Source organism: Cavia porcellus, unplaced genomic scaffold (genome assembly GCF_034190915.1).
Source record: "Cavia porcellus strain 051 isolate PalLab524CR breed Dunkin Hartley unplaced genomic scaffold, mCavPor4.1 scaffold_2, whole genome shotgun sequence".
In the NCBI taxonomy this organism is placed as follows: domain Eukaryota; kingdom Metazoa; phylum Chordata; class Mammalia; order Rodentia; family Caviidae; genus Cavia; species Cavia porcellus.
In genome coordinates, this window is record NW_026947485.1 from 39,306,981 (window position 1) to 39,425,245 (window position 118,265).

The 118,265-nt window shown below is 42.0% G+C and overlaps 1 protein-coding gene, 1 long non-coding RNA gene and 2 pseudogenes across 3 annotated transcripts; 1 reads left to right on the plus strand and 3 right to left on the minus strand.

Annotated features, from left to right (window-relative positions):
• Positions 1–18,670: 18,670 nt before the first annotated feature.
• Tspan33 (tetraspanin 33) lies at positions 18,671–41,154 on the minus strand. Of its 2 annotated transcripts, none has more exons than XM_063240904.1 (8): positions 40,824–41,154; positions 25,804–25,861; positions 25,070–25,194; positions 24,695–24,769; positions 22,733–22,828; positions 19,744–19,872; positions 19,235–19,396; positions 18,671–19,021 (listed from the first exon to the last, which is right to left on the minus strand). In XM_063240904.1, exons 1-8 carry the CDS (start codon positions 40,923–40,925, stop codon positions 18,920–18,922), a joined length of 849 nt encoding a protein of 282 aa, XP_063096974.1. In that variant the 5' UTR covers positions 40,926–41,154; the 3' UTR covers positions 18,671–18,919. The 2 variants fall into 2 exon arrangements, with proteins under 2 accessions (XP_063096974.1, XP_063096968.1); XM_063240898.1 differs by having other exon boundaries at positions 25,070–25,197; positions 40,824–41,153.
• Positions 25,886–40,817, minus strand: LOC134474167 (cytochrome c oxidase subunit 7B, mitochondrial-like; annotated as a pseudogene).
• A 263-nt stretch (positions 41,155–41,417) lies between the features above and the next one.
• On the plus strand, positions 41,418–72,738 carry LOC111758380 (phosphatidylinositol N-acetylglucosaminyltransferase subunit C-like; annotated as a pseudogene).
• A 153-nt stretch (positions 72,739–72,891) lies between these two features.
• Positions 72,892–86,749, minus strand: LOC134472670 (uncharacterized). The gene is made up of 4 exons (XR_010042578.1): positions 86,364–86,749; positions 84,596–84,769; positions 73,832–74,024; positions 72,892–73,291 (listed from the first exon to the last, which is right to left on the minus strand). It is a non-coding gene; the product is annotated as an uncharacterized LOC134472670 (long non-coding RNA).
• Between the last annotated feature and the right edge of the window lie 31,516 nt (positions 86,750–118,265).

A 118,265-nucleotide genomic window follows, 5' to 3' on the forward strand; every position in this document is an offset into this window, starting at 1 on the left:
TACCATAATGCCTCTTACTGGCTTCAAAATAGCTGTAAGTACCTTCAGACAGTAAAAATATCAAACAAAGCAGAACAGAATACAACCAATAAAAATAAAACAATGAATGCAATAAAGGATTTCAAAACAAGACAATAGTCAATCCAAAATGGCTACCATAATATATCTTACTATCTTTGAAATAGCTGCACATTCCATCAGATACAACAAAATCAAACAAAACAAAGTAGAATAAAACCCAAACCAGCAAAACAATGAAAATAATAAAGGACTTCAAAACAAAATAATTGCGAATTAACAATGGCTACCACCTTCAGAAGGAGATCCCCCCTAGATGCCACACTGTATACCATTATCCTCTGAATAGATGATCAGACCACTGGCCCTAGACCTGCAAGGTCAGTGAAATACCACAAGCATCAAATTGCATTTCACCTGAATTGTTATCATTGCAGCCTTTGTTTCTCCAGATCCTTTGCTTAATGGGGTGGGGGTTGGCTCTGCTTGTTTTTCAGCCCATGTGCTGGAAGAGACTGGGGTCTGGCCGTCCACCAGTGGCAGCGACCCGCACATGGCGCTGGCTTCTTGTTGACTTCTTGTCCTCTTCCCCTGCAGTCCATGCATGGCACTGATTCATGGGAAAAGGCTAGGGTCTGGCTTCCCCTCCACCCCCACCCCGCAGCAGTCCACGCTTGGCACTAGTTTCAAGGATGGAGGTTGCTTCTTCTTGTTTTGTTTTAAAGTAATTTTATTGGTACATTTAGATAATGTGCCATAATGATCACATCCACCATAGGGAATTTGCACTTGTACATGATATATCTTGATTCTTCTTTTTCTCCCATTATCCTCCCCTACACCCTTCGCTTTATTTACAAGAGCTTTGCTTCCCTTTCTCCGTCTACCTTTTTTTTTCTTGTCCCTTCTTTACTTTCCTTCTTCCTTCTCCCAAGTTCTCATATTCTCAGTTGACTATTTCCTTCCTATTTCACAATATCTATTATACATTTTGGTCCTTATTTATACTTTTGGTTTCTCACACTAGAGAAACAATGTGATGTTTAAACGTGTGTGTGATTTATTTAAGAGAATGGTATCATGGTGTATCCATTTAGGTAGAAATGTCTCAAGCTTATCCTTTTCATGGCTGAGTAGTTCTCCATTGTATAAGAAACCCACATCTTCTTTATCCATTCATTGGTCAATGAGTATTTGGGCTCTTTCTAAAATTTAGCTATTATAAACTGAGCTCCTTTATGCAGAGGTTTGAGTAAAGTACTGTGGTACAATACATTTAATTTTTTCAGCAAGATAGCAAGAAGGGTGATAGCTGGGTCAAACTGAACCTCTAATTTTAGAGTTCTTTTAATTAGCTAAATTTATTGGTTCATAACTGCGTGTAAAGTGTTGAGAGGAGTCAGTTGTTCTAGGCTGAGATATTTAACAAAAAATGATTGTTTAAGAAATTGTAGATTTTTTTAAAGGTGAAGCGGAGGGGCTGGGGATTTAACTTAAGAACCCGCCTGCCAAGCACAAGATTCTGGACTCCCTGTGCCAAAAAAAAATGTGAAGGGGAGCAAGTGATGGAGGGAGGTGGAGGGTAGGCAGTGAAGAAGAAAAAAGAATTGTGACGTATTATGTCTATGTAGCAACTCTCCATAAAGAATCTAATCATTATGTACTTCAAACATGTACTAATGAAAAATAAAAACTGAAAAAAATTATTGATACGTTTTAGGAAAACAAATAAGGTGTTGAATGTCTTTAGAGCTGTTTCTGCACCTCCCAATCTGTTCCATTGATTCCCCCTTTTTACGAACCTTTATTTATTTATTTTGAGTTCAAAACCAATTTTAATCCTACCACTGGGGTTTTTGTTAAACAACAACAACAAAATGGTGATGCATAATTTCAAAACAATGTGTTCATTATAGTGAATTTGTACCTGTACTTGATATACCTTGATTTTTCTATGGTTTTTTTTGTTGTTGTTGTTTTTAGTTTTAGTTTTTTCAGGAATCTCCATACTGATTTCCACAGTGTTTGCACCAGTCTACACTTGCACCAGAGAAGCGTTTCTTGTTTTCCCACAGCCCCGCCACCAGCATTTATTATTAGTTGATTTCTTTCTTTCTTTCTTTCTTTCTTTCTTTCTTTTTTTTTTTTTTTGGGTCTTTTTCCTTTTTATGGATACTGGGGATCGAACTCACGACTGTCTGCTTGCAGGGCAGGCGCTTATGCCACTGAGCTAAATCCCAGCCCCTATTAGTTGGTTTCTTGATGATAGCCTTTCTTTCCAGGATGAAGTAGAATCTCGGTGTTGTCTTAATTTGATCTCTCAAATGACCAATGATGTTGAACATTTTTCATGTATTTGCTATTTCTACTTCATCTGACAAATGTCTATTCATTTCAGATCCCATATTCATTTTGGATTAGGTCTTTAAATTTGGGGGGGGTCAGGTTTTTTTGAGTTATTTATATTTTTGGACAATAGTCCTTTGTCTGAGGAACAGCTAGAAAAATGTTTTTCCACACTGTGGGTTGTCTCTTCACTTTGTTGGTGGATTCTTTTGCTGTGCAAAAGCTGTTCATTAAGATAAGATTTTTTGGATATTTCCCGTGTGATTGGGGTTTTGTTCATAAAATCTTTGCTTACATCACTATCTTCAAGACTTCTACATATTCTAGGGGGCAGAATCAGGAAGGAAGCTATGCAGCCCCACCACACCTCTGTGTGCCGATGGCAGCCATGCTGGTGAGAACCAGGAAGGAGGCAACGCCCCCTCAATACCCCATGAGCAGCCAGCTGATTTAGAGGAACACAAGATGCGATGATAACAGCTGAGACAAGAAACAAGGCAGAAGCCATGTTGGGCTGGGAGGAGTAACAAGAAGAAGAAACCAGTTTACCCTTCCCATAATCCAGGGCAAGCCATGCGGGTCCTGGTGGGAGAATAAGTCAAATCTGCCCTTCCTGTGGGTTAGCAGCAGCCATGCTGGGCCTGGGAGGAGTAACATGAAGTAAAGAAACAACCTACTGCTTGTATTGTTTGATTGACTTTGCAAAACCAAAGCTGATAGTCTAAGCAAGTATTTAGAGGTTAACAATATGTGATATAATAACTATGGTCGATTTTCTACTATCTTATCACTGTTCTGTTTTGTGTTTTTGAGGCAGAGTCTTACTATGCAGTTCAGGCTGGCCTTGAGTTCACTTTGTAGCCCAGGCTGGTCTCAAACTCACAATGACCCTCTTGCCTCAGCCTCCCAAGCGCTGAGATTACAAGTGTGAGCCACCATGCTTGGCTCACTGTTTTGTTTTGTTTTGTTCTCTTTAAATTAAATAAAATAGTCTACCTATTCTATCTTGCAGCAGATCTAGTGTTTGTTTTAATATTTAGATCTTTGATCCATTTTGATTTTAGTTTAGTATATGGTGAAAGATATGGGTCTAGTTTTAATCTTTGGCATGTGGAAAGCCAGTTTTTACAGCACCACTTATTACAGAGTCTATCTTTCTTCCAGTAAAGGTGTTTGGTCCTTTGTCAAAAATAAGGGGTTGAGTGTGTTTAGAGTTGTTTCTGCACTTCCCAATCTGTTCCATTGATCCTCCCTTTTTAAAAACCTTTATTTATTTGAGTTCAAAACCAATTTTAATCTTACAACTGGTGTTTTTGTTAAACAACAACAACAAAATGGTGATGCATAATTTCAAAACAAAATAATAGTAGATTATAATCCTTTTTTTAAAAAATTAAAAACAAAATTAAATCTATTGATCTTCAGGTCTAGTTTTATGCCATTACAATCGTGCTTTATCACAGCAGCTCTGTAGCATAATGTCAGGTTAGGTATTGTGAACTGGGTGTTGTGGCATATGCCTGTAATCTCAGACTTTAAAAGGCCAAGGTGGAAGGATCATTGCAAGTTGAGGCCAGCCTGGGCTATACAGTGAGTTCAAGGCCAGTCTGAACTACACCGTGAGAGTCCATCCCAAAAAGCCAAAAACAAATCAAAACAAAACAAAACAAAAAACTCAAAAGCTATTAAGTTAGAGATTGTGACATCCCATGCCTTGTCTTTGTTGCCCAGAATTGCTTTGTCTATTCTAAGTGTATTCTGGTTCCAAATAAATTTTAGAATTGTTTATTTTAAATTCTGACTTTGACAGTGTTTATCATGCACCCTTGTTGCCCCCTGATTGATATGTCTTGAAATAAATAAATGCTGAAGATTGAACCCAAAGCCTCAAAAATGCTAGGCAAGTGCTTTTCCTCTAAGTTACATTTTCAACCTGAATATTTTAAATAAGTTTTATGGACATATAATCCACTTATACAGCTGAGTACCTTGATTGCAGTGGTGATTGTGCTAGTTATACACGTGATAAAATTTCACAGAGCCATACACACATATGCAAATATATGTGAGTATAATTGGTAAAATCAGAGTGCATTCTATAAATTGTACCAGGTGAATTTCTTAGCTTTGCTGTTATACTGTGGTTGTATAAGATGTCCACACTAGGGGGAGGTCAGGGAAAGGTTCATGAGGCTTCCCTATATACCTCTTTGCAGTACCCTGTGAGTCTGTAATTACTTAAAAACAAAAAGGAATCTCTTTCTTAGAAAAAACATTTTCCCCCCAAATGCGCATCTAAAGTAGGACTCCATTTACTCTACTTTCTTACAGCAATGCTTCTAAACTGAGAAGTTTAGAAGTTTAACTTTGCAGCTCAGCAGGGGGCCAGGGTCCTCACTGGGTAAACAGGGCCCAGAGATGTCAGGAACCCACACTGGGAGTGGGTAGGTGGGTGGGGAGGGAGCCTGCTTACTGTACAAGGGAGGAAAAGAGGCTTGTTCCCCCCTATTGCTCTTGTTGATTTGCTATCTTCTGCCACCTTGAGGAGCTATTGTTCCTCACCATGCCACCCTGCTTGGAGCCAGCTGATTACAGACTGAATCCTTCATAAACTGTGAGCCAGGTAACCCTTTTCCTTGATTTTGGGCTTTAGGTATTTTGTCTCAGCAATGAGAGAAAACTTACCAAGACAATAGCTTATATCTCTAGCAGGCTTTTTTCTTTCTTTTTTTAAAATTTTATTTAAAGAAAGACTAAACAAAACAGAAAATAGGTAGAAATAATACATACATTCAGAGAAAAAAATGAACAGTAAGAAATCACTAGTTGATATTTACATATTGTCGTTTTACAAATAGTTGTTCAAGATACAAAAATGGAACATGTAAAGTGGGAATTCAAACAGCAAGACCACAAACTGTTCTGTTCAACTGTCCAACAAAAACTTAGTAACATGGTTGTCAATCCTATACACTTAAACATACATGCAGTTATCCATAGCTTCATTTATGTTTAGATTAAACAAACTAAAGCAGGTTAAAATCATTCTGAACAAAGAATAATAGTACTGCTGGATTTCACATGACATGCCCCATGATCAGTACTGGGTACTGTAGTGTCTTTTTTTTTTTTTTTTAATTTAATTTAAAGAAAGATTAAACAAAACAGAAAATGGGTAGAAATAATACGTAATTTCAAAGAAAAAATAAACAGTAAGAAATCACTAGTTGATGATTACAGATTGTCTTCTTACAAATAGTTATTCTAGATACTAAAGTGGAGCGTGGGGATTCAAACAGTGAGATTTTTTTTTTTTGGTCTTTTTCCTTTTTATCAGTACCAGGGATTGTAAACAGTGAGATTGCAACCAGTTCTGTTCAACCATCCAACAAAAACTTAGAAATATGGTTATCAAACCTATACACTTAAACATACGTGCAGTTATCCATATCTTCAACTATGTTGAGATTGAATAAACCCAAGCAGGCTACTATCACTCTGAACAAAGAATAATACTATTGCTAGGTTTCACATTACGACACTCTGGGATCAGCACTGGGTATTTTAGTGTCCCTTTTTCAGAGTATCTGTTCATTTCATCATGTGTCATATGATCAGTTCTCATAAACTGTTTATAGATTCTACACATGCATGAGTCTTACCATGTATTTCTATCCTTTCTGTATTAGAGGGAGAAACAAAACAAAGCAAAGCAAAACAAATCATATTCCTATAAACACATGAAATGAAATAAACCTATAAGACCATTGTACAAATCGTTCTACCATAGTTCCTATGTTGTCTCCTGTTACCTCTAATAGAATTGGCTATATCATCAGACAGTATAATTGAATATGTCAGTACATAACAGTATTAATAAAAACACAACTTTGTATATAGTATAGAACTTCAAAAACTGGCAGTTATCAAATCAGAATGTGTATCGTTGAGTCTTGTCATCTTCAGTGTAGTTGCCTATATTCTCAGACTTGATACTATCAATCATATCAGTTTTGAATAAAATCTTCTCTGCCTCATTTCTGTTATGCTCTTTTTTGCCATCAGTTGTCTGCTTATCTTCTTCATTCTGTTTTCTGCTCCATTCATTGAGGCCTCTCTGCCACTGTTCCTGGAATCCTACTACTCTTCTCTCTTTCTCTCTAGAATGCCCTGGAGAGTTGGATTGGTTGTTGCAAATTTCCCAAGTTCCTCTTTGTCTTGGAAGCATCTTATTTCTCCATTAATTTTTTTTTGTCTTTTTCATTTTTATTGGTACCAGGAATCGAACTCACGACCACTTGCTTGCAAGGCAGGTGCTTATGCTGCTGAGCTAAATCCCCAGCCCCCTCCATTAATTTCTAGAGGCAGTTTAGCAGGGTATATCAATCTGGGATGGAGGTTATTTTCTTTGAGGGCTTGGAATGTTTCGCTCCAGGCTCTTCTTGACTTGATGGTTTGTGTCGAGAAATCTGCCATTATTCTGATGGGCTTTCCTTTATAGGTAATCTGTTTCTTGTCTCTAACAGCTTTTAATATTCTGTTCTTATATTGAATTTTTGGGATCTTGATTATTATATGCCTGGGTGTAGCTCTGTTTTGGTTGTAGGTGGCTGGAGTTCTGTATGCCTCATATATCAAAATATCATTTCCTTTTCCTATGTTTGGGAAGTTTTCCTTAATTGTTTCTGTGAATAACATTTGTGATTCCTTTGTCTGTATCCCAGCTTCTTCATTTACATTCTTTATTCTCAAGTTATAGATCCTTTTGTCATCTTCTAGCCTTTGTATTGTTACTGCTTGTTTCCTTGTTATTTTTAAAAGTTTTCCATTTCATACTCCCACATTGCAAAATTGTCCTCCAGTTTGGATAATCTATCCTTAGTTTCTTTCAAGGTGACTTGCCATCTTTCCATAGAGTTTTTAATTTCCTGGTGATCTCTTTGAATCCACTTCATGTATTCTATATTTTTTTAATATTCTTCACCAAATGGTTCTCTCCTTTGTTTGAGTTCCTCCCTTCTTCTGTCTGTGTCTGCTTGAGGGGTGCTTAGTATCTCTTTTATTAATTTTCTTATATCTTGCTTTATTTAGCTAAATATCTCACTTTTGAACTAATCTATGAGGTCCCGAATATATCTCTTTATGTCCACTTGCACTGTTTCTGATATTGCGTGTTTGCTGTTCTCATTCTCCTTTGTATTTACCTGTCCTGGGTTAGTGTTCTCAGGGTCGGGGCCTGGAGACTTTTTGTTATTGCTTCCTCTTCGCATCTTTTTTTGCTTCTTCCAGGAGGCTCCAGTTTCTTTCTTTGTTAGTTACAATTCTTCTGAAGCGTGCTAGCTAGATGACCCTTCACATTGCAGTGTATTAGTGAGTTGCAGACAGGGACAGCATATGCTGGCCCCTCCCCTCCAGATTAGTCAAGCTGCTGTGGCCTGCACTACTGTATTACTTTGTGCTGTCTTTCTCCGGACCAGCCACTGGGCCAGTGTGGTTAGTGTGCACCACCGCTGCAGGGACTACCCTATGGGGTCTCAGACAGGTCACATGATCCAGGTCTAGCTCACTCCACCAATTCCTTTTGGGAAGGGAACAATTGACTGAAGTCACTGCTGCCCCTTGTACTTGCCAGTTCTGCCTGATCCCAGAATGTCGTCCACTGGGGCCCCCCTATTTATGGAATGGCTCCATTCCTGTCACTACTACAGGTCGATGTTGGCTCCCCACCAACTCAGCTCTCCATTTGGCTTGCTGACCCCCGAACTCAATGTAACTGCACCTCGAATGAGTCAAAGCAGCGGGACCTCGGACGGCTTGACAAGTCATGGTGGGACCTCAGCAAGTCGCAGCAGCAGGACCTCCGGCAAGTCACAGCGGGACCCTGACCAGTCATGACGGGACCCCTGGCCAGTCATGGTGGGACCCTGGCCAGTTGTGGTGAGGCCTCAGTAAGTCACAGCAGGACCTCTTGGCAAGTCACAGGACCCTGGCAAGTCACAGTGTTGGCCAGTTGCAGCAGGACCTTGGATGGTTGGCAAGTTGCCTTAATTTCTTCTTGGGAAGAGAGAATTCATCTCCCTCTGTTTGGGGCTCCCCACTCTGTATTATGTTGAATTCTAAGTTGACTATCTCAGGGAGCTTCTATAGCCAGTTGTTGTCTATCCACCATCTTTGCTCCTCCCCCTCTCTAGCAGACCTTATATAATGTATAAGTGTTATGGCCTATATCTGGATATCCCCCCCCAAACCTCATGTGCTTACAGGTGAAGCATTTTGGAGGTACATGGATAATGGAGGTGTGATACTCAGCAGTGGCTTTGTCCATTGATGATCTGATATTGAGGGGGTGAAACCTAATCAGAGGAGGTGGTCCTTGGGTGCATGGCCTGGAGCATTTATCATCTTCCTCTTCACTGATCTTTCTCCTGCTGCTTCCTGCTGCCATGATATGTGCTCTTACTCCACTGTGATGCCCCTCTGAAATGCTGCCTGGGAGCCGGCAGACTATGGACTGAATCATCTACGACTTTGAGCCAAAATAAACCTCTTCTCCTTTAACTTGTAGGTATTAGGGATTTTGTCCCAGATATGAAGAAAGTAACCAAGTCAATAAGATATAACATATATTTGTATATATCTGTCTCTTCCTCCAGTTGAGTGTAAACTTAGAAGTGTAGGAACTCAGTATATTCTTTCTCCTATGAAAACAGCATGTGGCATACTGCACCTGTGTGCCCTGAGCCAATGCATGGTTTACCTGGCTTCCTCTAGGTGTCCATTTCACTTCAACTTTACAGCCTATGCCAGAAACTAAACCTTTGTCAAATTACCCACTCAAAAGCCAGGTACCACAGTACATGCCTGTCAGCTCAGCAACTTGTCCAGCATGGGTATCTTAGCAAATAAAATAATAAAGGGTTGGGGATGCAGTTCAGTAGTAAAGTTCTTGCCTAGCATGTATGAGGTTCTTGGATTTAATAGCCAGTAGAGAAAGAAAGAGAGAGGAGGAGAGTGAGAAGGAAGAGAGAGAGTAAGAGTGAGAGAGAAAGAGAGACACACAGAGAGAAAGAGAGACAGACAGACAGACAATGTGAGAGAGTGAGAGAAAGAAAGACTAGCAGGGCATGGTGGTATGTGCCTGCAGTCCCAACACTTGGGAGGCTGAAACACTGAGGCAAGAGGATTGCCAGTTTAGGGCCAGCCTAGACTACTTAGTGAGCTCAAGTCTGAACTACACGGTAAGACTCTGTCTCAGAAAACAAAAACAAAACAAGAAAGACATCCACCAGATTCTCAGTTCAAAGGAGGTATCAATTTCTTTTCAAATTACCTCTCCCCCCAGCAGTTACATTTGTAATAAATGCAATTTTAGTAGGGATTACATTTCATCCCATTTTGTCTATTCCTCTGGGGCTCCAATCAGACCTTTTAGGAATCTATCATCATTTAATGACTTTTTGAGATAGTTCAAGTTTCAACTATGAGAAGACAGCTAAATACAGATCTTTGGCTCTGACAGAGTAGATCCTATGCTTCTCAAAGAGAACTTGAGGGGCTGGAGATTTAGCTCAGTGGTATAAGTGCTTCCCTGCCGCAAGGTTGTGAGTTGGATCCCTGGAACCAAAAAGGAAAAAACAAAACAAAACAAAACAAACTTGAGTAGGTCAAGGCTTCAGTTGTTCAAATGAAGAGAAGGGATTTTGTAAGGAAAAGAAATAGTACAAAGAAAAACCATTAAATTCGGTCATCTATCTTATTACAAATAGTCATAATATATTTTCTTGTGTACCCATGGTTGACAAAATAACAGCTTCTAAAAGTTCCACATTCTAATCCAATCCTGTGAATGTGTTTCCTATCACATGGCAAAAGAGACAGATGTGATTAAGGTTAAGAATCTTGAGATGGGGCCGGGGATTTAGCTCAGTGGCATAGTGCCAGCCTGGCAATTGCAAGATCCTGAGTTGGATTCCTCTCTCTCTCTCTCTCTCTCTCTCTCTCTCTCACACACACACACACATACACACACAGAGAGAGAGAGAGAGAGAAAAGAGAGAGCGTAAGAAAAGAAAGGAAGGAAAAGGAAAGGAAAGAAAGGGAAGGGAAGGGAAGGGAAGAAGGGAAGGGGAGGGGAAGGGAGGGGAGGGGAAGGGAGGGGAGGGGAGGGAAGGGAAGGGAAAAGAACTTTGAGATGGGGGAAGTGGTTTGCATTATGCACCTGGGACATGGGCACTTACAAGTAGAAAACCTTCTCTGGCCACAGAGAATCAGCGAGATGGCAGCATGAGGAGGATCTGATCTGCCATTGCTGACCAGGATGGTGGAAGGGGCCACCAACCAACTAAGGCATTCAAGAAGCTGAAAAGACAGACTGAGTGTGGTGGCACACACCTGTAATCTTAGCACTCGGGGAGGCTGATGCAGGAGGACTGATGTGAGTTTAGGGCCAGTCTGGGCTATGTTCTGAGTTCAAGGCCAGCCTGAACTATAAGATTGGACCCTGTCTCAAAAGGAAAAACAGACAATACCAGCCTTTATTGTGCACACCCAATACTGGCTTTTCAGGGAAGCCAAAGCAGGAAGGCAGTGGAGCTGAGAATGCCTCAGGAACACACAGGAAAGCTGCTTCCAGGAGAGGCTCCTCCTGTGTTGGGAGCCGCAGCCCCGAGCCCGGTCGCCTTACTTGGCGGACGTGAGGCCTGTAGGAAAGAGCAAAGCCTGAGCTAGATTACCCCTCCCATCGAGTGTGCTAAGATGGCGCTTATCTCCTGCTTCCTGCTTGGTAAACAACCCGCCCTGTAAGATCTCCTGCTTCCTGCTTGGTAAACAACCCGCCCTGTAAGATCTCCTGCTTCACAACCCGCCCTGTAAGATAGTCTGCCTAGCAACAACTGAACCCTATAAAAGTGAGTGCCTCTCCCGCCAAGAAAAGAAGAAGAAGCAAAAGAAGAAACAGAAGAAGCACGCAAGGAGCCGCGGAGAGCGGACCGGTAGAGGCTTCGGGACAGACTGTAGGGAGAAGCACGCAAGGAGCCGCGGGGAGCGGACCAACAGAGGCTTCGGCCGGGAGGATTCCCGGGGCAGGCTGTACGGAGAAGGAAAATAAAAGGTTGTCCACTGCCAGACTTTGTTGTGTGTCCTTCCTGCCGGCCGGGAGTGACATCGACATTTGGTGGCCCGTACGGGGAGCTGATCACCCCCGAGACGTGGCAGTGGACAACGCTCCAACGCAGAGCTGCAAGACAGGTGAGTAGAGGATAAACCTGGGCCCTGGGTGGCGCGCACCTACAGGGTTTGTAGACTCCTCTCAGGCTCACGCGTAAGTGGCGGATTCCTTGGGCCTCACGCGGTGAGTAACATATTAAAAAATGGGAAACATGCTAGGTAGCGGCACTAAGAGTGAGGGTGGTTGCGGGGAAAGCTCTCAAGAGCTTACAAAAGTACGCAGGGTATTTGAGCAGGCCCAGTCAGGGAGCTCCCGAGAGGGGTCCGTCAAGGGGAACAAAGATATAAAGGAGGAAGACGGGGCTCAGGCCTCGGAGTCGTCTGACTCCGAGAACGAGGAAGGCTTAGACAACGATGAGACCAAGGAGCCTAGATGCCAAGAGGATAGGCCGCTCGATAAGGAGTCGCAGGGTTCTTTCCCAGCGTTGCGCCGCGAATTGCGCTCCGCTCAACTTGGTCTGCGGAGGAGTAGAGAGCTCCTGAGCGCCCCCTGGCGCGAGAGGGAGGCGAAGCCTTCCGCCCCACCTTGGGGGCTGTTCCCGGAAGCGATCCCTCGCCACGAGGCGGCCGCGTGGGAGCTCCCTCCCCTTTCGCCAGAACAGGAAGTGATGCACGGGCCCCCATTTTCCGCCCAATCACGGCCGCCGTCTTATGCTCCACCGCCGGCGGGTCGGTATTTTTACAGGCGGCTTTGGCAGGGGGGACGTTTGTCTCATGAGGTACATCCACCACCTGGGATAGATAGTGGCCCCTACGGGATATTTCCTGTACAAGTAGCTATGGGCCAGGGACGTAATGCATGGGAGCCTTTTGAGATAAAGCAGATTAGAGAACTTAAAAATGCAGTTACAACCTTTGGGCTGACTGCGCCTTACACCATTGCCATGCTGGAGAACCTGTCTTCTGGGCCCCTCACCCCCGCGGACTGGATTCAGCTGGCAAAGGCGTGTCTGCCCTCGGGTAGTTACCTGGATTGGCGAGCCTGGTACGCAGAGTTCTCTGCCGAGCAGGCTGAGAAAAACGCCGGTCGAGGAAATGGGAGCTGGGGATTTAGCTTAGCGGCATAAGCGCCTGCCTTGTAAGCAGGCAATCGCCAGTTCGATCCCTGGTACCAATAAAAAAAAAAAAAAAAAAAAACAAAAAAAACAAAAAAAACGAAAAAGATAAAAATAAAAAATAAAAAATAAAAAACAAAAAGGGGGAGTAAGCCAAGGCCTGCCTCCAAAGGCGCGGTTATCTATGGCATGACAATGGATGGGCCCGGATCCGGTAACCAGCTGGAACCGAGGCGCGGTTTGTGTTTTTCTGCAGGAATCGGGATGAGAACCACTGTGGGTACCGGAGAGACTGACACGGGCAACAAAGCCCTCGACTGAAGATCAGACCTGCCCTACCGGAGATCCATCACAGACCAACCAACAAGATGAATAGAAATAGCGGTAGCCCAAAATGGACAAAAAGATCCTCAGGCATATGCATGGCTCGCTCGCCTAGCCTACGACCGAGTCTAGGGGCGGTGAGCTTCCCACACTCCTCCTCTAAAAAATTATGACATAGCTGGGTAGGAGAGTCAATGACGGGTAAGAGCGTACTCCCCCGGTGCGACTCAACCTAAGCCAGGCCCTACCCCATCCTGCACGTAAGCCGCTGGACTGTTAGATGCTGCCCAGGTCTAAATTTCTCTCCGAGGGGATTTCTTTACGGAGAGGAAATGAGTGCAAGCTTGTGTGCATCCAGGTTCCATCCAGTTTGTGCCTGGCCCTAGAAAAAGGACGAGGGCCTCAGGGCCTTGGCAGACCATGGCACGGCCGACCAGGGTCTAAGCCAAGGACCTACGGTGGGCCTACGCATAGGGCATAAGCCTCTGCACCCAGTCCAGGAAGGGCTACGATGCGCACATTCATAAAAAATAAAAAAGGCGGAGATGTTGGGAGCCGCAGCCCCGAGCCCGGTCGCCTTACTTGGCGGACGTGAGGCCTGTAGGAAAGAGCAAAGCCTGAGCTAGATTACCTCTCCCATCGAGTGTGCTAAGATGGCGCTTATCTCCTGCTTCCTGCTTGGTAAACAACCCGCCCTGTAAGATCTCCTGCTTCCTGCTTGGTAAACAACCCGCCCTGTAAGATCTCCTGCTTCACAACCCGCCCTGTAAGATAGTCTGCCTAGCAACAACTGAACCCTATAAAAGTGAGTGCCTCTCCCGCCAAGAAAAGAAGAAGAAGCAAAAGAAGAAACAGAAGAAGCACGCAAGGAGCCGCGGAGAGCGGACCGGTAGAGGCTTCGGGACAGACTGTAGGGAGAAGCACGCAAGGAGCCTCGGGGAGCGGACCAACAGAGGCTTCGGCCGGGAGGATTCCCGGGGCAGGCTGTACGGAGAAGGAAAATAAAAGAAAAGGTTGTCCACTGCCAGACTTTGTTGTGTGTCCTTCCTGCCGGCCGGGAGTGACACCGACACTCCTGTCTTTATTCCACCCCATCTTCACTATGTTTTCCTTCTTCTCTTCCTGTACACACTCTTGCTATCTTTTGTCCACAGTGTATGAGGGCTGAGCTTCAGGCTCCCTTTGGGACTACAATCTCATTCTCAATTCCCAAGTCCCAGGGAAGGACCCTGGGCAATCTGGGCCAAGCTCTCTGACAGGTTGAATTGTATGCTTGTGAAAAAGACTTATTAAAGCCTTAATGCCCCACTTTCTCCAACTCAGAATGTGACCTTAATTGGAGTTAATGTTCGAGGACCTACTAGAGTAAGGTGGGCCCTTAATCCAAGGATTGGAGTCCTTGAAAGAAGAGGGAAATTGGGACATAGGCACAGACTCAGATAAGGGAAGGCGCATGTGAGGATGGGGAGTAGTCAGGCTGCCACCAGCCAAAGAGTGCCTGAGACCACCAGATGCTGAAAGAGGCAGATTTTCCCCTTGCATCTTCAAGGGGATCATGGCTTGAGAATGCGTGGATTTCAGATTTTTGGCCTCCAAAGCTGAGACAATACATTTCTGTCATTTTAAGTCACCTAGCCTGAGGCATTTTGTAATAGCATCCCTAGGAAATCAGTACTGTACAGTGCCCAAGCTTGACCCAATCAGCTATGTCTAGGGAATGGGTCTTATAGTACACATATTGTTCCTCACAACTCACTGCTGTGGATAGCGGATGTAAGGGGGCCTAGTTTCCAAAGAAAAAGCAATCATCATGAGTTGCTGAGCTACAGCCTCAACTTTATTTTGAGACAGGGTCTTGCTAAATTGCCCAAGCTCCCAGAGTGCTGGGATTACAGGTATGTGCTGCTATGCCTGGTTTTTTAGAGACAGTGTTTTGCTACGAGGTTCAAGCTGGATTTGAATTCACTATGAAGTCCAGGCTGACCTCAAACTTGTGGCGATCCTCCTGCCTCTGCCTCCAGAGTGCTGGGATTACAGGTATGTGTTACCTGCCTAGTTTCTGATGCTCAATTTTTTCTGGTTTGTTTTACAATATTTAGCTCTTTTACTTTTCTGGAATGCATTTCAGTATATGATGTGAGATATAAATCTGTTATTTTCATAGTGTAAGTAATCTATTCATCTAATACCTTTTATTACTTTCATTAGCAATTACTCTTCCTTTTTATCACTGTCTTGCCTTTTGTTTAGTAGAAAGTGAGTACTGAAGTTCAGAAATATTTCTGGAATCTATGGTTTTCTAGTCAACTGATTGACTTACATGACTTTCTGGCATGGAGTGAGAAGATACTGGAAGCATAATTTTCAACCTGAGCCTTAGAATGTGGTTAACTCTTTATTTATCCTCTAAGCGCTTTATCTACAGCAATTTGTAATATATAATTACTAAAAGCTTTTTTTGGTGCGTATTGGTGATTTCTTCACCCTGAACTACAATCCTCTATTAAAAAATATTTTGAGACAGGATTTTGCTACGTAACAGGCTGGTCTCAAACTCCTGCCTCAGTCTCCTAAAGTGCTATGTTATAGGCATGTGCCGCTATGCCTGATTTACCATAAACTTATTTTTGAAGGAATGGGAGTGTTTACACAATGTTCCTGATCTTTTTAGAGTATAGACCTGGAGAACTCTTCTGCTGGGAGCTGTGCTGTTTCTTTTTTTGAAACTGGTCCCTGGGACTGGGGATTTAGCTTAGCGGCATAAGTGCCTGCCTTGCAAGCGCATGGTTGTGAGTTTGATCCCCGGTACCGATTAAAAAAAAAAAAAAAAGAAAGAAAAATAAACTGGTCCCTGACCCTGTTAACATATCTGGTCTTCAGGAAGAAGATGAGTCAGAAAATAACACAGGCTGCACAGTAAATATGTGCTTGGCACAGAGTAAGCAATCAACCCATGTCAGGTAATGATTAATGTTGCCAAAGAACACAGCTCAGTCCTGCCATGTTCAACATTGCTCACTCCCAAAGCCCCTTGCTTCGTTAGGCGTGAGCCTGGAAAGCTGGTTTGTGTTAAGCTAAATGGTCACCCCAAAAATGTTCATGTCCTAATCCCTAGCACCAACCTTACCTAACATGGTAAAATGGATTTTGTAGATGTGGTTAAATTAAGGTTCTTAAAACAGGTAAACTAGCCTGAATAATCCAGTTGGGTCCAATGTAATCACGAGGGAGCTGTAAGTGGGAAGGTCAGAGGGAAGGAGAGGTGACCAGAAACTGGAGCGGTGTGTTCTGAATATGGCAAGATGATCCATGTCGAAGAATGCAAATGGCTTTGGAAACTGGAAAAACCAATCCTCCCTGGAGCCCCAGAAGGAACATGGCCCTAATCATACCTTGATTTTAGTTCAGTGAGACCCATTTTGCACTTCTGACTTCCAGGTCCAAGCTAACACATTTATGTGTTTTAAGGCATTAACTTGTAGCAATGTGTGATAGTAGCAATAGACGATCAATACAGACTGTAACTCTACTTAGGAGGCTGAAGCTAGCCTGGACAACTTAGTGAGAGCCTGTCTCAAAACAAAATGAAAGCAAAACAAAACAGAGGGGACCTGAATTTCTGCAAAATTTGCTCTTCCAAACATGGAACCTTGTTTAGTTGTAAGGTCTGAGGCCCACCGAAATTAACAGTGGCTTTTTTCCTGCCATTGGCCCAGATTTTCACTAACCTTAGAGCTTGGAAACATCTGCCTCCCACCCCCAACTTGATTTCTGCTGTCCCCAAGAATATATTACTATTCATCCACTTTGGGGTCTACATTTAACTAGCTGTTCTAAGTACTGAAATGAAGCTTGCCTGTTTGGGACTGGGGTATTACAAACGTAAAAATTCAGAGCGCAACTTCAGTTGAAACATCATTCCTGGTCTTCCTCCCTCCCTGATCTCCAAAGGAAGCCTCCTTCCAGATGAGCTCCTCGAAGCTGCAGGACCCCAAAGGCCTTTTACCCCAAGAAAGCATGCTTTTTTTTTCTTCTCAAAATAAAAGTCCCTTTTAAAAAATCTTTTAAGCAAATATATTTAGAGTTAGTTTTCCTGACAATGTGACTTAATTCAATCGATGGAACTAATCATGTAATGAAAAGGCCCTTATTTTTAATTTTACATTCGTGATGATTTATTTTTTTCTTTCCGTTCTGTTACCAGCGAGGAGCTAAACATTGGCCCGAGCCCCAAGTGGCTGCTGGAAAAGGGCCCTCCCAGGAGCAGAAAGCTCGCTTAGGAAAAACTGGGGGCGGGAGCGACCTCGTGACTCTTTGTCTCCTAACACCACAGGGACGCTTTCCAATTCCCATTCCTCTCCCCACCGCCGGCGCAAAGCCCCCCAGTCTAAACTTCTAGACTGGAAGAGGGGCGAGGCCACACTGCCTCGGGAACCCTCTCCGGCTTCCCCTTTACCCCGCTCCAGCCCGTCTCGGGAGGGGCGAGGACCACCCACGAAGCGGAGCGGCCCCGCCCCCACACGCTGCAAGGGCGTGCTGAACCTAGGCGCTCAGCCGCCGGTGTTTTCTGAGTCTTTCCTGGGCAGGCTGTGTAGTGATGCTCAGCTCCTACAGATACAGAGGGAGGATGGCCACCAACAGGCCAGATTGCAGAGAAGAGATGGTCTTCTTTCTCCTCAGGGCAAACGAGGGGAACGGTGTTCTTAGCCTGTCTTCTGTACCTCCATCCTAAATTCTCTGTGGCAGATTTTGATCCGCCTCAACTCGGAAAGAAAAAAAAAATTCTGTAGGGTTTGGGAAAGAAGTGCACCATTTACAGGTCAGAACTAGACAGCTTTCATTCTGATTTAGGCCCTGAAGGGCAAAGGTGAGGTAGATGGGCATGTGGGGCCAGAGAGGTCCGTGGCCTTTGGAGGAATCTCTGGTCTCTCTTAGAGGCAGGGCCCACCGGCTGGACAGTTCTGCTTTCCCCCTTCTAATTTCCAGAATGGAAAATTCATGGAGGCCTGCTTAGCCCAGGTCAACAAGCTTTTTATTGCCACTTCTGGCACACCTATCCCCAGCAAGATTCCTGCTTCTTACACTGTAGAAACTCTAAATTCTGCGGGGGAGTAGGGCAGGGGGTGTTAACCCTCCTCTGCTGCCAAGTTAAAGAAAACTCCACTTGCTGGAGAGGGAGGGCCTGATAGAGGAATTCAAGGACATGTATGGCTCAGTTCCACTTCTGCTGGCTGCAGAGTATAGCGATCATGGTTCTCAACTTTTTTCAGAGGGTGTAGGGTGGGAATGAATTTGGCTGCTGTTGTACCCCCTTGCCCTTGCTGCCATGTTACCATGGAAATGAGGGAGGTGCAGGATGTTGCTCGCTGCCTACCTGGGAGGACAGGCACTTGGTAAACATCTCCCTCCACTCCTACCCAACACACACAGCTGTCCCCAGCCGACCCCCACACTCCCTGTTGCCAGGTCTCCCTTCTCTGGAGCTGATATCATGCCAACTTGACTCCAGGCAGCGCTGTGGTATCTAGTCTTCCCAGCCAGGTCTTGCTGGCAGCACAATCTAAGTATGTCCACCGAGCTCAGTGGCAGTCCTAATAGAGCTGTTGGCTATGTTGTGTGGTGAAAAAGCAGCAGCTAACACCTGCACAACTCTGCTACTGGCGTTTCCTAAACTTCCCTGCCCAAACAAAATACACTTCAGGTTAGAAACAATACAAAATAACTCTCTTAACAATGCCGCGGGGCTAGGGTGGGGGAGGGAAGCACATCCTTGAGACTTGAACCCTCCCTCCCTTTTTTCTGCCCATCTGCAGTTTACTTCATCCCCGTGGGCCGTGAGTGCAGGAGAGAGCTCCTTAGGTGCTGAGAAGCACCTGCTGCTGCTGGTCATTGAGGCTTTCTGGTCAGTGAGGCTTGCCTGTTGCCATGGTGAGGAGGTGCAAGATAGATCCTCAATACCATGGGTCAGCCCGGTGCTGCTGGTTGTAGAGCTGTAGCTTGATCTGATCTTTGATCTGATTCACAAGAATCTGGGATAGCAGGATTCCCACCAGCTGAGAAGGGCAAGAAAGGAATTGGGAGTTCAGCAATGAGTGACTTCCCTGCTTCCCCTGATTCAGTGTTCCCAGTGAGGCAAGCACCATCCCTTCCTCTACCCCTCAGCAATGTCAGTCCCAGAAAACACAGCTGGTCCCCAAGCACCCTCCCCTAAATAAAAGCGTCTTTACAGAGTTTGTGGGACCTACAAGTCACGCAGGGTAAGTTACCTGGGGAATGGCTAGCCCCAGTGCCACACCACCAAGTAAGAATAGGTTGCTGTGTATCCAGTTGACCAACTTGTCAATACAGCCGTTGGTATAGATGACATTACTAGCTTCCGAGTATTTAAGAGCCTGCATACCTTGGCCACACATAGTGTTGATCACTGCCTGGGGAAAGAGATGAAAAGCCAAATGGGTCTCCCATGCCAATAACTTTTCGTTTTCAACCTTAGCCGAAGGGCTTCCCACCCATCCTAAACTCTGAAATTGTTAAGAGTATCTGTGGAAGATGCTGGTCTGGAAATTGCTAAATGCACTTCCCTTCCCTTGGGAAGCTGAGATCTAGTTCTCCTTTCTTTAGGTCTGCCTTTGCTGAAACCCCCCTTAGGTTATAGGAGCAAAAAGTTAACAGAGCCATCAGAAAAGCGTCTGATATCTATCCTACAAAACTGCTTAGTTAAGTTATAAAATGCACAAGAAAGTAACTTAGATAATGAGGAAGAATGTTTGCTCACCTGGTTTGGGGTAGGTAAGCAACAGGAGTAAGGGACAGAGCATCGTTCACGGCTGGGGTTATCATCTGAGCAGTTGAAGTACATATTCTGGGACCAGTCCTTGTAGGAAATTCCTCCACAGCAGCTGAACTGCAACAGAGGCCATGGCAAAACTTCAGAATCATCCACCCCTTACCTTGAACCTCGATCTCAAGTCTCCCAGTTGCTGTCACCTGAAGAAAGTTTTTCTTCTGTATTTCCACTGTGTTTTCTTCTGTATTTCTACTTTATATATATTGTTATAATTTACCATAGTGCTGGATATTACAGTTGTGTTGTGTGTATGTGTATATATACATTTTTAAGTTTACATATTCAACTATACTCTTTGAGAGAAGGTAGAAAAAGTTCTGACTTTAGTTCTGCACAGCAGAGTCTGATAAAAAGTGTTCAAAAATATTGGCTAGACCCCTGACTGATGCACTTTAAAATCCTCTATTGTCGTTTTTTTTTCTTCTTTATACCTATGAATAAAATGGATTTAAAAAAACACAGTAAATTTAAAAAAAGTATTAGCTAGAGCTCAGGATATAGCTCAATGGGACAGCATGACTGTAGCATGCACAAGACCCTGGGTTCAAACCCAGCAACACCACAAAGTAACAAAGAGTCACAATACTGGCTGAAATAATTAAAAGATCAGTGCTTTAAAATTTTGACTTAAGACAGAGAAAACACAAGAAGAAATCTTCAGTATTCTGAGTCCACAGTTACTCCTTGAAAGCAAATAAGATCCCAGTCCAGTGTCTGTTGCACCATAGGAAGCACTGCCCTCACAACACCTGTATTTAAAATATAGCTTTTGCTTCATAGCAGCATTATTCACTGTAGCCAAAGGAGGAAGCAGCACAACTGTCTATCGATGGATAAATGCATAAACAAAATGTGATACTTATAAGCATTGGAATATTACTCAGTCTTTTATTCACAATTATATACCATTTACCCCAAGAATTCAAGGTTAAATTAATATATGAAAATCAATCAGCCATATATCAACCTATATGGCCAAAATGACATGATCACTTTAGTGCAAAAAACAATTTGACAATATCCAAACCCTCTCATGCATTTTCAGTTTCTGTTGTCATATACTTATAGTTTTTTAATTTACAGTTATGCTTATCCTCTTGTCATTGTACAGCACATCTATTTTATTTTATTATTACATATTTGCATTTGCAAGATGAAGTTTACATTCATCTTGGATATAGGTGCATGTGTATAACATGATTTGTTCCTTTTTCACATGCTCTTCTCACTTCCCTCCCTCCATTTCTAAGTCTCTTTCCCCCATTTTCATTCTTGTTGTTTTTGTTATTCTTAGCTGGTGTTTATAACATAAAATGTTTACATTCATTGTGGGTATTTGGTACCTGTACATGATAAATCACAAATCTTACTTCCCCTTACCCTCAGTCTCCTGGACCCCTTCTTATCTGCGAGTGATCTGTCTCCTTGTTTCCTTCTATCCATTCTTTATTTGCTCTTTGTACTTTGCTTTACTCAAATGAGAGATACCATATGGTATTTAAGCTTGTGTGTCTGATTTATTTCACTCCACATTATATTTTCCAGGTACATCTATTTTCCTATAAATGTCTTACATTTACCCTTTGTAGCCATTCAGTAGTAGATACCACATTTTCTTGAGGGTATTGCTGCCACACAGGCTACTTCCAGGGCTTAGCTACTGTGAATTGTGCTGCAATAAATATGAGTATGCATGTATCTCTGTAATATCATGTCTTTTACTCTTTTGGGAAGATAAGTAGAAGGGGAATCACTGGGTCAAACAGAAATTTTCATTTAGTTCTTTGAGAAATCTCCAACTGATTTCCATAATTTTGTATTTTTTACCAACGATGTAGGAGAGTTGCTTTTATACTCAGTCTTAAAAGGAAGGAAATTCTAACACATGCTACAACCTGGATGGAGGATATGCCAAGGAAAATAAACAGTTATAAAAGAATGAATATTGTATGGGCTCATTAATTAATACCAAGTACCTAGAAAAGCTAAATTCACAGAAACAGAAAGGAAAATGATGATTGCGAGGGCAAGAAGGAAGTGGGGAATAGATGTTTAATAGGTACAGAGTTTTATCTGGGGAAGATAAAACGTTCTGGAGATGGGTGGTGGTGATGGTTGCACATACATGAATGGTTTTGATACCACAGGTCTGTACATTGAAAAATGGTCAATTCAGTAATACAGTGCCTGCCTGATGCATGAAGCCCTGGGTTTGATTCCTACCATTATAAAAGAAAGACTAAATTTCATGTTATGCATATTAACCACAATTTTAAAAATGTAACTTTTGACTAGATGGAGCCAGGCTCCCAGTGAATGCATGTAACCCCAGCATTCTGGGAGGGTAAGGCAGGAGTGCCACAAATTCAAGCCCAGCCTGGGCAACTTAATGAGACCCTGTCTCAAAAAACAGTTAGGGTGCTGGGGATGTAGCTCAGTGGTACAGCATTGGCCTGGCATGTGTGAGCATCTGAGCTCAATCCCCAGAAACAAAACAAAACAAAAAATATTAAAAAAAAAAATTGTTGTTTTCTCATTTTGCTATCGGCAACCACTTATAATGGTCCACATAAGATTGTTCCAGAATTCTTTTGCAAATATGAACATATATCCCTTTTTACATAAATGGAAGATTATATAGACAGTTTTGTATCCTTAAAGAACTATTAAAGAATTCTATGCAAGTGTGTTTTTTTTTTTTTTGTTTGTTTGTTTTGGTACCGGGCATTGAACTCACAACCTCAAGTTCGCCAAACAAGTGTGTGTTTTACCAAACCTATTTCTGGAGTGTACAAATTACCTACCACGTAATGAAGAGGCCTGTGGGAAAGCCCTTGAGGATGAAGCATCTCCTGAAGGACTCTAACTATTACAAACAGCCCCAGGCCCTGCTGACTGCACCATACTGAGCCCATACCTTCTTCTGACCAAAATCAATGAGGTTCTGCAGATCCAAGTCATCTCGGTAGTGCACAATGGCATTGTTGATGATCTCACTCACTTTCCCCCGAGCCTGCAGAGACATGGGAAGGGAATCAGGACCCTCGATGAATCCCTAACTTATTCTTCCCAGCAGAAGTGACAATAGAGAGGGATCACCTTTTTTCTTTTATTTTTCCTGCTTGTCACAGTAGACGTTGTGGGATTCTGGAGGATGCCCTCTACATATACCAGGGTGTGGTCAGAGCCTTGGGGGTAGCCCTTCTCACCTCTGTAGCAACCCCCCAGCAGCACGGCGAAAGCTTGGCTCCCTCTCCAATCCTACTCTGGATGTACACGGACAGCTACCAAACTTAGCCTTGCCAAATGGCTTCAGTCCTCTTCTTACTGTCCCAGGGCCAATCCTTCCATTATAGTCATTCACTGCCCATCACCTCCCATTCCAACATCCTTTTTACACATTGGCTATTTCTCTAACATCTTGAGGACCATTAATCCATTGGCAAAACTCCTCCAACACACATTCCTTTAGGCCCATACCCCAGCTTAAGTGAGAAGAGGCCCACCCCCAAGTCCCCTGCTTTATACACTATGAGATGGGGGAGGAATCTGCATCTGATGGTAGTCATCAACAGACACCTCAATGAGAGAGAAAGGGTACCTGCCCTCTATTCTTAACATCAAAATGGGAGGGGGGGAAATTTAGCGGTTTGGGTCCCTAAGAAATATTAGGACCTCTCTCCCAGGAGCTGGAGGAAGGATATCATTGATCAAAGATCAAGGTTATCCCCCTTTTATGGTGGAGGTAGAGAATGAACCTAGAGCCTTCGCACTGAGCTATATCCCAGACCCTTTTAAATTTAATTTTTATTTTGAGACAAAATCTCACTAAGTTTGCTAAACTGCCCAAGCAGGGTTTGAATTTGCAATCTTCCTGCCTCAGGACCCTACAGTACTGGGATTACAGGTGTGTACCACCATGCACAGCTCAGATCATCCTTCTTCTCTGAATCTGAATCAGCCTTGAGAAATCAGAACGAAGTCCTAATGAGGGAAGGTAGCCAGTTCTAAAGCCCATCTGTCCTTGGCCCTCAGGTACCAATGATCAAGAGAAATGCTGAACCTGCTGTCACTGCTTCTCGGAAATATATTCAAAATAATTCAGTGTTCATCTTGTACATTCTTACCACAAAATAATTGTTGACTAATGCAAACTGGAGAAACTAATTTAACAGAAGTGTTTGCCAAATGGTAGCACTGACCTCTAGTGGATATAAGAAAATTGCACCTTTTTAGACTACAGATTTCTATCATTTTAGCATTTTAAACCAGAAGGATTAGAAAATTTTGAATCAACTCAACAGCTCTCAAGTTCACAATTTTCCACCATGTTCTCTTTCTGCTCCACTACTTCTCTCACAGTTTCCTTCCATAGTCTATAGCTTGTCCCAGGCCATCATTTGCCCTGTGCGAAGGGATCCTGGTTCTGAATTAAAAGGTCTGTTGCTGCCTGGCAGACTACTTCTAGATATGCTGAACACTGTTCAAATCATGTTTTCTTTCCCCATCTTTCCTTATTTATTTCAACAATTTCTAAGGAAATAAGAGGCTCTGTGTGTCACCTGTGGCCCACCTGATCAGGGGGTTTTAGTTAGTTATTTACCATTAAAGTTGTAGTTTATTTTAAATTTGTGTTTACAGAATTTTCTTCGCTATTGGTCTCTCAGATTGTCAGAGGAAACACTTTTCAAATGTGAAATTTGCTTTACAAGTGCTAACTTAAAGGCCACTCACTCATCCCTAAGGAGAACCTTCCAAAGGCTGCTATTTCTCAGGAGAGGGAGTGCTGTGGTTAATTAATCAGGCTAAACACTAGCAGGAACTTTCCCTTCCTCCCTCTGCTTCCCTGCTGAACAGGTCCCGTGACTCCCAACATTACCTTGTCTGAGAAGACAAAGCCCAGGACCCCAGCAGCCAGCTGCAGCAGGAACACGATGGTGAGGCAGAGGGAGAACTGAGGCAGCAGGCAGGAAAAAGAGACAGTCTGTTACCATTCCGGGCAGCAGCCCCTCCCAGGGCCACGCGAAGTGTTGAGGGCACTAGGCTCATCTTCAAATGCCTCGAACGAACTGGGGCACTTCCTGAGAGCGGCCATCCTGTTACTGTACTTGGGGCCAGCATACCTGGGGCTGAATTCTTCAGAGAGGGGTGGGCAGCAAAGGCTTTTGGGGGTCAGGTGGGACACAAGAAATGGGAAGCCTGTTAGAATGGCATCTGAGACTAGCTGGCACCCCTGGGAGATCTTTCCACTCACGGTTTGCAGGAGGCAGATGTTCTCACGCAGGGATCCGATGCAGCCACAGAAGGTGAGCAGGAACATGAGGACACCCACCACGATGAGCAGGATGGCAGGGTCTACCGCCAGGCAGGCCAAGGCTGCTTCTGAGGGGAGGGGCCCACTCTGTCTGTGCCCAGCGCCCCCTCAGGGATTGGGGAAAGGGTGCCCCTGATCTGTGCCTCTCTTGGTGGGGAATCTCCATGTGAAGGTTATGTGGAGGCACTGCTGTCCTCCCATAGGGAGGACGGAAAAGGCCCAGGAGGAGTTGTGGCATTTAACTTGATAAACTAACAAAGTAAGAGCCTTTATTCCTGGGCTTATGAGTGGAGGAGCCACTCTGGCACCAGAAAAGAATGAGGATGGCATTGGGCTCACCAGCTTTGTGGAGACTGTTTCTGGGAGTCTGTGCAGAGGAAGGGGAATGGGGGTGAAGTCACTCCAGAATGAGCTAGGCAGGGGTCATGGCCACGATGACTCTCTGGCCTAGCTTCTCTCTCTGGTACTACCTAAGCTTCAAAGGTACGACTATCTTGCAAGACTCATGAAATCTCTGGGAACGCAAATGGACTAGCAAAAGCTGGCTGATCAGATGGAGCAGACCACTGAGCTCTGGCTCCAGGAAGCACGAAGAGAGAGGGCTAGGGCTGGAAGAGGCAGAGGGGAATGGGCTGGGCAGCAGTTCTGGGAGGTGAGAGGAGGTATCAGTTTACCTGCATGCTTCATCAGTCGGGCGTAGACACCCACCGCTACCATCACCATGGAAATCACCTATAGAAACAGGGAAAGAGCCAGGCTCAACCTTGAGATTTTTAGAAGCCAGAGAGCTCTAAAAGTGTAACCTTCCAGGAGAACAGGAGAGAGTCATTATCTCAGGGCCCAGGGGTGACCTCCTAATAGTATGGTAATAATGATGGTAACATCTGTCAGGGCTCTCCCTCCATGAATACTTTTCCCAATATTATAACATCCTTGCAACACAATTATTTTGTGAGGCAGATAACTATCCCCACTTTACAGATGAGAAACTTAAGACCATACAAGTTTCATATACATTGATTTCAAAGATAGGCTTCCATCTAACAGGGGGTCTAACTCAGTGATAGAATGTATACATGAGGCCTTGGGTTCAATCTTTAACACTAAAAATACTTGAAAAAACAAAAATATGGGCCTCACAGTGAGACAAACTAGGCTTCATGTGGTACAAACTTCCTTAGTTTCTATATCTGGAAGTGTGAATTAAGAACAAACAAATAGCTACGTCTAATAATATTACTGTGAGAATTAAATAATGAGTGAAGAGTATTTGGGTTTTTTAAAATTAGATTTTATTGGTACATTTTAGATGTACATAATGATCACATTCACCATATAGAATTTGTACCTGTGCACGATATAACTTGTGTCCCCCCCGACCCATTCCACTACTCTACCTGTGTGAAGAGTAACCGAAGGCCTAACAATAAATGTTATCCACCATTACTGAAATCAATTTGTCCAACATCACATAGGAACTGTAAAATTTTTGTGTTATTTTTCTGGTTCTGGGGACTGAATCCACAACTTTCACTAAGCTATATCCTCAACCCTTCTTTATTTTTACTTTGAGTCAGGGTTGACACTAAGTAGCCCACACTTCCCTTGAACTTCTGGTTCTTCTGCCTCCGACTCCTGGAGTAGCTGTGATTACAAGCATTCACCATTGCACCCTACTGAAGTTCTGAATTCTAAGCCATCTACCTGCAAGAGCCAGTCTCACAGATTCAGCAGGCCGGGTCAGATGCACACCCCTGACTCTCTAACCCCTTGGAGGCTAACAAGTATCAAGTACAAAAAGTGCACCTCAAATGAGAGTGCACAAGGGTGTGTGGGTAAATATGAAACTGTGGTAAAGGAATATTATCTTATAAATTCTGTGTGGAAGAATAGTTTAGACTTTTCAAATTTCATAGCTCCTTCCTGAAAGAACAAACCTGTCAAAGACTTCTAGGAGTCCCCAGGGGACTCCCTGCCCCTCAGGCCCCCAGGAGTACCAGACAGTCCCAGTAGGCACTGTAACCCACTCAGCCACCCTTTCTTTGTGCCCCATCTCCATGCTGGTGCTAAGCAGCAGCTGGCTGTCACTATGGCAATAGATGAGGCCACGCTCTGGCAGGAGAGAGTTCTCAGCAGCAGGACTTGGCCATCTCAGTGGGGAAGAAGGCAACTCACTAGTCCTGGCTGTCCTGTAAGACAGAAAGCAGCTGGAAAGAGCAGCCCCAAGGGCCTCTGTGGGAGAAGGAAACTGGGCACCCTAGAACAGGTGAGAGGGTCAGACTGGTCTGCTCAGAGGAAGAAGTGTTTTCTTGGGGCCTGAGGGTTTAGCTGAGCAGCACACATACTTACCTGGCAAATGTGAGGTTATGAGTTTGATTCCTGGTACCAAAAGAAAAAAAAAATCTAGGAAAATGATTACAAGGGAGACGTTCGTGGAAATATGTGTTTTCTGTAGCTTTGTTTAACAAGGTCCTCTACCATCTGGCAGGGATTGGCAGGTGCATTCAGTACTAAAAGGGCAAATTTACTTCTGAAAACCACGTCTTAAGGACACTTCTCTGTAGCACAGTCCTCTCACCGTGTCCCTATCATCTGGCCCTGGCTTTGGGCACTTTGCTATCAGTCAGTTCACATTTTTCATCCAGGAGATAGGAAGTATGTCACAACAAGGTTTGGGGACTATCGGGGGAAACAGGAAAACCCCAGAGCAGAGACACCAGAGGCACCTAGAGGCTGCCTTCTGCCACAGCAAATGAATACCTCCATGTACCCATTAAAACTCATTGCACACAACTGCAGTTCTGCATATCATTTTACTGAATCATTTAAAAATATGCATCTATATGTGCTTTATTTCTGTTGCTCCCAGGCTCCACACTGTTTTTTCATATTTTAATTTTCACTTTAGGGTAAATAACTCTATACAGAGATGGTCTCTAATTAAATCTGAACACAGCTAAAAGAAGAAAGGCACAGTAAAGAGATGCCACATATCTCAGGGCAATTTAATCCTATTTATGGGCCCATAATCACAGCAGTTGCTTTGTCTCTATTGGTGGTAGGTGAAATAATGCCTCCCCAAAGATGTCCATGTCCCAATTCATGGAACCTCCGAATATATTACCTTACATGGCCAAAGGGACTTCACAAATGTGATTAAGGATTTAGAGATGAGATTATCCCTGAAGGTCCAATATAGTAACAAGCAAACAATATATGAGACACAAGGGTGTCAGAGTCAGAGAAAATAACAGAAAGAGATTGGGGTAATGTGGTACCATGAATCAAGGAACGTGGGCAGCCCAAAGCTGCAGCAAGAAGGATGTAAGTCTCTCCTAGAGGAAGCCAAAATGAAGGCAGCACTGCTGACAGCTCGATTTTAGTCTATCTTGTCCTGTTTTGGACTTCTGACCTCCAGAAATATAAAAGATTAAATTTGTGCTGTTTTGAGCCGTTAAGGTTGGGCAATTTGTTATGGCAGCAATAGCAAACTAATATACTCTCCAAATTTAATTCCTCAACTGCTATGTACAAAGTACTCTGAGAACCTATAATCTATGCATTATACTGGGGAGGGACTAAGAGCCTTCATAGCCTACATCAGAGATTCTCAACTTCAGCTGCTACTAGTTACCTGGAGACTCGGGAGTAGAGGAAGAGACTTAAGAAACTCTCACTCTGCAGGCTGCGCCACAAACCCAAGTATATCAGAATCGCTGGTCTTGGGGCCTAGACCAAGTAGTTATGGATGTGTTCCACTTGATTCCAAGGCACAGCCATACCTGAGAGCCTAAAGCACAGTCAGTCATGGATTTCAAACAGTTGAAATCAGCATTAAGTCAGGCATGGTAGTGCATGCCTATAATCCCAGCACTTGGGAAGCTGAGGCAGGAGGATCACTGTGAGTTAGGCCAGCTTGGGCTACATAGTGAGTTCACTGCCAGCCTGAACTATCTAGTGAGACCTTGTCTCAAAAAGAAAAAAAAAAATTAGATGCAGGCTTTCCTATTATTTAATATGATTATGAATGATGTATCTCCTCTGAGTTCTCAAAGTCTGCACTTCACTACAGCACTCTGTACACTTCTATTTCTACCTCACTCTCCACTGTGCACTCCTCAGAGCTCTGCCATTCTACAGTGAGCACTGCTGCAGCTGGTAATAGCACCGGATGTTAGAGCTGTATGGAACTTTGGAAATTGGATCCAACTCACCTCTTTTTTTTTTTTTTTTTAATTATACATTGAATTCAGGGCCATTGCACTGAGCTACATTCCTAGACAAGATCTTGCTAAGTTGCCCAGGTTAGGATTGAATTCAGGATCCTCCTGCCTCACTTTCCCAGAGTGCTGGGATTACAGATGCAGACGTGTACCACCAAAATGAGGCCAAAAGAGTAGAAGAGACACTTGAGCAAGGGTATATGGATGCAGTGGCTACATCTGGACTAACAGAATTTTGCTGTCCCGTTCTAGTAAACTTTCCACTCTTTATCTTCCTTACAAAATCCTTGTAATACTCAAATTATTAGCAATGACCTCCTTTTAAGAGAAAGATGGAGATAAAAGACACTTTTCTTTTCACGTGCTGCCAGAATGAAGCCTGACTAGAAACCTTTCAAAGCTGAGCCTAGCTCTTAGCAAAGTGTTATGTTCCTGAAAAGTTGTCAGTCAAATAATATAATTTGCATGCACCAGGACCTGCATCATCATGTAAGGTGAGGAATCACCTTGTAGTGAAAGTGTCCATCCCTTGGTTCCTTGGGGAAATAGCTGATTCTAGGATTGGGGCAGGAAATATTTAAGACAAGTCTAGAACATCTTATGCTATAAAGTAGGAAAGTGCTCATGAACAAACAAAAATAGAAACAGAATTCTCCCGTCAGTGTAGGTACACTGAAGAGACACAGATGTCACATAAAAGAGCTCCCAATAGCCAAAGCTGAAGCAATTTCAGCATCAAAATAAAGATGTAGTAAATTAGTATCCACGGAATAAGATACGTATCTATTAGTTCATATCAATACAAACAAGTGACTTATAAATAAATAGAAAAGAAAAACCTCCCATACAGAAGAATTCCTATTTATTTATTTTTTAAGACAGGTTTTGAACTCACTATGTAGCTCAGGCTGACCTTGAATTTGTAGCAATTCTCCTTCCTCAGATTCCTGAATGGAGGGATTACAGATATGCGCCACCATGTTTGGTCAAAAATTTCAAGTAATTTATAAAGATACCCTCAAGGAAGTAAAGCATAACTCTTTGTTCCTAAAATGTGGGTTGTGGATTAGAATTTTCTTCCAAAAAAAAAAAAAAAAAAAAAAAGAATTTTCTTCCAAAGAGTGCAGTGTAGGAAAAAAAAGAGGGGGAAAAAGTAATTATAGCAATGAAATCTGACAAATATGACCTCAGTCAAGAGTCCAAGGCCAACATCAACAATGATGATGTTGACAAATTGCTGTGAAGCAATTTTACTAAAATGGTTCTTTATTCTGTGGTGTTCTGCCTCGAAAAACACAGCCCCAAGATAAACATGAGAAAAACATTAAGCAAGTTCCAATAAAAGGACATTCCACAAAATTCTTGAGCAGCACTCTTTAAAAAGTCTCAAAGTCATCCAGGTGTGGTGGTACACACTTGTAATCCTAACACTCTGGGAGGCTGAGACAGGAGGATTGCAAACTGAAGCCTAGGATGGGCAACTGAGTGACTTAGGAAGACCCTGAGTGACTTAGGAAGACCCTGAGTGACTTAGGAAGACCCTGTCTGAAAATAAAATATAATAAAAAGCGTAGGAGACATATCTCATTGCAGAGGCCCTGGATTTAGTCCTCAGTACTGAAAAACAGAAACAAAAACCCCTCAAGGCTATCAAAAGCAAGGAAAAACTGAGAAACTTGAGAAACTGTCATAGCCAGAGGAACCAATGGAGACATGATCACCATGTATAACCTAGGATCCTGGATGGGATGCTGGAACAGGAAGACTTCACATGAAAACAAGGAAGTGTGAACGAAGCAGGGCATACGGGTAATCCCATGGAGTATAACAACTGCTCACCCTAACGAACATGTTAGCAACAAGGGAAGCTAGGCACAAGGTATAGGGAAATGCTCTGTATGGTTTTCAATTTTTCTCCAAAACTAAAACTGTTCTAAAAAATGAATTATATTCTTGTTTTGTTTTTGTCTTTTTCGTTTTTTTATCGGTACCAGGGATCGAACTCACGACCGCACACTTGCAAGGAAGGTGCTTATGCCGCTGAGCTAAATCCCCAGCCACTTGCTTTGTTTTTTGAGACAATCTCGCCATGTAGTCTGGGCTGGCTTTGAACTCACTAGGTAGGCCAGGTTGGCCTCTGACTCATGGCAATCCTCCTGCTTCAGCCTCTGGAGTGCTGAGATTGCAGGCATGTGCTACAATTCCTGACTTAAGTCTATTTTTAAAAAACCCTGCATTTTTTTGTCTTGTAATCCTACATGTTTTGATATATGATTTTCTTAAACTAGAGATCATCTGTATACACTGGAACCAGTTTAAGTAGGGTGCTTTCCTCCCAGTCACACCAGGGGTTAAGCTGGTGAATCCTGATGTGACAGAGCATCAGGAAGCCACGGTGACCTGCTATGTATACTACATATTCTGATATATGAATTTAAAAAATGATAATATACTGTGACTGCTATGTATATAGTCTATGTCTCAGTTTGCACAATTATCCCCATAATTGACTCTGTAACCCTTTTCCTTTTTTGTGATCCTGGATTTAATCAATGACCATGCATTGCATTTAGTGATTAAATCTCCTTTAACCTAGAATAGTCTGTTCTTTTCTCTTAGATGTTCTCCTTCCTTATTTGTTTATTTATTTAGTCTTGTGGCACTGTTGATTGAGCCTAGGGTCTTCCCACGGAGCTGCAACTCAGGTTTTTTTTTTTTTTTTTTGAGATAGTCTTTAGTTGTTAAGTTGCCCAGTCTGGGTTTGAATTTGCAGCTCTCTTGCCTTGGCCTCCCAAAGCGCTGGGATTACAGATGTGCACTGCCGTATATGGTTTCTTCCTTTCATTTTGGTCTTTGAAGACAGTGACTTTTAAAAATTTGTGGTAAAATTCATATAACACAAAATTTACTCTTTTGGGCTGGGGATGTAGCTCAGTGGTAGAGTTTTTAGCTAACATTCAAGGAGGCCTGGGTTCAATCCTCAGCATCACAAATGTATTGTTTGTATTATTTGAAGCACATACTTTAGTGGCTGTGATACATTAACATTGCTGCATGACAATCACCACTACCAGAGCTTTTCACCACCCCATCCCACCATCAAACAGTCATGCCTCATCCCCTCTTCTCCTTCCTTTCCCCAACCACTGTAATGGCTTTCATTCTCTATGGATTCTCTTATTCTGGACATATCCTGGAAATGGAATCATACAACATGTGCCCTTTGTGCCTGGCTTCTTTCATGTAATTTGCTTTTAAGGCTCATCCATGTTGTAATACATATCCCTACTTCATTTCTTCTCATGGCTCAATAATGGAATAATGTCCCCTGTATGGATGTGATGCAATCTGTACACGTATTCATGCACTGATGAATATTTGGGCTGTTTCCACCCTTTGGCTACTGTGAATAGTAGTGCTGCTAGGAACATCTGTGTACATGTTTTGGTTTGGATAGTTGTTTTCAATCCTTTCAGGCTTATACCTAAGATTAGGATTGCTGGGTCATGTAGAAATTTTAAGTTTAATTTTTGGAAGAGCTGCCAAGCTACTCTCCATAGGGTCCAGATTACTTTTCCTTCCCACTGGTAACGTATGAGGCTTCCAGTGGCTTCCTACTCACGCCAGCACTTGTTTAGACATTTTTGATAGGTCTAGACCTATTGTTTTGCAGAATGCCCCTCAATTTGGATTCATCTGTTTCCACACAATTAGATTCAGATTATACATTTTTGATAGGGATATTGCACAGATACTGTTATGTTCTGGGTACCATGTGATGAAGCATAAGATGTTAATTTCTATCACAGAGATAAGGAGCAATTTTACTAACAGATGATGTGGCTGTCAGATGTATGTCTCTGTACTTCATAAACAATACGGGCTAAATTGTTTTGGGAAATACATTTTCTAAATAAATTATTTCCTACTCTTGCGCAGTATTCATTATTACTGGTCCTCTCCCCTTTGCTAGTACTTGCTGGTAGGTAAGAAGCTGCAGGCACTAACCATGTTCAGCACAAAAAACAGAAAATAGAGAAAAATCATCCCCATTATCTTTTTTTTAAGGTTCCAATTGTACTTCATTTCTACAATGCACCATATTTTAATGGATATACAGTGCATTTACTTGGCATCAATTATGATTTGATTTTGAAGCAATTTAGCTGTATTATATCAGCTGGCATGATTACTGATCTCTCCATTCCTTTGGGGTGACTCTGCCAAGACGGGAAAGGTTCTATTCTATTCCAGTTTGTGTTGCTGTGTATGTCCATATAGCAATATGGAATGTGACTCCACCAACTAATACAGCATCACCGTATCTGTCATGGAAATAGGTGTATGTTTCCAGTGGCTCTGCCTTGCCACCATTTGCTGAATGCTTTGAATTAGAAGGTGACAATGTGTTTTTGACCAAGGGAAACAGCATGGAGCTCAAGACAAAACTGTAGTTACTGCAGTTGCTGGTTTGGTATAAATTACTTCCAGATATCCTTGCCCTCTCCATTATCTTGACTTTTCTTGCAAATTGGAAAAAGACAACCACGACATAATGTCTGTGAGGAAAAAGCCCTTGTTCTATCCCCTAGAACACTAATTCTGGGGGTTCAAGCCTGATGCCACAGCAGATGGGCTCCTGAGTCCATTTCCCCTGAGCTGTATCTCAAGATCAAGGTGGAGCACCAAATCCAGAGGAGAGGGCCTGGATGCAGGAGGGGACTGTGTGCTTAGGGTACACAGGACAATTCTTTATAAGCCAGAAAATGAAAGCTTCATGTGGCGGTGCACATCTGTAATTCCAGCACTCAGGAGGCTGAAGCAAAAGGATTGCAGCTAGTTCAAGGCCATCCTGAACTACATAGCAAGACCCTGTCTTATAAAACAAAACAAAACAAGAGCAGGGCATAGTGGTACACTCCTGTAATCCTCGCACTCAGGAGGCTGAGGCAGGAGGGTCGTTGCAAGTTTGAGACCAGCCTGGGGAACAAGTGAGCCCAAGGCCAGCCTGAACCACGTATGGAGACCCTGTCTCAAACAGACAAAAACAAAGCAAAACAAAACAAGCAGTCTGGTATGGCTGCATGTACCTGTAATCTCAGCATGTGGGAGCCTGAGGCAGGGTGATTATCATGAGTTCAAGGCCTGCCTGGGCTACACAGTGAGTTCAAAACCAGCCTGAATTGCATAGCGAGACTGTCTCAAAAAACCAACAAACAAAAACAAAACAAAACAAAACAAAGACAAAAAGCTCCTAGGAAATGAGAAGCATGATTCATTATCATTTTCCTCTGGCTAATAGTGGGACTATAAGCAAAGGGGGTTCAGGTTCAAAGCGGCCCCTTAACTAAACTCAAGCCCTATTTAGTGCCACTCTTTCTTCCTGTCCGGAGCAGCCTTCCTCCTAGTTCTCTAAGCCCACTCCCTAGCACAGGATTTCTAGGTGTTATTTCCAAGAACAGTAGGAGCAGCTACCTGGTGTTGAGGGCTAAGCCAGACTGTTGTCCTCCACCCCCCAGTTACAGTGATTGAACCACAGGGCCTTTGCACTAAGTTACATCCTTAGCCTTTAAATTTGTTAAAATTTTGAGCCAGGGTCTTGTTAAGTCACCTAGGCTGGAGTCAAACTTGGCCTCAGCTTCTCATAGTGCGGGCGATATAGGTACATGCGGCCACACCCAGTTGGGCTAAGTGTTTTATAGATGCTACTTCATTCCATTCCAACCACAACCTCAAGAGGGCGCCAGGAGCTCCATTCTAGAGAATGAGATCCACAGAATTTTCAAATAGAGTAACAGCCTGGTTCGCTCAATTGGTGAGTGGCTGAAGTGGGACTACAGCCTAGATCCAGATGCCCCCAAAGCCTTATGGCTTCAGCCACAGGTTTTGTACCTTCCTATTTTTGCCACACAGCACCCTCAGAATCCTTGTGTAAACCTAGAACCATTGTGATTCTCTTGGGAAGCAGCTGGCAATTTCCAAAGGAGGTAAGGTGGAGGCAGGGGAAGGACGACAGTGTGGGGGAGGTGACCAGAGTGCCAGCAGAGCCAGGAAATGGCTCCAAGGGAGGTCCCTGGAATGACACCTTGAATGGGGAGACAGAGCATGGCCACACAGCGTCTGTCAGCCTGAATACTCTCCAAGAGAAAGTGCTGCCCTCATCTGTCCCCACGTTCCAAAGTTCAGTTTGCAGGGAGCAGGAAGCAGGTGGAACCATCTCAGAGTCCACCCCTCCTACTTAGTTTCTTTCCTTCTTCTGAAGGAGATGAGAAGGATAGCTGAGGGGACAGTAATTAGCTAGGGCTGGCTATAGCTCAGTGGTAGAGCACTTACCTAGGATACCCGAGTCCCTGGGTTCTGTCCCTAGCAAAAATCCCAAAGCAACAACTCTCTCCCACTCAGAGGGAAATGGGAGGGTGGTATCTCCCTCCCACTAGAACTTTCTAGAACTTTCTACCCTTAATTTTAGGAGAAGTCACAGTCTACTAGACTTAAAGCTGGGCCCTCCCTCGCACTGCCCATGACCTATACATGCTAGATCCCTGTGTCACCCCAGGACTTGGTTTCTATGGTGTTAACTGTCTGAGTGACACAGGCTCTTAGCTTTTTTGCTCTTTGCCAATGTTTGGAGCTGATCCTTTAGCATCTCCCTTGGGCCAAGGTTGATTTTGTTTTTCCAAAGTTGTAAGTCAGGCAAGAAAGTCAAGAGTTCAAGTAATATAGACATTCAAACTCATGGTCCGAGAATAACTCGGCAAACAACAGCCTGCTACCAAGACTCAGAGAAGTACCCTGTGGTTTCTTTTATTCTTTTTAAATGGTGCTTGAATACTACAATTATCTACTTGGTACAAGGCAGGCAGAGCTGCTAGAGAAGGCTTGTCTGTAACCTACAGAGCAAAGGGTATGGTTCTTGTCTTTCTTTTTTTTGTTGGTTTTGTAAATGAATCTGACCACTTCACTTATTGAAGCCTGCCTAACCTATAGGGAAAGTAAAGGAGAAGGAGGCAGGCTCCTAAGGTTTTGGGAAATGTGTTTAGTATAGGGGAGGTTGGGTTGCAGAAAAGTGCTGCTGGAGGATTTTTACTTTGGTTGATGCTTGGCCAATTTCTTTCTGATCCAGGAGAGGTGGAGCTGCTGGGAGAAGGGGGAACTCTTGAGTGTCCTGGGGCTCCCATATACTATGGTCCTGGACAGGAGAGCACATTAGGCTAGGAAATACATAGAGAGGGGTCCATATGTAGTAGTGGAAGAAAACAAAATACCACCCCCCCAAATGTAGACTGTTATCATGTTGGCTCTGAGAGAGATGGCTGGCATTTATTCTGACTTGGCCTAAGGTAGGGTGTCAGGCCAAAGGACCCATCCAGAGGAAAACACTGTAGAGTGCCTCAACACCAAGAACGCTCACGCACCTAAGGCTGGGCTGCATCTTGAGAGAACAGTGTCCAAGATGGAAAGAGGAGGGAAGAATATTATGCCCCTGCTCAATAAGCTTTACCAGTAATAACATTCAATAAACACTCACTTTCTGTCAAACACAACTGGGCACTAGGAAACTGGAAGTGAATAAGGTAGTGCCTACCCTCAGGAGCCTGAAGTCTACAAGGAAAGTCAGGTACATAAACATAACTGCAGCCCAGGTAAGGCGTGTGGTCATCAGAGTACATACAAGGTGCACAGGAATCCAGAAGCGTGGTCACCGAAGATAACTTGACTTAAAAGCCACTCTAACTGCTGTCCCAAATAGGATAAGGACCAGTAAGGGAGGAGCTGGGCAGCACTAATAATATTCCTGATAACATGTGCCCAAGGATGATAAAAAACACACATCCCTCTGAGATGTCCAACACAAGGAGGTGAGGAAAGACAGCTACCTCTCAAAGGTTTAAATATAACTTCGAACTTAGGGTGCTGGTAAACAAAGCAACCTGCTTGCCTCCCTGGTAAGCAGCCATGAGCCTACCAGCACAAACATCCCATCCTTCCTCCCCTCCCCGGTTAGCAGATGGGAGCCAGAGGTCTGAGCATTTCTAGAGAGGTTGATCATATGCAATATAACAAATATGGGGCATTTCCTTCTACCATCTCTTTGAAGGCAAATAGCATTATCACTGTTTTGCTTTGTTCTGATTAATTATATTGCTCTATTCAATATTCTGTTTTGATAAGTTCTATAATGTTCTGTATTTGGTTTGATTTTGCTATATCTGACTGAAAGAACAACTATTATGAAGATAATGAGATATGCTATGGTAACTATTATTGTTATCCCAGTAACCTGCTGTGAAGTTTTGTACCAATTTCACTGCACTATCTCAATTGGCTTTGTTCTGTTGTACTTTACTATCTTAAAAATAATAAAAAACTTTTAAAAAATACAACTTCTAGGATCTTAGAGTCACTATTCTAGGCCAAGGAAACTTAACAGTTAATCACCTCATGACACAATTCTGAGGGAAAAAGTCAGAACTCTTAGGCGAAAGGGGAAGTACGATTTGAAACATAACCAGGAGGAATTGGTCCTGTTTTAAAAGTAGACAGCAGCTTTCTGAGTCAAACTCTAAAAGCCTAAAGAGTCAGGCCCCCTGGAGCAGCAGTAGTGGCAGCCGCTGCCACCACTGAGTGTGAATCTAGATAATTCTGGCCACCTTCCTAATGTGTCCCCTGCATAAATACAAACACCACCCCCACACAACACCTCTGCAGCTGGCAGACATGTGCTCTGCCTGCAAAGGTGAGGGCCAGCAGTCCTAGCCAAGGGTGGAATTTGATTAGGATGGCAGAAGCTTGCAAAAAAGAAAGCATTTAACCAGTCCCTGAAGTGAGATGGAAAGAAAGATCCCCTGATCCCTGGAAGCCCTTTCTCTCCACTTGCATGGGTATGCAATGTCTCTGTGGCTCTGTGCCCAGCTGGGAGAAGTGACACTCAGGAACCCCTAAACAGTACCATCTTCTAAGCAGTGCAATGGCCCAGGGATAACAGGACACAGAGAGACTCATTCTTAGATCCAGCCCCAGGTCTTAAAGGAAAAAAGAGACTAGTCCCTAAAATGATTCATTCATCTTTAAATAGTTCACAGAGGCAGATAAATTTTCTCCTTTAGAGGAGATTCAAGACAGAGAGCCAGATACATTGGCTTAGGGTCACACAGTAAATTGGTACCAGAGAGAAGCGGGGCCTCTTGTCCTTTAATGTGCTATTTCTAGAGCCTCTGACTTTTTGAGTCTACACTGGGGCCAACAAGGGGCTTTACTCTACTTGAGGTGGTGCCAATCTGGCTAGTCAGGTCCTCTCTGACCTTGAATGAAGCATTTTTACCAAGGGTCTATGGGTCTATGGAGCCAAATTCTCTCCCTGGTTGTGATTTCCTAAAGTCATTTGTCTGGTAAAAGGGGTGTGAGGTAGGGAAGGAAAGTCCTAGATAATGAACATGAATATAGGGTAACAGATGTACCCAGCTGCTGTTGCTGAGGAGCACAGACAAGAGTGAGGTGCCAAAGCAGCATGGCAGTATAAGCCTGTAATCTTAGCATTTGGGAGGCTATGGCAGAAAGACATGAGTCTAAAACTAGACTGGGCGGGGCTGGGGATTTAGCTCAGCGGCATAAGCGCCTGCGTTGCAAGCAGGCAGTCATGAGTTCGATCCCTGGTATCGATAAAAAAGAAAAAAAGACTAGACTGGGCTACACAGTGAGTTCAAGACAAGCCTGAACTACATAGGGAGATTTCTCTCAAAAAACAACAACACCAACGACAACAAGAGGAAGGTGCCACATGTTCTAAATGAAGCAGAAGCTTTGCTGAGACAAGAAGCTGTAAAGAAGAGCTGAGGCTCTCGGGAGGATACTTCTTACTGGTACTAGCATATTTTGGCCTAGCAGACTCAGTGAGCTTGATGGAGCTCTTGGTAGTACTTACCCCTAGATGGGGAGTTCCCCTAGGCATATTCCCCTGCCCTGGCAGAAGGGTGCTAAGGGATTTTCTTCTGTTTTTCCCTAACCTCTAGCGGAAGTAGAACCCAGAACATGGGAACTCGGGTTGACTGTTTAACCATTAATAGCAACACTACCCCACCTATAGTAGCAGCCATCTGGGTCAAGGACTTCCCCTAGAGGCATCCTGGTTCAGCAGAAAAATCACCAAACCAAGCCTACTAACCAGCTGTTGGGCCTTGGATAAAACATTTAACATCACTGTGATTCAGCTTTCTCATATATAAGATATGGTGCTGGACTAGATGCCTGCTGTATTTTTTTCCCCAGTTCTAAAGGTGAGAATTTGATAAAAGCCCAAACTTTAATTTTCCCAAGAGTTTGATGGCTGGGAGTGAGCTGTCATCACCACCCTCTGGGATCTCTCTTATTTGTCCCAACAGGCTAGCACTTATGTGCTTTGTGTCTGCACTTCACACCATGGCCCCTGTGAAACCTTTCTAGCAGCTGGCTTAGATGTCTGGTCTGTTACTTCTGCTAGGAAACATATTTTAGACTCACAATGCCTTTGGCTTGCAAATCTGTGTAGGTCTGAAGCTGAAGGTGGGCAAGGATGATGGGCTCCCAGAAAGGTAGGTCTGATGTGGTATGAGCTGGCACAGAAGTGAGGCTACAGGGAGGGATTTGCCTGTGTTCTCAAATTCAGAGGGCCCAGGCACTGTCTAGCTATGAAATAGGATCAAGCTAGCATTTCATGATGTGGTCCAGCTCAGTTCTTGGCCCTGTCTTCCCTGATCATACCAGGTCACTCTCATGACACAGGGAATGAAGGCCTGTGGACTGGAACTTATCTGCCCGGGTCAGTCAAGTCAACAGTGATGGCTGAGTAGGGGTGGAATTTTTCCACTTTTCCATCCCCAAGCAGGAGATTTTGAAAGAATCTCTGGCCTTCCAGCCAACACTGGGTCCTGTTTAAAAACACAGAGGACTGTCAGGGGGAGGGGTCTGGTGCTGAGAAAGGCAGCACAAAGTTTGGGGCAGCGCTGGCATGGGAGGGAAGAACGGGAGACCATGGTTGTCCCTTCTCAGCCTTTGCCGGAAGGGGAGCAACAGAGGCCTGCAAAAGGAAGAAAGGAAGCCCCTTGACCGTTCTTGCCCGAGGGAAGGGGAAGAGATTTGGTTTTTTTCTCCCTTCCTCTTCTTTCTTTTCGGTGGGGCCACCCAGCCCCTCAGGCCTGAAAGTCCCCAATCCCGAATATGCTAGCACCTTAGGGCTGCCTTGCCCCAACTGGGAAACCAGCCCCTCCCCCAACACTTGGCCTGGTGCAGTCCCCTCACCCTCACTGAGCCGCTCGCTCACCCCTCGGGCGTCCCCTCCTGACTCAGTGGCACTACTGCTCCCTCCCCAGGAAGAATCCTGCTAAGTGTCATTAGCGGTAAAACTCGCCCGGTACCGGGCATCCCGGGGTGCCCCTCTCCCCAACCTTCTAGAGGTGCCCTGCAGCTCAGGTGGCCCCGCGACCCCCAAGACTCACCCAGAAGAGCATGTTGAAGAAGAACAGCAGGTATTTCACCAGCGGGCTGACGAAGGAGAACTCCTCCCCGGAGGCGGCGGGCGCCCCCGGTCTCCGCGCCATGGTCCGCGCCGCCCCCGGGGGCCTAGCTCCCCGCCGCGGCCGGCCACCCTGCGCGCCCCGCGCCCCGGGGCATGAGCCGCGCCGCGACGGGAGCGTGAGCCGCGGAAGCCCAGGAGCTGGGGAGCCGCCCGAGCTGAGCGTTGAGCGCCGGGGACCCGCCGCGGCCGGAGCAGCCAGGAGAATACAGCGGCAGCAGGAGCAACCAAGACTCAGCTGCGGCCGAAGGACCAGCCCGCCCGGCTCTCAGGGAGCGGGCCCGCCCCCGGCTGCCCATTGGTACGGCTGCCGCAGCCTGACTTCTCATTGGCTGGGCACTGATGTCACTAAGCATCCAGCCTTCCCTCTCCCGCCAGAGGCGGGGTAGACACCTGTTCTGAGGGACAACTTGTTAAAGGGTCGGCGATTCTACCTCCTCCCCCTTCTTCTTCCCCACTCCAGAAGAAGGAAAGCTGCAGCTGCTCAAGGGGAAGGAATGAGGAAAAGGAATGCACGATGCATCCTGCACCCCACGTCTTTTACACAGTTGCTGCGCACACATGCAAACAGATGCACGTTAAAATCAACAAGTACGCACTCCGTGTGTTGAGCAATGCGCCGAAAAGCTGTGGGAAAACAAGACGATAGAGATAATCCAAGAGGAGGATGGCAATAAAACCTAAGTGACAAAGCTAATCGACAAGAGACTACTAAAGAATAGATGCAATATTGTTTAGGAATCAAGTATTTAAATTCTTATTTCAAAAGCTCTGTAACCAGATAGTGGGAATTTGAAAAGATTACCTGAAAATTTCATCATCCTAATCCATTACTGTCTCACCTGCAAGCCTCAATCTCAGGCTCCTTAGTGTTTTGGTCTACATGCAGACCACGCCTAAGGTGCAGACAGAACATGCACAGGTTGGGTGCAGTGCAGGTGGTAGACATTATGCTACAAATATGAATCTCAAGGAAGGACCTGATCTCACCATCACTGCCTGATCTAGGCAAACTACTTAATTTCCTTGAGCCTTGATTTGCTTACTGTTAAGTGGAGAGAGCCTTGGCTTAATGATATTGAAGTGTGGATTAAATGAGAGAGTACATATAGCTCACTTAGCACATACCTGGCACATTGAAGAGCTCACTAAGTGCATTCTATTTTTTTTTTTTTAAAAGAGAGCTTAAAATTCAGTGTGGAGTCGAGCATGGTGGCGTGTGCCTGTAATCACAACATTCAGGAGGCTGGGTCAGGAGGATCACTGTGAATTCGAAGCCAGCCTGGCTATCCAAATGAGTTCAAGCGAGTTGTACTACATAGTAAGACCCTCTCTCAAACATAAATAAATAAATAATAAAATCCTGTATGGAAATTTGATGGCTGCACAGATAAGCATAATATATTTGGCAGAAGCTAGGCAGATACACAAACAGAGAAATTAAATTTAACTCTTTTTGGGAGTTTTGTTTTGTTTTGAAACAGGCTGTCTATATATAGTTCAGGCTGGTCTTGAACTCACTGTGTAATCCAAACTGGCCTTAAATTTGCAGCACTCCTCCTGCCTCAGCCTGCCAAGAGCCAGAATCATAGATGTGTGTCACTATAACTGGCTGAGAATGAGATTTAGAATAACAGAGATGAAGTGTGATCTAGGTAGACAAAAAAAGGTGAACCAAAGCTTGGAGATATAAGAGCATATCAGGTGGACATCAACAAATAAGCCATTTGGATGGAGCACTGGAATACTTAGTATGGGGTGGGAAGACAATACAGACTGATGCCAGTGCATAAATTGAGTTAAAATTTTGGAAGAACTTGAATATTAGATTGGGGAGTTGGTACTTAATTGGTTTGAAAATAAAAGTTTTGAAGAAGGAAATGATGTAAGACTAGCTGTTCTCAGAATTCGAAAGAGAACAGAGAAAGTTTTTTTAGGAACCCACTATTAATAGTCCAGAAAATCAGAAATCAGGATCTGATTTAGGAGTCATAGGGTAATAAACTGAGGGAGAGGACAGGAGTGAAGCTACTGGGGAGACAGAACCTCAACACTATAGTTTAGGGTTGGGGTTGCAGGGACAGGAGGATGTGGGGAGTGAGGAAGTGAGTGGGGACCGGGGTAGAAGGAGTACAGCCCCAGCAGGTTAAGTGATCACTCAGAGGTGAGTTTTGGATGAAGGGGTTAAAGAGTACATGTGTATACAAAAAGGAAGAACCCATTTTCAGATGCTGAAGTGGGGAGAGCAGAGAAATAGGCCAAGTTGCTCCATTGGGTGGGCTTGCAGGCATCAGTTTCAATTAGATAGGATGAGGACAGACCACAGAGAGGACAAAGAGAGATGGTGTCAGGCGGGAGCTATTGTTGAAGACCCTGCACACCTCTGGCTACAGGCTAGAGGTTTAGGAGGTAATGGGTTCAGAGGGAATCAGGAGTGGAAGTGAAGACCATTAATGTTCATTATGTAGAAGTAAGGATGGCACCACAAGGAAGGAAGCCATGTAGTTGCAGAACAAAGAATACAGAACAATGTCTAACATAAGTCATTCAGTGAAAAAGGCAAAATGGGAAACTGTATATATACTGTAACATGTTATGTTCTGGTTAAAAAGATAAAGATAAAAAAATGACATTTGATCAGGTGTGGTGGCACATGTCTGTAATCAGAGCACTCAAAAGGCTGAGGCAGGAGGATCACTGTGAATTCAAGGCCAGTCTGGAGTATATAGTGAGTTCAAGACCAGCCTGAACTACATAGCAAAACCCTGCCTCAAAAGAAAAAAAAAGACATTTGCAATTGCTTTCATCTGCCCAAATTGGACTCTAAGAAGATAGCACTTACTGAGAAAGAAAGTTGTATACTGTGGAAAAGACAGGAAAGAGGCTTTTTATTTTGGTTATTTTATCTTTTCCAATTTTTGCAGTATGAAACAAATTACCTCTTTAAAAGGAAAAAAAAATCACAAATATAAAAAAATTCACATCATGGAGTGCTATGCAACCACTGAAAATAGTGTAGAAAATATGTATTCTATATTGACTTGAGAAAAGTTCTATAATATAGAAAGTACCAAAAGAAGGCTGTAAAATAAAGTATATAAAATATGCAATAACTAGGGAATGATTTCAGTTTATTTCAGGTCCTTGGAAGATATTTCAGTTCTTTGGAATATATGATATGGCCACTTGAAATGGAAATAAAACAGATTGTATAATAATATGTAAAATTTTAACCACATAAATATATTCACTATAAGGAATACAATATGTATAAATTTCAACAGATTATGAAAATATACGCAAATGGTTGCATTGATGCGGTAAGATGCATAGCAATTTATCACTAAAATCATTTATAATCTTATTGCATGTTATGAAAAGAATTAAAATATTTTAATGATATTTCTGCAAGTTGAAAATTAAAATCATGTTGCTGGACCAACATTGGCTAGCACGAAGATGTGTGCAGTAAGAATAGCAACAAGGGGTGGATGGGGAACTTTAGAAACAGGTCTTTAAGGGAGAGGAGGGCAGGAGGCTGGAGGCCCAGCTAGGGTGGGTAATGACTGTAGTGATGCCAGTTCTCCAAACTGGCGATCTCCTTCAGCAGGAGAGGCAGCACATGCCTGTAATCCCAGTACTCGGGAGGCTGAGGCAGGAGGATCACCAAGAGCCTAAGACTAGCCTGTGCTACATAGTAAGTTTAATGCCAGCCTAAACTATATAGTAAGACAATGTCTCAATCCTCTTACCCCCAAAAAGGAGGAAAAAGTGCGTAGTAAACTGGAGAACTCATGGTGAGAAACACAAATACTTAGAACTGCAAAGAGGCAAGTGATTCTGGGGTAGGTGGGAATGCATCATCGAAAAGCTTGCTGTGGATCTACGATGGTAAGATAATTAAGTGCTGCTATGTGTGTATGGGAGAATCAGACTTGCTTATATCGTACCCAAATCTGGGCACTTTGTAAAGAAAAAAGACAGTTTTTAGCTCACAGTTCTGGAAATTCAAAAGCATGGACACATCACGGCTGCTTGACTCTTAATAAGGGCAACAGAAAAGCACCAGTGAATGTGAGAAGGGTAGTGGTGCATGTGGAAGAAGATTTAAGAGAAGTGCCAGGCTTCCTCGGAATCAGGCATACTCGAAGGGGCAAACCTATTCCAGGAAGCCCACGCTAGTGCCTCCCGTGGGTGGCGCCTCATGATCCGCCGTTCCCCTAGGCCCTACCCTTGCATGCTCCACCACCTCAGCACCAACACCGAGACCCTTGGGGACTGACCCTAATCTAAACTGTAGCAGTAAACTACATAGTAAGTTTTTCCTTTTGCCTTCCTTTATTCTACTTTCCCTCCCTCTCTTCCTTCTTTTTTGAATTTTAACTTCTTATTGACATATAGCATACCTGCAAACTGTAGCACTCGCTTTTATTTGTGTGTGTTCTTTCTGAATTTTGTTTATATTCTTTTAAAGTATGAAATCAGGAGCTCAATGGTAGAGCACTTGCCTAGTGTGCACAAAGTCCTGGCTTCAATCTCAACAACACAGAGAAAAAAATCTGAAATCAATGCAAAACTATTTTCCAGAATAAGCACAATTTTGTAAAATAACAAGAATTGTGTGTATGTGTTTTTTTGTTTTTGGTACCAGTTGCCAAGAAGGCACTTATGCCACTGAGCTAAATGCCTGGCCCAAATTATGTATTTTAAAACTTTACATGGTGGGGGCTGGGGATTTAGCTCAACGGCATAAGCGCCTGCCTTGCAAGCAGGCAGTCATGAGTTTGATCCCCCGGACTGATAAAAAGGAAAAAGACAAAAAAAAAAAATTACTTTATGTGGTACACCGCAAATATGTACAATTTTTATCTATGAATAAAAATAAATAAATAAAAGAATTCTGTTAAGAGTATAGAAGGAAATACACCATAATATAAATACCTATTATCTTTATATGTAGGATAATGGCCATTTTTTATCTTATTCCTGTTAGTTTTCTTCTTCCCCAGAATTTCTTTAGTGTACATACTTTATTTTTACTTGCAAATGATATTTGGGATTCTTGTTTTCACTTTATTTTATTTTATTTTTTGGTCTTTTTGAGACAGGGTTTCACTGTGCAGTGCAGGCTGGCCTTGAACTCATTCTGTAGCTCAGGATGGCCTCAGTCTCACATCAGTCCTCCTGCCTCAGCCTCCCAAATACTGGTGTGCAACACCACACCCAGCTCTTGTTTTGACTTTTGATTATAAGTATTTTATTTTCTTGTGGTGACAAAGTTTATTTGAACAAGTGAAAGTGAAGAATGAGGGAGAAGCTGCCTCTGCAGAGCAAGTGTGGGCCGAGGAAAATAGGAAAAAGCAAGATAAGAGTATCCCCTGGAGGACACAGGGTGGGATATCATAAGGACGTATTTTCCAAATCTATAGAAAGGTAGAAGGAACAACACCAAAATATATGTATTTCCAATACTAATTTTTAACATTTTTACATACTTCCTTCATCCATTTTTATGCTATTACATTAACCCTAGTTAATTCAATCTTCATATCTAATGACTTTTTAAAAACATAACTACAGTGACACTGTAATTCTTAATAAGTTTAACACTAGTTCCGTAATATCATTTGTACCTAGTTCATACTCGTATTTCCCTAATTGACCCCAAACGTCTCCTGTAGCTAGTTTATTCCAGCCAGTTGATGTACTGGGTGTTATGTAGGGTTCTTTTGAGAAATTTGATTATGATGGTTAAGCTTAATTGTCAACTGGATTTGCTTAGAGCCATTTAGGGGACTAGGGTGTATCTGGGTGGGTTGTGGAGGAGGGATCTTAGCTCCTGGTCACTTCTTTTCTGGCATCATTTTGCTCTGCTTTCTGGCTGCTCTTACCTGGGCTTCTCTGTTCTGCTACTTCTTTCTACCATGATATTTTGCTGTGGGCTAGTCAGCCATGGACTGGAGCCTCTGAAACCATCAGCAAAAGTAAACCCTTCATCCTTTAAGTTGTATATGTTGGATATTTGTTCTCAGTCACAAAAAATGACTAAATGCTGATTTAACTGGAATTTTATGAACACTCTTAACATTTCATGAAGAAGGTTGCAATTGAAATCTTGGTCTTTTGTGAGGCATGGTGTCACACACCTGTAATCCCAGCACTCAGGAGGCTGAGGCGGAAGGATAGCTGTGAGTTCAATGCCAGCCTGGGAAACACAAGTGAGTTTAAGGTCAGCCTGAACTACATGGTAAGACTTTGTAATAAAAAGAAAGAAAGAAAGAAAGCTTCAAGGATATGTCAAGATTGACATGTGGAGAATAGTGAGACAAAGACTAAGGGGCAAAGATTAAGGTGAACGAATGTAGGAGAGTTGAAAGACAGCAGATGTGTTTGGTGAGTTGCAAGAAGCTCATTTTATTTAGATCAAAGGGAAGAGGATGGGGAGATAAAATGGGCAAAATAAATTGGAGACAGATCATGGAGGGTCTTGAAGTTATTTCCAGTTCATTTTATAGACAGCTTGACAGTACCAGAGAGCTCCAGTTATGAGTGACTCATTAGTCCATAGTGCTATGGGACAGTGGCTGTGTCTTATTTATTTGTGTGCCCTCGCCTCTAGCAGACTATAACTTGTGGGATGCTCAGGATGGATTCTATTGTTAAACATGTGGCATTATCAAAAGATTTCTGGTTGGAGACTAACATGCCAAAATCTCTTTTGGGAAGACTCAGAAAGTTAGGAGGTAATAATTGGGAGTAAAAGGTGGCTTTGTAGAGGAGGTGGGGCTTGGCTAATGTAGGTGAAGCAACATCATAAAGACAAGGAGGAAGAAAGGAGTTGGTAATATAGTGACTAGTGAAGAGAATTTACGGGGGTGGTTGACAATATGGTGAATGTTTAAACTTAGCATTTATTACAGTAGAGGACACAGTGCCATTAATCCCTCTTCGATACTCCCCCTCACACTGAACACACATATTCTATCCTTGCTACTTTCTGAAGCCGTTCTGAAAGTCATTCATGAGTGCCTTTATGAGGTGCGATAAAAAATACAGTGAATGTTGCTGCCAAGTGTCACCCAATGGAAAGGCAGGCTTGTAAAAAAACAGTAAAATGTGTCTTTATTTGCCTTATTCTGATACCAGGCGACTTCTGGCTCTTCTCTAAAGTTAAAGGTCCAGGCAGAGACGTTGCTCAGCAGAACAGTGCCTGCCTGGTAAGTATGAGGTCGTGAGTTTGATTCTCAGTACCAAAAAAAAAAAAAAAAAAAAAAAAAAAAAAAATTAGCAAAGTTAAAGGTCCATGAAAAGTAAATGTTTTGGATCAACTAATGACACTGAGTTAACCACAGCAGCACAACTAATGATGCTCTTGAAAGACTTGCTTCAGAAAGTGGCTCACGCCTGTAATCCCAGCACTCAAGAGGCTAAGGCAGGAGGATCACTGCGAGTTCAAGCCCACCTTGGGTTACAAAGTGATTTCAAGGCCATCCTGAACTGTAGGGCAAGACCCTGTCTCAAAAAAAAAGAAAAAAAAGTGCCAAGACTGATGGACTAAGTATGTTTGAAGCAAGGAGGTTATCTTGGTAATGTGCCTTTTACTGTAATACGGTTTAAAAAATTTAAACATTCATTATATTTTTAAAATAGTTTGCAATGTTCTAAGAAATGAAATTTCAAAAGACAATAACAGCATAGTTATGGAGGCTGACATTGGTAAATAGTCTCTGATGTTAATTAATAACCTCTAATCATATGCAGATTCAATATCCAGGTTCTAAAAATTGTCCCTATCTATGTCTTTTCAAGGGAGAATAAATTAATTTTAGTCCAATGGGAAAGAGAAAATTGGCTAAGACCATTCTGAATTTGGAAACAATAACTGTGGCAAACCCAAACTGAGGGAATATTAAATAAGAATTACATTGAATTGTGCTCATTTCAAATTTATTAGACAATTGGAATATGATGCTGAGCATAATTACATATATGAAATGGGAAAATGATTGGCAGTACTCAAAAAGGAAAAGAGAGGGATAGTATGACATTTAGAGAAAGCTTGGCAAATTTTGTTAAAATGTAATAAAGAAGGCAGAACATTTGCTGACTCCACATAGGGAATTGTGTGCTGTTATCACAGCGTGACAGTTTATTTCTCCTCTGGACATTGCACCGTTCTTGATGATACTCAAGTTAAGAGCGTGAGAATGGGTGCAGAACTGGAAAAAAATTTTAAAAAACCCAAACAACAAGAACTAGTTATCTTTATCTTGTTGCCTGGCAAATGATTGAAGCTTGTTTGGATTCTTTATCAGTGGTTCTTAAGATTTTCTTAGCATGAAGATCACCCAGGGAGTTGGCTGAAAGGACAGATTCCCAAGCCCCATACCCATATGGATTTTTTTCCCAACGCTACGAGTTGAACCCAACGTCTTTGCACTGAGCTATATATCCTCAGTCCTTTTTTAAAAAAGCTTTTTGAGACAGGGTCTTACCAAATTGCTGAATTAACCAGGCTGAGCCTCAGTTTGTGATCTTCCTGCTTCAGCTTCCCCAAGTGCTGAGGTTCTAGGCATGCACTATCACACCTGATTTAGAACACTATGCATGATACTTTGAAAACCTTTTCTAAGGGACCTCGTATCTTTCTGTTTTTTTTTTTTTTGGTTTTTTTTTTTTTTTTTTTTTTTTTTTTGTGGTGCCAGGGATCAAACTTACAACCTCACACTTGTTAGGCACCCGTTTTTGCCACGAGCTAAATTCCCAGCCCTGCACCTAGTATTTTTTCTTCAATAAGAATATGACTTGTACAATTAAAAAGTCAGTTCCATCTTAAAATAGTTTATTTTTAAAATTTTATTTATTTTGGGGACAGGATCATGCAATGCAGTGGAGACCAGCCTTAACTGGTTAAGTGCCCTCTACCTTGAATTCATAATCATTTTACCTTAGTTTCCCAAGTGCTGGGATTACATGTGTGTCACCAGTAACAGTTTAGCTTTATTTTTGAAATGTGTTTTTAGGAATATGATCAACTTCAAGAAGTAGAAAACACAACGAACAGTGGCTTGAACAATTAGGTTTGTTTTGTGTGTTTTTTTGTTTTGGGCAACAAAAAGCCTGGAGGTAAACTGTCCAGAGCTGATCCTCTGCCCTCAGTGCCTCAAAGAGCCAGGCTCCTATTTTTCTGCTACTTTAACTTAAGGAACAACCTTTATTCTCATATTTACAAAATAACTGCTGCATACTCAACATCATACCCACACTCTAGGCAGGGGAAGAAGAAAGCAAAAGTGCAAGCTGGTTATATTAGTCCTTTTTACTAAACATTCACAGACACTTCACCAGCAATTTGTGCTAAGATTATCCTGGTCATAATGGTATCACATTGCCATCTCTGGAAATTAGTAAGTATTTCTAACTAAATGTACTACTTTAGGCAGGTACATATGTGTCTATAGTCTAACTACTTGGGAGGCTGAGGCAGGAGGATCACTTGAGGCCATGAGTTCAAGACAATGACAATATAGAAAGACACTACCTCAAAAACAAATACATAGGACTAGGATTATAGGTCAGTGGTAGAGCAAATGCTTAGTATTCAGGAGGTTCTGGATTCAGTCTTTAACTTAGGCTTCATTCTAAGTGAAAAAAAAGGAAGCTCTATTATAAAGACAGAAGAGGAAGAAGGATATGGACAGGAAATCAGAACACTTTCTGCTACCAAGTGTATATTGTGTGAGTGTCTAAAAGACTCGGTCTGTATTGCTGGGCATGGTGATACACACACGTAATCTCAGCATTGAAGCAGGAGGCTCAGTGCAAGTTTGAACCTAGCCTGGGCTACATACTGAAACCCTGACTCAGATAATCAAAAATAAATAGTAAAAGAATATGTCTATATGTATTTTTTTTAAAAAGTATTTTAAAGAGAATAAAAGAGGACAGAACAAAATGATGCAATTAACACATGGTTTCAAAACAAGACAACAGGAAATCAACAGGAAATCTACCATAACATCTCTTGTTTTCTTCAGAACTGTCCATATCTTCACACACAATTAATTCAAACAAGATAAAATAGTGTAAAATCATTCAAAACAAAAGAATAAAAGCATTACAAGTCTTCAAAATCAGACAATAGAAAAATAACAATGGTTACCATAATGTCTCTTCAAAATATTGAAATTAAATAACCTAAACATATTGAAATTAAATAACAGACCAAAACCAATCAAAACAAAGAATAAAAGCATTACTGGGCTTCATAACAAGATGATAGGAAATCAGCAATGGCTGCCATAATGTCTTATTTTCTTTAAATTAGCTGTTCATACCATTACACATTATATTAGTTAAAATGTTTATATGAGAGGCTGGGTGTGGTGACAGACACCTGTAATTTCAGCATTTCAGAGGCTGAGGCAGGAAGATTTCCATGAGTTGAGGCCAGGCTGGGCTACATAGTGAATTTATGGCAATCTTGGACTACAAAGTGAGACCCTGTCTAAAAAAATTTTTTAAAAAGTTTGCATGATTCTTTAAAATATAAGTTAAGGTCATAGAATTGACTAGAAATTCTGTAAGTATGTGTATGTGTTTCTAAGTATGTGTTTCTAAAAACAAAAATGAAAAAGCATTATGTTTCTTGGTAAAGACATAAAAAGATGAATGATCCATAATAATCAGCCTCTAAGAGCTCACAGTCTTTCTGAGAAATCAGATATATACATGACTCTAAGGAAAACTTCTGGACCATTACATTTTACTTTTTTTTTTTTTTTAAATCAGGGATCGAACTCATGACCACCTGCTTGCAAGGCAGGTGCTTATGCCGCTGAGCTAAATCCCCAGCCCCCATTACATTTTACTTTTAACTGTTCCATCCCCATCCTAGAGATGTGGCTGTTGTGTACAGTGTTCTTATGGTTTATAGCTAGATGTCCCTTAAAGCCTCATGCACTCATAGGTGGGGCTTTGGAGAGGTGATGGGTCATGGATGTGTGGTACCGGATTAATTCACTGATAGGTTTAGAGCTGGACATGATGTCGGGAGGTGAAACCAGATGGGAAGCAGTGGCTCCCTGGGGGCATGGCCCAGAAGGATCTGTCTCCCTCTTTTGAGCTCTTTCCCCTTGCTGCCTGCCATGCACTATATCCCCTCTGCCCTGCTGCCCTGCCTTGGAGCCAGCCTGAAGCCTCTAAAACCGTGAGCCAAAATAAAACTCTCCTCCTTTAGATTGTGGGTGTTGGGTAATATATCTCAGCTATGACAAAGTAACTAAGACCAATGTGATCCTGTCCACCTGTCATCCACCCCCAAGAAAAGGCCTGCCTTACGCTAGACCAGTGAATTCTTCCCCTGTTGAAACAGAGTTAGTCACTTTCTCGCAGTGCAGCTACATCTCTAACGGAAAAACTTGACAGCTGAAGGGCTGCTCTGTTTTTTGTCACTGGAGAGAGAAAAACGTTGGTTTTTATCAGGAGAATGAATTGGTCACCCAGAGAAGGACAGGAAAGAGAAATGGTTGGAGAGAAGAGGCTTTTCTCCCTGGACTAGTACCTCAGGCACAGCTACTGATTTGCACTTGAGACTCAAGCATTTCCTTCTTATTCTTTCAATACAGTTCCTGTTAACCCAGTTTAAGTTAACCTTTCTTTCTTTCTTTCTTTCTTTCTTTCTTTCTTTCTTTCTTTCTTTCTTTCTTTCTTTCTTTCTTTCCTTCTTTCTTTTTCTTTCTTTCTTTCTTTTTCTCTCTCTCTCTCTCTCTCTCTCTCTCTCTCTCTCTCTCTCTCTCTGTCTCTCTCTCTGTCTCTCTCTCTTTCTGGTTTTTATTTTCCTTTTTTTCTGATACCAGGAATCTAACTCAGGACTTTTTCCCTTGCCAGGCAGATGCTGTGCCACTGAGTTATGTCCCTGGCCCTCAAATAATTATCAATAAAATTGACAAGAACTTGACATTGCTAGGAGGGAAGTGGGGTGGAATGAGATGGAAGAGAAGAGTTTGAGGGGAGAGGTGGCATTTGAGGTGGGTCAAGAGGAGGGAGGAGGATTTGGCTAACTGGAGAGATAAGGGAAGTGCATGACAGTGCAGAGGATATGAGGCATGATCAATGGTCTGGCATGTGGGATATGTGAAAGGAGTGACAGATGTGGGTGGCTGGGCTGGGCCTCAGGGCAAGCAGAAAGCATGTCCCTTCTGGTCATCATGGTTGAACATGCCTGAAGATTTTGTATAGCTAACAAAAGACAACAAAATAAAAGATTAGAATAATTTGAAATAATAGGCAGAAGCACCTTGACGTGATCAAAGCAAATTATTCAAGCAAAAAGATAGGCTTCAATGAAGAAAAAGGTTTTTTTTTAAAAAACCTTTATATTATAGAATCAACTATATGCAAACGTCCCCACCCGACCCCTGCTATACACACATACACTCCAGACAAAGGCTTTTCTTTTTGTTGTACTGGGGATTGGACCTGTGACCTTTACACTGAGCTACATCCTTCTTACTTTTTATTTTGAGTCGAGGTCTCTCCAAGGTACCCAGGCTGGCCTGAGCTTGCAGTCCTCCTGACTCAGCATTTCAGGGTGCTGGGATTACAGGTATGTGCCTCTGTGACCAGCTGAGATGTTATTCTTGAAGGAAACATTTCATAGTTTTAATCAATGATTGAAAAGGGACAAACAGTACATTTTTATAAGAGTAAGGTCTCAGTCTTGCTGCAGCACTGGGATGTGGTAGGTATGTCATAAGCACTGGTGTATGGAAGACAGAATAAACCAGTTTTGACTGAATAGATTGTAACTGTGATAACACTGGTCTCTAGCTGTTAATAATGATAGGAGAATACAAATTTTACTGTCTTATTTGGATAATGGATTTATTTATACAATATACAAAGTCGGCCCTCTGTATCTGAAGATTCTGCATCTGTGGATTCCAAATAAATTGCTGATTTTTTTAAACCCCAGGACCTTGTGCATGTATTGAAATATTTGGGAAAAAGTTGTGTTTGAGCTGAGCATGTGTTGGGCTTTTTCTTATCTTTATTTCCTGAATGATACAGTACAACTATTTACATAGTATTTATATTGTATTAAATAACCCTAGAGATGATTTAAAGTATACATAAGTCTGTGCATAGGTTGCACGCAAGCACAACACCATTTTATTTAAGAAACTTGAGCGCCTGTGCTATAGGTCCTATGGGTCGTGGTATCATGGGGGCTGTCCTGGAACCAAGCCTCAGTGAATACCCACAGATGAGTGTACTGTGGAAGGAGGGGCTGCTAAATATTATTGTACGCTAGCCCTTGTCTACTTGGCATCCTTGGGGACTACTTTTAACCAACCATACTAACCTCTAGTTAAAGACAAAAGCAAAACCATACTCCTACCTAACAAGGTACATCATCCTGTGTACAACAGAAAACATATTAATCCTCTTCCCAAAAAGGATTTTGCCCTCTGAGACATCTAGAAATTCTGGAGACTTTTTTTGTTATTACAGTTAAGAGGACACTGGTATCTAGTGGGTAGGGGCCATCGAGACTGCTAAATGGGAGGACTAGGATGGGGTGAGTAGGACACCCAGGACACAAAAGCTAAACATCCTGCAATGTACAGGACAACTCCCACATGACAAAATATTGTACTAATAATGCCAAGTTCAAGCAGCTCTGCTCCTTAGTGTAAAAAGGAAACTTCATCCAGTCTTGGCTACCTTTGTGTCTAGATTTCAGGTAAATAAAACTACCAGAGCCATTCTTAGCAGCTTAAGCTAACATATTAAATCCAGGACCTCTGCTTGGTTAGTGTATAGCACCAAACTGGGCCTGGTCCAGCTTTCTATTTCTTTCACTCAGATCTCATACTCTTAAGAACCATCCTGCTAGAGGTGGTAGCACACACCTGTAATCCCAATATATGGGAGGTTGAGGCAGGAGAACTGCTGCAAGTTCAAGGCCAGCCTGGGTTACATAATGAGTCTAAAGTCAGCCTGTATTACATAGACCTTGTCTCAGAAAACAAAAATAAAAAAATGTAAAACAAAAACAAATAACAAAGAATGACAGTACACACACATCCCTATATAGACTGGTTGCTGGGCTGGGGATATAGCTCAGTGGCACAAGTGCCTACCTGACAAGTGCAAGGTCCTGAGTTTGATTCCTGGTACTCCTCCACCAAAAAAAAAAAAAAAAAACCATACAAATTGGTTGCTATAAACTGTGAACTTGCTCCAATCTTGGAATTAGTTGCCATAAATTGGTAAAATCATGCGATTTTTCATTGTGTATCTTGCCTCTTCACCATTTATACTTTGTATCGCTTTAACCTGGAGCAATGTGAGAGAGTGGGAAAGGGTCCTTACAAAAGCTCCTGCCTCAGAGGAAGGCCATTATGGGTCCTTGAGGCAAGGAGAATTTGTCACAAGTTTTTAGTGGAATGACACAAGGGAAATAAATAAAAATATTGAAGTACAATTGGATTTTATGTTTCAAGTATGTTCTTTACAGATATGATTTCATTAAGTAAAAATAGATGGGAGACTTGTCTCATTTTAAAAGAGAAGCTGGAAGTAAATTGACTTTGATAGAATATATTAACTGGTATGAAATTCTTATATTTGTGATAGCAATTGCTGGAGCATTTGTGCCACTTAATTACAAAAATGTGAGTCACCTTTTCAAGGTGACGTATTTGTAACAGGACACTGTTTCTCCAAGGTACTTTTTGTGGGCACTCACCATGAGTTAAAAGCTGTGATAATAGGTTTATACTCTTTAATCCGTGGGAAAAATGCAGATCCTTGTACCCAGAATGGCGCTGTACTCCTGGGTGTCCAGACACATAGCAGACACACTGCAGGCACACGCTGTATGCCGGGCACTGCAGTCAGTGTGGACACAAATATGAACAACACAGCTTCAGCTACAAGCCTAGAAGACCACAACCGAGCTGCAAGCTTCAAGGATGAAAGAATATAAATCTGAAAAGAACCAAGATAATTCTGGAACCATCCCAGCTCATATTTAAAAAGAAAAAAAAAAAAAACTTCAAACTGTTTTACAGTTAGGACGTATTCATAATAAAAAAGAAAAATTAAAATGGCCAAAAGCCCATTTCCTTCTGGGATTTTCTCTGAGCGTGCACATGCACAAACATGTATTTTGCATAAAAATGGGTCTGCTATTTAATGCTTCCAGGGATTTAGACAACATCATGGCAAGGTCTGGAGTTTTTAGAGAACAAGGGAAAGTGTTCCATAATTGCCATTTGTGTATTCTCTGTGATCATCCTGCTAATTTTATTTAGGTAGCTATTTTATGATTAATTCCTACTAAGCATTAAATTATGTTTGCTTTGATGTGGAATTTGATGTTTGTCAGAATATGTTTTACCTAATGACTTGAAAGGGAAGTTAAGTCTGACAGCCAGAAGAAGAGGAAGAGCCAGGCATGGTAGCACATAGCTGTAGTTCCAGTATTTGGGAGGCTGAGGCAGGAGGATTTCCACAAGTTCAAGACCAGTGTGGACTACACAGTGAGTTCAGCAGCAGCTGAGACCACACAGCAAGACCTGTCTCAAAAAACTTAAAAATCAAACAAACAAAAAACTTACAAAAAATCTTGTTATTGGGCCGGAGGTTTAGCTCAGAGGCGTATGTGCCGACTTGGCAAACGCCAAGTCATGAGTTCAATCCCCAGTACAAAAAAAAAAAAATCTTGGTGTTAAGAAGCAGTAAAGAAATAATTCATAAAAATTTGGTTAAATGAGAAAAGTGATCAAATGAGCTTGGTTTGCCTGGGATTAATGGGATTTATAGTACATGGGACCTACAGTGCCAAAGCCTAGACAGTTGGGGGGAAGTTTATATGGCTGGTGATGTTGGGCAGAACCTGGGATGCTACGGAATATGGGCCAAATGTACATACTGCCTCATTATTTTTTTTTGAATTTTTCAAATTGGCATTTATTTATATTGAATTTATAAATATCTATAAACTTATTTTAGAGCTACATTTTACATATCATAAAATGAACCATTTTAAGCATATAGCTTAATGGGGTTTTTTTAGGAATTTTTCAGAGTGGTGCAACCATTACTATTGGATATTTTTTTTGTACACATAGTTTTTTTTTTATTTTGAAAGTAGTAAAATACAACAAAACAAGACAGAATAAAGCCAACTGAGACCGTGTAGTGAAATTCGTACAGAATTTCACAGCAGGTTACCAGGATAACAGTAATAGGTATCGCAGTATATTTCGTTATCTTTACAATAGTTGTTCTTTCAATCACGCATATTAAAATAAAATGAAATACAGAACATTATAGAACTTATCAGAACAGAATATTGAATAGAACAGTACCATTAATCAGAATAAAGCAAAACAGTAATAAAAATATTTGCCTTCAAAGAGATGGTAGAAAGAAATCCCACTTATTTGCTATGGTCAACCTCCCAAGAGATGCTCAGATTTCTGGTTCCCATTTGCTAAAGGGGGGACAGGGGAAAGGGGGTAGGGGAAGTGGGATGTTTGACTCTAGGCCGTGCACCAATAGGTTCACTATTGCTTAGCAGGCAGGTTGCTTGGTTTCCCAGCGCCCTAAGTTCCAACATGGCGTGGATCTCAGGAGACACTGGTGCTCTCCTGGAAGGGCTGTAGTCTGCCCATATTGCCTCATTATTGCCTCAGTCTGAAATCTTTTGCATTCTGAACCCACCTGCCCAAGGGATCTGAGTGTACATAGCCCATCACTGTTCTCAGTATGGGGTACCTGAAAAGCTGGGAAACACTGGATAAATGTGTTTGTTTTTAAAATAATGTTTTCTTTTTTCTTCTTGGAGACAGTGTCTTATTAGTGGGCCAGGCTGGGCCAGAACACTTGGCCTCAAGTCTCCTATCTCAGCCTCCCAAATGTTGGGACCACAGGCAATTGCTATTGTACCTGGTTTGTTATATGCAATGTCCTGAGTGCTGGAATTACAGACATGTGTGACCATGCTTGCTGTACTTTATATATATATTGGTACTGGAGATCAAACTCATGATGTTGCACTTGCCAGGCAGGTACTTACACTGCCGAGCTAAACCCCTGGCTGTACTTTTTAGAGATTAAAATTGTACTTATTATTTTAAACTGGAGATTGAAAATCTGGCTCACATACTTTTAAAACAAGTTTATCCTATGTTTCCCACCTTTTCAGAGCCATTTTAGTTTATACGCATTCATTAACCCTTTCATGATGACATGGGGTAAAGACTATTATTATCTCACTTCACAGATGAGGAAACTGAGTCAGACAGAAGCTAAGTCACATGCCCCCATTCATACTCATGAACATGACCAAGAAGCTCTCTGGTTTCAAAAAGACTGCAGACACTACTGCTTGACTTGTGATCGTAACCTCTGAGTTTTCCTGACTCCCATAAGAAAAGTGTGTCTGAGAAGAGGGTTGGAGCTGACTACATCTGGGAAGCACCCAGAGGTGCCTGACTGATTCAGAAGCAGGGAAAGGAGATGGATATTAGGCACGCAGTATTTCCAGACTACAGCCCAGTCTTCATGCAGCTCACTTTGATTACACAACATATTGGTAATGGAAAGGGGTGAAGAAACGATAATTTTTTAAATATTGTGAGTATTTTATTTTACTTTTTTGGTACCAGGAATCCAACTCAAGACCTTGCTTGTACTTTCTGTGCTGTATCCCCTGCCCAAAACGGTAATCTTTTTTCTTTTTCTTAGGTACTGGAGATTGAACTCAGGTACTTTGTACTAACTACATCCCTGGCCCTGTTTTGAAACAGGGTCTTGCTAAATCGCTCAGACTGGGCTCAAACTTTCGATCCTCCTGTCTCAGTCCCAGAGTGCTGGCACTGTAATGTGTGCCTTCTGAGTGCTGTGACTATAGACTGGTGCCATCAAAACTGGCTTTCAGGTCTTTTTAAACTTTATTTTGAGGGCTGGGGATATAGCTCAGTGGCACAGTGCTTGCCTGGCAAGCACAAGGTCCTGAGTTTGATTCCTGGTATCAAAATAAGTAAATTTTACTTTGAGAGCTGGTTTAGAAGTTCTAGTAGGGGAGCACAGCTACTCACATACACTTGACCGAGGAAACAGTCCTCCTCTCTGGGCGTGGTCGTCCTCTTCCACCAAGTGAGTGCACAGCTGTGGGAAGGACATGCATGGAGTGGTGGTAGGAAGGGGACAGACCCGCCTGGCCAGCCAGATCAGCCAAATCAACCCTAGCCAATGGGGTGACACATGTCACAGCCAGAGTGACCTCATGTCTTAAATTTTATTTTGAGATAGAATCCTGCTAAGTTTCCCAGGCTGGCCTGGAATTTGTGATCTTTCTGTCTCAGCTTCTCTAGTAGTTGTGATCACTGGCTACCACACTAGGCTTGAAATTACTTTTTTAAGTGGGACTGTTTCTGGGAGGGTTACCCAGTCCAGTATGTGCACTTCTTATTTTAGAAGTAATGCATCAAGATGTTTGCCCCCATATACCTTTCCATTCAAATCATTGGAAATCAAAGACTATTGCTGAGTGCAACAGAATCTCATGTGTTCAAGACCACTCTGCATTCAAGGCCACTCTGATTTGGGGGTGAAGTTGCTTCAAATACTTAGGTGGGTAGAACTAAATCCTTGCTTGAAAAAAAATAAAAATTAAAAAATTTTTTGTCTGTTTTTCTAAGTTCAGCATCCATTCCTCCCCCTGGAACAGTATGGTAGATGACACTGTACTGAGATACCCTGACACCATCTCAGGCTAAGTGAGTAAGGGGGCTGATCTAAGTTAGGGCCCCAGAGTTGGAAAACAGGACTCTGTTTTGACCAATCAGAGCAACGATATGGAGATGATGTACAAGTTGATCCAATCAAAATGAAGCCTAGATCTCGGTAGGGGAGGGAAATATTATGAGAGAGGTTCCCTCTCTTTTTTGCTGGGTTCACTAGGGTTACAGGTGACCTGCTTCCATAGGGTCACCACAGGAATCCTGAGAAAGGAGGGTCACATTGAGGAGAGGCAGAACTAAGAGACAAGGTTAAACCAAATCTTGATGACACACAGCCACAAATTCCTATGTCAGGTGAAATTGGCCCTAACTTCAGAATTTTCAGTTGTGCCAGACAGTATAATCATTGTGTATTTTCTTCTTTTTCCCCTAAGTCAGATAAAGATGTATTTTCAGTCCCCTTGTAGCTGAGATCTACTGACCCACACAATAGCTCTGGTTGTGTCTGTGAATGTCAGCAGGGTCACCTGCTCTCTGGAATTCATCCTACAAGCATGTGGGCCATGCTGTGGCCAGATCTGGGATGCCTGCTTTTATAATTTAGCTACTGGCTTTTTCTCTACCTCTGGAAATTGCTGATGACCTCCTTCAGCAGCTTCAGCAGGGAGGAGCACAGTGGGCATCCTTTCAGAGCAGATCCAGAAGGTCGGTGGTGTGGACAGCTAACCATCGTTTAATTAGGGAACCACAGCTGGCCTGAGCAGTCCTGCGGCAGATGCCCATTCCATGCAATGAGCAGTTCTGTTTAACCTGACTGCAGAAAGAACCCACACCAATTCCTGACTGAGGTGGGGAATAACCTCAAGAAATGTAGCTCTCTCCAGGAGATGTAGTGCAAATTTGTAAACCTAGCTCCTTGGGAGGCTGAGACAGGAGGATGGCATGTTCATGGTCAACTTGGGCAACTTGGCAGGAGTCTGTCTCAAAAGAAAAAATAAAAAAGCTAGGGAGGTAGCTTAGTAGTAGAGCACTTGCCTAACTTGTGAGCCCCTGAGTTCAATTTTCAGTTTAAAAAAAATGGCTCATTATGCTTTGAATAACCAAGGAATGAGTCAGCCTTCTGGAGAAAACCTTCCTTCTCACAGCCTGTGATTCATCAGTCTCTGCCAGGCCTCAGGCCCTGCACCCCTGTGCCAGGTTGTCCTTTGCATTTCTTTTAAGAGCATAATAATACCTTATGTCTGAAAAGCACTGAAGTGCTATTCCTCTTTCAAAGTCCTTGTGCATTCATTATCTCATTAGGATAGCAGATTTGCTATTTTTTTCTTCAGATTCTTTTTTTTTCCTTTTAACTAAAATCCAGCAGAGAATTTTTTTAAAAATCTGGCTTTCAGTAAGCTTTGAAAAGAGGAAATCAGAATTCAATCCAAGAGCAAAGCTTTTCTAGAGACATGAATATAATCTTTCTCTCTTATACCAAAAATAACGAGGGGGCAGAGGCTAGATTCTAGAGGAAAGAACATCGAGTGGGAGTTGAAACCCGGGTTTTAGTTCCTAATCTGCCATAAAGTAGCTGTGTGACTTGGACAGGCCCCTAATCTCTCTGCACTGCAGTTTCTGCCTTGATCAAATAGCAATGTTGAGGTTTCCTGGGGATGTTTGCTTTAATATTTTCTGAAGTCCTCAAATTTCTGAGGTTGTATGACTTGGTGAATTGTAGAGTCTAAAGGGCACCCTTTTATAAGCTCAGCCACTGTTAGTGTGTGCAGGGGACAATCCTTGTCCTACTATTAGGGGTCCAGTGCAGTGGGACACAAGCTGGACCTATTTCTTAGAGACCGAAAGGCCCTCCTTAGACCCAGCTCAGATAGTGGTGGATGCTCAGTGGTAGTTAGTTGGCTAAATGCGGGGCAAGTACCTGACCACTCACAAAGTGTTGTTTCTTGATAGAACAGGGCATTCTGCCTTCCATGGGAAGAGCTACAAGCCAAGGTCAGACTGGTTCTTGAAACAGAAGGTGAGTGGGGCTCTGGTATCCTCCAGGAGACATTGGCCTGTGTAGACCAAGGTGTGGAGTCCTACTTAGTAGTACAAAGACCGACCCAGGGCATTTTCCTTGCTGAGTTCAGCCTTCTCTTTATAATCCTTTCTTCACAAGTTCCTACTGTCCTTTACTGCCAGAAGTCCCTTTTGTGTGACTATTCTTTTCAAATAGTCTGGGTCTTCCTTCATTTCCAGTGACTACGTTGAGAAACTAGGATGTCAGTGGTTCATCTTGTTTTACTAGGATTTGAATTATGTATTACACAAAATTAAAACAGGGAGTTAGTTAGCACTAATAATAACAAACCTATAGCCATCCTGTCAAGAAGTTCCTTTTGTTTCTAAACTAATGCATACTGAAGTAGTGATAGTTGTTATAGCAGTCACTTTTCTGTTGTCAGAACAAAGTACCTGACATATCCAACTTAAAAGAGAAAAATGTTTATTTGGCTCACATAGTCAGAGGGTGCAGTCCATAGCTGGCTGGCTACCAGGCAGAAATGGCATTGCAGAAAGACATGTGAGAGCAAAGCTGCTCAACACATGGCAGCCAGGAAGCAGAGAGAGGAGAAGAGCAGGAGGGAAAGAGATCAACCCTCCAAATGCCCTAGTGAGTCACCTCCCAGGAGCATATTCACCTATGGGCTAATCCTCTGATGAGTAGCTCCTTGTGATCCAGTCACCTTCAGAGAGCTCCACCTTTGAACCTATGTGAGATTTGGGACATTTTAGGCCTGTACCATAAAGCTTGCTAAGCTTGTTACTTGCCTCTGCCACCACTCCCAATATTAATTTGCATTTTAACAGGGGATGTTGGAGCCAGTTTGGAAAAAAATACTCCCCTCAAAGTAACAAATTTGTTTCAGAGTTAGCATAAAAGAAGATATATATTCTCTTTGTCCCTTTTATGGTGTGCATATTGTTTAAGTGTGTCCCCAAAAGGTTCATGTGTTACTGGTCCCCAGGCTGGTAGTGCTGGGACACTCTTTTAAAGGTGGTAGCACCTTTAAGAGTAGGGCCTAGTGAAAGGTAACTAGGTCATCCTGAGCATTGCCCTAGGAAGGATTAATGCTTTTCTCGTGGAGCACCTTCTCCTGAGAGTTTAAAAACAGCCTGACCCCTTTCAATCTCTGTGGCTTCCTATCTTCCCCTGTGACCTCTTTTGCACAGATTCCCATCATTGTGATGTCATTGTCCTTGTCCTCACCAAAACTGAGCTAAAGCCAGTACCATGCTCTTGAACCAGATTCTAAACTTTTGAATCACTTCTAAAACTCTTGTCTTTATACTGTAACTGTGATAACTTGGACCCTGGTATAAAATCTAAGGAAGCAAGAAATTAAAATTTGGGAAGCAAAGGCTTTATTTCCAGGCCTGGTGACACAGCCTCCAGGAGCCAATTTGGAGACTGCGCACCTGACAGCTAAAAGTCAGGGCTTTTATCTTGTAAATCCACAAACTGCTGCTGGTCACACAATGTAAGGAAGGGGATGGGGGTGTGGCGCAAACGCGTCTTGGGAAGAGCAAGATCAGGTAAGGGTTGTGCTAACAAGCAAGTCTCCCTGCATACAAGCAAGTTTAGATAAGAAGAAATTTTGTTTTTCTTAGCAAAGAATAGAGAAGTCTAACAGCAATTAACAACCTTAGTTACCTTACTTTAGCACTACAACTGTTATTTGTAGAGGGCAACAATGGTTAACATATCAATTAGGTAAGATTTTACAGTTCTTTACAGAGGAGAGCATTGATTAACATATCAATTAGGTCACCCAAAGGGAAAAGGAAAACACATACAGTAAGGCCAAGTTACAGGTATTGCTATGATTACAAATATAACGAAGCTATTTTTGTGAAGAATAGTACAATCTAATCCAATCTAATGCAATTAACACAATTTGTGACGGGCCACCGGCTTCGGCGCGATAGTTAGGGGAGCTTAGGTTATAACAGTAACCTGCCTCAAGTATTTTATTACAGCAACAGAAAAAGCTTAATATAGTCCCTTAAATTACCAAGAGGAGGCTGGGTACTGGTGAGGTAAGGGCTTTGTCTGACCCAACAGTATCATCCTATTCATAATTAGACCTGCAGCCTTAGTAGCTGGAACAAAATCTGCCACATTGCATTCGCCAGCTTCCCTGCCTTTCACAGAGTTAGTTCATTGTTTCTGGGGTCTTTTCATTTTTGTTGAGCAGGAAAATTTATTGGAGAACAGGGATAGCGCTTGAGAGACAGGACGGGTCCTGAGAGACAGGACAGACAGGGGTTGCCCCTGAAATCTTCTCACATATTCCTTTATCCTGGCCCAGCCTCTGTATGGACCTGATATTGGGGTGAAGAATCTTGTGTTCCCTGAACTCTCCTCTGGATTTGCCTGACCTGTGCCATCACCATCCTTCTGTCAGCTACAGTTCACAATGCTCACCCACAGACTCAGGACAGCATGGCCTGAGCCTAAAGCAGGACCAGAGCAAGCAACAAGAATTCCATCAAGCAGAACCAAATTCATATTCATATCCGGAAGCCAGATGAATCTTGGGAGCTTCCAGACAGATGTTACAAAGGGACCACTTTCTATTCCAAGAATTTGCTAACTGAGTTTTAGTTCAAGACCCATATTCTCTATCTTGTCTCATTCTATTCCTCTTAAAAAGGCTGAGAGTGTCCCTGTGAACAGGAACATGACCCAGATCTCTCTCAATGTGGAAGTCAGTGTAATTCTTTGAAGGGAAGGGTTTGAAGTGTCAGACCCAGCTCTGAAATACCCTTAAATGATCACACACTCTGGATGTCGATGGCTTGTCCTTGGTGTTGACATGCAACCACCAACAAGCTATGCAGGAATTTGCACTGATATCTGAAACATGATGACCAAGTGAATAAACAAATGATTGATGGCCTTTGTGGAGACACAAGGGGATCTGGAAACATGAGGACGTGAGGGCAGGAAGAGGAAGTAAAAATGATTAAAGCATATATATATATATATATATATATATATATATATATCACCTGCCCCAGATGAATATAATTTTAAAATCCAAATAATATAAGGAAAGTTGAAGTCTGTCTTAAGCTTGGAATTTGAAAATAAAATAATAAAGAGTTCCACTGGAAGCGTGTACCTCTCCTGGCTCCTCCCACCTCCACAGCCTCAGGCTGACTGAAAAGAAACAGCAGGCTCTCTTCCAATCCGAATTCTTCCTGCCTGGTCCCCATCCCAATACCCTGGTTACAAATGTAGTTTCTTTAATTGATGGCCCATGCCTGTAATTCCAGCTAGTTAGGAAGCTGGGTCAGGAAGATTTCAACTTTGAGGCTAGCCTGACAATTCTGAGACACTGTCTCAAAATAAAAAATAAAAAGGGCTAGAGTTGTAGGAGGTGTGGAGTACGTGCCCAGTGTGTGTGAAGTCCTAGGTTTCATCCCAGTACTGGAAAAGAAAAAAAGACAGAGAAAGAAGAAGGAAGAAAGGGAGGACGGGAGGGAGGGAGGGAGAGAAGAAGTGGAGCAGGAAGGAAGGGAGGAAGGGGAGCAGGGCATGGTGGCATGTCCCTGCAGTCCCAGCACTCTGGGGAACTGAGCAGGAGGAGCACAAGTTCATGCCAAAAGTGGGCAACGTAGTGACTTAGCGTGACTCTGTCTCTACATAAGAAAACAAGTGGGGATTTAGTTCAGTGTGAAGGCTCTGGGTTCAGTCCTCAGTTCCACAAAAAAGAAAAAGAAAAGAAGAAGGGAAGGGAGGGAGGAAGGTGCTTACTTTAGTCTTCTGCTCAGTCTGTCTGACCTCAGTGTACTGGTGGCACAGTAAATGCTGTGGGAAACACCAGGAATTGTGGGTCAGGTGGGACTTTCCAGATAATGAGGAGCCTCACAGAGAAGGGGAGACTTGTGGGGATTGTACAAAACACAGGCAAAGGAAAAAAAGGAAGGAAGAATGCAAGGACTGAGGCTGAAGGAGATCTGCCAACTAGTGAAATGCAACCCAAGGCCGTCCCCACGATGCAGTCGTCCCCACAGCTGTTGTGTGGCTGCATAGATTCCTGTAGCTACAAGGTCCAGGCAACACCACTTCTCCAGCAACACAGCGAGAACCATCAGGTAGTGTTTCCACCCTCCTTCTCTAACCATAAGGAGCTTTATAATCCTCTCTAGTTTCTAAGCCTTGCTTGTGGCTTGTTAACTCAGAGCTGGACTTGGGCTAGCACAGATAACAGAGGAGGTTTTGCACAGTTTTCTGATTCACCAAAAGGACAAGGTGGGTCTGGGTTAGTCTTGCTTTACACAGATGATACATTTGGAGGGGTGGTTATATATTTGTTTGCTTTTTCATTTGATTTTTGCTTTCTAAAAGCATCTTCAAGTGGGACATGGTGGCACATCCCTGTCCCAGCCCTTGGGAAGTTGAGGCAGGAGGATCTCCTGGAGTTCAAGGCCAGCTAAATAGTGAGATCCTATCTCAAAAAAAAAAAATCACAAAAGTATTTCCAAAGAGTTTCTTCAGTTGTTCTATTTTTTCTTAGTTTAAAATAAAAATAGAGCAGTGATGGCAAACCTTTTAGAGCTTTCAGTGATGCAAATAGCCCATAGGTTTGCCACCCCTGATACAGAACCAGGCATGGGGGCACAAAACTATAATCTCAGCACTTGGAGACTGATGCAGGATGATCACTATGAGTTCAAGACTAGCTGGACTACATAGTGAGTTCAAGGCCAGACTGAACTACATAGTTAGATCCTGTCTCAAACCACAAACAAACAAACAAACAAACAAACAAACAAACAAACTAATATAATCATCACACAAAAATTTTGAAAAAACAAATATTAACAAGTGTTGACAAGAAGGTGGAGAAATTGGATCTCCCACATACTACTGGAGGAAATGTAAAATGGTCCAGGTGCTTCAGCAATCTGGTAGCTTCTCAAAAAGTAAAACATAGTTACATATGATCCTTCAGTTCTACTCCTACGTCTATGTCCACAGAGAAATGAAAACATGGCACATAAACTCTTATATAGCAATGATCACAGCAGCAGAGTCACCTGGGAGGCCAAGGCAAGAGAACCACAAGTTTGAGCCAACTGAGCAATTTAAGAACTTAGCAAGACCTGTGTCAAAAAGAAAGAAAGTTCCTGTGGGGATGTATGTCAGTGCAAAGACCCTGGGTTCCACGGTGGGGAGAATAGAGAGTGAGGAGAGGACAAGGAGAGGGAGGAGAAGATGCCAGTTACAAAGGACCCCTTGTTGCAGGATATCCAGAGTCAGTGAATCCGTAGGGACAGGAAGTAGATCTGTCTAGGAATGGGAGCTTGCTGATAAACAGGTGACAGCTAACAAGGAGGGTGCTGAAAGTGTTCTTAAATTGTGGTGATAGTTGTGAAGCTATGAACACATTAAAACTACTGACATATGTACTTTCAATGGGTGAATTATAAAATATATGAACCATGTCTCACTGAAACTATCCTTCAAAAAGTTATTGAATAGATTCATCAATGGGATTATTTACACAGTTGTCAGGTACAAACTTCCTCCATCATTAATGCTGTTCAGTGTTTCACATCGTTTAACAAATATTTACGGAGCATCCAGTATGCTTGGAATAGAAAAATGCATAAGAGCATCTCATAGTTCAGCCAACAAGGCAGCACCCACAGGCACAGAGCAGTGTGTGATACCCTGGGTTCTGGGGCAGGATGGCTGCCGGGGCTGTGCATCACAGGAAGGCTTCGCTCATGAGGCAGAAACCACTGGATCTTGAAGAATAAATGGAAAGAAACAAAAACACAGGGTAATTACCATTTGCTGTGCATTCACCATGATGGGCACTGTTTTGAATGTAGCACATAGCAGGTGGGGCTTGCAGGATGCCAGAGAAAAGGAGTTAAGTGCATCCTTTCCCAGCAAAATGGCAACTTAACTAGTAAAAATTAGAAACAAGCGCTCAAAAACCATGATCCTATAAAATCCTTAGAAATTGTTCTAAGGACATAGAGCAAATGGAGAAATATCTAAGAAGATCTAAAGCTAGGGTAAAAGCAATGAGTGGATGTTTAAGCTATGACCCCATTCCCCTACTGCTTAGTTCCTTGTTAAAGCAGCTGTACCAACAGCTCTGTTCTCTGCAAAAAGACTCTTCCCAGCTTCCAGACTGTGGCTGCAGTTTTACCCAGGGAGATACAGGGTTGTTGTTGTTGTTGTTGTTGTTGTTTTCATTTTAATAAACAACAGAAGTATTTTTTTTCCAGTGGTACAGGGTTTTGTTGATGCTTTTCATTGCCCAGGCCAATATTACAAATGTGCTATTCCAGGAAGGATTCTGGTAGGGCAGAAACTACTCCAGGCACAACAGGCTCACAGTACTGGGCCCGATCCCTTTACCTCCCTCTTACCAGCCTGTTGGTAATGGACAGATTTCTATGGAGTTGGGGGGGTGGGTAAGCAAAGATTAGTAGTTTCTAGCTTTTTCCTGCCCTGTCCACTTACAGAGTGCAGTGTCACTCCAGGAAAGCACCGCCACCCTCAGGTCTGATGCAGGGGCACAAGTGTTCTGCCAGGAGGAAAGGCATCCCTAAGGACAAAAAGCCTCAGAGCTGTGCTGGGGACACAGACTTTACTGGAAGACAGCCCGAAGAACTGCATAAGGGTGAGTGGAAAACAACAGAGGCCTTGATGTGGAGCAATTAAGAGGAGCTTGGTAGTTCTAAGATGTAGCAAAATGGCAGAACAATGACAGGGTAACAGAGAACCAGAGAAAGGCAGGGAAGAGCCTTCCCAAAAGTGCACTCAAGTCAATGGGCCATAAAGGGTGCGCATATGTGTCTGGCTGCCAGAAGCAGAACTCAAAACATCCCCCAGCAACACAGATGCCTCTTGACACAGGGCAGATGCCTCACAGACACAGAGGCCTTCGCAGATCCTTTGACTAAACATTTACTGAACAATGACCACATCAAGAGCTGGGATAACACCTAGGGAGCCAGGATTGAAAATAAAACTACACTCATCCCTGGGAGTTGGGGCAGACTGGGGCCCACATGCATTCCATCATGAGCAGTCCGAAAGATCGTCCAGGAGACAAGAAAAAACTCCCCAAGCTGCAAAAACTTGCCTCAGGATGAACCGTGTCCAGAGTTTTGTAACTGCTTTGATAACAAAGATGATGAGATTTAGGCATTTCTGAGTTGATATTTAGAGGAGAGTTAGGTTTACAGTGGGTACTGGAATGGGTTGAGACTTGGGGCATCATGGGATGGAGTGAATTTATTTTGCACATGAGATAGACATGAATGTGGTGGACCAGACAGTGGGCTTTTTTGATGTTCAAGTGAGGAGGGAGATTAGGCTGAGGCAAACCAAGACAATCAGTTGGATAGAATGTGTCAAAGGCCATGAAAACCCATGGCTAACAGGTTGAACAAGATGTTACCTAGAAGGAGAGGACATGTGCAGAACATGATACCAAAACAACATCAGTCTTTCAGGTCCTGAACACTTGGGCCAATCAGAAAAGTGCTATTTTCAATCCTTCCTGAGAATCTGGTGCTGTTCACAAGACCAATCAGATGTTATTGTCAGCCCTTCATTTACACATGGGCACAACTGGTCAAAAGACGCTGTTTCTGATCTTTTTTTGCATCTGGTGAGAAGCCCAGTGAGTTTCCAGTAAGACAGTTTCTACTGGGTGCAATGCCAAGCGAGTGAAGGACAAACATCCCAGTGCCTTATTTGCATGAGGAAGAAGCCAACTCAGGAATTTTAATTTTAGATACAAAAGTCTCCTTTCCCCTTATCCTTGGGGCTGCTATGAGGCTTTTCACCAGCTTGCTTTCATCCTAAAGAGTGTATTTCTTTTCACCTGCAACAAATACATAACCTTGACTAGCCATGGTGATGCAGGCCTGTGGTCCCAGCACTTGGGAGACTGAGGTAAGAGAATCACTGTGAGTTCATGGCCATCCTGGGCTACCAAGTGAGTTCAAGAGCAGCCTGAACTTCATAGTGAAATCTTGTCTCAAAAAGACCAAAAAAAAAAAAAAAAAAAAAGAAGAAGAAGAAGAAGAAGAAGAAGAAGAAGAAGAAGAAGAAGAAAAAAAAAAGGACAAATATATAACCTTATTGTCTTTCCAGTGTGTCTTTCTAATTCTTTGTTTGGGATGCTGAGAACCTGGAAAAAAGCCCCACAGAACCCATTGTTAGGTAATATAAATACATATGGAGCCCCAAAATGTAGCATTATTTGAAATTAGGGCCTCAACAGATATAATTCATTAAGATCAAGTCATAAGACTACTATGGATCCATGCCTGGCATGGTGACACACACCTATAATCCTAGCACTTGGGAGGCTGAAGCAGGAGGATCACATTGAGTTCAAGCCCAAGCTGAACTACATAGCAAGACCCTGTTAAAAAATATTTTTTAATTGCTTTTGTGTGTGTGTGTGTGTGTGTGTGTGTGTGTGTACCAGGGACCAAACTCGTGACCTCACACTTGCCAGGCAAGTGCTTATGCCACTGAGCTAAATCCCCAGCTCCTTTGCTTTTGTTTTTGAGACGTGTCTCATGATATAGTTCAGGTTGGTCTTGAACTCACTAAGCCCAGGCCAGTTTGAACTCACGGCAATCATCCCATCCAACTTCCCAAATAATGGGATTACAGTGTCTACCACCATGCTGGCTGGTTTTGTTTTGTTAGGATTTTTTGAGACAGGGTCTCACTGTGCAGTTCAGGGTGGCCTTGAACTCACTATGTAGACCAGGCTAGTCTTGAACTCGTGGTGAACCTTCTGTCTCAGCTGCTATGATTACAAGCATGCACTACGTAGTAGCACATTTCTGTAATTCCAGCTACTTGGAAAGCTGAGGCAGGAGGACTGCAAAATTGAGGCCAAGATAGGGCACTTAGTAAGATCCTGTTTCAAAATTTAAAAATATTAAAAGGGCTGGAGGTGTAGCTCAGTATGAAAGTTTCAAGTTCAGCCCTCAGTACTTCAAAAAGAGGAGAACAAGAAAAAGAAAAAAGAAAGGCCACATAGTGACACAAATACACAGGGAAAATGACTATGGAAAATGAATGCAGAGACTGGGTGAAGCATCTCTAAATGTAGGAAAGCCAAGGATTACCAGAACCTTCTGGAAGCTAGGAGAGAGGCAGAGCCTCAGAGCCTCCAGGAGGAAACCAGCCTTGCTGACACTTTGATTTGGAGCTTCTGAACACCTGAATCATGAGGGGGAAAATTTCTATTGTTTCAAGTCTTAAGTCTCACTGAATGTTGTGATTTATTAAAACAGTCCTAAGAAATACACATAAGTGCCAAAACCATTAGGGGAAAGAATGGTGTTTTCAACAAATTGCATTGAAACAACTATATATCTATGTGCAGAATAAATAAGTTGGACCTCTAACTCACATTATTATTTTATTTATTTTGGTACTGGGATTCAAACTCATGACCTTGTGCTTGCCTGGCAGGCACTTTCACTGTTGAGCTATCTCTTGGCCCTAACACGTTATTATAGACAAATATGTTAGGTAGAAATATAGGCAATCAGACAGGAAGAGACCCTCAAAAGAGTCTGCAGAAGACAAGAATACGTTACACTGTGGCTGGCGTCATTTGTTGACGGCCAGGCCTCAAAATAAAGATGGATGGCCAAACCTACGTTACTCCTGAAGGGATAAGCAATAAATATAAGATTATATTATAATGTGTATCAACTGGTCCAGCAGAGTCCAATAGACATCAGTCATCCAGGTGGGTCACCAGGACCTCTTGATTCATCCCTTGCTTTTTTCTTTGGACAGGCTCTCGCTATACAGTATAGCCTGGAATTAAACTTGCCTGTGGAACCCAGACTGGCCTCAAACTCACAGCAGTCTTGCCTCAGGCTCCTGAGTGCTGGGATCACAAGCATATGCCATCACACCTGGCTCATTCCTTCCTATAAAGGTCCTTGTCCTTTCTATGTACACTAGCTATGTGACCTGCTTCCCCTTGGGATCAATGCTACCTAAGTGGCTGTACTTGTAACCTTATTGGTTGATCCTAGTTTTAATCCATGTTGTACTCACCTCATGATTTTGTACCCATCTTTGATTTTGCTTTATAAAACTTCCTCTGTGAAGTGGGGACTATGGCAACCAATTTTGGGTCCCCTCCTGTATCTCAGGAGCTATCTCTCTCAATAAATATTTCTTACTCTTAACTTTCATTGTTTCTTAGGATTAATAATATTCTTTGATTCTAGGGAACACAAATTCAGTGTATCTGACATCTAGCAGGTTGGGAGTTATTTTTAAAATTAAAAAGGCACCAATGAGATGACATGGCAGAACTCATGAGAAAGCACAGGAGCAAATTTCATGACCTTTTTGTGGCTATCCTGCAGTGTGTGGATGAGGGCCTTCTGGCCCGGTATCTTCATTGTTGGGTATGGCTTATTCCATCTCACTGACAGAGACAAAGGTGGCAACAGATGGTTGGACCTGGTGAGCTGACCAGAAGGGAGCTCTTGGCTTCTTTACCTCTGCTTAACATTTTTGCTAGTGCTGAAGATTCTAACAAAGTCCTTCAGTAGTGATATGATCGATGCCATGTCAGTCTTTTTGCTGTCAGATCACCTCATCTTCTTCAACTGTGGTGCCAATGTCGCCCTTGTATCCAGCAAGCTACCCTCTGATGTGGCCATCTTTGCTTTGGTCTGCCTGGCCTCCCACCTTCCTTGGCCCCTGTGTGCATTCATCATGGGAATATTTGCCGTCCAGATTTTTGCACATTCTCTGGCCCACATTACCGGAGAACTGAAAGCCTATGCTCCTCACAGCTACATGGAGTTCCACTTCTTTCCCATTCTCAGCTTTGGAGGCCTGCTCCCCATCAGTGCTGGGGGAGCAGGGCTCTCTCCTTCCTGTTTTCTGTTTCCTATCTCTGTCTTTTCTACCTCAATCGCTTGCAGCCTTTTAAGGAAGAAATTCATGGGCCCTGGGATAAAGCTGAAATCAAAGACTTGCCCAGGTTCCTCAGCTAATTTAGAGACCTCTATTAAATTATGAAGGCCAGCTGCTAGACTAGCATCCTGCTGGTATAAAAGGTAAGGGTAGCGTTCCACTCTGGAAGCTGAAGCTGAGGTAGTGCGGAGAACAGAGATCAGAAGAAAATAAATTAACCCAAGACTTATGTGTGAAGGTGATTATCTTTTTTGCTATTTAATGGATAAAAGTATTTTCTGGTGCCCTCTTGAATTATTGCCTCTCATTTATAATTTGCAGCAACTAATGAAGTGATGTGGTTTTTACTTATTAAATACATACACGCCTACAAGAATAAAAGGCCTAAAACTCAATAAGAAGACAAATAACCCAATTTTAAAATAGACAAAGAATCTAAATACACATTTCTCCAAAGAAGACATATATATATACCAACAAGCATGTGAAAGATTACTCTTCACACTGGGCATTATGGAATACAGCTATAATTCTGGAACACACCTGGGAAGAGTAGAACACATTCTGGGAGGCTGAGGCAGGAGGTTCACAAGTTCAAGCCAAGTCTGGGAAATTTAGTGACTAAGGGAGCCTCTGAAAATAAAAAAAAAGGGCTGGGATGTAGTTCAGTGTGAGGTCCTGGGTTTAATCTCCCAAACCAAACCAACCAAACAACACCCCTCAAAATCTATGTGTTTGGGTTTCTTTTAGTACTAGACTGAACACAGAATGTTGTGCATACTAGCAAACAACTCTACCTGGAGGTGAGGGTACCAGGTATCGTGACACAAACCTAGAATCCCAGCACTCTGGAAGGCTGAGGCAGGAGGATTGAGCCTGGTCTGGCCAATCTAATAATTTAGAGAGACTCTGCCTCAAAATAAATAAACCAGGTGTGGTGGTGCATGTCCATAATCCCAGTTTTTGGGAGGCTGATGTAGGAGAATTGTTGTGAATTACAAATTGAGACCCTTTTTCCAAAAATGAATAAAATAGAAAAATAAAAATGGGCGAGGCATGTAGCTCAATGTTGCGGCCTTAGGTTCAATTCTCAGTACTAAAAAAACAAACACACAAAAAGATTGGAAAATGTAGATTATTTGGGCCCTACCTCATAAAATAAATGACACTCACCTTTGGTCTTTCACATATAGCTGCAAGTGTCCCCATAGGCCTCTGTGCTGTAGATAGCTTCAGGCTTGGCCAGAGTGGTGAGTCGCTACAAACAGGTGGCCAGCTGACCTTCTGGCCATGCCTTCAGGGCTGTCATTTCTCTAGGGCTCCTCTCAAACATCCACACTGGTCTGTAGCATCATCATGTGCAATCCTTTTGGAAAATCGGCACACAGGTCAAATCCAGAGCCAGAAAATGGAATTTCATGAAAGAAAAACTCACTAGTCCTTTCCTTGGTTGAAGTGGCAGAAGGATGATGCCTACTAGCATCTTTTATTGTTTGTTTTTTGAGACAGTGTTTCACTTTGTAGTGTAGGATGCCCTCAAACTCACTAGACAGCCCTAGTTCACCTCCAACTCACAGCAATGCTTGAGTTCTGGGATTATAGGGGTGTATCACTGTTACCTTGCTGTTGCTGGGGTCTTCAAAAAAAAAACCTCAATGATCATGGTGAATCCAACAAAGTAGATACTGTTCAGGGTCTTTCTGGCTCTATTAGGCCGTGAGCTACTTCAGAATTTCCCAGTAGGGAAAGGAAACAGAAATTGTTCTGATTTTTCTTGCTCCAAAACAATTCCTATTCCAGGAAGGATCCTGGTAGGGCAGAAACTACTCCAGGCACAACAGGCTCACAGTACTGGGCCCTATCCCTTTACCTCCCTCTTACCAGCGTGTTGGTAATGGACAACAATGGGACTTGGAAAGTCAAAAAAAATTGTGCATCCAAGCAGATGACATGAAACTGCAGGGCCTTTGTGCAAAGCTGGGAAGGGAGGAAGTCATCTTGGATTGACCAGCTCCGGGGAAGTTGGGGACAGAAGTCGGGGGAACTCAGAATGGTGGGTGCTGCGGGCCACTCGTGACAGAATTCACCTCTGGAGCAGAGACTGTCTCCATAGTGTAGGTTAGCCAAGCAGAGTGAACGCAGGCTACCTTTAAGCTCTTCCTTCTCCCTTTGACTGGGAACCTCAGAGTTAGTTACTGAGTAACTGGTAAAGGCAGCTAATGTGACCCTAAGCCCTTTTATAGAGTCAGCAGTGTAAAAGCTGTAGCCAGACAGTGAGTCCAAGGTCAAAAGTTGGGAGAAACCAGATTCTAGACTAAATTTCACAGCTGCAGGGCAGAGAGAAATCAGTCACATGTATGTCATGTAGAAGGCAAATAAATGGAGCAGAAGGGAAGAAATGAATTTGTGCAGGATTTAAATCTGCCTCAGACTGTCTTGATGTAACAAGGGTCAACCACCCGAAACCCAACTGGGCAAGACCTGATGAGTTTTGTTTTTTCAGAGTATTTTAAGCATAGATCTGTGGAGGAGATTATGACTTGACATTCTCTAATCTCTCTCTCTCTCTCTCTCTCTCTCTCTCTCTCTCTCTCTCTCTCTCTGACAGGGTCTCACTATGTATCCTAGGCTGGCCTCGAACTCTAGAAATCCTCCTACCTCAATTTCCCAAGTGCTGGGATTACAGGAGTGTGCCACCAAACCTGGCCCTAGCTTTTCTTCTACTTCTAACATACCCAGAGGTATGTGATTAAATGTGTGTATCCTTTGCAAACCCATCCAAGGGGCTTTCCTTCCTCTCCCTATTCTTCTGGGCAGTCTGTGGGTCCCTTGCTCAGAACTTAAGCTCACCTCTCTTTTGTATTCATCTTACCCTACTGAAAGTATTTATTTGCATAACTCTTTTTTTTCTCAGTAATCTCAGATGATATTTGCATAACTCTTTCCCCTTACTTTTCCCCTAACTTACTGAGGTAGAACCATTTCTTACTCAGTTTTATTTCTTTGTGTTGCACATGCTTGCCTCCACATAGGAAGAATAAACCACTAGCAAATGAAGGATTCCGTTAACTCAAAACTAAAGGCAGGTGTTGTAATTCAATCGTCTTGTCCTCCTGGAGTCTCACCTTCTGCAGCATTGTTCCATAAACAGGAAGCTCCAACCCTTCCTTCAACTTGAAGTTCCAGTGAAGAACCTACCCCATGTCCACAACTTTGTGCTTGCCATATTGCTGTCCTCTATTCTGGTGTTCTCCTCTTCTCTCTCTCTTTGCTTTGGGACATGCTACTTTGCCCTGACTTCCGCACCCAACACACAGGGAGCTCCTGGAAGGCAGGACCATTGTCCAGATTATCTGACCAAGTGCCTCAAACTCAGCCCAGGCTCAGTCCAGGTTTGCTCAGGAAAGGAATGCAGTACTTTGGCTTTGAAGACCTTCTGGCCTCCACCAGGCAGCTCCTCTTTATGTCTTGGTTAACTGCCCCTTATTTAGGTGGATTTGCTCAGAAGAGATGAATTGAGTAATGGCAGGTACAAGAGTGGCCAGCTACTTCCTGTGGTCATTTAGTTAACAGCCCTTTTTAAATGAGGAAATACTTGGCTCTTCTTTATTCTGTGAAAGCCAAGGGGTTCTGGGAAGAGGGCATGCTGTGGAGACATCTCCACACCAATCTCACTTTATGACCTGCCCCAGCCCTGGAACAATGCCAGGCTTCCATAGAGTTGAAAATGGGGTAAGGTTTGATTTATTCTGTCCCACTTACTTATATGCCTCTTATCCCCCTTTTTCTTTCTTTCTGTGTCCCAGTTTCTAGATTAAATGTTTCTGCTCTGTTCCTGTCCCTCCAGGATGTAGGAAAGGGAATTTGATCAATCAGTAACCAAGGGTAGAAAACTAAATGCTTGCAGAAGTCAAAGGAAACAAGCCAAATTGGCTGGGTCAGGATAAAGAACACCGTTCCCTGATTAAAGAGACAGCTGTTTCCTTGTTAGGGTGATGGATCTTCGCAGAAGCTGCAGACCAGGGCCACCAAATCTTGTTTGACATAATCACCTTTTGTTACGAGTCTTGGCATTATCAGGAAAAATTGCCCAACACAGGGAAAAGAGACTATGGGGTGTCCTTTTAGTGGACTGCAGAGAATACCCATGAACTTTTCAGCAGTACCTGACTCTACAGGACTTGCGTTGCTTTTTGTTTTTTGTTTTGTTTTGTTTTGTTTTGTTTGAGACAAGGTCTCACTATGTACTCTAGGCTGGACTTGAATTTTCTGTGTAGCTCAAGCTGGCCTCAAACTCAAACTCAAACTTTTGGGTGCTAAGATTACAAGTGTTTGCCACCATGCACAGCTTGAGATAGAGTATCCTCATTATCTAGGTGAGCCCAATATAACTATGAGAGTCCTTCTAAATGGATAAGGAGGGAGGAGAGTTGAGTCAGAGAAGGAGACATAACAATGAAAGCAGAGAATGTAGGAATGTCTGGAGTAAAAAAAGCTCAACACATATTTGCTGGCTTGAACAGGCCCATGAGCCAAGGACTGTGAGTGGACTCTCACTTTCTATGTGAAAATAGCACAGAAATAGATTCTCACCTATTTCATTGGAAGGAACACAGCCTTGCTGATTCCATGTTTTTAGCTAAGAAAATGTATTTTTTAAAGTGTTTTATGAAGCATGCAGCTCGCCTCCCTGTAAGCAGCTGTGGTGTGGCAGGATACAACCCCTACAGGGGGAGAACCACCGGTGTCTCCTGAGATGTGCACCATGTTGGAACTTAGAAAGCTGGGAAACCAAGCAATCAGCCTGCCTCCCTGTTAAGCAATAGTGAGCCTACCGGTGCCCGGGCTTAGAGTCAAACATCCCACTTCCCCTGCCCCCCTTTAGCAAATGGGAACCAGAGATCTGAGCATCTCTTGGGAGGATGACCATATGCAATGTAGCAAATAAGGGGGATTTCCTTCTACTATCTTTTTGAAGGCAAGTATTTTTACTACTGTTTTGCTTTATTCTGGTTAATGGTGCTGTTCTATTCAATATTCTGTTTTGATAAGTTCTATAATGTTCTGTACTTCATTTTATTTTGCTATACATGGTTGAAAGAACAACTATTATGATGATAATGAGATATACTGTGATACCTATTGCTGTTATCCCAGTAACCTGCTGTGAAGTTCTGTACCAATTTCACTACACTGTCTCAATTGGCTTTGTTCTGTCTTGTTCTGCTGTGTTTTACTACCTTCAAAATAATTTTTTTAAAGTGTTTTATTGTTAGTTGTTTTGCTTTGTTTTGTTTTGTTTTAGACAGAGTCTATGTAGTTCAGCCTTGAGCTCACTAGGTAGCCCAGGCTGGTCTAGAACTCATGGTAATCCTTTGTCTCAGTATAGTAAACCTATTTTGGATTCCTGACCTCTGACTGTAAAATATTCCAATTAAGTTGTATGAGAATAAGTCTGTGTTGTTTTAAGTCACTAAATTTGTGGTAATTTGTTAGAGCAACATAGGAAACTAAAACCAGATTCTTTACAACCTCTAAAGGCAGAAGTTAAATTATAGGCAGGCATAGCACTGCATTCCTATAATTCCAGCTCTTAGAAGGCTGAGCTGGAAGGATCGTGATGAGTGAAAGACCAGCCTGAGCTGCATAGACCCTGTCTCAAAAAAAAAAAAAAAAAACCAAAAAGGAAAAAGCTAAATCCTAGGAAACTGATAGTAATACAAAGGTCTTTTGTCCATAACAATACAGATAAGATCTGTTCATAGATCTATAAAAGTATTTTGTTCCTGGGCAAGGCCCTAGGTTCTGTCCCTAGCAACACACACACACATACACACATTCTGTCCAGTGGAGATTATAAAGTTCTATGAGTGAAATTTTCATTTGAGTTGGTTTTAATATCTTTTGGTGCCATTATTACTTTTGTTTTGAAACAGGGTCTCACTATGTGGTTCAGGCTGGGCTTGGGCTCACTTTGTAGCCCACCCTGCTCTCGAACTTGCAACAGTCTGCCTGCCTCAGCCTCCTGAGTGTTGGGATTACAGGCGTGTACCACCACACCTGGTTTAATTAATTATTTCAATAAAAATGTTTGATACATGTTGCATTTTGTGCAAGTTCATGCATTCAACTTTTATTATTATTTTGTTTGTTTGTATGTTTGTCTTTGAGTCAGGGTCTTGCTATGTAGTTTGGGTTGGCCTTGAATTTACTATGTAGTTTAGGCTGGCCTTGAACTGTAGCAATCCTTCTGTCTCAGTCTTCTGAATTCTGGAACTGCAGGTGTGTGCCACCACATGTGGTCTCAACTTTTAAAAACTATGCTTTTACAATGTTATACACCTCTCTACCTTTGAATGTAACATCTAGTCATAAGTTTGAATCCACTTTGACGTCATTCACTAATTGGATTGTTATTTTTCTTTGTTTCTTTTCTTTTCTTTTTTTTTGAGGCAGGGTCTTGCTATGTGGTTCAGGCTGACCTTGGGTTTACTTTGTGGCCCAGGCTGGTCTCGAACTTGCAACACTCCTCCTGCCTCAGCCTCCCAAGTACTGGGATTACAGGAGTGTGCCACCATGCTCGCCTTGATTGTTGTTTTTCAAAGCCTCAGTTATTACAAACTTCAAAAAGGCATGTGCTAGCAAGGCCTGCAGTTGGGATCCAGGGTTACAGCTGCCAAGATGTTGATCATGATGAAGTACTGCATTTAAACTTGGAAATGCACCAAACAGTGTATTGTTTTTCAATAGCTAAGACTTTAGGGAATATTTTTACTGAGGTAATGCATATGTATTTTGAGATTTCTTTTCTGATAGTTAAAAACTAATATAATCCATGCTATGTATAACACAGCTTATTTATCAACAGGACGTAGGAAGATCGAAATAATCACCTGCAGGAGTAATGAACCAGGTGACCCTGCTAACACCGTGCATGGCACAAGGATGCATGGGCTGGTGGGCAGAACCAGGAAGTGGGAGGGAGGAGTAGCACTTTCCTTCTAGCTTCCACAGGTGCAGTGAGACAGGGATCAGCACCAGACGCTGCTAGCAGATGCAGATGAAGGCCTTGCAGCTGGGGTCATGAGGCTCCAGAGTTTAACTGACTCACTGAGAGTCTCAGAGACTCTAATGAGTGCAGTAGAGCTGCTAGCAAGAGTAGTGCTGCCCTGTGAATTTTGAGTTTTTCACAATGCGTGGAGTGCACTCCTGCCACATAGAGGCAGGGGGCCAGATGGCTAAATTGTCTTGCACTGAGTGTGACAATCCTACAAAATATCCTGCATCCCATCCAATTTTTTAATTCATGTAGGCAAAAACTGTTCATAATTATCTCACTTAAGCTGATTCCCTGTTGTAGATAAACATAATTTTTAAATGTAGTTTAAAAACACAGTTTGTTTCCACGGAACCCAACTACCAAATCAGCTAAAAGATGACTGTACTTTGTTTTATTTGTTCATTTTTGCGGTTGAACCCAGGGTGTCGTGCATGCTAGACAAGAGTTCTGCCACTAAGCTACATACCCATCACTTTTCATTTTTATTTTGAGACGGGATCTTGCTAAGTTACCCAAACTGAACTTCCTGCCTTAGCCTCCCAAGTATCTGGGATTACACGCATGTGTTTCTCGGACAGAAGCAGCTTGGCTTTTCCCTTTTCCCTACTTTTGTAGGGTAAGTGTGACCAGCTGGCAGCTGTCGTGTCCTTTTCCTGGCTCCCCAAGGCCTCATCAAGGATGACTACGGCTACCAGCGCAGGCCTTTCCGCCCACTCTGGGGTACTTCATCCTCCACTCTATCGGCTGGAGCTGCAGCTTAGCTGACAGCCCTAATACCCTCCCCTACGCCAGACACTATTGCTGCCCTTGGGGAGCAGGTGGACAACCAAGCCTAAGATCAGGACCCATTGCTGATAAACTCAAAAGCCACAAACTCCAATGGGCCATTCTCAACATGTTCAGACCTCCCCGAGACTCCTGCAAAGCAACAACAGCCTCATCCTTTTCTCTTTTCTTTTTCTTTCCTTTCCTTTTTTCTCTTTTGTTTTCTTTCTTTGTTTTTCTATCTTTGCTTCTTCCTTTCTTTTTTCTTTCATTCCTTCTTTCTTTTCATTTTTTGAGACAGAGACTTGCTGGGTACCCCAGGCTGGCCTTGAACTCACTGCAGTCCTCCTGCCTCAGCTTCCCAAGTGCTGGGATTATAGGTGTGTGCCACCACACCTGGTGAGCCTCATAGTTTTCAAAAAAAGGAGAGAGCTGTCAATTGAATTCCACGGAATTGGAAATTCCATGTTTCCATGACAACTGCAGCTGTCCTAGATGCCATATGCCACACTGGGAGATATTCGCAGCAGCAGTCTTGAAACACGGACTCATCTCAGAGGACTCTGTCCTGCAGCAACTCCAGATGACTTCCCATATTCCAGATGGCCCAGCTGCTTCTGTCCTTACTTGGAAGGTCCTCACATAGGTCCTCTGTGTAAGCAGTGCACCCTCACACTCTTTGGGTCAGTTAGGGAGGGCTCCCTCTTGTGCTCTACCCTCTCAGGCTGCAGCACTGAGCCCAATAAAACCTCACTCAGATGGCCCTACTGACTACTCACGGTTCTTAGGGCAGAGTGGGCTGAGGACATCGCACTAAAAAGAACTGGCAACACCAGGGGCTACTAGTCCTGAAGACTCCAAAGGTGGCCAGTGGTAACCAGCAGTAATGACCGACAGAGAATTGTGGCCATATGGAAGTTGCTGAAAGAGTTCCAGAAACCTACCAAGGGCAGTGAGCATGGTGGTGCACATCTGTAATCCCAGCATTTGGGAGACTGAGGCAGAAGAATTGCTGTGAGTTTGAGGCCAGCCAGGGCTACATAGTGAGTTCAAAGGCAACCTAGACTACATAGCAAGACCCTATCTCAAGAAACCAAAACTAAAACAAAACAGAAAACTTCCAAGGGACTATATCCCTTGGATGCTAAGGAGCTAATATGGTGACTACAAGCCACTAAGGCCTGTAACACTAAAAGCTATAACACTAAGAGCCATAGTAAGGGCTGAAAGCCACTATTGCTCAAAGCCTGGAAACGCTAACATCAGGGGAACAGCACTTTTCCTAGTCATGATTTCTGTTTAAGTTGAGCAAAAGAACCCTCATTTGTTTAGCAATGCCATCACACCCAGCTATACTTCGTTTTGTTATACTTATGTTACTGGAATAGCACTGCAGCTGCCTGTCAACTGAAGGGCAATATTTAAGAGATAGAGAGTTGGTAAGAGGGAATCAGCTTTATTTGAAGGTCAACACCCCATAAGGTGAGACAAGCTATTGTCTTCAAAGCTCCATCTTGGGAAGCTTTGGGGATACAAAGGGCTTTTAAAGGGGGAAAGGAAGAGCAGGGCAGGAAGGCTGTGCACTGAGAGGGATCTTCACCACCCAGAGCATGTGTCTTTTTTTTTTCCCTGCTCCAAGACATGCCAAAAGACTTCAGCTTCCTGTAGTTCTTTTTAGACAGATATATTACTTTTTTGCAAGTTAAAACTCACATCGGTTTACATACTTGGTGTTAGCAGATGCGTGGAACTAAAGACTGAGGAGGGGTGCTACAAAGGTCATTTGATGACCTGGGCTCTGTAAATCTCAACAAGCCTTTAGCAGTTAACACTTAACTATTTGAGTGGCGCTTCTCTAGAATCCTGGGGAAGCAGAGGGGGCCTGTATGCTTTAGGGAGGGCAAACAGCCTTGAAGTTTAAAAGGAGTAACTGTGAAGAATGACTCCAAAGCAGAGGCTCTCTGACACCGAGTGGAAAATGATGTGAGGGGTTCAAGTTATCAGTACAACCACTTTTGTTTTAGTGCTTTTCCTCCTATTACTTGCCCAAGCTCCCTTTGCAGAGTCAGTTTCTCCCTCATTCTTCATGTTTACCTTTTCAAATAAACCATGTCACTACTTCTTGCTCATTTCATTCAAAACAAAAATTTCAAAAGTGCTGGTGATAGGTACTACTAAGAGTTTACCTAAAAGCCTTTCTGATTGTAGGACAAGATAGTGACTTATGAAGCTTTTATATTTTTTGAATTTTATTTTCACTACTTATTCAATAGTGGCCAGTTTGTAATGTTTATATAATTATTCATTGTGCCTTAAATTTTTATACTTTTTTGTTTATGCAAGTGATAATACTTCTCATAAATGCAAATAAATAAATAAATAAATCAAAAGGGCTGATGATATAGTTCATTGGTAAAATGTTTGCCTATAGCATATTTGAGGCCCTGGGTTCAATTCCCAGTACACACACACACAAAAAAAAAAAAAAGAAGCAAAACTCTCTCCCTTAAACAGCTTCTTCCTCTGTAAAACAGAAAAAGTACTGTTACTTTTCCAAATATGTGGTGTACTTAGCCACATGAGATCATGTAAATATTTTTCAAATTATAAGCGCTATCAATGTAGCCTAGGAATAATCTTGCTTTTTGGATTACAGTGAGTACTTGCCAATACTTGCAAGCCACCCAGTTTAAATTTAGGCTTTAAATTGTTTGCGTAAGCCGGATGTGGTGGCTGGTGGCACACAGCTGTAGTCCCAATGCTCAGAAAGCAGAGGCATGATGATAGTAGTGAGTTTGAGGTCAGCCTGGGTGATACAGTGGTTTTAAGGACAACCTGAACTACATAACAAGACCCTGTCTCAAAAGAAAAATTGTTTGCCTAAAAGCCTTAAATAGGCAGTACTTGACAAAAGAAGATATCCATGCCAAATAGCTGATAAACTCATGAAAAAGTGCCTTAGTCATGAGGCAATGTAAATTAAAACTACAAAGTAATACCACTACCCACCTACCAAGATGACTAAATGAAAAATAACACTGATTGTTGTCAAGAGCATGAAACAATGAAAGCTCTCATACATTTCTGGTGGGAATGTAAATTAGCAAACCACTTTGGAAAGCTGGCAGTATCAATTAAAGCAACCCTATGACCCAGCAGTTCTATTCCTAGTCATAAAGCCAACAGAAATGTGTACAGTTATTTCCTAAACAGAACAGTGTTCAAAGAAGCACTCTTATAATAGCCCCAAACTGGAAAGTCTCCAATGTCCACCAACAATGGATAAATTGTGGTATATTTCAATATTGACATACTATCACATGGAAAAGAAAGACATGTAACAATACAGATTAATTTTACAATGTTCAGTGCATCCTATACATGAGTACATTATTGTTTAAGTCCTATATGAAACTCGAAAGCAGTCTTTGTTTTCTGTTGCTTGAGACTGAATTATCTATTAAAAATATAAATTCAAGACCTGAGGAGGTAGAGCTGGCTGGTGGTAGAGCGCTTGCCTGGTGTGTGTGAGGGCCTGGGTTTGATCTTAGCATTGCTAATAAAAAGTAAAGAAATAAAAAAGTGTATTCAGCGCATAATCCTGCAGGCCGAGGAGTCCCGCAACATGGTACTGGCACCTGCTCAAAATCAGATAAAGGACTTCTCGCAGTGACATGGGGGACAGTGTGCCATGGTAAGGCAGAACACATAACAAGCTCATGTCTCTTCTCTTCTTATAAAACCACTAATGCTGTCATAATTTCATCTAAGCCTAATTGAAGGGAATCTAAACAGAGCCAGGCCTCAAGATGGAAACTGATAGCTGGGCCTGCCAACCTCCCTGAATGAACAGCAGCTTGAGATTGTATTGCGATTAGCACCATCTGGTCTAGTGGGCCCAGATAGGCATCAGACACATAGGTGCGCGCCCAGAACACTTAGACCTGTGCTCTCCTGCCTTCCCAGGAATTTCCTTTGTTCTCAGTAAGGTTAGAAGTTAGAGATAAGCTGAAGTTAATGATGCTCCCCGCATACTCTTGCTATGTGACCCATTTCCTTATTGGATCAGCGTTAGCTAAGAAACTATACTTGTAATCCTATAGGTTACTTACAGTTTGACCCACGTTGTGATTTTGCTGTGTTAAATACACTTGGGAGCCAGGCATGGGGGATCACACCTGTAATCCCAGCACTCGGGAGGCTGAGGCAGGAGGGTCCTTATGAGTTTGAGACTAGCCTGGGCTACAAAGTGAGCCCAAGGCCAGCCTGAACTGCATAGCAATATCCTGTTTCAAAAAGACAAAAAATAAATAAATACACTTGGACAAAAAGCCTCATTCGGTCCCCCACTTTCAAGATTCCTCCTGTTCCTCAGATACTTTCTCTCAATAAGCCTTTCCTACTCTTAATCTCTGTGGTCCTTGAAATTCATTGTTTGACAGCAAGAGACATGACCTTGGCACATTTAACATCTAGCAAGTTGGGAATTAGTTTTCCCTGCTACACTATGAATATTTAGGTTTGGGAATTAAATTTTCAACACATGAATTTTGGAGGGGTACATAAAAACCATAGCAGGGCTGGGCAGGGTGACATATACCCATAATCCCAGCCCTTGGGAGGCTGAGGCAGAAAGATTACTTACTCTGAGACGACCCTGGACCAAATAGTAAATTCAAGGCCAATTTGAACCGTGCTCCAAAAAGAAAAAAACAGAAACAAAAAACCCAGCAGGGGGCTGAGGATATAGCTCATCGGCACCAGCACCTGCCTGGCAAGTGCAAAGCTGTGAGTTTGGTCCCTGATATCAAAAACAAAAATAAAAACAAAAAACAAAACAAACCACGGCTGGTATTTAAAGTCAGAATAGAGATTACTTTACGACTGAAGTATAAGTGGGAGGGGATGCTGGCGATGTTTTGTTTCTTTCTTTCTTCTTTTACTTGAAAAGTTACAATGTTTTTATTTTTATTCATGCATGTTTGTAATACATAGTAATTGCATTCAGCTTGGGGATTTGATCCAGATACATCTCATTTCTTGATAAATGTGATTTTCCCTATCCCCCTGCTTTCCCCCCTGTCTTTGCAAAGATCTCATTCTAATTTATACCGAGACTTCCCTCATTTCTTTTTTGGTAAATTAATTAGATTTACTGCTACGTTTTAAATATACAAAACGATAACATTCATCAGAAGGAATGTGTACCTATGCATGATATACCTTGATTCTTTTTTCCCCAGTCCCCTCCTCTCCCTTTTGCCCTTCTTCCCTTCCTTATTTACAAAAGCTTTGTTTCCATTTTTTCCTCCTGGATTCCTGTTCCATTTGAGTATTTTCTTCCTATGTCCCAGTATCTTTTACACATATTGATCTTTAATTACACTTTTGGTTTCTTATACCAGAGAAACAATGCAATATTCACATGTGTGTGATTGTTTCACTTAAGAGTATGATTTCAAGGTGCATTTTTTTTTCTTAGTCTTTTTGAGACAGGGTCTCACTATGTAGTCCAGGCTCGCCATGATCTGGCTACCTCTGCCTCTCCAGGCTGGGATTACAGGCACGTGGCATCATGTTTGCCTGATGTGGATGCTGGTAATGCCTGTGTGCTTGCTTTGCGAAAACTATTTGAACTGTGCACTTAAGATTTGTACATTTTTCTGTTTTTATTATAATTCAATTAAATTTTTAAATTTGCTGGGCATGGCAGTGCACATCTGTAATCCCAGCACCGGGAGGCTGAAGCAGGAGGATTGCTGTAAATTTGAGGCCAGACTGGGCTACAAAGTGAGCCTGAACCTCATAGTGAAACCCTGCCTCAAAAAGCCAAAATAAACAAATAAACAAAAGTTGAAAAAACAAAAAATAAATGCTTACCAAGCTTGTGTCACTTTGGCTTGACGCTTTGTTTTGTCTTCTTGTGACCAAACAGAAAGGTCTATTTGTGGCTACAGAGCAGAACAAAGTTAAGAGGGTCAGCAAGGGTCGAAGCCATGACCTCAGCTCCAAGGCTCTGGAACCTAAGAACAAGGCTGGGCGGGACGGACGCTTCATGCAAAAGGCTAGGAGGACTCCCATAGATGGCTACTTTCAGCGTTCTCTTTCTGGAACAGGAAGGCGTGGTGTGAAGGGAGTGAGAACGGATTACAGGAGTTGTGCTTTGCGAGACAGAAAGGGAAGCGAAAAGTAGAAAGAGACCCAACCGACTGTGCGTGTCCCCCGGTGACGACTTGCCCTGGACGGTCCGCTTCGGGTCCCGGAGGAGCTCGGCTCTAGACGGCTGTTTCCGCCAGGGGGCGCTGCTCACCGCTGACAGGCGGCGCTCCTTCTTCTGGCGCCAGGGGGCGGCGCGTCCGCGCAGAGCCGGGCCACAACCCGGAACTGGGAGGAATCGGAGTCCTGGGGACCCGGTGGTAGGATGCTCTTCCTTCCCCTCGTACCCCAGGCTAAGCTGTAGGGGAACTGTGGAGCGGGAGGGCCGGCAGGCATTCTGCAGACATCTGTCGTCCTTGGCGGATGGAAGTCTGGGGTATGCAGGTGCATTGCTCTGGGAGCTCCTAACCCCGCACAACTGAAGTTCTGCTTCGTGTGTTTAAGGGCCCTAGAGTTTTGAAGAGGTGCTTCAGCGATTCCACAAAATTTTATCTGACTTACTTAAAAGAAAGAAAAATGTTAGGATTCGCGATTTTTTTTTTGGTCTTTTTTGAGACGGGGTCTCGCTATGCAGGTCAGGCTGGCCTTGTGGCCGAGGCTGATCTCGAACTCGCAACGATCCCCCCACGTCAGCCTCCCGAGTGCTGGGATTACAGGCCTGAGCCACCATGCCTGGCTAGGATTTGCAATTCTTATGATGTGAATCAGGATTTTTAAAAACAGTGTATCCACTTGCCTTCCGTTATCACTTTTAATATTATGAACATCACTTTGAAATGACTGACTTGAATGTTTTAAAAAATATGAGTATGCTTTGTTGGGATTTCATGTAAACTTTCATTTGACTAACGATTCCTCTGAATGTAATGCACTTGTTCATCATTAAACAATACGGGGAAGCACTTTAGAAGAAAGAGTAACCGCAAGTGAGAAGAAACCAAAGCTGTTTACTTAGAGCTCTCTAGAGCCAACATGTTGGCCCCTGTCCTTTGTGCTCTGCAGACTCCAAAGGGGTGAGAATGCTTGGTGGTGGGGTAAGGGAAGACTCAGGTGTACAGGGATCAGAGGCTGTTGGTACAGGAGGCTGGAGGCAGAGATGGACATACCATGTGACTGTTTTGGAGGGTGTATGTTTTTCTCTGCTTGCTTCTAAGTTAGCAGTGGAGGCAAAAGTTAGAGAAGTAGGCATGGTGATTGCTACAGAAGCTGTGGCTTGGTTTGCTGGGGGGTTGGGTACTGAGGCTTCAGGTCAGAGTTCTAGGTCATAGATGGTCTGGCCTTTGTCAGTCTGTGTTTTCTGTGTCTCACATTCTGGGTATTGTCCCATTAAGCCCTGTCATAACCCCATGAGACTGGTACTATCCCAGCTGTATGAGTGAGAAATGGAGTGGCAGAGAAGAAAAGCAACTTCCTCGAACAGTTATGCAGAGGTAAAGTTAGGACTCGAGTCTGAGGAGAATGACCTCAGAGACCAGGGTATTCCACTAAAGTGCTGGATTTCTATCTCTGCTTTGCTGGAGAAAAAAATGTAGAAATTGACAAACTGTCTAAAATTCATATGAAAATGCAAAATAATTTTGAAAGTGAGTAACAGAATCTTAACACTACTTGATTTCAAGACTTTCTATAAAATAGTCATTAAAGCTGGCTGGGCAGCTCCAGTGTGCAGCCAGGCTGAGAACCGATGTTCCAGGTGAAGAAGCCCTATGAGCGCGAAAGCAGTTCCTGACACTTGAAATTCCTCTCCATACCTTGCCACAAACCTTCCCCTGACCGAATTGTGTTAGGCTGTGTTATGTTTGCTATGCTGTGTTGTTTTGTTATAGTGTACCACGGATTATGAAGTTTACTTTAAAAATTATCTCATCTGGCTTTAGTTACATCACTCATTCAATGTAAATTACCTAAAAGCTTTGTTTTTGTTTTTAAATGTTTCTGTGTAATATATGAATAATTGTTACAAATCAAGAAAAGAAAATAGCCCTATGGCCAAATGGATGAAGATAGGGACCAATTTTTTTTTTTTCCAAGGATCCGTACTGGGAAGGGACCAATTTTTTGCTTAAACTCCTTTGTAATTGTGAACATGAAAAGTAAAAAGAAAAACATGATTTAAAAAAAGAAAAATGTGCATTATCATACAAATAAAATTACAACAAAATGCTGTTTTTCACTCTCCAGATGGTAAAATTGTGAAGTCCAAGATGTGGGAAGCAACAGAAATTTTTTTATGTATAGTTTTTTTTGGTTTTGTTTTTGTTTTGCATTTTTGTTTGTTTGTTTGTTTGTTTGGGGCAGAATCTTGCTGTGTAGTTCAAGCTGGCCTTAGACTCATGGTAATCCTCCTGCCTCAGCCTCCTGAATGCTGGGACTGTAGGTATAGACCGCTACACCCAGGCATATAATTTTGTATATAAGATTGTATATGAGTTTTTGTTTGTTTGTTTTGTTTTTGTCTTTTGAATCAGGGTCTCCCTTTGCAGTTCAGGCTGACCTTCAGCTGTATTCCAGGCTGGTTTCGAATTTGCAAGGATCCTCCTGCCTCAGCCTCCCAAATGCTGGGATTACAGGCATAGGCTCATGACTTGTTCTATGAGAAAAATTAAAATAATGATAAACAATCAATTCAGGATAGAAGTCACTTCAAGAGGGGTGGAACCAAAGGAGGGACACAAGAGCAGACTTCCCAGCGCTGTACAGGGGTAAAAGTTGATTACCAGGTTTTTATATTATTTTGTATGCTTTGCATATGATCTATTATATACACACATATGACTTTTACATCGCATATGAAATATTCCACAATATTAAAATTAGGCTATAAAGTGAAAAAGTAGTCTTTAAGATGAACTGCTACTGACATCAAGATAGATCTGTGGAACTGAATAGAAAGCATGCAAGCACACACACCCCCACTTGATTTTTAAAAAATGATCCAATGACAATTAGAAAGACTACAGAAACCAGGTGTGAAGGTGCAGGTCTGTAATCCCAGCACTCAGGAGTTTGAGGAAGGAGGGATTGCCGTGAGTCTGAGGTCAGCCTACACTAAATAGTTCAAGGCCAGCCTGAAGCCTGAATTACATAGCAGGACCCTGCCTCCAAAAACAAAGAACAAAAAAAGTACATAGTTTCTCATAAACTAGCTTCAATAAATGGGGCTAGACAGTTAAATAATCACATGAGAAAAAATAAACTTCAACCCATATTTCACACCATATTAAAAAATTAAGTCAAAATTGACTATGCATCTACAATATGGAATCTAAAACTATAAAATCTTTAGAGGAAAAACATGCAAGAAAAATCTCTGTGGCTTTGAGTTAGAAAAGGTTTCTAAGACATGACACTAAAAATACAACTAATTAAAAATATTTAGTAAGTTGGACTTCATCAAAATTAAAAATTTTTTTCTTAAAAAGACAATGAGGATGAAAACAAGAACCATAGACTAGGAGAAAATATTTCCAAAACACATATCTGATAAAGCACTTGTGTCCTTTTTTATTTTTTATTTTGAGACAGGGTCTCACTAAGTTTCAAGTTGCGATCCTTCTGTCTCAGCATCTAAAAGATAATACACAACCAGCAAAAAACTAGAGGTTTCCTAACCTACAAAATGAGCCTCACAATACTACTTATCTTATAGAGCTAGTGTGACAATTAAAAATGAGTTAATCGGGGCTGGGTTTTTAGCTCAGTGATATAGCACTTGCCTAACACTCAGGAAGCCCTGGGTTCTATCCCCAGTACTAAACACACACACACACACACACACACACACACACACACACACACACACTCTTAGATCTGTTTCTGGTACTAGGTATGGAGAGGAAGTATTTGCTGTTATTTATTTTCAGAGCAAGAATGATGATTTGCCAAAAATTAGACAAACAGCTATTTCTGGGGACAAAAGAGCTTTCAGGTTGTTCAGGAAATGGCTTCATCAGGTATTTCCTCTTTGTAGTAGGACCTCCTGCTGCTGCCCTTTGGCCCTGCTCTTGCTACAATTGCGGTTGCTGATTTCCCTTTGTCAAAAGTGTATTTCTTGGTGGTGCATGCCTATAATCCTAGCACTCGGGAGGCTGAGGCAGGAGGATCATTGTGAATTTGAGACCAGCCTGGGTTACAAAGTGAGCTCAAGGCCAGCCTCAATTGCATAGTGAGACCTTGTCTCAAAAAGACAACAACAACAACAACAACAAAAAAGTAGCCCCTGTATTGAAAGTTTGGCCAACTTGTTAAGGGGAGATACAAAAGTAGCCAGGGGCAAGATTAAAAACACCAACTATGTTCTGAGCCTTTGAGAGTCGGTTATGTGAAGAAATGCGGTACAGTGAATGCTCCAGGAGTGAATGCTCAGCCATTGTTTGGTCGGAAATTTGGTAACTCTCTTCTCCCCAAATTATTAGCACTGTGAGGTTAGAGGACCTTAGGCTGTTTATCATAGTGGGGGCCGCAAGAACTTTAAAAGAGAATAACATTGTCATTTTTCATATTAGGGTTAGTTTGGTAATAACAAAAAGTATTTAAAACCCTTACAAGTCAAAGTATATTGCTCAGGTCATACATGGTGGCCTACACAAAAAGGGTACAAGTAATACAAAATTTAAAAAATAAACAGTAAGAAATCACTAGTTAATAGATTACATATTCTCGTCTTAGAAATAGTTGTTCAAGTTACAAAACTGAGGCATATAAAGTGGACTTTCTTTTTTTTTTTTTGTCTTTTTCATTTTTACCGGTATCAGGGATCGAACTCAGGACCGCCTGCTTACAAGGCAGGTGCTTATGCCGCTGAGCTAAATCCCCAGCCCCATAAAGTGGACTTTCAAACAGTGAGAGTGTAAACAGTCTTGTTCAATGATCCAAAAAACACTCAGTAATATGGTTATCTATCTTATACACTTAAACATATATGCAGTTATAACCTTTAGAGCACTTTTTTTCTTTTCTTTTGTACAATGACAATTACACATTTTGGGTTTTATTACTCCCACAGTTCTTATTTCTTTTTTTGAAGAGAGTAAAACCAAATGCAACATATCAAAACAGAGTCAGTCAAATCAAAAGGATGGACATAATAGATAATGTAAAAACAAAATATAAGGTGATCAACAATGGTTACCATACTGCCTCTTGCTATTTTAAGAATTGGCAGTTATAATAAAATTGAACTAAACAGTAAAGAATAAAACCAAAGCATTAGAGACATTACAGGATTTTAAAAGAAAATAATAGTTAACCGGAATGGGCGTCATAATGATTCTTATTGTCTTCACAGTTATGCCTATACTTTCGAACTTGGTACTATCAAACAAAACAGAATAGAGGAAAATCAGTCAAAACAAGATGGTGAGGGCAATACAGGATTTCAAATCAAGTTAATAGGAAATCAAAGTAGGTTACTATAATGTATCCTGTTATTTTTTATTTATTTTTCCCTTAATTAAAAAAATAAAAAGAAAAAAATAAATAATTTTTAAAAAGGGGATTGAGATAAAAGAGGGCATAACAACAGAACAGCGCAGGTCAAAACATAACCATTTAAGCAAAACAGTGTTTCACCACAAGATATCCAATCTTCTCTGTCTCATTTCTGTTGAGCTCTTTTTCTGTCAGTAGCTGTCAGTTTGTCTTCTTCATTTTGTTCTCTGCTCCATTCGTTGTGGCCTCCCCGCCACTATTTCTGGGTTCTTTGTATTTTTCTTTTTTTAGAATATCCTGCAATACTTTCTGTAGGGTTGAATTGGTGGTTGCAAATTCCCCCAGTTCCTCTTTATCCTGGAAGCACCTTGTTTTTCCATCAATTTCTAGGGACAGTTGTGCAGGATATATCAATCTTGGCTGGAGGTTATTATCTTTCAAAGCTTGAATTATTTCCCCCACGCTCTTCGTGATTTGATGGTTTGTGCCAAGAAGTCTGCTGTAATTCTGATAGGTGTTCCCTTGTAAGTGATCTGTTTCTTGTCTCTGACGGCTTTTAATACTCTGTTCTTATATTGGATTTCTGGAATTTTGATTATTATATGCCTGGGTGTAGCTCTGTTTGGATTGTAGGTGGCTGGAGTCCTGTATGCCTCATATATCTGAGTATCTTTTCCATTTGCTAAATTAGGGAAGTTCTCTTGGATTATTTCTGTGAATAGCTTTTGTAATCCATTTGTTTGTATCCCTACTTCTTCTTATATGTTCTTAATTCTTAAGTTATAGATCCTCTTATCATCTTCTAGCTTTTGTATTGTTGCTGGTTTTTTTTTTGTTGTTGTTGTTGTTATTTTTAAGAAGTTTTTCATTTCATGCTCCCATATTACAAATCTGTCCTCCAGTTCTGATAATTTATCCTTAGTTTCTTTCAAGCATGCAGGCCAGGCACTCCCCACCAATCCTGCTTGAGAGGGGAATATGTGACTGAAGTCACTGCAGCATCTTGTTCTGGGTAGTCTGACCGGTCCGAGTATGTCTTCCGCTGAAGCCTCCTTCTCTATGGAAGGGTCCCTGATCTGTTCACTCACCGTAGGTCGATACAGGGCACCCGGCCAGTCCCACTCCCAGCTCCATTCAATGCTTCCCATTCTCAGAGCCTTCGCACCTCTCTCCCCGCTGTGCTGACCAGGATGCAGCAGCAGCTGCAGGAAATTCAAATCGCAGTTTCCAGTGGCGCGGGGTTCAGCTTCTGCGCTGAGACCTTATCTGTTCCTGCTGTATCACCAGGATTGCGTTTCCAGTTGATTTCTCTTAATTTAGTTAATTCCTGCGTTGGCAAAGAATATCCCCCCTTGCCTAGGACTTCCTGCCTGGCACCATTCCTGGATTTCAAGTGCGGTTTCTCAGAGAGCTTCCTAAGCTGCTATCTATCTGCCATGTTCTTCCGATTTAAAGCATATTTTAAAGTTTGATTCAGTAGCCAGACATTGTGGTCCATGCCTGTAATTCCAACAATTGGGAGGCTGAGGCAGGAGGATCACTGCAAGTTTGGGCCAGCCTGGACTACATAGTGTGTTCAAGACCAGCCTGCACTACATGGGAAGACCCTGTCTCAAAAATAAGTAAATAAATAAATAAATTTTCATTCAATAATATATATACTTCTTTGTTAATACATAAAATAAGTTTTTATTGCACATTTAATAACTACTATAATTTTCATATGGTGATAAGCATAATGGTACATTATGATACCTGCAATTGTACTGTAATCTGAAAATATGAAATATATTGATAGTATATTCAGGATTTCTTTATCATATTTATGACTGAAGGATATGATAAATTTCAACTAACAGTTGAAGTAATCCCTCTTAAAAACAATGTAATCCTTGGGGTTGGGGGTTTAGCTCAGCGGCATCAGTACGTGCTTAGCAAATGCAAGATTGTGAGTTCGAACTCTGCTACCAAAAAAAAGAGTAATCCCACTCACTGACCAGGTATACTGGCACATGCCTATAACCCCAGCAGCTCGAAGGAGTGAGGCAGGAGGATTGCAAATTGAAGACCAGGTGGGACAATTTAGCAGAAACTCTTATCTCAAAATGAATGAATGAATAAATAAATAAATGAATAAATAAAATTAAAAGGGCTGGGGATGAACTTAGTGCAAAACCGCTTACCTAGAATGCACAGGATCATGGGTTCAGTCCCCAGTAACACACACACACACACACACACACACACACACACACACACACAGATTTCTGGAAGCTGCTGCAGAACCTCTGCTTAACATTCCAGTGACTGGAACTGTCTGTCTTGCCACACTTGCTGTAAAGAAAGCTAGAAAATACAGTGTTTATGCTTAGCCACCTATCTGCTAGCAACTCTGATACAGAATTATATTAGAAGAAGGGCATTACATCAGAGAGCCAGTGACAATTCAATTGTACAACCACAGAAGATTAAAGCTGTAAGATCAATAATTAATTAGAGCACGAGTTTAAAAACTGGCTCCTAGGATTTGATTAATTACAAGATCTTCTAAAACTGTTTGTTAAAAGGCTGTTTGAGGGGCAGAGAGTTTAGCTCGGTGGTGTAAGTGTCTGCCCTGCAAAGCACAAGGTTGTGAGTTCAATCCCCAGTACAAAAAAAAAAAAAAAAAAGGTGTTGTTTAGCATAACTTACCTTCTAGCAGGTGGAAGTAGAAAGTATCTACCTATATTCTGCCCAGTAGAAGGCAACCTCAGCTCCTCCTGATGGAGATACTCACAATGTACAAGTGGCTGGGAAGGCGGGAGGTTGGAAGGGCAGGATGTGCGTATCCCAGTCCTGTGACCCGCCCACCTCTGTGACTGGATGACCAGCCTTGGACTGCTTAGGTTCTGTTACCGCTGGACATTTCTCCAGTTCCCCTGGTGCTTTCCCTGGCCTCTTGGCAGCTGCCTTCTTACCTTCATGGTAACACACCCACCAGCAAGGGTGTTGCACCGACAGCCTGGGAGGGGAGGGTGGCTGACCCTGTGGCACTGTGACAGCTCCAAGTCTCAGGCATCACAGGTGACCTGCGTGCTGTGCCTCCTCAGCTCTCCAGCGTTCTCTTTCTGAGGTGAGTCTGTCCTTCCTTCCGCTGGGTATTGCCAAGGGGCAGCCTTTGACCCTTCAGAGTGGAAAACCTGGTTCCAGGGCAGCAATTGCTCCAAAGAAAGAAGGAATCTTTTTCAGTTTGGGATTGTTTCCCACAGATAACAGAACCTCCATCTGCTCTTGGAGGTTCCTACAATATGCTGACGATCACATTATTGTTAACTATATTTCATTTTATAGTAATCCTTTGAGAACTAGGCAGGGATATTATGAGTCCTGGAACATAAGTAAGTTTGGTATCAAGAGACTTGGGTCTAAGTTCTGTCACTGCCAACTCCACCTCTCTGTGTCTCATTGCAAAGTAGGCATAGCCTGAGCCGTCTTGAGGGTCTTGAGGCTTTGATGCAGACAATAAAGCTCTTTTCTAATGTGGGTTCTAATGTAGGCAACTATTCCATGAGCACTTGTAGCATTCAGAGCTGAATATGAAGTAATCCAATATTCATTATAGTCACATCTTATCTATACCTTTCAATTCCTGTGCCCAAATCATCAGATAGAGTTTACAATGCCTCAAGGCATATAAAACATGGTTTTTATTCTCTGTTGAGTTTGTGGTTTTTCCTCTAAGATATTCTTTTCCTTCCAAAATGAAAATAGCATTTTAAAAATTGTAAATATAATACATCCTTGTAGAGAAAATGCAGACAACACGAAAGAGTAGAAAAAAGAAAGAAAGAATTTCCCTAAACTCTATTACCGAGAGGTAACCACTGAATACTTGGGAGCTTTCCCTCTAGCTAGCTCTGTGTTTATAGATGTGTTCAAGTGTAATGAAAGGGAGAAACTTGTAATTATCAGAACACAAGAGGGCAAGACCTGCATTCCTCTGCACCTTGCGTTTAAATAAAATTTCTTTTCTTTTTGCAGGAAGGAAAGGCAACATATGTGCCTCATAAATAATTCAAAGAGTAAAAACTATGTAATACTGTAAAAGATCATCTTTGCCCCAGTCTTGATTTATATTGTCATCCCCCAAAGGAAGCCAGTGTTACAAGGATCTTATTTGTTTTTCTAGAGTATTATTTGCTTAGTACTCTATTTTTTGGAAGAATGGTTTTTAAATTTTTGTTTTACAAATTTTTGTTTTACAAAACTGTATGTTTTATGTACTGATCTTCCCTCCTTTTTTCTAGTTCAACAGGTTTTAAGATATAAGGGCTGGGGATTTAGCTCAGCGGCATAAGCACCTGCCTTGCAAGCAGGCAGTCGTGAGTTCGATCCCTGGTACCGATAAAAAGGAAAAAGACAAAAAAAAAAAAAAAAAAGATATATATATATATATATATCCCTGAAATTGTCTTCCCAGTCAGGATACAGAGCAGCTCCATCATCCCCAAAACTGTCCAGTGCCAGCCATTGGTGGTCACATCCCCTCCAGTCCATGCAACTACAAATCATGGATATGTCCTCAACACTACATTTTTGTGTTTTCAAGAAAGTCAGGAAGGGAAGGGCCTGGCAGGAGAGGGAAGGGGATGAAAAAGAATTAAGATGTGTTATGTATATGTACAACTCCTCACGAGGAGTGTGATCATTATGTATTACATACATGTACCAATAAAAAATCAAAATTGAGGGGAAAGGTCAGATAATGGAATTATATACAACACGTATGTAGTTCTCGAGATTAGCTTCTCACATTCAGCGTAACACCTTTGAGAATCTTCCAGGCAGGACCAGTGTCAGTAGTCTGCCCCATTTTGCTGACTATTGGATAGAAGCGCTAGTTTGATTATATTTCAGCCACTAAACGGCATCTGGGTTGTTTTTAGTTTGGGACAATTATGAATAGAGCTGCTGTCAACACTCATGTGCAGGACTTTGTGTGCACATGTTTTCATTTCTCTAGGTTAAATATCTAAGAATGAGATTGCTGGGTTATGTGGTGCCATATGTTTAGCTTTAAACTAGCAAGCTGTTTTCCAAATGACTATCATTTTGCTTTCCTACCAGCAATGTGAGAGAGTTCCAGCTGCTCCTCATCCTTCTTACCACTTGATGTTCTCAGTATTTTTAATGTTTGTCTTTCTATGAAGCATGTGGCAGTACTCATGGTGGTTTTAATTTGTATTCCCCTATGACTGATGTTGAGTATCTTTTCGTATGCTTATCTTCATTTTTAAATTTTAAAATTAATTTTCCTCAGTTTTTATTTTTATTTATTTATTTATTTTTGTTTATTTGTGCATTTGTTTTTTGAGACAGGTCTTACAATGTAGTTCAGGCTGGCTTTGAACTCACTACATAGTTCAGGCTGGCCTCAAACTTGCTGCAATCCATCTGCCTCAGCCTCTGAGTGCTGGGACTACAGGCATGCGCCACCACACCCGGCTTTCATGTGTTTATCTGTTGCATATTCTCTTTGATGAATTATCTGTTTATGTCCTTTGTCTTCTTTTAAATTACTTTGTCTATTTCTTACTACCAGATTTTGAGAGTTCTTTATATATATTTTTTTAATTTATAAATTTTTTGTTATGAATGAGTGAGCCTAACATGTGATTTTCAAATATTATCCCTGTCTGTAGTCATTCTCTTAATAGCCTTTTGCAAAGAAGAAGTTTTTAAATTTGCTTTAAATATTTTTTTCAATGTGTAGGGATCAAACTCAGGGCCTTGCACATGCTAGGCAAGCACTCTTACCACTGAGCAAGTCCCCAGCCACAGAAGACACACTTTACACTGAATTTTGGTGAGAAGTAAAATCAGTTTCCAGGCTAGCACTCAGAGCAGACAGCTTCCCTCTATGGCCAGATGGTGGAGGACGGTAGACATCTGCAATGGGTTGGATGTGGTTTGTCCCCTAAAGGTTCATATGTTGAAGATTTGTCCCCCAGGATGATAGTATTGAGAAGTGGTGCTCCTTTAAGGGGCAGGGCCTCATGGGAGGCGATTAGGTGATTAGGGACACTGCCTTCAAAATGGACTAATGCCAGTCTCACCAAGGGAGTTATATCCATTTGCAGGTAGTTATAAAACAGCGAGCCTGTTTTTCTGTCTTCCCATGTCTCAAACACTTCCTTAGTTGCTCAGACAAAATATTCAACACCTACAAATTTTATTTTATTATTTTTAAAAAAAATTTCCCCAGGAGATTCTTATTTATTATTTTTAATTAGGCTTACTGGTACAGGTTAGTACACATAATGATCACATTCATTATAGGGAATTTGTACCTGTACATGTCATATTTTTTACATGATATATCTTGATATTTTCCCCCCTTACTTCCTTACTCCACCTTCAACCCTTCAATCCCTCATTTACAAAAGTTTTGTTTCCATTTTTCCTTCTTTTCTTCTTTTTTTCTTTCCCCTTCCTTCCCTTTTTCCTCCCCTCTCTCCAGTTACCTTTCCAGTTTGAACATTTTCTTCCTATTTCACATTTTTGGTTTCTCACATCAGAGAAACAATGTGGTATTTACACATGCATGTCCAATTTATTTCATGTAAGACTGTGGTCTCAAGGTGCATCCATTTACTTAGAATATCCACAAATTTTAAAAGGAGAAATTTATTTTGGCTCTATTTGTGGAGGTTTCACTCCACAATCCACTGGCTCCAAGGGAGGACAGCGTGGCAGAGAGTCTTTGAGGAAGAAAAGTGCTTTCATGGATTAGTGGCAGGAAGTAAGGGAAGTCGAAGGCTAAAAGGTAGATATAACCTTCTAGGTCAGGCCACAGTGACCTGCCCCTTCCAAACAAGCCTGGCCGCCTAATAGCAAGACATCTAATCTGATTGTCTTTCAGAGGTCTCACCTGTGATGCCGTACTGCTGCAGGAAGACTGTAGATATAAACAGTAACACATGTGACCTTTCTTCTCACCCATGCTCCTACTCCGATGCCATCTTCTATGATGTGATCAGTCCTTTCCATAGACTTTCAGCTTCTGAAACTGTAAGCAAGTAAACATCTTTAGAAGTTATCAAGCCTTGATTATCTTGCTGTAGCAACGTAAAACACTACCTTGAAAATCTCCCCATTTTGTGCCATAGGGGTAATTGAGGCCAGGGCTTCTCCCATCTCTTCTAAAATTTTATTTTGAGATAGAGTCTAAGTTACCCAAGCTGATCTCAGACTTGGCGATCCTCCCAAGTAGCTGGGGTTATAGGCATATGCCACCATATCTGCCTATATGTCCTGGCATATGTGCTGGCAAAGGACGCCCGTCTGGAGCATCTTCTCTACTTGTCTTATTGTGTTACTTTTACACTGTGTACTGTGGTCCAATATTTATGTCCTCCCAAAAGTCGTATGTTGAAACCTACTCATCAGTTTAATGGTATTCAGAGGTAGGACTTTTGGGGGATAATTATTTGTAAGACTAGAGGCTTAATGAATAGAATTAATGACTTTGTAAAAGCAGCCCCCAAGAACTTTGCTGGGCCCTCCACGATGTGAGGATATCATAAGGTGTAATCGATAAACCAGGAAATGAGCCCTCACTGGATGACTAATCTGCCAGGGCCTTGGTCATGGACCTATCAATCTCTAGAACCCCAAGCCAAGCCATCTAGTGTACAGTATTTTGTAATAACACCCAGAACACACAAGACACTGCTTTATCAAATATTCCTTATCATAGTCTTAACCACAGTCATATATTACTTTAAAACATTTTGAAAAGTTGACGTCTTTGAGCAATATTCCTGTGGTGGATTGACAACTGGTATTCAACTTAACAACCAGCTGAACAGAATCAGCATGGTGCTCAGTATGGACTGCCCACCTGAGGATTCTTGTCAACATAAAAAGAAGAGCTGGAGAAGAAGTAGTGTTGTTGGTTCAACTGGTGCTGTTAGCTTTCCTGGAGGAACTTGTCATGCTGGCTGTCCTGATATGAACTTGGCTGTTCTCATCGTCAGAGGATCTCAGAACCTTATTGTTGCTGAGGTTGGCTGTGGTACTTTTCAGGGCAGCTCTGATCCTTACCTTGAGCATTGCTGCCTGGCTCCAGTGCAGAACCCTCCATCTACTGACACAGATCCTTCATCCTGCCAGCACAGACTTTCTGATTTCCACCGCTGACCTTTGGGCCTTCCCAAGGCAGATCCATAAAGAGACTTGCGTGAGACATTGTCATGGGTCCTGGGTCTTCAGCTGGACTCATACAGGACATTCCAGTGGGGTTGGGCCCTCAGCTGGATTTTTGGGGTCTTTAGTGTGTGGACAAATTTCGTGCACTTTTTGTGTTTTACTCTTTGAGTGACTATCATAAAATAGTCCTGCAAATTATGTGTCCTGTATTGTTTGCCTTGCAAACTTTGAGTACAACAACCTCTAAAGGCACATTTCCATCTTGAACTATATGTATGAGATGAAGAGAGGATGTTGTTCTACTCCTGTAAGGAGGGCTTGGAAAAGAGAAAGAGGAAGCTAAAGGAAAGAGAAAAACTGTCAGTAGCTATGTGACTGATCCCAGACATGTAAATGAATACCAAAGATTTTCAAAAACTCATGGTGGTGCAAGCCTGTGATCCCAGCACTCAAGAGGCTGAGGCAGAATTGCTGCAAGTTGGAGGCCAGCCTACGCTACACAGTGATTTCAAGGCCAGCCGGAGCTTCATAGTGAAATCTGGTCTCAAACAAACAAGTAAACAGCCCTTATGAATACTCTGCCTAGAGTGCTCTAGAGGTAGGAAAGTCCACATCAGGTTCTTGCCCCAGACAGTGAGGGCAAGAAGGGTATGGGAAAGGGAGTGCTGGGAACTGATCAGAATCTACAGGAATGGTGTGAAATTTCAGTAGTCAAGGGCCAAGATGTAGCTTGTGGCAGAGTGCTTGCCTGATATGGGTGAAGCTCCAGGTTTGATCCCTATCACCTAAAATAAAATAAGATAAAATATAAAATAAAGCATAGGAAGGGACTCTAGAAGTTCTGCCTGGAACCCTGGGGAGCTAGGTGGTCTCTGCTAACTTGTGGTACATGTGTAAATGCATAAATATTAACATATCTCAAAATTCATGTGCAATTTGAAGCATAGTAAGTACAGTTAACTAACTCACTTTTCCTGCTCAGCCATGTCAAGTGTATATAATATTAGGCATAATAAGCTGTGACCAATAAGATATGCTATCATTTTGCTTATTTTGCACTGCTGGGGATAGAACCCAGCATCTCCAACTTGTGAGACAAGTGCTCTACACTGAGCTACCTCCCCTGGTTTATGTGCTGGAATTGTAGATGCCATGAAGAAAGAACAAGGGCTGCAAATTAAACTGTGATATGCTATTTATTGTGATATCATTCTAGTTTCAATTTCTGGTTTCAATCCTAATTTTTTTTTGTTTGATTTTGAAACAAGGCCTAGCTATGTGGTTAGGTTGGCGTCAAGCTCACAACCACTTTCCTGTCTCAGCCTCCTGAGTGCTGAGATTATAGTTATATGCCACCATGCCAGACTACATTCTAATTTTAAATGTAAAATAACCACATTAGGATGCCATGTAATAGTACACATTATTCTTTGTCATGACTGCATAGCAGTCTACTCTGTGACGTATGGTGAGTTTTTTTCCATACTGGAAATCAAACTCAGGACTTTGTGCTTGCCAGGTAGGCATTGTGCCACTGAGCTATATCCCTGACCCTCTGTGATGTATCATAATATAACCCTCAATGGGTGCCTATCTATGTAAGCAGTGTATTGTTTAGTATATTCATGGTTGCTCATTTAGATTAATTTGTTGGAATTTATTACTAAGAGCATAGTTTATTGGTCAAAGGCTATAGATAGTCAAAACTTTGGTATATTTTGCTAGAATCTCTTTAGAACTATAAGATGTTAGATCCCCCCCCCAACCTTGACAACATAGGTATAATAAAATTGAACAAAACAGTACAGAACAAAACCAATAAAACCAAAACATTGGAGACATTACAGGACTTCAAAAGAAAATAATAGTCAAACCAGAATGGGCATCATAGTGAATTTTATTGTCTTCAAAGTAGTTGCCTATACCCTCAAACTTGATACTATCAACCAAAACAGAATAGAGTAGTATCAGTCAAAACAAGATGGTGAGAGTAATACAGGGTTTCAAATCAAGTTAATAGGAAATCAAAGTGGGTTACTATATGTGGGGGATGAGGTGTCACTTTGTAGGCCCAACCCCCTCTAACCTGCAATTTACAATAGCCGCCCTGGTATGCGAGAAGGAGGTAGAACGGGAATGCCTGTTCTCAGTGAGCCCTCACCCTCTGGAATCCATACTGTGAGCTGGCTTTGTTTTGCAGAAGTCTTGAGGAAGTGGCTGGCCACCCTTTGTGACACTAACAGCAGACAAATTAACAACATTCTTGAGCTAATGAATTTCTTCCTGGGCTAGAGAAGTTGTGAGAACTGGTTGTGATTATTTACTTCACTTAGATAGTTTTAGAATAAACATTGTAGTCTGTCACGTTGTAGCTTGCCACAAAGAATGCCTTTTCACTACTTAATTATCTGGGCTCTGTGAATTGATCGGGTTTACTATATATGAATCCTAAAATAAAGATTGTGCGTACAGTGCAGTGCAGTGCAGTGTAACGCGGTGCAGACAGCAAAGGTGTCTCTCCTGTCTTTCTTTTCCAAGCGCTGTACCCCCCGTGTCCCGACAAGGCGTGCGTGTTTACCTTGCCCGGAGTTCAGAGTGCTCTAGACACTCACGACAAGTGGCGCCCGAATTCAGGGACTCCGAAGGTCGCTTAGGAAGGTAAGTATAATTTTATTACGGGGAAATGGGACAATCTGCTTCCTCTCCTTTCTTAAAAATTCTTAAACATTTATTATCTATATATGGCATATCGCTCAGGTCAGCTGACTTGGATATGTGTATTGATACAATTAAAGAATATAATCCTTGGTTTCCAGATGAAGGAACTTTGGATGTAGAAGTATGGAGGAAGGCAAGGGTTAGTATAGAAAGGGCTATGCAACAGGAGGAAAAGATTCCTTTACGTTTTTGGGCTATTTGGTCGGTTGTGTACTCTTTATTAAAAGCTATGGAAGATGAACATATTGTAGAAAATCTTCAACTAGAAATTAAGCCAGTTATTCAGGAATTGCCCCTCACAGAGGAGGAGCAGAATGTAGTTCAAAATGACGCTATCGCTTTAAGTAGTGAAAAGGCGTCCAAACTAAAAGTAAAATCCACTACAGCCGACTCAGCTTTAGCTGCCGCAGCAATATCAAATTATGACAATCGCCCAATTTTACAGGCTATACAGCATTTAACACAAGAGGTGAAACAACTCTCCGTTAAGCAAAACCCGCCTATAGTTCCCTCTGCACCTCCTCCATCTAACCCTAATTGGAGTAAAGCCAAGCTAGCTTTGGCTGATTTACCAAAATTAGGGGATTCTGATGAGGAAAAGCCTGCCTTTGCTTTCCCTGTAATCAGACCTCAGCCAATAGATGGAGAGGCAGTTCCCCCTAGATGGGAAGCATTTAATATGGATGATTTAGCAAAATTAAAAAAGGCTGTAACCCTTTATGGCCCTCAGGCTCATTACACTAGAGAATTAATAACATCGGTAGCAGATCACTATGGTAATCTTGCTCCTTATGATTGGAAAGCCTTGGCCAAAATTCTTTTAAAGGAGCCAGAATATTTACAGTGGCACATGTGGTTTATGGAAGGTTGTGCGGAAAAGGCAAGACAAAATGCTGACGATCGAGATCCGAATATTAGACTCCTTTCTTATCCCATGCTCTCTGGTACAGGTTTCTTTGATACTGTTGAGCATCAGGCAGGAGCTCCAAGAGAGATTCATGCTCAATTAAAAGATATTGCTTTAAAAGCTTGGGATAAAATACGGCCTAAAGGATCAGAATATGGATCTTGGGCTAAAGTTCTGCAAGGAGCCAATGAACCGTATGTTGAGTTCGTTGCAAGACTTCAAAATGTTATAGAAAAAACAGTAGTGGGACAAGACTTACAAGAGCATCTCTTAAAAATGTTAGCTTTTGAAAATGCTAATGATGAATGCAAAAGGGCTTTAATTCCAATAAAAGGTACTGGAACGATTGACAATTTTATAAAACAATGTAAAGATTTAAATTCAGAATCTAGGAAAATGCAACTGTTTGCTGAGACCATGGCAACCACGTGGACTAATTGGCAATCTAAAAAGGAACAGTCTTTAAAATGTTTTAATTGTGGTCAGATAGGACATGTAAAGAGGGCCTGTCCAAAACTTGTAGGCAATGATCAAAAAAAGAGATCTAGAGCTCCTGGCTTATGTCCAAAATGCAAGAAGGGAAATCATTGGGCTCGTGAATGCAGGAGTAAACAAGTTAATTCAGCTGAACAAAAGGGAAACGGGAGAACGGGCCCTACCCCGGGCCCCGGACAAATCAATGGGGTAAATCTACCGTATTCTCCCTACAGCCAGCCACCCAACACAGTGCCGCAGTGGACATACCAGCCTTAAAAGATGTAGAATTAAGAGGAGGACAATCTCCCGTGAGAATTCCTACAGGAATTTTTGGTCCTCTGCCTGCGGGAACTTTTGGCTTGCTCACGGGTAGATCTAGTTTAAATCAAAAAGGCATTACTGTTCACTTAGGAATTATAGATGCAGACTATACTGGAGAAATTCAAATTCTGATGTCCTCACTTACAGATTATAAATTATTAAAGGGAGAACGTATAGCTCAACTCATTTTACTGCCTTATATCCCAATAGGATCCTCTGTTGTTCAGCGAACAGGAGGGTTCGGCAGCACTAACCCTATTAATGTAATGTGGACAGCTAAATTATCTCAACAACAACCTCTTATTAATATTTTTATTGAGCATAAGAAAATTCAGGCTCTTATAGATACAGGCTCGGATATTACTATTGTTAAACCTACTGATTGGCCTTCTCATATTACTTATACTATTATTCCATGTAATATAAAAGGAGTAAGTAAAACTCCAGTAAATACAATTGGACAAGCCACAATGCATATACATATAAAAAATGAAGAGGGTCAAGTTGCTGTTATTAAACCTTATATCTTAGAGGTACCAGTTTCTATTTTAGGAAGAGATGTATTAGAACAATGGGGAGCTTATATACATTTTTAATATTTTGCATGTTTCTACAGCCTAGGGAAATGAATCCTTTAAAGCTTAATTGGAAAAATGATGACCCAATTTGGATAGATCAGTGGCCTATGACTACTCAAAAGTTACAGGCAGCGCAGGAATTGATTGATCAACAGCTTTTTCTACATCACATAGAACCATCCACATCTCCTTGGAATTCTCCAATATTTGTGATAAAAAAGAAATCAGGCAAGTGGAGACTTTTAACGGACTTACGTGCTGTAAATTCATCCTTAGTTCAAATGGGAGCCCTTCAGCCCGGTATTCCTTTACCCTCAGCGCTCCCTGCTGGTTGGTTTGTATATGTTATAGATTTACAAGATTGTTTTTTTTAACATCCCATTACATCCAGAAGATAGAAAACGGTTTGCTTTTTCAATTCCTCAAACAAATTATCAAAGACCTTATCAAAGATATCAATGGAGGACTTTACCCCAAGGAATAAAAAATTCCCCAACTATATGTCAAATTTATGTTGATGCAGCATTAAAACCAGTGCGTGCACGATGGCCTCAGGTTTATACGGCTCATTTCATGGATGATATTTTATTCTCATATAGTGATAGAAATGTTTTAGAAGATATTTTAAAAACTTTACCTCAATATTTTTCTCCGTTTGGACTTGTAATAGCACAGGATAAAATTCAAAAGGAAGAAGTTAGTCATTATTTGGGATATATTCTTACTAGACAAAAGGTGATTCCACAAAAAATGTCTATTAGGAGAGATAAGTTATCCACTTTAAATGATTTTCAAAAATTATTAGGGGATATTAATTGGCTTCGTCCCACACTAGGTATTCCTACCCATGCATTACAGCATTTGTTTGCTACTCTACAGGGCTCTTCAGATCCATCCAGCCCTCGTTCTTTAACAACAAAAGCCGAGCAAGAATTACAGTTTGTAGAACAACGAATTAAGGATGCATTTTTAATTAGGATTGATCCTAAATTGCCTCTAACTTTATATATTATTAATACTTTTCAATATCCCTCTGCAGTTTTAGGTCAAAATGCTATGCCAGTAGAATGGGTATTCACTAAAACTAAGCAATCTAAAAATGTTATGCCTTATATTGACATGGTTGCAGCTTTAATTATGAATGGTAGAGCTCGTTCTATAACTTTGATAGGAGAAGATATAAACAATATAGTTATCCCTTTAACTAAGGAACAATGGGAATATTTGTTGTCAATTACTGAAACCTTACAAATTGCTTTAGCAGATTTCATGGGAACTTTTTCATATCATTTTCCTAAAAGTAAATTATGGGATTTTTTTAGACGTCAACAATTTGTGGTTAATACCTTATTAGCTGTACAGCCAATTCCACAAGCTTTGACTATATTTACAGATGGATCTAAAAATAAAGCTGCATATTGGACTCAAAAATCTTACTGGGTACGTCAGACAAATTTTAACTCTGTACAACAAAATGAACTTTTTGCTATATTACAAGTGTTTTTAGATTTTCATAACCAACCTATTAACATTATAGCCGATTCAGCCTATTCTGTTGGAGTAGTGACAAATATCTATTCAGCTGTGTTATATTCTAATAAGCCTGCTTTATTGTCTTTATTTCAAAATTTACAAACACATGTTCAAAAAAAAGAAATCATTCTTATTTTATTACTCATTTACGTTCTCATTCTCAGTTACCCAGACCATTAGTATCAGGTAACAATGCAGTAGATTCCTTAGTTATGTTCACCACACCCGTTAAAGAACATCAATTTAATCATGCAAATGCAGGACATTTGCATCTTAAATATAAGATACCTTTTACAAAAGCTAAACAGATTGTAAAAGCCTGCCCTATTTATAGACCATTACATTTAAGAATTATTCCCGCAGGTGTCAACCCTCGAGGAACTCAACCTAATAAATTATGGCAAATGGATATTACACATATACCTTCTTTTGGTCGGCTTTCTTATGTACATGTAGTTATTGATACCTATTCTTCATTTCTATGGGCTACTGCTCAACAGGGAGAATCCACTAAAAATGTTATTGTACATTTATTGGAGACTTTTGCAGTTATGGGAATTCCTTCTAAAATCAAAACAGATAATGGACCTGCTTATACTAGCAGAACATTTAAACAATTTTGTGATCTCCATAATATTATTCATATTACAGGGATTGAATATAACCCCCAGGGTCAAGCTATTGTTGAAAGAGCACATGGCACTCTTAAGTTGCAAATTAAAAAATTAAAAAGGAGGAGTCAGGAGGATATTCAGATACCAATACTGTTTAAATTGCAAAACAGTCCAAAAACATTACTGCATCAAGCATTGTTTATTTTAAATTTTCTCAATTTACCACAAGGTGAAATATTAACTAGAGCTGAAAAACATTTTGAACAGCAACAACAGCCCTTTGTGATTAATGAACCTATTTGGACTAAAACAGCTCCAGAGGCTGAATGGGAGAGGGGCACATTGCTCTATAAGGGGAGAGGTTTTGGTTATATCTCCACAGAAAATGGAATTCAGCAGTGGGTCCCTGGACGATGGATCAGGACCCGCGTCTCCAGATCCTGTTCACCAGCCCCGGAGACAACTCCCCAAGGAACCGGAACCGTGCCTTCAGAAGCGAGCGCGAAACCAGCTAGAAGCTGAGGATGCTGAGTTTGTTCCTATCGCAGCCATGGCCAGATTACAGCTAAGAAAATCCCGCCGCTCACAGCGACCAAATTTAAATCCCCTCCCTACATGGGGACAATTAAAGAAATTGACCATAGAAGGGCAACGGCTTGTCCTTCAAGCAGGAAAGCCTTTAAACCCTGAAAACTTGTTTTTAGCTTTATGTGCCTTGCTCACTGTTGCATCGGGGACTGAGGTACCTCCGCATTCGTACTGGGCATATATTCCAAACCCCCCTTTATTAGAACCTGTAAAATGGGGAACTAGTGATATTTTACTTTATACCACACCTAGAGAAATTTTGTCAGCACCGTGGGCTGATTTAACCCCCCACAATCAAGATGATGGGACACTATTCAATTTTACTTATTATGGTAATCAAAGGCCTATTTGCATTGGGGAACCGCCTTGCATCCCTCTGGGATGGCAGTATTGGATTCAACATGGAATAAAAGCAGGCAACAAAAGGACAAGGCTTCAAGCCTTGGCTGCTCAAACCTTTAATGTTACCTGGAAAAATTTAACAGCACCTGATACAAATACATTTCCTGTATGCCCTGAATTCACTTATAAAAATATTTCTTATAATCCCATAATTTGGCAACTATGTATGGGAAAATTTGCTAAAAATATTGATGGGTATATTATTTGGGGACCATTTGGAAAATTCGTTAATGGATGTGCTGAATGGAATGAGACAAGATGTAATCTCTCTGTTGTGTATAGTCTTCCAGATCCAAAGAAAATAACTGACGGAGCTCCTATATTTCATCAAAAGACGGCTCTCTTGTGGTGGGGAGATGGTGGAATCGCTAACCCTGCTGTTGCAGCCGAAGAATACCCTCATCACCTTCAAAATCATATTTGGAAGATTCCAGCCGCTATGCAACCTGTAACCTTGTACAATGTTTCCTATTCAGGGACTAGTCGATCTGTATCTACTACTTATAATTTTACTAGGTTTAAAATGTATAATATTACTGTTTGTGCACCTCTGCCTTATGTCTTTTTAGTGGGAACTTTTAATTTTACACATTTTTCTTGTACTTGTTTAAATTGTCAATTGTTTACATGCTTAAATAGCACACTAAATTTCACTAAGCCTTATACAGTTATGCTGTTACAACAAAAAACTCATATTTGGTTGCCTGTAAATTTAACTCGACCATGGTCTCAAGACCCGGTAATTTCTGTTACTACTGAATTTTTTAAACATCTGTTAAAACGTACAAAAAGATTTATTGGAATAGTGGTTGCTGTACTGTTAAGTCTGATAACTGTAGCCTCCCTAGCAGCAGTCTCAGGAATAGCTTTACAAACCTCTTTGCAAGAAAAACATGTTGTAGAATTATGGCATGAAAATTCTCATGAACTTTGGTTAACTCAGTGGCAAATAAACGCCAGACTACAACAACAAATAGACCTCCTTAAACAAACAGTTGAATGGATGGGTAGAAAAATATTGGCTCTTCAGCATCAAGTGTTTTTAAAATGTGATTGGAATTCAACTACTTTCTGTATAACCCAACGACCTTATAATCAGACAGAACATGAATGGGAAATGATTAGAATGTATTTAAATGGAAACACCTCTGCCCAGGAGGAAATAGAATCTTTGCATAATCAAATTGACAAGGATTTTGCAAAGCAAAATGATGATGAATCTCTAGCACAATTCGCGCAATTGCTTGCTCAATCTTTGAAAGGATTAGATTCCAAAGGAATCTGGCAGAGCATTACCCACACTTTTAGTGGCATGGGACTTAGTTTAATTATAGTTCTCATTGCCATAGTTCTTGTGTATTTTTACTGCATAAGACGAAATGCTATTAATAACCTGATCTTATGGAAATTGTTGTTAAAAAATAAAAAGGAAGGAAGTGTGGGGGATGAGGTGTCACTTTGTAGGCCCAACCCCCTCTAACCTGCAATTTACAATAGCCGCCCTGGTATGCGAGAAGGAGGTAGAACGGGAATGCCTGTTCTCAGTGAGCCCTCACCCTCTGGAATCCATACTGTGAGCTGGCTTTGTTTTGCAGAAGTCTTGAGGAAGTGGCTGGCCACCCTTTGTGACACTAACAGCAGACAAATTAACAACATTCTTGAGCTAATGAATTTCTTCCTGGGCTAGAGAAGTTGTGAGAACTGGTTGTGATTATTTACTTCACTTAGATAGTTTTAGAATAAACATTGTAGTCTGTCACGTTGTAGCTTGCCACAAAGAATGCCTTTTCACTACTTAATTATCTGGGCTCTGTGAATTGATCGGGTTTACTATATATGAATCCTAAAATAAAGATTGTGCGTACAGTGCAGTGCAGTGCAGTGTAACGCGGTGCAGACAGCAAAGGTGTCTCTCCTGTCTTTCTTTTCCAAGCGCTGTACCCCCCGTGTCCCGACAAGGCGTGCGTGTTTACCTTGCCCGGAGTTCAGAGTGCTCTAGACACTCACGACAACTATAATATATCCTGCTGTTATTTATTTATTTTTCCCTTAATTAAAAAAATAAAGAATAAATAATAAAAAAGGAGATTGAGATAAAAAAGGACATAACAACACAACAGCACAGGTCAGAACATAACAATTTAAGCAACACAGTGTTTCACCACAAGATATCCCGACATAACAATAGTTACTGTAGTATCTCTTTCCTTGAAATATTTGAGTATAACTTTGTATACTGCAGCATCAAACATATCATAACAATGTAAAACCACTCAAGAGAATGACAGTATTACAAGGTATTTAGAACCAACTAACAGAAAACCAACAATGGTTTCTGATAGGATTATTTTCAAAACATGTGAAGTATAAAGCAAAAGAGGCCTTTATTCTGAGAACATGGAGAGAGATAATTGACCACCCCCCCCCCCGCTGGAGTTCGGGCAATCTCTCCAGCCGACATGTGGCATGGGGCGGGTATATAAGTAGCCTAAGCTTAGGGTAGTGCTCCAGGGCCATTAGAGATGCACAGGTATTTCATTGGCACACATTTGGCACTGGGGTGGATTCCTAAGGATGGGGGGATATAGAATCACAGGTAAATCTCTAGGTGGGGGGGAGGGAGGTTCTGGTTGAGGTTTTCCTGGCTACAGTGTACCGTCTGGGCCAAAACTCTTTCAGTTTCTATATTATCTCCTTGTCTATAAAAGTTTTTGTGTATATTATACATATAATAAAATCCAATAAGATACAACATGTTAAGACCGATGGAGGCAGAAGAACAAAAGCTTGATGGGACTTCAAAACAAGATATGATATTAAATCAGCACAAAAGTTGCTTTTTAAAAATGGTTCAAGACAGAGGCACACTGATTTTTCAAGGATAAAGAAGCAGAGATGTAGAAAAAAATAACATGGTATAGTACAAATAAGTTTTTATGTTTATTTTTGAATTCAGAAACAGTGGTGAAATGAGCAGAATTGCCTGAAAGCAGCCCCAAAGTGCATTCGAGATTATCTGGACCAGCGGGATGGAATGCAGCTCTCCTGGAGAAGAACTGTACCCAGCTCACTGCCGCCAGGGGAGTTGATTTATTCCTCCCAGTCTGAGACTCCACCTTCCCACGGGTCTCAGGGTCTCCACTGATGTTTCCTCCAAACACCTGGCACTGTGCACCCCAAAGGTCCTGTCCTCCTGCAACCTGCCTGTTCCCCAGCTGTTATGGTTTAAATCTAAATTGTCCCCTGACTGTGTCATGTGTTCAGAGGTGGGGCTCTTGGGAGGTGATCAGGTCTGGAACACTGTACACCTCAGTGTGTTAATTCATGATTGTGCTAGATGTGCTGTTAGGAGATGGAGTCTGGTTAGAAGAGGCGGGTCACTGGAGGTGGGGCCAATGGTGAATTTTTGTCTCTAGGTCCTGCCCCTCTCTCTCTGCTTCCTGTGAAGTGAGCATTTTTCCTCTGCTTTCTACCATGCCATTTTTTGCCTTGAAGTCAACAGTGGATTGAGTTCCATAACTGTGAGCTGAAATGAAGGTCTCCTCCTGTAAGGTGTAAGTGTTGGAAATCCCAGCAATGAGAAGGTGGCTGAGATACCATTCAAGGATGCTTTCTGGCTTTGCTCTATAACAAGGTGGAACAGAGAGGGTCAGTGTCCCTCCTGCAAAGCACGGACTTGTCCTGGGGATCCAGCAGAGCATCTGACCCCAGAAAACTTTCTGGGGCATGATAGGTAAGGATCCCGTTTCCTTTTTGTTTATTGCCCCAACCTTGTAAGATTTCTTTGTCCCTAATGAACACTAATCTGTAGCCTATGCTGAGTGGCATGCTAGAATTTATCCTAAATCCTGGAACTCACAAATGAGCTAGAAGGCCCTGTGTACCATGATAGAAACATACCAGGATCCACACAGTCATCTCACTGTTTCAGTTCCCAGTTAGCACTGGTCCAGAGACTAGGATGATCTTCTGAATAGAGAATTTTCTAGAAGATATTTACACAGGCACTGCATAAATGTTTCTATAAATTAAACTAGGAGAATTTAAACTCGGCTGAACCTGGCTACAAACTGCTCCCTTTGGCCAAATCAGAAGGTCTCCTTCAGAAAAAGTATTTTGAAATTTCAAATTACTTATTTGGTAAACAATAACAACAACAGTAAAAACAGAGTGTAGTACCATGCCCCTGTAGTATTCAGGAGGCTGAAGTAGGAGTTAGTCCATGAGTTCAGGCGTAGCCTGGGCAATACTGTAAGATCTCATCTCAAAATAATAGTGATGATGATGATGATAGTGATTGTAATCCCAAACATTGAGTTCAGTCATCCAAGTATTATAATCCTTTTCCAGTGTTTTTCACAATCCAAAAAATTGTATTTATAACTCCATGGAGACATTATTGGAATCTCAACAAATTAATTCCAGTCTACCACCTCCAATGCAACCCATGGTGAGAGTAAAGACACTGAGACATATTCCAAGTTAAGGGTAGCCAAGGGGTCCTAAATCCAATCCCTGTAAGGATGTGTAGACAAAGGCTTTGATCCTAGGCCTCTTCTAGCATTTATTGTCTTGTGAAGAAGGGGATGGCTTGAGGATGAGTGACAGTGAGAATGGCGGGAACTACTTGAGGAACTTGAGCTGGCTAGTCAGGTAGCTTGAGCTAGCTAGACAGGTAGTGAGAAAAGCATCTCTGCAAAATGCAGAGATAAAGATATACAGAAGGATCAACTTACATAATTCAATTAAGGTAGCAATTGAATTGTTTTTGGAGGCTGTTGCTTCCAGTTTCTAATATGTAAACTTTTGTGCCCTGGGGAGTCATAGCCTCTTTGTCTCAAGGCTCACACCCAGCTGATATTCCTGGAGCTGACTGGCTCTACCATCCCATTGTGCTTATATATTTTAGAGAGATCACTATATGAGGAAACAGGAGACTGTATGATGGCTTTAGAGATTACATACCAGCACCTCAGCTGGCCTTATTTGCAATGCTTAGGGCCAGTTGAAGAGAGAAGGAAATACCATCATCAGCTCTGTACATATCAGTATAAGGAAATAAGTCTCGATATAATCAAAATTGCAACAATTGTTCTGCATTCAAGGAGAATTACTTAAATTGTTTCCCACAATAGTAGTAGTAGGCTGGGTGTGGTAGCAAATGCAGTAACCCAAGCACTTGGGAAGTTGAGACAGGAGGACTGCTGCACGTTCAAGGCCAGCTTGGGCTACGTAGTGAGTTCAGAAGCAGCCTGAACTACATAGTGAGAGCCTGTCTTTTTTTTTTTTTTTTTTAATCTCAAAAAGAGACAGGGTCTCACTATGCAGTTCAGGCCGGCCTTGAGCTCACTTTGTAGCCCAGGCTGGTCTTGAACTCGAAATGATCCTCCCACCTCAGCCTCCCGAGTGCTGGGATTACAGGCGTGGGCCACCACGCCCGGCTTGAGAGCTTGTCTTGAAAAAAAAAATCAAATAATAATAATGATAATAATAGTAATAGTATATAGGTGTATGCTTAGTGGTAGTGCAATACAAGCAGAAACACCAAAAAGATACCCAGGATTTGGAGGCAGATTTATTTACATTTATGGGTACTGATCAGGATCATTCCCAAAATCAGGGCCTGATCTCTGGTGGTTTAGAGTTTATATAGGAAAAGCAAGCATAAAGTACAGAGACAGAATGGCTTGTCAGTTGGGGATTAGTTCTTACAATATGTATCATTGTGACCAGCTATGCATCACAGTGATCAGCTGTTTCTAAGGGACAGAAGCAACTGGAACTGGAACAGGAACTATTATCTGGCAACCAAAAAACTGAAGTGTGCTGGCAGTGGAGGGCAGCTTCTGCTGCAGTAGAGCATTTGCTTGGCATGCTCAGTTCCCAGCACCACACACACACACACACACACACACACACACACACACACACAATGATATAAAATTTACCATTATTCTAGTATTTCAAGTGTATGGCTCCACTGAGTATATTCAGCTTGCCTGTAATCCTAGCATTTAGGAGAACTGCTGCAAGTTTGAAGTTATCTTGGGATGACTGCACAATGAGTTCATGACCACCGTTGGCTATATAGTAACATCTTGCCCCTCAAAACAAAAACAACTAGGTTGGGGATTTAGCTCAGTGGCATAGGTACTTGCCTTGCAAGCGCGCAGTTGTAAGTTCGATTCCTGGTACAAAAACAAAAACAAAACATTGATAATGTCAAGTATATTCACATTGTTGTGCAACTGTCTGGGTTATTTTTCTCTCATTACTGAGACAATATACCTGATGCCCAAAATTAGGGAAAGAAAGTTTTATTTAGCTTACAGTTTTTGGAGGTTTCAATCTATACTCAGCTGGCTCAAAAGCAGGATGGCATGGCTAAGGGGCAGCTGTTCTTGGTGACCACAAGAAACAACAGTGAAAAGGGCAAAAAGGGAAAAAAGCATGTCTCCTTCCCTCCCTTACTGTATGCTGGTTACCTACCCAAGGGTAGGTACAAGACTCGTGCCATCAGTCCCAGTGCTAGAAAACAAACCAATTACAAACACTAGACTCAGCTGCCTCCATGACTGCATGAGACTTTGGGGAACATTTAAACACAAACCATAACAGCAACCACTTCCTGAAACTTTTTCTTCTCAACCATGAGGTGACTCAGACTGAAACCCTTAGATGAGGTGTGGTGGCACATACCTGTAATCCTAGCACGTGGGAGGTTCTGTTTCTCTACCTCTTGCCCTCTCAAAACACATATATCCAGTGCTAGGCTTTTTCCTGCTCTCATCTGGTTGGGAATTGTGTTCTCCTGGATCCTTACCATTCATTCATTTGAATTGGAATAGATGGCTACAAAAAAGGAATAAAGTGCATCTAGATTGGAAAATACAACCATCTCTGTTTATAAACAATATGATATTTTACACAGAAAACCCTAATATACTAAAGGATGATGAGAATGAATGAGAATAAATGCTGAACTAATAACTGAGTTCAGCAAGGTTGCAGGACACAAGATCAATACACAAAACCAACCATTTCTATACACTTAAAATGAACAATTTAAAAGTGAAATTAAGAAAACAATTTCATTGGCAATTGCATCAAAAAGAAGAATCTTTAGCAAGAAATTCAATAAAAAAGTTCAAAATGTGTATTCTGAAAAGTGCAAAGCATTGTTGAAAGAAATTAAATAAGATCTGAATAGTGGGAAGAACACCTCATTTTGATTGTTCAGGTATGATAGTCTCCAAATTGAACTACTAATTCAATTGAATCCCTCCAGAACTCCAGAAAACTTCTCCATGGAAAGGGACAGGCAGTGCTGTGCTTCGGATGTGATCTGTTCCCTAAAGGTTCCCACGCCAGAGCCTTGGTGTCCTTTGATGGTACTGAAAGGTGACATCTGGAGGGAGATAATCAGGTCATGATTGTCCTAATGAAGGACTCGATGATGGTCTCATGGGGTGGGTCAGGTCTTGGAGGAATTTTCTGAGAGAGCAAGTTGTTGTAGACCGTGAGCCCAGCCTCTCGCTGCTGTCTTGCTTCCTTTACTCACATACGTGTCCCTTCAGCTTGTGACTGGTTCTCTTAGTTATGCGGCCACGTTTTGACAAAGCCATGTGGAAGCACCATGCCATCTGGACTTCTTAGCCATCAGAATTGTGGGGAAGGTACTTAGGACAATGGTCCTTGATTTTTAGGGCAATGGTCCAGGAGTTGCAGGGTGGGTTTCTTTGCTGAGATTCCTAGTGGCACTTCTTGTGATTCTTGAGGCAAACACATTCCCTCACCAGCCTCCCTTGTTAGGCAACAGGTTGGCCCTTGTTACACCAGCACTGGAGCATTGCTTAAGAATCTGATGTAAAGTGGGCCAAGTGTCAGTAAACTGAACCGCAGGAATTCTAAAGATTAATTTTGAGCTAGAGTGTAGCTCAGTGGCAGAGGACTCAGCATTTGTAAGGCCCTGGGTTCCATAACCAGCATTTATAAATCCATCCATCTATCCATCAATAAGTCACAACGTAAGTTAATCTTGTTGGGATAAATTTAGGCTGCTTCTCCACTCCTCTATATTAGATTTCCAAAGGAAAAGCTCAAATGGGAAGGAAGACCCTGAGTGACAAAGGAAAAAGGATCAAGGGCACATTCGGTAGACTGTATATTTTTTTCTTATTTCCCCCAGGTTCTCTGTATTGTATTTTCTTTCCCTGAAATGAATTTTGCTTTGTTAATGTTCAGAAAAGTTGAACCTACCCAGTGCTTTTCAAACACCCAGAATTTCACGACTTTCTCTCAGAAAAAATGTTTAAATAAGGCTGCTTTTGACAGAAAGCAGTTGATTTATACTCTCATTATTCTATAGAAATCCATGGTCTTGATTCACCACCAACTCCCAGCCACTCCCAGCTGTTTGAATTTGCTTTGCAAGTGAAATCTGGGAAGAAGCTGGCTGTGACTCAGGGCCACTCTGAAGGGGAGAGTCCCAGGCAGAGTTGTCTACACTCAAGGCTGGAACGTGGGTATGACTGAGGAAAGGAGATCTGCCGAGTGCTGGGTTTACACAGTCTCAGGCTGTGCAGCAGGAATTTGGGTTAGATGTTCCCTGAGGGTTCTTTAGGTAGGAGAAGTTGGTTAGGGCTGTGTGGCCTTTTCTCACAAACAGCCCCCAAGGTTTAGTCACCACTGGCCCCTTTAAGTTTATACTTTCTTTGAAGGAGGAAGAAAAACATGTGTGTTTTCGCAAAATAAGTTTATTTAAAATGTAAATAAGCATTACTATGAAAAACTTAAATCATATAAACATTCTTTTTAAAAAAATTTTATTTAAAAGGAAAAAGAGAAAAAAACCAAAACAAAGCAGTATAAGGGTACAAGTAATAATCATATAAACATTCTTAATACATTCAGTAAATATTTATTTTGTGCTTACTGTATGGCACCATTCAAAGCAGAGACTGTGTCAATGACCAGTACAAGTTCCTGTCTGCTTACGTGTTTTTGTTTCCCCTGGTGCTGGGGATTAAACGTCCGGCCTTGCACATGCTAGGCAGGCCCTCTAGCACTAAGACACACCTCCAGCCCTTTTTGTTTCATTTTGAGATAGTCTCACTGAATTGCTTAGCTGGTCTCAAATTTGCAATCTTCCTGCCTTAGTCTCCTGTATAACTGGAATTATAAGTGTGTACTACCGTGCCCAGCAAGCTTACAGGTTATTTATTTACTTTCTCTTTTTTCTTTTGGTACTGGGGATGGAACTCACGACCACGTGCTTGCAAGACAAGCGCTTATGCTACTACACTAAATCCCTGGCCCATATTTATTTATTTTCAATAATTTTCCCCCTCTTTCTTATTGGTACATTTTAAATACACATAGTAATAACATCATCATAGGGAATTTATATCTGTATATGATATAGCTAGCAAGTTTACATATTAATGGAGGAAGAAGCCAAAAAAATAAAGGTATGGACAGTAGTGATAAATAAATGAAGAGAAATTTTAAAATGAACTATTAAATTACAGAAAGAAAGCCAGGCATGGTGGTGCACTCCTGTAATCCCAGCACTTGGGAGACTGAAATATCAGAATCATTATGAGTTAGTGACTGGCTTAGGTACCTAGTGAGTTCAAGGCCAAATTGAACTACACAGCAAGACCCTGTTTCAAAAACAAAAAGAGCTAACTCGGCGTGGTGGCTCATGCCTGTAATCCCAGCACTCTGGAGGCTGAGGTAGGAGGATCATTGCGAGTTCGAGACCAGCCTGGGCTACAAAGTGAGTCAAAGCCAGCCTGAACTGCATAGCAAGACCTTGTCTCAAAAAAGACACACACACACACACACACACACACACACACACACA

What these genes read in the sequence shown, in the direction of transcription:
- Tspan33 (XM_063240898.1), bottom strand. Translation starts at nt 40,925, where the DNA reads ATGGCGCGGAGACCGGGGGCGCCCGCCGCCTCCGGGGAGGAGTTCTCC. An exon ending in GCTTTGTCTTCTCAGACAAG is followed by an intron (nt 22,829 to 24,694) that starts GTAATGTTGGGA and finishes ATGTCTCTGCAG; the next exon opens with GCTCGGGGGAAAGTGAGTGA. An exon ending in GCTTACCTACCCCAAACCAG is followed by an intron (nt 19,397 to 19,743) that starts GTGAGCAAACAT and finishes CTCTTTCCCCAG; the next exon opens with GCAGTGATCAACACTATGTG.